At 33.3% G+C, this 144,179-nt stretch overlaps 2 protein-coding genes across 8 annotated transcripts; one reads left to right on the forward strand and one right to left on the reverse strand.

Moving 5' to 3' along the window:
* Window positions 1–9,775: 9,775 nt before the first annotated feature.
* Window positions 9,776–65,830, reverse strand: LOC127739164 (SPARC-related modular calcium-binding protein 1-like). 7 transcript variants are annotated; one of them, XM_052250756.1, is made up of 14 exons: window positions 65,385–65,829; window positions 43,599–43,770; window positions 34,940–35,155; window positions 31,206–31,262; window positions 30,091–30,186; window positions 27,563–27,814; window positions 26,654–26,683; window positions 23,940–23,984; window positions 20,962–21,063; window positions 19,636–19,875; window positions 18,807–18,888; window positions 14,159–14,246; window positions 12,992–13,145; window positions 9,776–11,024 (listed from the first exon to the last, which is right to left on the reverse strand). In XM_052250756.1, exons 1-14 carry the CDS (start codon window positions 65,478–65,480, stop codon window positions 10,948–10,950), a joined length of 1,707 nt encoding a protein of 568 aa, XP_052106716.1. In that variant the 5' UTR covers window positions 65,481–65,829; the 3' UTR covers window positions 9,776–10,947. The 7 variants fall into 7 exon arrangements, with proteins under 7 accessions (XP_052106716.1, XP_052106715.1, XP_052106721.1 ...); XM_052250755.1 differs by having other exon boundaries at window positions 23,940–24,014; XM_052250761.1 differs by lacking the exon at window positions 20,962–21,063 and having other exon boundaries at window positions 65,385–65,830.
* A 28,354-nt stretch (window positions 65,831–94,184) lies between these two features.
* On the forward strand, window positions 94,185–120,136 carry LOC127737190 (uncharacterized). The gene is made up of 5 exons (XM_052247722.1): window positions 94,185–94,360; window positions 95,353–95,420; window positions 96,388–96,537; window positions 96,968–97,048; window positions 120,120–120,136. The coding sequence occupies exons 1-5, from the start codon at window positions 94,185–94,187 to the stop codon at window positions 120,134–120,136; spliced, it is 492 nt and encodes a 163-aa protein (XP_052103682.1).
* The last annotated feature ends 24,043 nt before the right edge of the window (window positions 120,137–144,179 follow it).

Genomic DNA, 144,179 nt, shown 5'->3' on the forward strand with positions numbered 1-144,179 from the left:
TGGTGAATGGATATACAATAATTTCTTTATTTTGATAGAAATCATGAACCACCATTTGATTTCAGTACTTTTTGTACATCAGGATTGGTTGTTTATCATAAATTATGCTGAATTTCAGGGAAAAGATACTAAATTTTTGTTCGTGTTGCTTAAAAATTCAAATATTTCTCCCTTTATATCAGAAATAATGCAACGTCAATTGCAATCAGTCATTATAAATGCCTTTAGATAAGTAATTTTGTACAAAATGTGAATAATTGAAGGAAAAATATGCATAAACTTTTGTTTTTTGTTGAATAAGAATGCAATCATATCTTTATTTGAATGGAAATTATTGACCGCCATTGGATTTTGTACTTTTTGTAGTTCAGGATTGGTTGTCTTTCATAGAATTAAAAGAATATCAGAGAAAAATATACTAAAATGTTGTTCGCATTGTTTAAAATTACCAATTTTTCATTTTATGATAACAAAAACTGCAATGTTATTTTGTAAATAGTTATTTCAAAGGCCTCGAGATAATTTTTTTGGTAAGAATTTTAATAATGAAAGTAGAATAATACTTAAACTTTTGTTTTTGTTGAAAACATCTACAATAATTTCTTTATTTTGATAGAGATTATGAACCGCCATTTGATTTCAGTACTTTTTGTACATCAGAATTGGTTGTTTATCATAAATTATGCTGAATATCAGGGAAAAGATACTAAATTTTTGTTCGTGTTGCTTAAAAATTCAAATATTTTTTCCTTTATATCAGAAATAATGCAACGTCAATTGCAATCAGTCTTTATAAATGCCTTAAGATAAGTAATTTTGTATAAAATGTGAATAATTGAAGGATAAATATGCATAAAATTTTGTTTTTGTTGAATAAGAATGCAATCATTTCTTTATTTGAATGGAAATTATTGACCGCCATTGGATTTTGTACTTTTTGTAGTTCAGGATTGGTTGTATTTCATAGAATTAAAAGAATATCAGAGAAAATATACTAAAATATTGTTCACATTGTTTAAAATTACCAATTTTTCTTTTTATGATAAAAAAAATGCAATGTTATTTGTAACTAGTTATTTCAATGGCCTCGAGATAAGTTTTTTTATAAGAATTTTAATAATGAAAGTAGAATAAATCTTTAACTTTGGTTTTTGTTGAAAACATAATACAAAAATTTCTTTATTTTGATAGAAATAATGAACCGCCATTTGATTTCAATACTATATGTACATCAGAATTGGTTGTTTTTCAAAAATTATGCTGAATTTCAGGGAAAAGATACTAAATTTTTGTTCGCATTGCTTAAAAATGCAAATATTTCTTCTTTTTTTATCAGAAATAATGGAACGTCGATTGCAATCAGTCATTATAAATACCTTTAGATAAGTAATTTTGTAAACAATGTGAATAATTGAAGGATAAATATGCATACACTTTTGTTTTTGTTGAATAAGAATGCTATCATTTCTTTATTTTAATGGAGCATTTTCGGGGAAAAATTCCCAATCGCGATCAAAATCATTTTAGCACTCTTCGGGTATGAAAATATATAACCTAAATAATAACGAAAATCACCATTCTTTTATAATAATATTTAAAATCAGTTTTATTTGTATATTTCTTTTATTTTTAAATTCTTAAAACTTTGCCGAATAATTATTAATAAAAATGTTGATCTATTGTACTTGAACGTTTCGTATTTTCCGTGGCGCCATTTTAATTAAATGAAACGAAACTAAGATTCCGTAATTTGTATTAGTTAATCATGTGACGTAGTAGAGTTCAATCCGTCAGAAAGGTCTATCGGTCCGATCCGTCAGATCCGTCCGATCAGTCAAATATTTTTACTATAAGTCTGACGGATTGCTGACGTGAGTTTGACGCGAACTTGACTGATCGGTGACTGATCGATGACCGCTGACTGATCGCTAAAACAGTTACGCCTAAGGTTGCAAGTACTGTATCAAGGAAGTCGAATCATTTTGACAGAGATATTTCTTTTTTTTTTATTTGTTCCACCTTTTGAAAATACAGCAATTTTTTTCAGATTTTGAAGTAGAATTACACTTAATTGCATTCTTAAGGATCCGATTGCAATTCTTGACCACCTTTAGTTATTCTTTCACGATCATTTTTCTCGATATACCGGATGACATCCGTGATGTTGATGAACTTGATTGGAAGTCTTAGTACATTTGAACAATTTTATTGTTGTTGTTTTTGCATATTTTTTTTTAAAACGTTTTTAAACAAAGATTAAACATCTCCGTAACAGATTTTGATTAAATGAGGAATCAACATCACAGGCAAATAAAAGATAATAGGACAACATGTTTAAAGCTAGGTTCACACTGCCGATCAGATCAACTCGATGATCACGATTACTCAAATTTACCGTCGACCAAACGGAGCCAATTTCTTGATCGGGCCTGCTTACGTCACCTGTTCAAGGACAAACGGCAATAAGAGGAGTAGATTTGGTTCGTTCCTGTTGAATGTATATCTCAACGAATATGTATCATTCAAATGTACATGTTTTCATAAATGAGAAACCTAAAATTCAATGATATTGCCAATATTATACTGTAAATCATATATTAAGTAGTTTTAGGGAGTTTCATCCCAAATTCCCGAAAAGATAAATGCTTATTCCTAAATTCCCGAAAAACTAAAGATTCTGTCCCGGATTCCGAAAAATTAATCATTAAATCTCGAGTCCCGAAAATGTGTAAATCCCGAATTCCGTAAGAAAAAATACAGGCTCAATCCTGAAGTCCCGAAATTGATTCTTCTTCGCCTCTTTTAATGCTGTTGTGTAAAGTGCATCGACAATGCAGACGATAATGGTGTAAAGCGACGGTTATTTTTTTCTTTCTTTTTAGGTTGACTTTGTCATGCATCACATAATTTACAAATATGCATAAATAAATTGTAATTTTTAAAATGTGCTTAGTGTTTTGTTTTACACGGGACAGAATTTTCATGAAAAATTAGAAAAACACCGCTGTTATTGCGGTCTTAATCTAGACTATGACAGTCTATGAGGGTCTGGATGGGGTTTACAAAATAGAGAATAATAGACAAAAAGTGCAGAATAAAGGGACAAACAAATAAAATATAGAAAAAGGAAAACAATAAGAATAGAGAATAATGGAGTGCTGAAACATAAAGAATATAGAGAATAATGGAGTGCTGAAACATGAAGAATATAGAGAATAATGGAGTGCTGAAACATGAAGAATATAGAGAATAATGGAGTGCTGAAACATAAAGAATATAGAGAATAATGGAGTGCTGAAACATAAAGAATATAGAGAATAATGGAGTGCTGAAACATAAAGAATATAGAGAATAATGGAGTGCTGAAACATAAAGAATATAGAGAATAATGGAGTGCTGAAACATAAAGAATAGAGAGAATAATGGTGTGCTGAAACATAAAGAATATAGAGAATAATGGAGTGCTGAAACATAAAGAATATAGAGAATAATGGAGTGCTGAAACATAAAGAATAGAGAGAATAATGGAGTGCTGAAACATAAAGAATAGAGAGAATAATGGTCAAAAAAGTTAAGAATAAGAAAAATGAAGGACCATCCCTCCCCCTTTTCCCCCTCATCTAAACCCTCATCTATTAAACTTAATTTCAAACATGAGCCAGTAAGTGTTTCAGTTAACCATACCAAAATATAAAATTCTATTAGAAGTAAAGGAAACAGATCATACATTTTCGGGATAAATTAACAAAACATGGAAACGTTAGGTTCTGCTAAGATTGTTGAAAGGCTGGAAATAATAAAGTGGGAATGAAAAAAGATGGTATTTTGGTTAAGGAAGAAATGTCTCCACCAATGGGATTTTCGGATTGGTGTCGCGAGGAAAACATGTCTTTCATGAGTTGAGAACGTTTATCGGTCAACTAATTCGTAAAGGTGACCATAAAACTTGTGTACTAAATAGAATAAAAAAGGGATTTAATTTAAGACATATGCCTTTGAAAAGAAGCAACTTAAAGTTTACAAAATACAAAAAAAACAAACAAACTAAACTGTTCATTGTACATGTAGTATGAGTGAAACGATTCAGGGCCGTTGTTTGTCCTTTTACAGTCTAAAATATATCAAATCTACCCTGTTCAAATTAAATGGAAAATTAATAATTGGCGCAAATGAAAACTTTGTTTTGGCGCAAATGAAGAGTCAAGAAAAGATAGATACTTTACTAATAAACGTACCATCGACACAGGAAATTCTTTAATGGATACAAGCACTATAGAGTATTGACAGCACATATCGATATTTACACGATTACGTAACAATTAGCTCTTTACAAACTGTTTTTGATTTACGATTCACCCCTGTCATCTATAATAACTAGTGTTGTCAACGGTTAACCATCGGAAGGACCGAATATCGAATACCAAAAAACGCTAATCGGTTAACCGGACTTTTTTTCAATTTTGATTGATTTGATATTAATGTATATTGAAATCATTAATACATTCTGTTCAGTTTTAAAAATGATCTTCACGGTATTTCATTTGACAGATCAATTGTCTAGTATATTAATTGCTATCGTTAACCTTGAAAACATAAAATTATTAAGCACAAAGACAACGTGTCCATCAGCTCGGGGCAAGATCTTAAGTAAACATAATTAGCAAACATGCGGGCGTATGACATTTGCGCCAATTTTGAAAATATATATTTTTTTTTTCATTTGCGCAAAAACAAAGTTTTCATTTGCGCCAATTATTAATTTTTCATTTAATTTGAACAGGGTAGATTTGATATATTTTAGACTGTAAAAGGACGAACAACGGCCCTGAATCGTTTCACTCATACTACAATGAACAGTTTTTCTCACACCACCCGAATATTTACATTTTTATGGATGTTATAAAGAAAATCCAGGCAACAACTTCTGTAAAAATCAGATATCTGGACATGTCAGCAGCCGCAAGAAAACACGAAAAGGAAGAAATGATTTGTATTAGTGAAAAGTTCGGATGTATTGTTGAGAAGATATTACAAGGTCGCAGTTCATTCCAAGTGTTGCATACAAATACTCAGACTTGTAAATATATAAATGTGCATTTGACGTCAAACTGTTACTATTTTATTTTTTAAAAAGTGCTATTTTACGTGTGATTTATATAGTTTTAGAACTTATCCTACTCGAAACCCCACTTCCACGTGGTGAACAGTGGCAGATGGCAGACGGAAGGGGTACGGATTTTTGTGATTATATAAATTCTGTACAACTTATATGTCTAATGACTTGACGTGTTTACCTGTAAATTGGCGCAAATGAAATAAAAGTATTGGCGCAAATGAAAAAATGAATTGGCGCAAATGAAGTGCAGATTGACGCAAATGCAAAACGCTGTACATGCGTTTTGAACAGTTGTTAGCCATTTTTTTACGATTTAATTCATTATTTCATTTTTTATTTAATATTGCGTAGACCTACATATAAATATGCCACCTCCATCGTCAAAGGCTTTGTCTCACTTTAAACGAAATGCCGACTCAAAAATAATGAAATGCAAATTAACGTTAATGCATGGAATTAATGTATACTGTGTGGTACGAGTAATACGCTTAATCATCTCAAATTGAAACACTCAATATTGTTTTCTGAGATATTTGAGAAAATGAAACAATAAACGGTTTCAGACATCGTCAATTCGACGAGATCAAAAGATTTTGCATCTACTCGATCTGAAGTTATTACAAACGTCAATAGCAAATATGGTAGTATTGGATTATTAAGAGTAAAACTTCACCAGGAATGCTCAAAGCCAAGCCTTATAATGCCCAAGGTTTATCGTATCATAAAAACGTACATTTGTAGGGTACTATAGATAAAGCCTTTAAACATCAACTTAACTACCGATTAACCGGTAAATCGGTCGAAAGATTATCCAAGTAATCGGTTAGGGAAAACTGTTCGATTTGACAACACTAATAATAACTACAAACATGTTCATTTTTTCGATGGGTTTGGTCGTCAGTTTTTTTTTTTTTTTTTTTTTTTAAACAGAAATCTTTGTTGATTTAGGAGTCCAATAGCACGACGGTTTGACAGACAGCAACCAGATACAAAAAATGCAAAATGTCATGTGAGTTGAAATTTTATGCCACAATAGTGTTCACGGCTTCAATTTCATGAATAAATTCGAAGTTTTAGAGTTTATTTGCCAATAATGACAACTAATTACACATTCAAAGAAGAAATTCCAAAATATCAACCAATTTTACTCCACCAGATGCGTAATAGTACATCCCTTCCATTACAAACTCGAAATCTACAATGCATGTGTGCATTATAAGGGAAATAACTCAAAAATTGTTTCTTTAATAGCAAGTAACGCAATATGATCACATTGTAACAAAATACACGTTTTACGGTAAATCAACGACCAAATTGTTTCGAACGTTCCGGAATATAGGAAATCAAAATGAACAAAAGTGCTCCCGACTTTTAAGCTTTACAATGTAACTGTGTACACATATACATGTAGTGACAACAAAAACTATTGAGTTAGAAATATCCAGCTGCTTCATTTATGGACTGTGTTGTAAAGTTCTTTTTTGTGAATTAAAATCTGTGTGATAATTTAATCTTCAGCAGGGCCGGGATATATAGGGCCACGGTTGAGTTGAACACTTAAATGAATATAATGTTGTAACATATGATAAAAGACGGGCAATGTATTAATGCCTTTTGTGTTTTGGAAAGAGAACATATTGTTAGACGTTCACGATACGGTACGTCTTTTTTTTTTAAATTTAATTTTTGCAGACTTCTGTACCGAACGTCAAAAATTTGCACTTTTTACACAGATAACATTTTGATTTTTTACTATTATTTAGTTTAAACATATGTTATTATCGAAATAATACATGACAATAGGATCGGACAGAAGATATACTACTTAGAATTGTCTCCTTCATTACACAAAAAAATATTATTTATTTAAGAAATGGACACTGTTTTTAGAACTGATTATATATTTTTGACATGTAAAACGTTTTTCCCTTCATAATCTTAACTTATTTTAAGTAAATATGTCACTGTCTAAGACTGACAATTATTGCAAAATGCGTCTCTTCTGACATGGCCAAGATTCCGTCGTCAAAAGTAACTAAGTCTATGCCTATTTATCGTGTGGTAACAGTCAACTCGCATTCAACTGTTAATTTTTCAAACATCAGTTCGCGAATAATTACAGTGGCTTTTAAAAAATGAGCGCCCCTTTGTTCGGACTATAATATCGACACCTGAAATATGTGTCTTTCCGGAAGCTTTTAATAAAAACAATCCTCGTTCGGATCATTAGCAGGAACAGTTACTATATATCCTATGTTTAATAGATCTTTAATTTCAATTTCATCCACAAACTATGGAATGAAAACTTCAACTTGGAATTGTTCATTCTAAATTATAAAATGATTTACAGTCCTGGAAAAGCCATGAAATAAGACTATTTTCGTATATGTATGTTTTTTCGGATGCATGGAAATGAGCATGTGTGTATTTAGAACAAACACTCGTTCCAGCAGAGAAATATGTCTCTGTAACTAGGTTCCGAAAACAAAATAGTCAGTGTTATTAAAGCTTGTTCTTCATACAACTTTCTGTAAATTTCGGATAATTTACGGAATACTTTTACGCGTAAATTAACACTTGAAAATCGAATGAATATTTGATGAGAATCGTAGGTAGCAATTTTTTTAACCACGCTACACGCCCCAAAATTTTGCATGAAAAAAAAGTAACCATACTCATGATATTTTTGGCATACGGGAACTCTTGAACATAAGCTTACTGAAAATCAAACATCTTATTTTCATTTTTATTGAAAACTGTACATGAGCTTTGTTGATTGGTCATACCTCAATGAAATTTTAGAGGAAAATCGTCTTTTCTTTATCATATGACACGAGTCTTGCTGTTTTCCAGTATACGCTACGCTGCTGTTAATATTTTGACAATAAGACACTAACTTAACAACAAAAGATGAAAAGACACCAATAGGTCAATGTATGATCTTTAAGTGTTTGTACCATAAGTCAAGCTGTTAAACTGCTTAAAAGAGAGGCGAAAGATACCAAAGGGACATTCAAACTCATAAGTGGAAATTAAACTGACAACGTCATGTTCAGAGAGAAGAAAGTTTTGAATGAATCAAAAGAAGACAGCTCAAAGACCTGTTACCAAGTCAAAATTTCTGGACGTACACGAAAAAAATATTTATTATAAACATTTGACAAGAGGCGATTTTTCGTTCCCTGTTGTTTTTTTTTTTTTCTTCTTTTTTACTTAGATATTCCATTGGTCCTTTCTTCCAGTAGGTATATCACCCCAACTCGTTCGCTCAGTCAATATCTCTTGTGCAATCTAATCAAAAACCGATCTCGCATCGCTTCCGTTTTCTGATATGTCGCCTCGGACACGACATATAGGGAAACGCGAGCGATGCAAGATAGGTTTTTAAATAGATTGTCTTTAGTGATATTTTACATTCCAATTAATATTATATTTATATTGCTGATAAATTAAGAAGTTCGGGGCATTAATAACAAATGACATGGAAACTTTGCTAAATCTTTCAGAAAAAAGAATTGGTTGGCAAGTTCGGCGATATATGTACTGCTATCCAGGTATTTACACCAAGTCTTGAGGTCTCATCTTTTTGATACTGATATTTTTTCATTGCACAAGGTCAGGCTTTATTAAGACTGAATATGACTTCTTTACACTGAATCCATTGAAGGTGTACTGATTGACATTTTAGTCGTGTAGAACATATCTGTCTTTCTGTCATATTTGCTTTTAGTTTGTTTTCTCATAAATCAGGTAATATGTTGTTTTTTTTAATTTGAATTGTTTCACATATTGTCATGTCGTGACGTTTTATAGCTGACATTACAGTATGACGTTTTCTCATTGTTCAATGACGAACTGTTACATATTGCAATTCATTAAGACTCTTGAGGATAGAGTCCCATTGACAAGTATACCACATCTACGTATTTTATATTGTGTATTAATTTGTTGAAACTAAGCTTTGAAATAGCGTTCAGTAACTGCGTGTAATCTTAGATCTGTACTTTGTTTTTTTTTTCTTCTTCTTTTTCTTATATGTTTTGCGCTAAGTACCGGGTTTTTGCTCATTGTTGAAGGTCTTACGATGACCTGTATATTCACATCTTTTTCGTTTGGACTTAATGGATAGATGTCTCATTGGCAATTATACCAAATCTCTTTTTTTATATTGATTTCATATACATCTTCCATATCAACCGTTCAAAGGTGTCCATTCAATTTAAAAGATTTATGTTATATGAATAAAACTGCAGTGTGAGTATTTTACAGTTTGTTCTTATGTTGTGCTGCTGCAACACTTTCCCATGTTAAGGGAGGGTTAGCGCGTCCACAAACCCCCGCCTAATTCTGTATGTGTCTGTCCCAAGTCAGGAGCCTGTGGTTGTCGTTTGTTGCTATATATAATATTTGTTTTTCGTTTATCGGTTTTGTACATAAATCAGGCGGTTAGTTTTCTCATTTGAATTGTTTTACGTTGTCACTGCGGGGCATTTTATAGCTTGCTATACGGTATGGGTTTTGCTCATTGTTGAAGAATGCCGTACAGTGTCTTATACATGTAGTTGCTTACCTTCTTCGTTATTTTGTCTGTGGCGGAGAGTTTTCTCATTGGCAATGAATCCGTTATCCTATCATTTTTATATAGGAAAACAACTGAGCATCAGTTTGCATTTTATTATTCCATAATTTACAATCTATCAGACATACAACAACTATACATATGTACAAAGATTGCAGTGAAATATAATCAACATGTTTATGTTAATATAAAATATACAGATGGATATTTTATAACTTAAAAATGTTTATTTTCTCAATAAGAAATTAAAACAACGGCTTTTTTTTACAAGTTACAACTTTTTAATAGACAATGTGAACCATATTAAGTATTTTAGATAAAAATTGACTGTTCCGTGTTAAGATTCTAAGATTTTATCTTACTCTATTTCATTATAATGGGAAGACGTTGCCTGTTTTTGTTAACAATTTGTTTAATTGAACGGACCAAGGGGGAAAAGGGGGGGGAGGTGTTAGAAAAATATTTAAAAAGATTTGTAAATATTTTATCCAATATCTAAGAACCATAACTTACGTAAAGAATCACTTTAAATGGTGTTGCTGGACAAAAATGAATATAAAAAGAGGAGTTGCAAAGATGTATGATACAATAATGTGAACAGTCTTGGATTTTTATCAATCACTTAGCGTATATCTATTCTGCACTTATAACCACACCTTTCCTACAACAATTTTGAAGAGATTTATTTATCTTAACCAGGCTTTAGTCTGGTGATGAAATAATAATCAAAATATCCGAGTTCTGATACTTAAACTAATTACATTAATTATTGTTTATATTTTAATGATTGTCTGTTTGTAATTTCAAAGTCAGTTCTGATGAAAATTCTAACAGACATTATTGTTTTAGGAGTATAAAACACCGCGAGATTCTGCGTAATTTAAGAGATTTGAAGGAAACAGGAGCTGACAATCACTCAATATGTAATTACCCATTTCATTAAAGGCACCACCAGCCTTGGCATATCAGACAGCAATTATCCGTCGGAAATATCATAATATTTCTCATCAGACGATTACCATTATCTCACAACAAATACATAGTTAATGTGATGAACAACAGGATTACATATTTCTCAAATGAATCCAAACAGTGACGTAATAATGCTATAATTTATAATGATATTTAACAAATGGATCTGTAGGCGAAGTAATAGTGTTTGCTTGCCAACACCGTATGCTGTTTTTGTTCATCACATTGGAATCTTATATTATATATCACAGATATGTATGAAAGTTCCTAGTCTTTATTGTCAGCTTTGTCTCAGAATATTGCTAAAAGGATTAGGACCTCTTCGTCTAGGATCTTCTGTAAATAAACCAGAACTACCTGGTAATAGAAAAAATAACCAATTAATATAATTTCATTCGTTAATAGTATGATCATAAATGTAGATTTTGCCTTCTTAAGACTTTCCGAAATCTTTAACAAACTACATATATCCGACAGAAAGATGCATCGGACCAAGACAGAAATGCTGTTAACGTTATTGTTTTGACCGTTCCGATTGGTCCAGACGTTGAACATTGTTTTCTTCGATTCGATTGGTTCATACGTCATTACGAAGTTGATATGAACGTTATTGTTTCGACAGTTCCGATTGGTCCAAACGTAAAACGTTATTGTTTTGGTTGTTCCGATTAGTTCAGACGTACAACGTTATTGTTTTGACCGTTTCGATTGGTCCAGACGTAGAACATCATTGAGTCATCATTATGTTGGTCGTTCCAGTTCCTCCATACGTCATTACAAAAAGGTGTTGAGACGGCGCAACATACTTTACAAGTACTGAAGTTGCATTGTTGAATTGTGCCTTTTTATGGACATGAACATTTTTTTATTTGTTTCTACATTTTTATTATTTTCTATGGTGGCTTTTGAACTTCCCAATCCATGATCAATCCTTTTATTTGAGTTTATATTTCGATTTTTTAGTTTAATTTTACATAGGTTCAGTTTGATGCTTTGTCCTCCTGTTAATTTCGAAAAATAAACAAGTTTGATTATCATCAAAACAAAAAGCATAGAATTCAGCATTATCACATTGCGATTAATTAACATAAACTGTAATAGTGGGATGAGAAATATTTTTGATTTTAGTTATCAGCTATACAAACTTATATGTTATTGAAAACTCTCTTCAACAAAATAATATCCAGAGGTATAGAAATTGGTTTCAGTTTCTCTGCATGATGAATTCGCCCGATTTGGCTGTGTTGGATGTATAAATAAGCAGACACGTCCGGCTGGAATGGGAACGCTAAATCAGATGCCTCATGTGGCAAAAATGCCTCCTAAAGACTTCCTATCAATAACTCTTTGAGGGGTCCATATCAAATATAGTTACCCTCTTTTCCAAGAGCAGTCCAAAACTGCATCCTCCTCTTTTGACTTGACAAAGCCCATCTTTTGACATTTTAGAATTATCTTTGGTCCTATCCTGAATATGCATGAGATATTTGCCACTGGGCGTAACGTAAACAACAATCAATTTCTTTAAATATAATTTTATTCGTTAAAATATCATGTATATAGTATCAATTAACTCATCGTAGACACCAGGATTATAATGTATGAATGGCAGACGCGCGTTCCGTCTACAAAAAGGCTCATCAGTGACGCACGAATAAAAATTATAGAATAGGCCAAATAAAGTACGAAATTGAAGAGCATTGAGGACCCAAAATTCCAAAAGGTTTTGCCAAATAACTTAAGTTAATCTGTAAAGATTCCTGGGGTAGAACATCCTTTGTATTTTGAAACTAATAAATACATGTTAACCATGCTCTCCAAGACACTGTTTGACATCGATACTTTCAACCCGAAATCTGGACATTTTTCTAACGTAGGTGTTCAATAAGCCGTCTGTTTAAATGTTACTCCGAGCACTCTCTTCTGAAAGGTCTACCTAGTAGGCACTTTATAACAGACTTTGATGAGACTTCGACGAATATCAATCTTTCTAGATAAATAACTGCATCCGTAATAAGGGTGCTCCCCTAAGGAGGAATCCACCGGAATACAATAATTATAATACAAAACTTATTCTGTACATACCGACAATAATGGGATAACCATTTGATAGTCTGGTGGTGGTATTTAAAAAAAAAGATTATTCTTGCCTGGTCATCCCTTGTCAAAGACAAGATGAAATTGAATATTATGTCTACCAATATGCAGGGAAATGCAGGAAATAGTTAGAAATAAATACGCCGTACCTTCAACAGACGAAAATGAACATTCCATCCACAATGGTCTCCCCTGATGATGACCTTAGCTTGATTTCATAACCTTACCTGAAGTATCCATGCAACCAATCCATTCTTTTTTAGATACTTTTCTGTCTTTATTTTCATCACAATATCGTATGAAGTTTCTCCTACATCTCCTGGTATCTTTTGTTTGTGGGATTTGTTTTCGGAGTGTCTTTAGCTCCTTGCGTTCTAAAACCTACAAATAACCGACAGATCTTCAACCAATCGCTATATTACTATTGATTAACTTGTCATGAGAAATGCATAGATAATAAGAAAATGTAGGATGTAAGATAATTAGAAACAACAAAATGACCAAAGGACTATTGTCTCCATGGTTTTCAAACAGTCAATAATATTAAAATAAATGATTTGAACTTAATTAGATTTACAATGCACTTATGAAAGTTAAGTCAATCCTATCATTACCCTTTATCTTTATGTTCCACTATAAATGTGATGTCCTCTCACTAAATAATTCAAATTAAGTGAATATGTTCAATGCATCTATCCCATCGAAATAAAGGATACAATAGATGCAGTTAAGTCTGCCTCATATCTTGACTTACATCTAAAAACGGTTGAGAATAATTAACCTTTACGACAAAGAGATAATTTCAGCTTCCCATTTGTGAATTTTCCATTTCTAACTAGCAACATTCCAGCAGCGCCTGCATATATATATATGGAGTATGTATCCCTAGTTTATACGATATTCCAGAGCTTGCATTTTCTATCATGATTTCCTTCATAGAGAGTTTCTGCCAACAGGGAGCTATTAAACCAAGAGTTCTGAGTGGTGAAGTTGAAATTATCCCTTCGAATATTTCACGGACGCCATCACCAGATCGTTGACCGTCATGTAATATCTTTTTAACAGATGGCGACGGACATGTTCCAACTCTCGTTACCACAATCCCGTGCTGTTTTCATCGAATGTGACCTACCGAAATTGACTTATCATCGGATTTGTACAGACATGAGGAACATGACGGGTGCCACATGGGGATCAGGATCTGCTAAACCTTCCACAACAGTTGGAACCACCACCGGTTTTTGGTGGGGTTCATTTTGTTTAGTCTTTAGTTTTCTATGTTGTGTTTGTGTTTACGGATATTTGTCTTTGTATTGTCAGTTCGTTTTCGGCTGAGGAGTTTGAATATTCCTTTGGTATCTTTCGCTTCTCCTTTGTATACTATTTATACTTACAAGGTTTGAATTAGAATCTAACTTCCTAAATTTCCATTCGACAGCTCCGTCAGGGGTTGTGTTTACACCGCCTACCTTCAGTACATTTCTGGAAAGGAACCGTTGTCATTAGTGGTCAATCATATAGTAATGCATTTTTTTTACAAAGATATTAAATACACACTTCTTTTATTCAAAAAGGCAATGGCCAAAAAAAGTGAATCTATTCACGCGCTTGCCTAATAGTCGAATACATTGATCAAATTAGATGAATGATTATACTTTAAAGATATAAAATGTACTGAGTGATGTTGCTCACTAATTAAACACCCGCTTAAGTTTTCGGCAAACCGAAAGTTAAAGATCGAAGGAAAGATGTTGACGACGACGACGATGACGATGACGATGACGATGACGATGATGATGATGATGATGATGATGGATAGCTGCTTAACGTCCACCAGCAAATTAATATGCATATTCATGACGAGAACATGTTAATGTTAAAAGACTATTAACACTCCTTTGTATTAGACCTTCACGCTTAGTCGGATTTTTAAAGTGCTAGTTTACAAGGTAACAGTCCACAGGAAGACATATCACCTTACCCGGACACACTATTCTGACTCCAAGCCGATCAGTCTTTGGTCTTACTCCTTAATGCCGCGTGCTTAGCAGAGAAGCAGCAAATACCAATTTTAAAGTTTTTCGAAGGAAAGACATATGTATCACACGGTATGGCATACCCAAAAAAAAAATGTTGAAATAAATCAAGAAGCTATGACTTGTAAGTTGGTAAAATAACAAGACTCAAATGAAATAGACAGACGAGCGCACGAATGGAAAGAGGTTTACCAGTGTATTTTTTTACTTCCTACTTATAGCGGGGTATAATTATATATGGATGGATGTAGTTTTGAAATATTTGAAAATGATTGATATATAGGAAAGCAATTGATATTTAAGAAAACAACTGATATATCAATGTAACACAGACGTCAACTGATATGCCACGTTGGTGTACTTCCTGTTACAGAATTCAAGTTACGACATAAACATTTTGTCAAATGATCTCCATGCTATATTTTATGATACTTTAGTTCCTGCAATCATGTGCAACAAAACATGATTAAACAGTTGCTGTTTCATGTATGATGTAAACGTATATTGGGGAAATACGAGCCAACCGATTCATAGATTATAATTTTCTATACAGCAGATATTGTAACCATAAACTAAAAAATTGAAACCATTAATATATCCAACAACAAAACAATAACGGTGTTGATGTCCAATGCCCAATGTCCAATTATCATTGTTTTAACCTTTCCATTCTTTCTATTAGGAAATTTGTAAATACTTTGTTGTCCGTAGATTTTCGTTGATATTACCATTCTATTAAATATTGTGAACATTTCATGAAAATTGAGCTATAAATAAATGATAAAGAGATTATTTTACCAAATTCGTTATAACTAAATAGGGGAAACTCTGTTTTGATCTTGTTATAAGATTACATTCAAATCACTAACCAGTCGCGTCTGTTGTATATTCCAAATATTTCAATATAAAAGTCAAAGGTAACGTAATGTCTTTCAGTAGATTGAAGGTACAGATCATATAATAAATACAATAAAGAATAGAGTGTTTGAGTTAAAGCTATTGTTGGCGACTAGTAAACAGGAGCCTCTGGCCTTTGTTAGTCTTGATTTTTTTTTAATTTTAGTTCATTTATATGTTTTGGAGTTTAGTGTGACGCCCATTTTTACTGAACTAGTACACAAATTTATTTAGGGGCCGGCTGAGGACTACCTCCGGGTGCGGGAATTTCTCGCTGCGTTGAAGACCCATTGGTGGCCTTCGGTTGTTGTCTGCTCTTTGGTCGGGTTGTTGTCTCTTTGACATATTCCCCATTTCCATTCTCAATTTTATGAATACCTCACAGTCGTTGGAAACACGGACAAATATGTCATGTCATATGGCAATACTTAATTTTTGTAGTCGTTTTTCAAAACTTTATTTTTAAATACTGACCTTTTAAGACCAGCTGAAATTTTACGCTAATGTGTACATTCATACCGTTACAATAACTGTTGTAGGTTTATATACAAAAGCAAACCTTAACTGACAACTATTATCTCGCCCAATCCCCTCCCTAGTATTTCCATCCCCCTCTAAAACATCTATGTCTTCGATAGTGTAAAGGAATGACGTAACATCAACTTCGGGGTTTATTATTTTTTTCATTACCTATGATCTTGTTTTACAATTATATCTTGTTAGAACTGCATGGTGTTGAAACAAAACAGAGTATTTACCAAGGCTCCGTGTTGAAGACCGTACTTTGACCTATAATGGTTTACTTTTATAAATTTTGACTTGGATGGAGAGTTGTCTCATTGGCACTCATACCACATCTTCCTTATATCTATTTACAATATGTACTAAATTAATTAAGCATGCATAGTTTGATGCAACACCATCCACATCTGTCATAACCACTTGAAAACTGACATCTAAAGTAGTATGGGAATCTTCCCCAATCTTGGATTGTAAAAATAGCAGAAAACAATCAATATATATGTAGGACTCGGAGATGCGATGGGGACGCTGAAGTGCGATGGTCACGCTGAAGTGCGATGGTCTTCGCCAAATTGCGATGGTCCATTCGCTGATGTGCGATGGTCTCTATGACGCGTGATGGCTATAGTTAAAATCTGCAGATGTTTAATTATTCCAATTATTTTAAGATTTTGTTCTTTTATTAGTAAGAATAAACTAGTAAATACAAACATTCAATATTTTCTCCTGTTGCAGTAAAAACTATCTTGTTCCTTGTTTTCGTTCACAACAGCCGTATAAATTCTCCGCGTATTTTGTTCCATTCTTACTAATCAAGTAGTATTTGCATTTCAAATAACTACTACGTTTTTCAGTCATTGCAATACGTACTGGTTTTAAAGGAAAATAAACTTTTATGTAGCATTTATAGTGGTCAATATCTAAAAGATTGTATGAACTATAATAAATAATTGTATTTTTGTCTGAATCTATTTACAAAGTACACTACAACGTTACAGTTAGGACTGGAAAGGCACTGACTATTTATCATGACTGTTTTAAGTTAAACAGGTTATACTCCCGATGTTTTACCTTAAAAAAACTGAAAAGCTATTTCCAACAAACAATTCACTTCTACATTTACATGTGAACTATGATTTATGTAATCCATCGCACTTCAGCGTTACCTCCATCGGACTTCGGCGTAGCTATCAACGTGATAGCGTAACAATCCCACCATTGCACTTCAGCGGATCAAAAACTCACTTCAGCATCAAACCATCGAACTTCAGCGTGACCATCGCGGTTCGGAGTACCATCGCGGTTCAGAGTCCTACATATATTTTTAATGAAATTAACAAATTTCAAGGCAAGAATGTGATTCGATTGATAGAATTTTCATTTAAATGAAGAAAACTATGTGATTTTATCCTATTTTCACCCCAGTTTGCACAAATACAGAATTTAAAAAAAAAGTCAAAAAAATAAACTTATCATCATAAGGGGAGATAATTCATGTAATTTAATTTTACGCAGGAATGTACTTAAAAAATATTTATGTCATAGCAAGAAAAAAGTAAACGGTGACCTTATTTCTCTTTTGATTTTCTTAATTCAAACTTGTCATAATTTATCTGATAATTCTGTCATTGAGTTTTCTTTCTATATAATAAAGCTGTTTTCCTTGTATGATTCTTAAAACATTTGTCGATTTTTTACAACCTGTTAAACGTATCTTTATAACAAGCTTGGTGACTTATAATTGTTATCATATTTGAGACAAAGCACGATATAAACTATATTTGGGAAAGAATAAAAAAAAATCTGTCATTTTCTGTTTAAACCCCATACTGCCTTAATGGAATTGCAGTATCACCATTTGTACGACGGTTGATCAAGAGTACTTCTCATTTAGAATTAAACTTTCGAACTTTACAAATTGACCAATAATTAAAAATTTGAAGTGTTCAATATTGACTGGGGCCAAGTACTATTTGGTTACAGTTCACACCTGTGCAAACTTTCAACACCTGTGGGATTATCGAGATAGTGAATATGATAACATATAGATTTATTTAATATGATGAAGCATGCTTTTATAGGTTTTTGTAAACATTGTTACTGACGGTAATTCAGACGTCAGTCAGCCATATAACACATTCACACAAATTTTAGACCTGAGAACTAAATGAAATTATTTACGAGTTATATCATATACTCTATTGTCATGAACACCAAAAAACAAGATCTTTTTAATATTTTTTTTTTGTCTTTTTCTTATATAAATTCTGCTCGAAAGGATTTCATTTTTTTTTCGAATATGAAGTGATTGAAATATATAGATACGAAATTAATTCGTAAATCTTAATTCATTTTAATGACAATGAGGTGATACTTATTTATTCCATGTATTAAATAAAAATGAAATAGTTGTATGATGTTCCTATTCAAATGAAAAATAAACAAAAACAAACCATCCAATTGTAAAATAAAAAATCAAATCTGAAAACGATTTCTTTTGGTTCCATCCATCAATTTTTGGCAAATATCAATCCAATAATTTTTTTTTAATTATTCTGATCATTATCAATATAATAAATATACTCACAAAGGATTACTTTCATTCATCTGTTTTATGATGTATTGTAATAAATTGGCAATAAATCTTCTTTTTTTAGAAAACGGACAACCTGTAGAATAACCAAAATATGATTTATTTCTTATAAAATATACGTCAAATGAATGTGTATGTGAAAAGCAGCCTGTACTGAATGGTAGTTTATTGTGAATAGCAGCTTGTTGTGAATGGCAGTTTGTTGTGAATAGCAGCTTGTTGTGAATAGCAGCTTGTTGTGAATGGTAGTTTGTTGTGAATAGCAGCTTGTTGTGAATGGCAGTTTGTTGTGAATGGCAGTTTGTTGTTATATTTGCAGTTTGACGTGAATTGCAGTAATGTGGGAATTGCAGTTTCTTGTAAACTGCAATTATTGTGAACGGTAGTTATGTGTGAATGGTTGTTTCTTATGAATAGTGAATCTTTATCAGTCTGTGTTGCATCACTTCACCCACAACCTATTCCGGTATAGAAGACAATAAGATAAGATAAGATAAGATAAATTGTATTTCCAATAGAGGACCCATTATAGGCATAGTCAGTACATTGATTTTTTATATCACATAATTGCAATAGACAATACACAAGAAAATAAAAAAAAAAAGAAATACAACTGAAAAAAAAAACATGAAATATAAATTGAGTTAATAATACATGTAGTCACGTAAACCAGTATGTTTAGTGTTTATTATGATTGATTGATTGATTGGTTGATTTCACGGTGTTTAACACCACTTTCAGCACTGATGATGAAGGAAGCCGGAGTGCACGGAGAGACCATATGTAAATATTAAAAAATATTTAGGTACACTATATTAAATACCTTTCATTTCTCGCTCTATCTTGATTTCATTACATTTCGGCAACTGCTTTAAGGCAGACGTCCCTCGGATCGGGTCACCTGTTGATTCTTTAACACACCAGCAATATCCCGAAGAGTTGTGACACTGTGCCTGTGACCAAAGACCAGTGTTTGTACAGGATGGGATAAATGTTCCACCAGTAGGATCTTGTCTGTTTTGTATCAGGGCAGCCTCCCTCTCTTCTATACAACTCTTTGTTTCTATTTAATACGATAATGTTACATTATAACATACGATTACATAATATTATATATCATGTAATTTTTTTGAAATATTCATACATGCAAAAAGCAAAGCTAAATAGGCTAAATCTACGTAAAATAATATTTTCTACGTGGATTTGTTTTACTTTTAAATGCCCTATAAGGTCTTGATCAATTCAGATAAACATGTTTATGAATAGACATATTCAAGTTAGGGTACCCACTTCTTGTACCGCTATGATAATACCTTTGAAGTTTAAATCACAATCTAAAGGTTAACTCTCTGAAAAGGTCAATTTTCTCTGGACCCGAGAGTGACCAGGTTATACTGTACTCAAATTTTCCCACATTGTCCAAATCAAATATAAAAGAATTAAATACATGATTTATTTGCCATAAAAATACTTAACTAAATCATTTTGGGTTGTTATGCATATAAATTATGTATTTTCTATCTTATGTAATATATCAAAATAACGTTAAGTTATTACTTTATATTCATGCCATATTCCTAAATCAAATTATATACAATATAAATCAACTGTGTTACAGATGAAAATATTACTTTACTATAGCAAAGACTGCAAGCAAAAGCTCTTGAATGCAAAATATTGCAGTAAAGTTTGTAACAAAACTATATATTTAAGTTTATTTCATGGCAGACGATAAAGATAACACGTTGTCGACCTCACCCACCTAGTTCCAAGTTTGTAAACATAACTGATACCATATTCGTTCTTGTAAAGAAAATATGAACTTTTTTGCTTGTCTATGTGACAACTATCCAAGAGAATCCAAATGACGTGGATTTAAACAACTATAGGTCACCCTACGGCCTTCATGTGGTCTTTTTAAAAATTTACTCGCATAGCAAAACAGCACCTTCTGGTTTTGAACAAATCGTATTTAGAAACGCATTTGTATCTTTTGAAAAAAATAATCCTTTACTAAAAGTGAAAAAGATTATTATAAAATTCTTTTAGTCAACAAAAACTCTGAAAAAACGAGAAGTTCCAGTATATATATATATATATTAGAGCAAAGCAAGAATAGGTTAGCTAAGGTAAAGTATAAATATCTTACTATCATCCGTGTCTGGTGGCGGGGTGTTACTAGGTTGATGGGGAATAAGCCCTTTTGGAGGCCAGGGTTTCCTTGACAAATCTATTAGGGAGGTCTTGCTTTCTGTGATACAAAGAAATTACATTCACTTCAACAAAGTCGATTCATTACAATACTATTACAGTGAAACCGGTCTAAACCGAACCTCTACGGGACTTTATATTTAGTTCGGTTTTGGCAGATGTTCGGTTTAATCAGGTTCACAACACATAACATTTGATATGACTGGATTTTAGAGCATGCTTGATTTAGACAAGTTTTTGGTTTATGCAAGATTCGGTTTAGACAGGTTTCACTGTAATTAGTAAAAAAAGATAGCTTTCAATAATTCGTCACTGCCGTCGGAAATTCTATCAATATAAGTGAAATATATATCAAAATCAGGTAAAATGTAATTAAGTTTGAATTCTCTTATGCAAGTCAAAACATTCAATATGTGAATTTTTTGCATCTCCCGATTTTGTACTATATTAAACGCATTTTGATAAAATTCGATGCCAGTGGTTCCGTTTCGAACATAAAGTACTACAGATTAGCCTACCAAGTTTTTTTTCTAAAGAAAATAAGAAGTATGCTTTTTTTCTCACCAGTCAAGATTCAAATGAAGATTGTGTTTGTTTTCTTGAACATTAAATATTCAAACAATATGATAAAACTAAAAGTATTGTATTTGTCTTTTATTTGATATTAATTAAATGGTCAAACTTTAATGCTCCTTAATAATACCACCTTTTTATAATGACCAATAGTCACACTCATTTTTCCTAACTTTAAAGAATGGTATTCATATTTACGAATATATAACTTCACAATTATATCTCCAACATCCAAGTTGTGCTCTTATAATATTAAAACTTTACACGTATACACGAATTAACACCTAGCTCTAAAATACGAGCAAATTACATTATTTGTCTATTAGAGACTGTACTTTAGTCCACGTGTTGTGCTATGTTGTAACACGTTTGTAATTTGGGATCTGTAGATTCTGCTACTAACTTACATAAAAAATTCGAATCTGACTGAATAACAAATTAAGTTACAAATGCGCGTAGCGCAGTGTGTTTTTCTGTCATCGAGCACTTTCCGAAATTTGAATTATTGTAATAGTAAAAACACATTGTTACATTGACTTTAAATGTTAATGAAGTATATAAAATGCGTTGAACTTTATCTTTTTTACGCGTTTCCAAATTTATTTTGCATGTGAAACATCAGATTTTCTTCGAACTTTGGAATATAATTTGAATTAGCGGTATTTTTGCGCCTGTCCCAAGTCAGAAACCTCTGGTCTTTGTTAGTCTTGTTGATCTTGTATGTTTTTTTTTATTTTGGTTCATTTATATGTTTCGGGGTTTAGCGTGGCGTCCATTATTGCTGAGCTGTATACATTATTGTTTGGGGGTCAGCTGAAACCCGCCTCCGGGTGCAGGATTTGCTCGTTGTGTTGAAGACCCATTGGTGGCCTTGGCTGTTTTCTGCTCTTTGGTCGGGTTGTTGCCTCTTTGACACATTCCCCGTTTCCATTCTCAATTTTATTAAACTGTTTTATCTAATAGGTATGAACAATAATTCCTATGAAATTATTTCAATTGAAGTCTGTTTTAAAAATCTCTTTTGGTCTTTACATCAATCCAATGTATCATAACAGTTTGGAAATATTTGAAAATGTTTCAACATATTTTCAGTATATTTTACAGAATATTCTAAAATACTGAATTTCAGATGCATGTCTTTGTATGTTTTTACTACTTTTAATTTGATACAGCGAGTGAAATAAATACGGACGACATTACTACCATATTTTCTTGCCATGGTCTATTTGGTTATACAACAAATGTGTACAGTAGTCATCGTTCAGTTCAACAATAATTATAAATGTGTAATATATATATAAGTGTGTATACATAACAATGTTCTATCATATTACAAAATAAAGCTATTCAATGATAACTGCGACTAAACATTAGCTCTGCACAAAGCATGGAAGCTGCCTCAGAAGCTACACTCATAAAAATAAACAAAAAAATAAAATATTTCTTGTTATTATGCATGAGGGTCTGGGTGGGGTCCTCTAGTTCTGTTTTCTTTAATTTGTAAGCCTTTTTCTCAATTCTTTATTATTTATTATGTTTACCTTTTTTTCTCAGCTCTTTTTTTTAGCTATTTATTCTGCGTGTTTTGCTCATTATTCTCTATTTTGTAAACTCCACCCATACCCTCATGCATCATAAGGTAGTTAAAAAATTACTTTTGAAATTCAACATGTATAAATAATATGTTTTGAAACTATTGACGCTTAGAAATTGATTGTAATAAATAAAAAAAGAAAGGCCAAAAAATATATAATTGTTTCCGGCCTCCTGGCAGTTAAATATAGGGTACATGTAGGTAGATTGATAAAATCATTTTTTTTTAATAATTTACATGTTATTTAGGAAAATATTCTGGGCTTAAACGGTGCTTAACCAAACTGTCTGGACTTGAAAAGATTAACCAACAATGTAAAAAAAATATGGAAGGATACGCATGATAATTTAGGTAGGATAGGATGGCAGGAAACATAATTATATTTTTTCAGCCTAAGTACTTCAACTTGTATAACTGTTTGTTTTCTTTTTAAACTATTAACTCTGATAACTCTGAAACGATCTAATAAAAATACGGATCATGGGTCTAAGCTTTGCTTACAAGGATCTGAAAACACTCCAATCTACTTTCTGTTCTGGTAATTATTACATCTGCGAATGAAATTTCAGCCTTCAAATTTTTGAAGGTGTGTATTAATCCGACAAAACCAGAGGATCACAAAAGGCCTTTAAAATAGAAAGTAGAACGGAGTGTTTTCAGATCCCTGTATGCAAAGCTCGGACATAGAATCTATATTTTTATCAGATTGAACTAAAACTTGATTTTAATTGAAGTGAAACAGTAAGTACCTTCAATCTGTGGTGGATCTCTCGGCTTCGTTCTTGCGTTGTCTTCTGATTTTAGGGAATTAAATATATAATACACTATATCAGATAGGTTTATATACAACTGTCCTATTTTGATTCTTGGCTATTGCACTTGCCCGGTCTGCCGTTGTTAGTGTGTTAAGAGTTAGTAAAAGATAAGAGATTTGGAAATTTGGTTTCTCTCAGCACTTTCAATCCACACACAAACTATCTTTCTCTCATACAAACATACGGGCATACATCACACATATAAACAAACGCACACACAAATGAATAAACAAGCACACACACAAATAAACAAACAAGCATACACACAAAGGAACAAACAAGCACACACACAAATGAACAAACAAGCACACACACATGAATAAACAAACACACTCCTAGCTTCCTCTCGTTTTCTCTCTTCATTTTGTCATCAGTCCCATATCTCTCAACCAAGCTTCCATTTCTCCAGAAATAAAGTTCACTATGCTTAAAATGTGCAATTTGAGAAATTAAGATCTAAATATCATTTTACATTTAAAGCAATGGAGGAACAGGAAAACTATTCTGTTCTGTAAAAGGAATGAGTTCATAGAGGAATTTAAATAAATGAATAGACTTTTTGTGGAATGCAGTGGGTTAATACTAAAAGCAGAAAAAAAGCCAAAAGAAGTGCAACAGCAAACCAAGCAAGAACAATAACTCTGGCAAACTGCTGTTCCTGATAAACTAACGTTTGCGTTAAATAACTATACTTGTATGTGTGTTTTGCAATATGGTAAAAATATGACTATATCTTAATATCAAATTTCGTCTGATCTTCAGACTTAGCAAAAAATGTACAACAACATATTGTGACTTATAACAGTTAATTGTGTAATTGTAACTTCAGGATACAAAAGCTCCTCTAGAATAATATTTGAATTCCTGGTAATGTTTTATTGATAACAGATTGTCGTAGCAAATTCAAATGCCTTTCCCTAAAACCCCATTCCGGAAAATGAAGCTGATTTAAAATAGTTATTCAACAAAACAGGTTATCTCTTTTGCTGAAAAGTAGCGCTGGTGTCCGGCAAAGTTCATGATCAGTAACATTGAGAAATAAATAAAGAACTAATACATGTTAAACTTGCAATTATAGTCTATTTCAATCACGAGCAGAAGTTGAAAAATGTATCTATTTTAAATATTCCATGGAAATAAAAGACTCATACCAGTACTAGTCTTGTAAAGAGTTTATCTGCTTCAATATTAGCGTTCAGAATTGTATTTCGTTCCAGATTTGAGTTTCGGGAAAAGGCTATGGGAACAACAGTTTGAAAACATTTTATTATATCAGTGACATTTAGTCAGTTAGGATCTACAGCAACTAAATATAAAAGATGTAAAAATTAGCATAGGAAAAGAGTATAGAGAGTACGTCAAATAGAGAGTATAAATTAAGCAAAATTTCTTTCTTTTAGATACTAAGTTTATAGAAATACCTTATTAATAATTTATCTCCCATAGAAAACTTTTGGTGTCGAGTGCACCTGACGAATTTAAGTGGAAAACTGTTGGTTTCGAGTGCACCTGACGAAGTTAATTGTTCACTTACTACCACGTTGGTGATACCACAACTATTGACTGCCACTCTACAAGGGTAACAGCCGCCCGGTAGCCCTTGCTTCAGTTCTAGTCTAATCAAAATGATACACAGTGTTTTGATATGATAATTTGCAATCAGGTATAAAATAACTTTCGTGGTATATTTAAATGCGCTGTCTATCCCTTCCGCCTCATTTCTTGTGAGGGGTGTCGGACTTGAAAGCTTTGATAAAGCCTTGCAATTAAAAAGATGGAGATAGGTATCCCTTATTTTTTAAAGGAGTATTTATCATGTGGTTATCTTTACAAATCCTAAACGTCCCACAGCTGATATAACATATATTACATTTCCTTAGTAACTTCGAGATATTTAACATGTACAAAAAATATTTTTACAGTATTTTCTAGTATTTTAATCAAATAAAGTTAACTTTATGAAGGAAGATCAATTTGTTACTTTAAATCAATTAAATTGAACACAATCTATTTATACAGAAATAATCTTAGTCATTTTCATAGTTAAAGCCTATTATTATCTATTCCTTTTATTTAAGCGCTCCATTTATTTTTTTTTTTATTTTTTGGTCCTTAATAATCTTTTATGTTGACCCCAAGACCCTGATGGATTTTAATAAGTAAGGTATAAAGCAACTAAAGAAACAGATATGAAATCAGATGTTACACAAGATACATGAAAAATGTTAAACTGAAATAAAAAAATGTCTAAAAATTATAAAATTTTATATGACAACTCTTCATTTAAAATGTTGTTTAAATAATACAATACAAGCCTTGAGCAGGTAACAAAAAACTCTAAATTTTGCATGACTCTCTCTAAATAATTGAATAAATTTTTGAATAAAGAAATAAATTAGACCTTTAAAAATTAGAATTTTAAAACAAACAATGCTTTTATGTTATTTCTAAAAGAATAGAAGTTTTTACAAATTGTAAGAAAATGGATGTCTTTTAAAAAAAATCGATATATAATAGAAAAGAACGGACTATTTTTGTATTTTAGTAACATGTTCTAACCGAAGTCGTTCGTAGTCTGATAAATGTAATGACTAACATCAAGTAAAACAGAATGGGATCATTATAACAATAAGGAAAATATAACTTACTGGTTTCCTGTCTTGTTCTTCCCCTGTTACCTAAATAACGGGAAAAACCAGTATGAAGATAAGGCATGCATGCTAAACTTTTTCAAAATAATTGAACTTTGGCAAAGAAACCTATAAGTTAGTTTTAGGATAATTGTTCGATATATCTTTTTAAATCCTGATATCAATTTTTCAAAGAAATATTATTTTTCTTTACTAATCGTTTGGACAAAAATCGAATTTTTGCTCTTTTCTGACTGCAAAACAAGTTAAATAAAACTGCCGTGCAGACATCAAAACATGAAGCGCCATTTGATATTCCATACACTAGTTAATAGAATCATACATAAGGTTATCGTTTTGTTACTCAAAAGTCAACTTTTATGAATCAACTAGAAATTAGGATTTTCATCATCTCTAAAAAAAAAGGGGTCCACAAAATTTAAAGGAATAGAATTTAGAAGCATACAGTGAAACAAAAAGAGAAGACATCAAGTAAGAGGTCTTGGTGTTTTTTTCAAAAATAGACAAGCATTCACACCAAGTGAAGCTTCGAAGCGTATTAGACAAGCTCTAAAGCGTATCAAACTAGCTCTAAGGCATATATCTAAAGCAACTTCATCATAAGTAAAGTAAGAAAATTAATTGACAATCAACAGAACATGCATAAAAAAATATTTCTAAAATAGTACTTTGTTACGCACACCTTTTCCTAATGACTTGATCATCACATTACCTGCAGGACAGCGTTCGCATCGGGTAATTGTGTTTTGTCTAGTCCGATAGTTGAAATTCGTGACTATTTGAACAAAATATAAATCAAATGTATGAAGCAAAAGGAGGCAAATGTTGATTTCAGCACTAATAATAATGTAAGTAGGACTTGTTGTCTAATTAAAAAAAAAAGTGGAATTTTGCATATGTACTTACCGTTTAAATCCACACCGAGACACGACGTCCATTCTCCCTTTTCTATCCGTTTATTTTGATCATAATCACAGTATGAAATAAATGTTTTTGCACATGCCCTTGGCTTAATTACTTTTTTGACCATTTTTTTCAAAGAACGAACTTCTTTTCGTCTTAATTTATTGTCTTTATTTCTATCTAGTTCTGAAAACTTCCACTCAGCAACACGTTTCTCACGTGAATTATCTGAATTATTTAAAGAATCCTCTGTTTCTGAAAAAAAGGTAAAACATTTTTTAGCAATATTTCATTTTTAATTTTTTTTTCACTGAAAATGATTAAGAAAAGATAAAACATATTTTTAGCAATATTTCATTTTTTATTTTTTTTTTTTCACTGAAAAGATGAAGAAAAAGATAATCTTGTTTAAAATCCAATCGATTCGAATCTTAAAATCACTTTTATGTCAGTTGCGGAAAATCTGTTTTGCAGATAACAATGCATATGCTACAGAGATTCTGAAAATCCTTTCCCTCTTTTTACCATCGGCTTGTGACCGGATTTTGATTTTCAAATGTCATGACGGGGAGCGACAAGACACGTGTCATTCTAAACAGGAATTGCTTACCCTTACGGAGAACTTGAGTTTAGTGTCGACCCTGATATTTATGAAGTTGCCGAATTATAAGTAAAATTATTAAATTTTGCTTGTCTTGTCGTCTCTTTCTCCTAACAATTTTTAGAAACATTGAAAAATTCAGAATCATTTTAACACAGACGTTTAAAAAACTGAAGTGAAGTTATTCCATTGTGTAAATTTTGATTTTGTTCATGTTCAAGCTGGACAGTGATCCCCCTTTTCCTGTTCCATGATCAGTAAAAACCGTATTTGACTTTGTTATTACTATTTTCAGCAAAAGCTCTACATAGTGCTGTCTCTTTATTCAATCTATGAATTTGGTATTTCATATTAATTCTACTAGTTGGAATGATACTACTCTTTAATACAACAGTTGATCTAAACTTCAATTAAAATCTTTAATTTCAAATCTACCAAAACTGGACTTTGCATCCCATGTGATACAGTTTTTCAACTTGATTTTAAACAGCGTGTTTTTTATTTGGTACTATGCTAAATGTTGTGTCCATTTGTGTGCTTAAGTGTTTTTTGTAAAATGAACAAAATTTTCCTTTTGAAACTCTGTCCATTAAAACAATTAACAGATTCACCAATGGCAATTGTTTGGAAATTATCACTAAAATATGTAAAAAAAAATTGACATGATGTACACACCGTGTATAATCATAAATTTAGATGATTTTATTTTTCCCTTTTGCAAAACAGTTACCTACAAAGTATCTTCTTCCTATAGGGAAAACGATGCTTTAGCGTTGATTTATGAATAATAAACGTATTTGTCGCATACAAATATCTTTATGCATATTGTAAAAACAAATAAATAAACTTAAATTGTTATCCTCGTATATAAATGATACTATAAGTGCCTATAGACAAACATCTGTTAGGTTACGTAACACTATACATATTTGATGGACATGGGAAAGAATTTGATTTACATTTTTGTTTGTTTGCTATTGAAAATGAAATGAAAAACGGCCGTAAACATCGCCTTCGAAGCGCACGTACTCTTCCTGCGCAGTCATAGTCGGTACACATATATACTAGCTTCTTTGGTGAAGTTTATAGCGCCCAGGCATGTACATTCAAATTGTTTAATGACGATTGGCGCTATAAATAGTGAAAACTAGAGTGATCGGAGACCGTACAAGAAAAAGGGAAAATTTCCAACCATTCTATTACTACTAATTAATATTGTTTCACTTTTTAGATATTCTAATAACGCCATACATCACATAAACCATTCCTCTATATTTTTCGGTCTTTTTTGTGCATGCTTCATTCTTCCTGCCATTTCAAGAACAAAAAACGTGTCAGTTTTCAGTGTTTTTTACATATATTTGTTAACAAAACCGACAATGCCCTGTATGCAAGACAAAACTGCGAACAAATAGGAGTTACTGTAGTTTCTGTTCTGACAATGACGGAAACATTCCCGCATACACATAATCAATAAATTAAAGTGTCTAGTTTCTGTTTAATATAATCAACTTAGAGCATCAACGTGTTGTGTGGGATGTTAAAAACCCCAACAAACTACATATAACTGATACATTTCATTAAAAAGCCAATCACGTTGTAATATACAGACTTGCGGGAAAACCTCACTTTCTTTACTGTGTTATTACAGTTTCTGGTATCTTTATTTTCGTTCACTCCCCCCATGCAATCATTCAAAGGTCTCTTCCAGTAACAAGAGGATAATTTCTTTTCGACCCTTCCAGTTGACTAGTAACCACTCATTTCGGTAATGGGGATATATTTAATGAGGTTCAAACCCAAATAGGTTAAACCTTGTCCAGGTATGGAATACAAACTACCGCTAAGATTTAAGACCATTTACATATAAAAATAAGGAGATGTGGTATGATTGCCAATGAGATGGTATATGTATATACAAAATACTCACTGCTGCCTGTTGTCAAGCTTTTTGCTCGCTCATATTCTTTTATAAAAGTTTGCATAAGATTTTTATTGAATTCAGCTCTATCTGATTTTCTGCACGCTGCAAAATAAAACGTTTTGTTCATATGAAAAATATGAAGAATTAACACATATCATATAGTCGACTTATATTTAAAAGATATAATTGGTGATGTCTGTTTCAAAAAACCTAATAAAGAACAACTAAAATATATGTACTAAAATTTTATATAAAATATAGTTTATTTCAAACAAACTTCTGCAGTACTTTGTACTTTTTATGCTTATTCAAATTCAAACATTTCAAATCAAAGGAACCTTTCCCCCTTTGCACACATGTATGTACATGTAGCTTAGAGGTTACACGTGCAACCGTTTTACTCGAACAGACCGACCTGATATCCTACTCAGCGTCTTTAATTTGTGGGACCAAACATAACATATTAAAATAAGGAGATGTGGTATGATTGCCAATGAGACAACTATCTACCCAAGTTCAAATGAAATGGATGTAAGCAATTATAGGCTATCGCACGGCCTTCAACAATGAGAAAAACCCATACCGTATAGTCGGCTATAAAAGGCCCCAACATGGAAAATATGAAACAATTCAATTGTGAAAACTAACGGCCTAATTTAGGAAAAAAACACTATACGAAAAGCAAGTTTGACAGACATGAACCAACGACAACCACTGAACTACAGGCTCCTGACTTTGGACAGACACATATAGAATGTGGCGGGGTTAAACATGTTTATAAGCGCTCAACCCTCCCCCTAACCTGGGACAGTGGTGTACAGCAACACATAAGAACAATGTCCTCTTTTATTCGTACAACAAGAAGCACATGCAATAGAGTTCGTACTATGTCTGACAATATTTGACTAATTTGCAGTCGTACATTGAAATATATTGTTGCAGGATTTTAAAATCGATCTTTTGCCCTCGCTCGTCATGAATTTTTTCGATGGTTTATCGTAGTGACTGGATATAACGGCTCTTTACATAGCAAAACTACACTTGATATTCAACAGATATGAAACCTATAACAACGGGTACGAGTTTCTCATTAGGATATGAATCAATTTTGGAATACTCACCTTTCTTTTTTCTTGATCTATCTTTATTTCTAAATGATTTCTTCGTTCTAGATTTGCCTAAAATTAGAATTAAATTATATTGGATTAGTAAAGAACTATAAATGTATATATTTTTAATGTGCGTATTGTTATGCGTTTACTTTTCTACATTGGCTAGAGGTATAGGGGGAGGGTTGAGATCTCATAAACATGTTTAACCCCGCCGCATTTTTGCGCCTGTCCCAAGTCAGGAGCCTCTAGCCTTTGTTAGTCTTGTATTATTTTTAATTTTAGTTTCTTGTGTACAATTTGGAGTTAGTATGGCGTTCATTATCACTGAACTAGTATATATATTTGTTTAGGGGCCAGCTGAAGGACGCCTCCGGGTGCGGGAATTTCTCGCTGCATTGAAGACCTGTTGGTGACCTTCTGCTGTTGTCTGTTCTATGGTCGGGTTGTTGTCTCTTTGACACATTCCCCATTTCCATTCTCAATTTTATGTTTTTTTCCATAACATATGATTGTGTTCTCTTAATTTGTTTTTGTTATACAAAATATCAAAGATGCAACGATTGTTCTTGTTTTTATTACAATTATATATTTACATCTTGGTCAAGTTAAACCAGTTTGAATTTTGTTCAGAATTAAGAGAAACAAAACAAGTCAAAAAGATATAATTTTGGATTTATAAGGGTCTGCGGCTCTTTTCACAAAAAATCTTAAGAGTAAAAATACTCGTAAGTCATACACATTTCAGTATAACGTACGATCAATTTTAATCGTAAGATTTTTTGTGAAAAGAGTCGCTGGAGCGGAGGGTCCATCTGTATTCTTTTAATTTTTAAGTAATTTTTCTCTATTCTATATTGATTTGCTTAATGTTTGAATTCTCTATTGTTTAGATTTAAGCACTCAAACTATTCTCTTTGCTTTATTTGAATGATTTTTTCTTTCTATTCTTTATTTATGTGGTCAATTCGTGCCCATTGTATATGCAAATACATATAATACACGTCTGAAAAGTGTCCAACACCACAAAAACAACAAAAAGAATATTTAATAATAAATATAAAAATTAATTAGTATTTAGGGTAACAAATGTTCCTGATCAGTATAAGAAGTCTGATGAAAAATGGCAACAAAAATTATATTGAAAGTTATTCTGATTGAATTAGTTGATTGTTGTTTAATAATGTCCAGTGTAAAGTAAATGTGTATGTTGTATTTCAAGTGGGTATTAATCCATTATGGTTAAAGATGCCTTTCGATGCAAAATTTCGCCAAAACATGTACAATTTGCAACAATGTCTTAAACACCATTAGTACCGCTGATATTTAGATTTGTAGTTGGTAATGCTTTAAAGTATACTATATACAATACTTCTGAGATTGACCGTTGAGTGAAACAAATACAGGGGAAATTGGCCTTACCTCTTTACATCGACTTTCCCTTGTAATAAATAACCAGTATTTCTGAATGAAGAATTTTCCACACGAATAAAAAACTTTTACATGAAGGCTTTTTCCTCATGATCAAATACCCTTTTATGAAGGCGTTTTCATCTATAATGAAGAACCTTCCACAAAGGCGTTCCCTATAATGAAGTTCCTTACATAAACGCGTTCCCCCATGTAATGAAGTACCTTAAACAAAGGCGTTCTCCCTGTAATGAAGTACCTCGCAAGAAGATATTCAACCTATAATGAAGTACCTTATATGAAAGCGTTCCCCTATAATGAAGTACCTTCCATGAAGGCGTTTTCCCTGTAATGAGGTACCTTACATAAAAACGTTCTCCCTATAATGAAATACCTTGCATGAAAGCGTTCTCCCTGTAATGAAGTACCTTACATGAAGACGTTCAACCTATAAGGAAGTACCTTACATGAAAGCGTTCCCCTGTAATGAAGTACCTTCCATGAAGGCATTCTTCCTGTAATGACGAACCTTGCTTGAGGGCGTTCCGCCTGTAATGAAGTAACTTACACGAAAACGTTCCCCTGTGATTAAGTACCTCACATGAAGGCTTCCACCTGTAATGAAGTACCTTACATGAAGGCGTTCAACCTGTACTAAAGTAGCTTACATGAAAGCGTCCCCCTGTAATGAAGTGCGTTACATGAAGGCATTCCATTTGTAATGAAGTACCTTACATGAAGACTTCCACCCTGTAATGTAGTTGCTTACTTGAAGACGTTCCCCTGTAATGAAATACCTTACATGAAGACTTCCACCCTGTAATGAGTTCCTTACTTAAAGACGTTCCCCCTGTAACGAAGTAACTTACTTGAAGGCGTCCCCATGTAATGAAGTACATTACACGAAGGCATACACCTGTAATGAAGAACATTACTTGAAGGCGTTCCGCTTGTAATAAAGTACCTTACTTGAAGGCGTTCTCCTCTGTAAAGAAGTACCTTATATGAAGACTTTCCCCCTGTTACATGACGTTCTTTACATGAAGACATTTCTCCTGCAATGAAGTACCTTACATGAGGACTTCCTGTAATGAAGTACCTCACATGAAGACTTTCTCCCTGTTACATGACGTACTTTACATGGACTTTCCCCCTGTTACATGAAGTATTTTACATGAAGGCTTCCCCCTGTAATGAAATAGCTTACATGAAGACTTTCCCCCTGTTACATGACGTACTTTTCATGAAGACTGTCCCCTTGTTACATGACGTACTTTACATGAAGGCTTTCCCCATGTTACAAATGTACATGACGTACTTTACATGAAGACTTTCCCCCTGTTACATGACGTACTTTACATGAAGACATGCCTCCTGTTATGAAGTACCTTACATAAAGACTTTCCCCCTGTTACATGACGTTCTTTACATGAAGACATTCCTCCTGTAATGAAGTACCTTACTTGAAGACTTCCTGTAATGAGGTACCTTACATGAAGACTTTCTCCCTGTTACAAAACGTACTTTACATGAAGACTTTCCCCATTTTACATGACGTATTTTACATGAAGGCTTTCTCCTGTAATGAAATACCTTACATGAAGACTTTCCCCCTGGCACATGACGTACTTTACATGAAGACTTCCCCCCTGTTACATGACGTACTTTACATGAAGACGTTCCCCCTGTTACATGACGTACTTTACATGAAGACTTTCCCCCTGTTACATGACGTACTTTACATGAAGACTTTCCCACTGTTACAAATGTACATGACGTGCTTTACATGAAGACTTCCCACTATTAAATGACGTACTTTACATGAAGACTTTCCCCCTGTTCTATGACGTACTTTACATGAAGGCTTTCTCCCTGTTACATGACGTACTTTACATGAAGACTTTCCCCCTGTTACATGACGTACTTTACAAGAATGCTTCCTCTGTAATAAAGAACATTTTATAAGGCTTTCATTCATGTAATGAATTACCTAACATGAATGATTTTCTCTGGAATGAAGCACCTTTACATGTAATATGATGGCTTTCTCCTTAAATAAAGCACCTCGCATGAAGGTCTTTTCTAAGTGAAGAGTTCCTTTGCATTTAATTCCCCATGTGAAGCCTTACTATAAGATATTTTCCCCGTTATGAATTACACTGTACCTTGCATTAAGGATTTCAACTATGATGAAGTTCCTTTACATTAAGGTGTTCCCCTATAATGAAGTACCTTCACACGAAGGTGTTCCCCTATAATGAAGTACCTTTACACGAAGGCTTTTTTCCCTGTAATGAAGTACCTTTACATTAATGTGTTCCCCTATAATGAAGTACCTTTACACGAAGGCTTTTTTCCCTGTAATGAAGTACCAGAAATTGGTTTTCCTTCTTTGGTTACACACCAACAATAATTTGTAGCTGCATGACACTGAACGTCAACATAAGACCCATCTTTCTTACATTCTGGTATAAAAATCCCAGCTGTTGGCCGCCTGGCTATTTTTTGGGCTTCAGTTCTTTCTTGCTGACATTTTGTAGAACTTTTAGATCCTGAAAGTAACAGATTCTTTAGCCAAAATGAATTATTTACAAAGAAATAATTTATGCAAAAATAGTCAATTTTTATACGATTTTCATCAATTTGATGAATTCAGGTACTCCAGGATCAAAACATTCAATCTGTATAACAATAAGAAGATGTGGTATGATCCACCAAAGAGATAGCTATCCACCAAAGTTCAAATGAAGTGGAAGTAAGCAATTATATTCAACTATAAGGCCTTCAACAATGAGAAAAACCTGGCTCTTTCTTGTTAAATATAATCATTTGCTTTATTTCAGAGTAATTTTCATCGCTTGTCATATATGAAGTACTAGATTGACAATTTATTTCAGTGAAATAGTTTTTGTTTATACATTTTTTTAGATTTATATATATTATCCTTTTTTTTTTATCTGAGTACTTATTTAAGAGAGTTTGTCCTTGTACTCGTACATCAATAGTTTCCAAATGCTTTAAAGAATTTTTAAAATCATACTGTTTTAATGTTTCTTTCTTGTTAGTGCATTTTTGTTTAAAATCCATTAATCTTCTGTTTAATAAACTAAATTTCGTTTCATCTTTTTTCGATTATTTTCTTCTCATGAAAACAGACTTAACCAGGCTTAAATTGTGTATTATAATATGTATGATTGTTCCATTTTAACAGACAAATAAAAGAATGTGTCGTAAATATGTAAACACGAATTTTACCACACCCAACATATGTCTAGTTTAGTGATGAAACCTCGTTATTTGTAAAACGGAAACGAGATATACGTCAAATCCGAACTCAACCCGTGTTTAATGTACCACAACCTAATTTAGCCTTGTGTTCCATTTCTATTGGTTTCGTTGAAGCATACTTCAAGTGAATGAGTTGACATCTCGTACGTGTCTTTTTTTCTTTTCACGTAGAAGCTTACGTTGTTCTTTTCACGTAGACGCTTACTTTGTAAAAAAAAATGGCAGAAGATACCAAGTCGACGTACAAAACGCATAAGTCGAAGAGAAACTGACAATGACATGAAACTACAAATAAAAATGTGAGATATTCGAACTATACTTGTGTTTAGTGGAAATTCTTGATACATGTGGTATATTAATATTTCAAATGATTTTGTTGAATTATACCAAAGCAACTAATCGAAAACTTAAACATTTGTCAACATTTCTCTTCTCTACATTGAAAAACATGACTAGGGAACGACATGTGTCAACAAGGTCAAAACATGCCATCTACACAAATTTAACAATTCATAGCTTTGTGGCAGAATGATTTCTATGAAGCCTAAAAACAGACACTGAATATTTATATACCTTTCACCTACAGTACTTCTCTGATATTCAATCTCGGGAACTTTTTGTCCAAGTATTTTTCCACTTGTAGAAATTTAAGAAAGATACACAAAACAATTTCACATTCAGTTATCATGGTTATGTCGTTAACAAAGCATTTCAGTTTAAGAAATGAAATCAACACGTTATTAATTGCATGCGTCCGAAGCGCTTTTCTGGATTTACCTTCATCAGGAACGCTCAAAGCTGAATATTTGAAAGCCGAGGATGTATAAAAACCGAAACAGTTGCAGATATATATGACCAAAAAGTACCTAAACAAATAGCCAAATTCTTCGAAGGTCAACTTTGCCTGAGGGAGTTGAAACCTTTGTTTCTTTATAATCTTAGAATTTATGAATGGACAATTTTAGAAAGGTTTGTTATAAATCCAAATAGTACCGAATTACTGACTACTGAGCTTATGATACCCTCGGGGACCGATAGTTAAAAGAGTTGCCCTTTGGAATGTTTTCTTTTTCTTACTATAGATCTGTGGCAATTTAAATAGGTGTGATTATTGACAAAAACCACAAGGGAAGATCTACATGACTCTTTTGAGGAACTTAAGCTGTTGTGTTGCGGTTTCATTTTTTTCCCGAACGTCACTAGAATTGAAGTCATTGTCCTAGTCAAGTTGATTGCAAAACGTATCCGGGAAAAGTAGACACGCTGATGCCTTTACTGTTTCCCAGAATCTTAATATTAAAATTTAGAGATGTTTACACAAAACTATTTGAAACACGACAAAGTTAGATATATATCTCTGAGGGTTTGATTGGGGATATTCATTTCTATATTCTTTATTTTGTATGCCATTTTCTCAACTCATTAATCTCTATTCTTTATATTTGTTTGCCCATATTTCTATGATTTTTATTTTTTACAAATCTTTCTCTATACTGTAAACTTTATCAGCTCCCTCACATATGACCGAATTTATATAATGTCAAAATATGAACCTCTATATAAAATATTTAACCTCTCAATAATAATATTTCACAAGAAAATATATAATAAAATATAAATATGAAGACTTATTTGCATCTAGTGCATAAACATTTAATAGGTAGTAAACTGGGTGTACATAAGAAATATTGAAAACCTATACAAACCACGAATAACATTGTAAAACACCTACTAAATAATATAACTGACAAAATTGATGCTAATGGTTTAAAAATTAATTACAATTACACGATAAAAGTTGTAAAATTTCATGGATTGGTACACTACTTTACATCTTCTGAGTTAAATAGACCATTTAATTCAAACATACTCGAGTCAATAGAAAACATTAGCTGTTAAAATCGTATAAATCAGTTTATACGATTTTTTAATCCTAAATCATTGAATACGGTGTTTTGATGGAATGCAGACTGAGACGGTAAAAACTACTTCAATTTGTCAAAATTTGTATACATACAATTTACAAAAACTTATCTGCCTAATACACGGTGTATGCCATACATTAGTAACGTGAAAATAAAGGTTACCATACCGACCCTTTTTTTATTCCCGAATGAAATATTGTTATTTCAAAGTTCCAATCTGTAGTTGAGTTGTATCGTTTTTTTATTCCCGAATGAAATATTGTTATTTCAAAGTTCCAATCTGCAGTTGAGTTGTATCGTTTTTTTATTCCCGAATGAAATATTGTTATTTCAAAGTTCCAATCTGTAGTTGAGTTGTATCGTTAACTGTCTGTTACAATGTATGGTATAAAAAATATCACCAAAGATACTAGGCTTATAAAACATACGAACGTCCAGTAATAATTCGATGATATAACATTGTTTGGGCCTTTTAAGAGCATTATAATTGATTCTAAGGACGAAACTCGTTTACATTGCAGTATCAACAAAGAAAGTTTATTCCAATTTTTTGCATTTCCATTATATTCCAGATACATGTACAAAAATGTACGTGTATTCTTAAAGGCAGACGATACTGAAGAAATCGTACATTGAATTTTACTTGAAATTTTGAATACCTTCACGACTTATGTTTTGCGAAATTTCGATTTATTATTCGCTGTTTGAGGTTAAAAAGCTAAAATTTAACATTTTGGATGTACATTACAAGTAACTTAATGAAAAAAAAAAACCGATTAACTTGGATTCGTTATTATCTGTCCTTGTTCAAATGGTCTATTATACCGTATACCCTTAAATGCAATGTTCTTTAAAAACAATTTTGAAAAATTATTTTAAAAATTATTTGAAATCAGACCACCGACGCAACCTATTTACTAGTTTATAATCAGAAACATAATGTCTTTTTCACTTGACCTTTGACTTTGAGAAAGCAATCCAATCAATTCAAACGAACGAGAATGATAGCTGGATATATATTATGCATATGACCACTTGGGTGTCATTCTTTTAACACTGATTTATGTGGAGACGTATTTTCGTATCTTTTTATCTTGGTAAGATGCATAGAGGCAAGCCAATTATACTCCAACAGCGTGTGAGGACCTGTTGTAGGGCAGAATTCATAATCCAGTGTTCAAAAATTGCACTTGGGGGCATATGCTCCCCCCTTTTTTTCTTAATTTGTTTCCTTCTATTTTTTGTGTTAGATAGAATGATAAGGAAAATAAATTGATATAAGTTTAAAACAAAATGGATAAAACATCTTTAAACATCTATCTTACAATAACTATCGTTGATATATATGTGCTGCCCCTCTACTCTTATTACTGTTATCGTGAGATTGGGGTATACGAAAAAGAAGGGAAAATATGTTGAAATATAAAAGAAAATTTAGTAAAAAAAAGTTTTTTAACACAAAAAAAAGAAACAAATTAAGATAAAGAGGGGGACCATATGCCCCCAAACACCAAACATTTTTTTATTTAATGCAAATGTGCAAATTTCATTTTTTTTTTGCAACAAACGTAAGATATATCACAAGTTTTCAAAGAACATCAGGTTCAGAAAGCTATCATGGTGAAAGAAAGATACGATAAAACTTCGTACTTTATTTGGCCATGTAACTGCTTTGATTCGAGCGTCACTGATGGGTCATTTGTAGACTTAACGCGCGTCTGGCTTACAAAAATATAAGTAACATGTTTTGTCGTCACAGAAGAAGCCTTTCAGAATGATGATAGAATGGTATGACGATATAGTTATGTGTAGATTTTCTTCTTATGTTTTCCACTGTCAATTTGCTAATTTTACAAGGTGAGGTCATTCTACAAGTATATTTTTTAGGTCAAATGTCTGTAGTCTCTCCAATTTTTTTTTTCGCGAAAAATACACCCCATAAAATTTAACTTGAGCGAAACCTATCAAAGATTGTTTCATGTAAAAATTATCCTTTTTATGATTTCCTTTCCTTCCTTTCAGATGATTACCGTATACTACACGTCATATTAAAAGTGGCGAATCCGGGGGGTCCAACCCCCCCCCCTTTTTTTTACGATCAATGCTTTTGAATGGGGACATATGGTTGGACCCCCCTTTTTAAAAGTGGCTGGATCCGCCTCTGCTTACAGTGCATCATTTAAGGAACAACAAATGATAAATGTATATGACTGATTTCTCTAAGTCCAGTGACAACTATTACATATGTGTATACTCAATATATTCTATTTGTCGCTGGACGTTAAACAAATAACAATTAATATATATACTAAGATATCTGTTAAAAGAATGAAGCAAACAGTATTAAGCCACGGGGTTTTATTGCAGTATCCATTAAACACTCGTTAATTAAGCCAGCCCTGGATATCGCTTAAAGTTTACCCACTGAACGCTCATTATCCAACCTAATCACGACTGACAAAATCTATCGTTAAATTATTTGGTACATGTATTTTTTATGAAAATATAAAAAAAATATAAAACACCTTCTATGCAAACCGAATAAAAATATTGAGGCTCTAGAAAAAAAAGGTTTGACTTACGCTTGTCTCCTTTGTCTGTTTTGGCGTTTGTTGTTAATAGACAAAACAAAAGTACCATAACTTCTAAGAAATACATTTAAACTTAATCCAATTATACGGTGTCATCCGATTGTCCTCTTCAAGTATGAATCAATGTTACTGTCTTATATTCCGAAACGTGCATATATAATAGACAACTAATAATTTAGTCATAAGTTTATATTAATAATTATTATATGTACATTTCTGCCAAAATCACACTGTGTGAAATCAGCATGTCCTTTAGCTGTTTATAAACGTTGTTGTGCCGCTTACGCATGACAATCCATTTCAATGGGAAATAAACATCATTTCATGCACAATATCAAATGCAAATATGCATGGTCTAACAATTAAAATATTTTGATAAAATTAAGTGTGATTATTTATGAAATGAACATCTGTAGAAAGGTAAAGATAAATCTGAGTAAGTCGAATAAGATCACGTTCAAGACACGTTAGATCTTTACAAATGTAATTTTACGTCATGAAGATTTATGAACTTGTTTTATTTTTTACCTTTCAGAATCTGTGGTCTTGTATGAACTGTATGCATCGACCAGGTGTGTGATGAATTTATACCAGATACATTTATAACTACCGAAAAAAAATTGTTTGCAAGTATTCTTTCGTTTTTTTCAATAAACCCTTAAAGTCTGCAGGCATGATTTATTGACAACCATACTCAGTCTGGTAACATATTAAAATTCAGAATTTTGAGACTTAAAACCGTTTCCATATAAGATGTGTGAAATTTTGTCGCTCGGCATAAAAATGCATTTAACATCTGGCGGACTATTGTTCCTTAGCGGGGGTTTTGAAATGCTCACCTGTGTAAATAGGTATATTTATCGTAAAGTGTTTGTTAACATTTATAAAATCTACATGTCATGTTTGGGTAAATTAAGTACAATTAATTATGTAAGAATTACAAGATAAATATGTATCATACTGCAATATATAGTATACTGTTCTTTTATATAAAAACAGTGGCTATGACATGGCGCATGTTTGCACCTTGTCAAAAGATCAAATTTTGTTCTCTTTGTGTCTTTTGATTACGTTTTTTTTTCATCAAAGTTAAACAAAATTATTAACTGATAATATAACCACAGCATATCATTAGCAGATAATATGAACCTGCACTGAATTCTTGACAAGGTATCATTTTTGTAAAAAAGAAGGCGATAAAGAAGACAAAATAAGGACATATGTTTTCAGTTTATGTAAAGAGAACGAGAGAGATGGAAAAATGAGGACATTTATTCAGTTTATGTAAAAAAGAGAAGGAGAGAAATTTCGACTCATAACAGACAACCTTCTGACCCTTCAAAGCGTTGTTACAGGAGTCATGTGACTTGTAATTAAGCGTGGCACTCTCCGTACATGCAACTCTAGATTTAGCTTCCCTACTACTAGGACTGGACCAGCGGAGGAAACTTCAGCGTGTTGACATGACATTTTAGCTTAAATAAATCGGGCTTTTTAGCGCCAAAGTATAGCCCATATAAGCGCCAGATTTTTAACCCATTTCAGCGAAAAGTGAAATTGTCAATGCCGGTCCTTCTTAGCGACAGATGTTTTTCTTTATAGTAGAATAATAAATTTACTAGCATCAAAACATCACAATATACAAAATGTCATATCCATAAACATACAGCAATAAACTCAAATGTTTAATTTTAAATTTATGTCCAAGTGAACGTACGAAATGGTTTTTTGATATATCCCCTGTACAGTGTACTGTTCGTAAAATTGTGATAGGAACTTTTTCCTAATCTTTATCTTATCCAAATAAGGGTGCAGATTTATCGATATATCTAATAGTCTTCGCAAAACGTAAATGACTATAGGTGACGTTAGCCACATTTTGCACATTTGTTTCCTCTGCTTGTTTCAACAAAATTTATTTCCATGATTATTAGCATTATGCCCCCATTAATAGAATAACTGTTAACGGTTTTAGTATGGCGATTTCTATTCAACCTGGTAAGTCATCGCAAAAATGGGCTATTGAAAATACAGGTGAACTTATTAGTCTTGCGCTGAAATGGGCTATAAAGCTTGTGCTAAAATGCACCTTAGTGGTTTTTAATTTTTCACTAAAATTTCCTGGAAGTGACAGCGTATTTGTACATCCCGTTCAATCGAACGCTAAGTCAGAGCTATTTTTACTCCCGGACCGCAGAAGTCTAAGATGATATAGATAAAAGGATATGAGTGGTATACACTAACACACCATATTACTATAACCCATGCAGTCAACCTTTGAAAAAAGTGTGTGATAATATTTTTCAAAAAGGGGGAAAATCCGAGAGGAAATAATTCATGCAAAAAGATACAAACAAAAGTCACATCTATTGATTACTTAGCTCGCATTTATATTTGGCAAATGATTGTTTTAATCAATTATTATTTTCTTAAATCACCTATACATGAGACAAAATATTTAAACTTCACAATTATCATGTTAAAGAATTTACAGCTACATGGACTGCTGTTTAGCTTTAAGTAAATTTCATATGTTACACTTATTTTAAAGTTTTTACTACTTGATACCAAAAAAATTTTTTGAAAAGAGACCACGAGTCATAATATGCAATTCGTATGATTAAAATTGATATTTAAAATTCCAATCGGAGTATCATCTTTTGTCTTACTAAAGTAGAAAATGTAACTAAAATATCCTTATTTGGAGATCATAAGGAAGATCTGGACATAACAAATTAAAAATCCCAGTAATGATGGTTGCATATTCAGGCGTAACGCGGACAACGGCGACGTGAATGACAACACAAGGCAACAGAGGTGATCATAGCTTCGCTGGCTGGCGACACAGAAGGGCGCGCCCACACATACATGGGTGGTTCTGCCCCTAAATGAACCGTAAAAAATGGAAATAACATGTTAAAATATAACTGATTTAAACAGTATACCTCCAACTGTGAATTCATTTTTATTCGTAGAATACAAATTTTCGGGGATTTCGTGGGTGTAGTAGATATACTAACTTAAATGTTCACTGAAATACAAATTTTTTATATGCTTGTATATTATAGACTTTGGCAAAACCACGAAAATAAATTTTTAATCCTTCCACCAAAAATTGATATCCACGAAAATAATTAAATTCACAGCTGTTCAAAAATAGAATGAGTCAAATGTTAATACAATATACATACCTGAACACTTTCCTTTTTTCTGTATGCTGACTTGACGTTTTTCGCAACGTTTGGCTTTCGTGAGATCACATTTAGATGCATATGTTATACCGTCTGACCCACATACGGGTCTTCGTTGTTTATTTGAACATTTAATTTTACAGTCAGAGTCTCTTAATGCCCTAAATAGTACCTGAAAATATAAAAAAAAACTGTTCTGTTATAAAGACTGATTAGATCTTACATCTTATGTCTGTGTCGTACGTATACATCGTGTTCCTCGATTACAAGAACTCTAGCAAAGAAATGAATTTAGAAAAAAAATAACATATACGTCATGTGTACCGCAAATTTGGCGTCTGGTATTGTTTTTTGTTACATAGACCGAATCGGCTACTAATATGTGTGTTTCTACAAATAAAATTTCTTGACAGCGGTACCACTGATATAACTATAGTCCGTTAAATGAATATTCCTTCTGGTTACTATATCAATGATGTAAATTAACGTTTAGGTGATAGCAACACAAAGATGGTTGTTATAAACAAATATAAACAAAAATTCGTAAGGGTTCCGCGGAACCCAGTGTCTCGCCTACTTTTGCTGTTAATCGCAGGCTCAACAAATATGAATAAAATATTCCTCTCTATACTATCTTTTGATTGTAAGTAGCTTCTGTCCAAGATTGGTAAAAATCCTGGATAGTTTATGAATCTAATAAATGTTTTAAAAACTTAAACTGCAGACTGTATGTAATGTTAACTGGAAGAAAAACTAAGTCCATTTATAAGTAAAATACGGAAAAAATGGAACAAAATTTTTAAAAATTTCCTTCTAGATACTAGCTTTTAATCATAAACAAGCTTCTGTCCATGTTTGGTACAAATCCAGGATAGTTTAAGAAAGTTATTAAAATTTGAAAAACTTTAACCACAGAGTGAATGTAATGTTAACTGGCAGAAAAACTAAGTCCATTTATAGGTAAAATACGGAAAAAATGGATTTTTTTTTTTACAAAATTTACTTCTGGATACTATCTTATGATCATAAACAAGCTTCTTTCCAAGTTTGGTAGAAATCCAGGATAGTTTAAGAAAGTTATTAAAATTTCAAAAACTTTAACCACAGAGTGAATGTAATGTTTCCTGGCAGAAAAACTAAGTCCATTTATAAGTAAATTACGGAAAAAATGGAACAAAATTTTTAAAAATTTCCTTCTAGATACTAGCTTTTAATCATAAACAAGCTTCTGTCCATGTTTGGTACAAATCCAGGATAGTTTAAGAAAGTTATTAAAATTTGAAAAACTTTAACCACAGAGTGAATGTAATGTTAACTGGCAGAAAAACTAAGTCCATTTATAGGTAAAATACGGAAAAAATGGATTTTTTTTTTTACAAAATTTACTTTTGAATATTATCTTATCATCATAAACAAGCCTCTGTCCAAGTTTGGTAGAAATCCAGGATAGTTTAAGAAAGTTATTAAAATTTCAAAAACTTTAACCACAGAGTGAATATTTGTGGACGCCGCCGATGACGACAACAACGACGACGACGCCGCCGACGACGGAATGTAGGATCGCTATGTCTCGCTTTTTCGACAAAAGTCGAAGGCTCGACAAAAAGTATATGAAAATTTGACGGGAAACGAAAGTCAATATAACCTTGTTTCTTTTTTGAGAAAACCGGAATTACATTTTTTTCTAAATTTTGTCGTATAATAAAAAGAGCAAGAACATTGGCCATATTGTATCTGGTTACATAATTTTTTCAAATTATTATCTATGAGGGGTTGATTGTACGCTGCTTTACTGTTCATTATTGAATTTATGTTGCAAGTTTTTTCAAAAGATGTAAAAGGTTTTACTACAAGTATCTTATATAAATTTAACATTATCCCTGGTCTTATATAAATTTAACATTTTCTCTTATATAGATTTAACATAATCCCTGATCTTATATAAATTTAACATGATCCCTGGTCTTATATAAATTTAAGATTATCCCTGATCTTATATAAATTTAACATTATCCCTGATCTTATATAAATTTAACATTATCCCTGGTCTTATATAAATTTGACATTATCCCTGATCTTATATAAATTTAACATTATCCCTGATCTTAATTAAATTTAACATTATCCCTGATCTTATAAAATTTAACATTATCCCTGATCTTATATAAATTTAACATTATCCCTGATCTTATATAATTTAACGTTAACCCTGATCTCATATAAATTTAACATTATCCCTGATCTTATATAAATTTAACATTATCCCTGATCTTATATAAATTTAACATTATTCCTGATCTTATTTAAATTTAACATTATCCCTGATCTTATATAAATTTAACATTATCCATGGTCTTATATAAATTTAACATTATCCCTGATCTCATATAATTTAACGTTATCCCTGATCTCATATAAATTTAATATTATCCCTGATCTTATATAAATTTAACGTTATCCCTGATCTTATATAAATTTAACATTATCCCTGGTCTTATATAAATTAAACATTATCCCTGATCTCATATAAATTTAACATTATCCCTGGTACATGAAAAAGAGGCTCAGGTCATCAGAACACACAAGACAGACATTTAAACCTTTCAATCATTCCATACTACAAATATAAACAACCTATTGCTTTAAGTCACTGTCTGCATGAGAAACGGACCTAAATGGATTAGACCGTTGATTTTCCTGTTTGAATTGTCTTACACTAGTCATTTTGGGACCCGTTATAGCTTGCTGTTCGGAGTGAGCCAAGGCTCCGTGTTGAAGTGTACACCTTACAATCATTCAATATACCAAATATTTCGTATAATATTCCAAAAACTTGTGTTGATCAATGGAAAAAAAAGAAGTAGATGAAGGTCAGATGAGCCCTGTCAGACGGACGTGTACACCTTATAATAATTCCATACACAAAATATAATAGTTGACCTATTGCTTATGGTTTATAACTGATAAAAGAGGGGCGAAAGATACCAAAGGGACATTCAAACTCATAAGTCGAAAATAAATTGACAACGCCATGGCTAAAAAAGAAAAAGACAAACAATAGTACACAAAACATAACATAGAAAACTAAAGACTGAGCAACATGAACCCCACCAAAAACTGGGGGTGATCTCAGGTGCTCCGGAAGGGTACGCAGATGCTGCTCCACAGGTGGCACCCGTCGTGATAAACGGACTTGACCACGAAATTTAATTGATCACCAATCCATTAAACAGGTCAACCAAAAAAAAAGGAGCTATAAACTGGAGCATATACTGATTGGCGCCGCCTTCAAACATGTTTAATCCCGCCCCCTTCTCTATGTGTCTATTTCAAGTGAAGAGTGTGTAGTACGTTGACTGTCGTTGGTTCATGTCTGTCATATTTGTTATTCGTTAATTGTTTTGTTATAAATTAGGCCTTAGTTTTCTCAATAGAATTGTTTCATACTTTTCATGTCGGGACCTTTTATAGCCGACACTATACGGGATGGGTTTTTCTCATCGTTGAAGACCGTACGGTGCCTATAATTGCTTACATCCACTTCATATGAACATTTACATATAGAATAGAGCTGTCAAAAAGTATGTTCAAGTACATACACTCCTTCTTATCAAGCACATGAGTCTATGGGACAAAGATATAATTCCAGATTTCAAAACTTTAACTATCTGACGGGTGGGTTAACGAAGTACAAATTACATGACGTAATTTTACATCAGACGATTTGGAACTGTTTGTTAAAACATGCATTTTATTGTGAATAATATCAAATTATATCCTATAATACTTAGTTAATCAAATGCACTTTAACTTGCTTCATAGATAGATACCTAGTGAGCACTGCCTTTGTAAACAACTGTTAAAACATCGGGTGTTCTGCAACGCAAATCTTAGACACCGTATATCTATGTCGTAAAACCATTATTCAATTAGTTCGGTGTCTACTTAATAACAATTTCATGTTGTAGAATTACCGAATTTACATTTGTTTTGAAAATAATTACAACAATTTGTAACTACGCAGTTTGAATTGAAAAAAACATGTTAATCAAAAACATTGTAATTTTCTATTAGTTTGTACACTTTTTTTGGGGGGGGGGGGGGAGGGGGAGGCTCTCGTAGCTAGTCAGGGCCATGACTAATCCCTTTCAGGTAGGGCTAAAAGAGAGAGGCGAAAACAATGTATATGACGATACCATACCCGAAGCCCCACATTGTCTGTTTAAATATTAATATATTTTTTAACTAAATAGCTAATATTTCTTTCCTAGTAAATCGTTTCGATAGTTATAGGCTTTTGGAATCATATGAACAAGAGGCTCATATGCAATCAAATTAAAATAAAATATCCACTCGCTCTTTTTTAGCGACCACGCATAACAAAACATACAGTAAATGTAATTAACTTTCGACGTAAAAGCCATTTCAAATATCATGGAAACGTCGACTGCGCTTGTGCAACGTTATTGCAACTCCGACCGTCAACCGTAGAATTGACGGTAAACGATATCCAATCAAAATTTGCGTTACATCACCATAATACTTTAGTATTGAAGAAAACAGAGGTTGGAAAAACTGACAGTTTATGAAAAACACTAATTTTTTATAATAGTCCAGCAGAGAATATTCGACATGTCATTTTACAGCTATCTTGACAAGTGTCTGATTTACATAACTGAAAAGTTATAATTAACTTTAAATTTGTGTCAATGTATTTACATAACATCTTCACCATACTACAGATAAAACTGTTTAAATGACAAATACAAGTGTTTGATATATCATCATTGTGTAGCTAAATAACACTCGTGGTAAGTATGTTACAGTCAAGAACCTTTCAAATGCTACAAACTTCTATGTTGTTATGCAGAAAACACAATTTGTGTACTATACCAGGTTCGTTTTAGCCGTTATATTTCCCTATTCGTATATTTACAAACAACACGCGCACATACAACAACAATCTATAATTTCATCAATCTTTATTATTATAAATTGTTTATCATATTTTGTTTTTAATAAATTGAAGGAAGAAGGTAATTACGATGTTGAAAAAAAAGAAAGAACGGAGAGAAAAAAAGATAAAAAATAATATAATTCAATATATTCAATATCTTGAGAACTATGTGTTAGTAACTTTAAGGTCCTTTTTGGTCAAATGACTTTTTTTTTTTTATAAGAAAAACATTTCTACATAATTGTGTGCTGACGGAAAAGAGAGTTTGTAGGGTAGGAACAGAAATTTTATCACCTTGTCCTCAGGTTTCACCTGTGACATAATATATAAAGAAAAACCTTCGAGATTCTAGTCCCGTTAGTATAATCAGAGACATATATATGTCTCTGGTATAATGGTCCCAGGTTTTACATATCTTAATACATTTGTAGGCCATTTTACGAAAAAAACAAAGTCACCCTGTTCCATAATTCGAACCGTTTCCCATCGAATTATTAAACAAGTCAACTGCACTTATTAATATCGTTGACGTTTTCTCTAAGCTATCATTTTGATGTGAAATTTATAATAATTTAGTTCATTCAAATAGAACACCTAAGTAGAACCGAAAAGTTAATTTGTAAGTTAATAAATCAAATTAAACAATAAAAGTGATTGTGTCCTTAGTTTGTATGAATACTAAGGTTTATATTTAAAGATGACACCTAATATATTATATAACCTTTCAACAGTGAAGTACCCATATACAGAAGTCAACAATATGCAGGTGTCAAAATGTAATAAATAACCAATCAACAACAGCCATATCTCGTCCTTCTATCTAACCTCGAATCAATAAAATCAAGGGAAAAAATTACTAATACAAACTTATCAATTAAAAATTTCATAGTCACTGTCAGTCTAGACGTCAAGCCTTATATATAAGCTTCATATCGTAAAAACTACATTTCACAAAATCTGATATATTAAAAATATTGGGCGAATTGTCGCCAGTAGTCGGAATATTGACGTTCGTCAATAGTCGTATAGTCCGGTTCAATGTTATTTTTAATTTAATAAATTAAACAATTGAAATTTTAAGTCAAGTAAAGTGTCTACATATTGTTGTTATATAATCTAGAAAATCACGTTTTTCTTGTATATTTCCATTTCATTTCTAAGGTATATAACAAATTAAAAGGCCACTTTTCTGACATGTATATATGACGACAAACAAATAGCAAAATCATTTTTTTTTTATCAAAAATGTATATGAATAAAAGGAGATATGGGGTATAATATGTCGATGGGACTGATATCAACCTAACAATAAAAAAAATGATGCATGCATGGGGAATAAAAACGAAACCCAAAATAACGAAACTGGTATTATTTTATTTAGATTCTTCTTTGATTGATAAATCATTAAGAAACTAAGGTTCCAACTCTCTCAGGTAAAGTTGATCTTAGATGGAATTGGCTATTATTTTCTGTTCTTTTTGTTCATATAGCTCTTCACCTGTTTCGGTTCTTATACATTCTTAATTGGCTTTCATTTATTCGGCTTTGAGCGTTCCCGATGAAGGTCAATCCAGAAAAGCACTGCGGACGCATATACTTTATAAAGTGTAATGGTCATTTTTTATTCAATCGTCAGTCTGTTGTTTTACGTCGGGTCTGATCGATAATGATTAATTTATGTTATCGTAGTTAAAGTAAATCAGTATCAATTCTGTGGACGGGTTTGTAGGTGGCCTTTTGTAAGGTCAAATATCTTACCTTTCCAAATACGAACTTGTATAATTTTCCGATCTTTCCTCCAGTATACACACACAATTTACCTATTACAAACTAATACATATATACCGTGTATATACTTAGTCTAACAACCAATCATTCTGACATAATGTTGTAGAAGAGTTAGTATTTTGATATAAATTCTTTAGACAATTGGAACATTAATAACTGTCTTTACTTTTAATATTAATCATATCGTTTTAACAGCCGAGCAAAATATCAATTACCTTCTAGTTCTTTAAAAAAAAAAAACTTTCTCCAGCCAGTCCCCCCCCCCCCCCCCCCCCCCCCCCCCCCTTTTCCAAAAAAGCTGGAAAAACTGTGAGTAAAAACCACACAAAACTAAGTTTATCTTTTTATTTTTGTAACAAATGTAAGTATAAAGGTATCTCGAGTAGGTAAAAAAACTATGCAATGTAGTCCTTCTTTAGATAACCTCCTAGTGAAGAAATGTCAAACTTGACATGTTAAGATAACAATCGTATGATATCCTATCATTACTGTAAGTGACTTTACGTTTTGTTTTTCTGTATGTTTTAGTCCAAATATATGACTAAAATTCTTACCATGTGAAGGGGTGGACCCAGCAACTTTTGAAAATGTGGTAGACTGATAAATCTTTATCAAAACGAAATATAGCAGGTATCAAGCCAGGGGACAGCACTCGTCAGTCTAGAAATGTGGGAGTACTACAATGATATCCTTGGGAAATAACTATCAAGTCTTAATTTTGTTGAACTTTTTACGTATTTTCTTTTAAGTAATAAAATAGAAACTAGGTGTACTACGATCGAAACTTCTCCCTTTAAATCGCATTTAAAACTACATTAATCAGTCTTCCAATACCAGTTATATAATAGAGGACGACAAGTTGAAAATTACATGTATACAAATGTAAAAACTAGAGAAGATACGAAGGGAAAATAAAAAAAAAAAACATCAGTCAAACACTATGACCAATAGGAAAGGACTACAAGAAAGACAGCAGTCCATAAAACACAGCACAAAAAAAACTAAAGATGAAACAACACGAAGTCCACAAAAAGCCTGGGGGAAAGGGATCTGTAATCCGGAAGGATAAGCAGTTCTCCGGAAGGATAAGCAGTGCTCCGGAAGGGTAAGCAGTGCTCCGGAAGGATTAACAGTGCTCCGGAAGGGTAAGCAGTGCTCCGGAAGGGTACGCAGTGCTCCGGAAGGATTAGCAGTGCTCAGGAAGGATTAACAGTGCTCCGGAAGGATAATCAGTGCTCCGGAAGGGTAAGCAATGCTCCGGAAGGGTAATCAGTGCTCCGGAAGGATAAGCAGTTCTCCGGAAGGATTAGCAGTGCTCCGGAAGGATAAGCAGTTCTCTGGAAGTATAAGGAGTTCTCCGGAAGGATAAGCAGTGCTCCGGAAGGATTAGCAGTGCTCCGGAAGGGTAAGCAGTGTTCCGGAGGATAAGCAGTGCTCCGTAAGGGTGCTTCGAAAGGGTAAGCAGTTCCTGCTCTACCAATAGAAGAATGTTTGATTCAGAATGCGAATTACACATTCATGAATACTAAATTGAAATCCATTTACTGATAGTACACATATGATACTGAATTTGAGTATAAGGAGGTTTCCGGAAATGTATGAATCAGGCAGCAATCCAGCAATACAAAAAAAAAAAAACAGAGAGAGAGAGAGAGCTTTGATGCGATGTCGTCCACCTGGATTTGCAGGGTATATTAATAAATACGCAGTTATATCTGCTTGAAAATTTGGAAGTCATGCAAATCCAATGCACTGTTGAGAGCATGTAATGCTCTCAAAATCTTTTTAACAACTATTGATACCTAAAACATCCTTATATGTTCAACATGCCTACAATGCCAGTTGTATTCCCAATGTCCAGACTATTCGATCACCACCATCCATACACTTCAGGGTTGCTATATTGTATGATTGTCTCTATACCTAAATATGCAAGGCAAATGTGTGCCACTAGACGTTAAAATCATATAAAATTACCACAGCAATCACTAAGTGTTTTTAATAAGATTTATAATTACTAGTAACATATTACACATTTGTTGCAAATATGATATAGAAATAAAATAATAATTAACTAGGCTATGGATATAACCACAAAACTGAATAAAAGTTTAAACTAAGAATAATCTACATAAAAAACATATGAAGATACACAACGGAAACCGAACATAGAATAAAAGTAACAACTATTTCCATGTATACGATTTTCTATTTATACATTGGCGAAAACCAGTTAGGCCAGGTTTTTCTTCTGTTTTTGTTTCGTATTATTTGTTTTACTTGTTTTACCGTTGCTCTTTAGTAGTTATGAGAGTGTGGAAGGGGGTTTACAGAATAGAAAATAATGGGCAAAAAATATAAGGAATAGAGAAAAATGGACCAAAAAAATAAAGAAGAGAGAGTAATGGGCAAATAGTATATAGAGTAGAGAATAATGGCCTGAAAAATTAATGAATACAGAAATGATGACCCCCCACCCAGACCCTCAGTTATAAACATTTTTTTTTTTTTCATTTTTTGTATTAAAAAAGGTAAATTACACTACAGGGAGGTAACTCTGTAAAAATCATCTGAACGTTTTAATCACGTTCTATTGTTAAGGAAATATTAAGCTTCTCAACGATCTAAATTAGTGATTGTCAAACTGCTATATATCCAATGAAATTTTTCCGATAAAGTTTGTGGTTCAAGTTTTTGAAATTCTAATTTTTTTTCAAAGGGTCAAAGTAAATATTTTGTAAAAATTTTATGAAAATTAAACGAGCCAAATTAATTTTAGTCAAGATGTTTGGTACCACCTTAAATTTGCAAGCCTTTAAACTGACTGTATTACTAATTTCAAACTCCACAGCTTCAATAAACTGGACTTTATATGTTTTGGACATGTAAGTTCTGAATGTCTATTCAATAAAAATAAAAGAAAAACTAAAATGAAAAGTTATAACTTGCTCCAAGTGAGACATTTAAGCGCTAATTTTATTATTTTCCATTTGCTCCTTCGGATAGGAAAAAAAAATGGGGAACACTTTAATATAACATTTCAAGTAAAATTTTCACTAATGTTGTTATACTCTGTAGTATTGCTGTGAACCAAAATGGCGGTAGAAAAACCCCGACACCTTGAATCTTCTGTACTAGTAAGACTCGAGTGTAAGAGAACAACCAGTCATGTTGAAGAGGACAAGATAATTTCTTTTCGAAAATTCGAAATTCGATCAATTGATTGATTGATTGATTGTTTCTTGCATCCAGTGTCAACATAACTAGAAAGTCGTAAAATATTATATTTAAAACATGTAAATAAAATTGTGTATTTTTATGCAATTTTTAAAGGTTCTAAGTGCGTCGAATTTTGGAGTCACATAACTCAATGCTTTCGAACCCCTTTAATAAGTAGAAAAACTGTCATTCTTCTAAATCGGACAACAGAAAACATTTACGGGGCTAATCCTTTACTTCTTTGACTAAAACAGAAACAAAAAAGTTCTACTGAATTTCTAAAAACTGAATGCAAGTAAAACGTAACATTAAGTTAAATTTTCAGACATAAGATATTAGAATTTCACTGATGATATGTTACATTCAAGGCTAACTAATCAGAAACATTCGTGCTTAAACTTTAATGATCTGTCTTGGGGTATTGTTGTGTTTTATACATCAAGCTTTGTAGAAGAACCAGGTAACACAGGTGTGGAAACCAGTCATCACAGGTGTTGTTTTATATCAGAAACGAGACTGTAATAAATTAAATTCACAGTATCTTTAAAACTATATATCTATCAAAATTGTTTTCAACTCGGCTGTTGGATGTCATAAAGAGAGTACAAAGGCATTTTGATCAGGATGTCTGCACAGTACACACCTGTACAAACAAAATACATATTATCTAAAAGCATGTCAAATTCCGTCAGTTCTGGATCAATTCAGTCGCATATGTGAAAAATATACATGGAGAACGTTGACATGTGTCCTTGTGCACTAAGCTTATAGTTGCTTATTTACATCCACTTCATTTAAACTCTGGTGAATAGTTGTCTCATTGGCAATCATACCACATCTCCTTATTTTTATATTAGGTAAATGTCTTGCGCTATCCTTTTTTCATGCAATACAAGTCTCCGATTTAACCAACCCCAAGTTTAGGTTTATTGGGTTAGAAATATCGGTTCGTCTTGCTTTGATCTTAGATGTTTTTGATTAATATAAATGAGAACAGAGGAAACTCTTGTCTGAGTGTAAGCATAATTACGCAACCTAAGCGGCACCTCCTCTGTTTTTTTTCTTTTGTCTCTCTTTTGTTGACTAATGTTTTTTTTTTATTGGCCATAACTTATCTTCCCACTTTTTTTTTATAAAATTTCTGGTTGGGTTTTTGCATAAATAATTCAAATGCTCCTTAGGAAAGCGATCTTTTAAAGACCAGCTACAAAATTTTGGATCATGTTTATTATGTAGTAAAGGCAACACGAGCCATAACTAAAATTGCTTTATTTCACTGATGAATGTTTTTATAATCTTACTCAATGCTGTAACATTTCGCACTAGACGTTTCAGACCTTGCTAATGATTGTCATGTCTTATCTAGACCCTTAAACATTTACCGCTTAACGTTTTCAAACCCTGATTTGGATTACAAAAAATTCCACTGAACTAGTTCATCCCCAAACTTAAGATGATAAATACTAGCAATCTGTAGTTTTCCAATCCATTTTAAAATTATCCAATAGTCTAGGGACTAAAACATTTGTTTTTGTTTTTAATTTACCTTCTTATTAAAGAGGTTTTAAAGTGCACATACACTCAGAAGAAATAGATATAAGAAGATGTGGTATGAGTGCCAATGAGACAACTCTCCATCCAAGTCAAAATTTATAAAAGTAAACCATTATAGGTCACAGTACGGTCTTCAACACGGAGCCTTGGCTCACACCGAACAGTAAGCTATAAAGGGCCCCAAAAGATTACTAGTGTAAAACCATTCAAACGGGAAAACAAACGGTCTAATCTATATAAAAAACGAGAAACGAGAAACACTTATGAACCACATCAACAAACGACAACTACTGAACATCAGATTCCTGACGTATATTTAGATGTTCAATATGTTTACATTATAAAACACTGGCTGAAAACGATAAAAATGTAATTGACTTTGTTTGTCTGAGCAATCGTTTTCCACCACTATGCCTTTTAACGACTGCCAGAACAATTTTGCCTCAATCTTGCCTTAACGATTGCCTAAGCTATTTTGCCTCTATCTTGCCTTGATGTTTGATCAATCGTTACTATTAATACCGGGCACGGGCAATGACAGTTTCTCTTAGTCTCAACACCTTGCTATTTTGCCTCTATCTTGTCTTGATCGAATGTTTGATCAATCGTTACTACTAATACCGGGCATGAACAAATGATAGTTTCTCTTAGTTTCAACGCCTTGCTATTTTGCCTCTATCTTGTCTTGATCGAATGTTTGATCAATTGTTACTATTAATACCGTGCACGAACCATGACAGTTTCTCTTAGTCTCAACACCTTGCTATTTTGCCTCTATCTTGTCTTGATCGAATGTTTGATCAATCGTTACTATTAATGCCGGGCACGGGCAATGACAGTTTCTCTTAGTCTCAACACCTTGCTATTTTGCCTCTATCTTGTCTTGATCGAATGTTTGATCAATCGTTACTAATAATACCGGGCATGAACAAATGATAGTTTCTCTAAGTTTCAACACCTTGCTTTTTTGCCTCTATCTTGTCTTGATCGAATGTTTGATCAATCGTTACTATTAATACCGTGCACGAACCATGACAGTTTCTCTTAGTTTCATTACTTGCGATTTGTTGCATATCTTGCCTTGATGGAATGTTTAATCAATCGTTACTCTGCCTTTCACGAACTATGACAGTTTCTCCTTAAGGATATATAATGTATTTTTAAAGTGGCATTCAATAAGAATAATTAGTACATGTTGGGTAATATTGGCTGCTGATTCAGAAGCAACAAGCAATGAAAGTCCAATTGTTGTTCACTTTTGACATGTTATTGTTTTTCTTATGATTGCACCGAATTCAATACCTTTACTCAATATTTTCCCTTAAAAAAATAGCCCAGACAAGGGTACATGCAGTACAGTTGACAGTTTTAATGGTATGAAATTAAATATCTGGAAATTTGAGACATCTGTAAGACCGAAATAAAACCTGTCAAACTTGTGTAGATTTTTCTTACACAATAATGATATTTGGAGTTTGCATGCGATTTATAAACTTCACCTATTATGGAGCACATCATCTAACCTTTGATCTCTGTGGTTAAAGTGAATAACAATAAAACGTTAAATCTGACTTGAGGTACGGGTCGTTATTACCTGATGTATAATGTATATGCTCCATGACATATAGTCCGACATCAGGTACAAACTATTGTAAATATGATGTATGATGTTCTGAGATCTATGGTATGAATTATTTCTATCTGGTCTTTTATACTCTACGATATTAAGTGTAAATTTGATTTTTTTTTTATGTGGTAAACTGAATATGATTTATACCCTTTAGTTTTGACTTGGTAAGGGGTTGTTTAAATTTGTTGCATATAGAACGAATTAATTGTAAGTACATTCATTGGTATAATATGCTTCCTGGCCTACTAACAGTACTGAAGAATCGTTTTGATCTGGTATATTTTAAAGATTTGTTAACAGTTATATGAAAATAAGGTCCGAGATGATTGCCAATGAGACAAAATTCTATCCACTAAAAAATGCATGTATCAGCAGTTTGATATAGACAAACTTTGGACAAGGGCTATGTCAAACTGCAGTTTCATTTTTCGGCTCGTGGATGGAAATTATATCTTAAAATAGACTGTTATAGTGAAGACATTTGACAATTTTGATATCTTTAAATTTCTTAAATTTAATTAGTCTGTTTTTTGTTCAATTTTCAAACTTCATAACTTAATGAGAGGGGAAAAACCATGCAATATGCAGGTTTATTATTAACAGATTACGATGCGTGTAAAGTGTTATATTTGGAACTTAAATGCAAAAATACAAGGGAAATTTACAAAATAAATACTGATGCCACCGGGTTGAACCGTCACAATATGTACAATACATGCGCATAATACATGTTTCTTTTATCCAATGTTTACATGTCATTATCCAAACAACACCTGCATGCACGTGTTTCGTATACTTCAAAGATATATAATCCTAGTATTTATATCCAATTCTGAGCCTTTTGACAATTTAATACACTACTAAACAAAATGTAAATAACTTGATAGCCTTTACCGTAATCCTAACACCCTTTACTTCAATTTAACGAGAGGACTTAATTCCACATAAAAGAAACATTTCGCGCTATTAGAGATTACGTTAATCCGACAGGTACTATTAATTTATCTGTGTAGACAGGTAAAAATGTGACAAAACTGTCCACCTACATTTCATTAGTAATTGACCACAATTACGTCGAACAAAAAAATGCACCGTCAGCGTTCAAAGTTCGAGAACATCTATTTCTGCCTGCCCGGAGTTTGATATAACTTAAAAAGTCAATCTGCACTTCCCTCTTTGCCATTTTACTGAAGCGGATTTAGAAGGCACTCAAGGAAAGGGTGATGTTAATTAGCCCAACATACTTAGAGGTCTTTATAACAGTCAGTACATGATTGATTGATCGATTGTTGTTTGCTTAACATCCTGTGAACATTTTATCCATATATATTGAGATCGAGAACAAATTGAACAATATGTACACCAATTTTGAAAAACAAAACAAAACATGGACAGTGACTACCGACAAAAGATTCATAACTTGGGACAGGCAGATTACATGTAACTAGTTTATTGGTCACTACTTCCCATCCAACTAGCTATAAGTCAGCTGTGCCAGTATTATAGAAGACACAGTCTAAAAAATATTCGATCTATTATGGAACAAACTGAGTTCTTTTTCTATAAATAGATAGAACAGTATTTGAACACCTGTAATTTTATACAGTTACATCATATAAAGCTTAAGATCGATTGATTGATTGTTTCATGCATGGTTCAGGAAGAAAACAAATTTACTATACATACAATATATACAATAGGCAGGTCCAATAATAGAGACCGTCCAGGATGAAGGTCGGAGAAATTTAGACTGTCACTAGAAAACGAGGGTATATTGGATAGGGACAGCAATTTTACCTTGCAACAGGCCCCCTGTAGACCCCTTAAATATTATTGCAGTGGTTCTCAACCTACTTAAAGCATAAGAAATATACAACTAAGCGAGTTGTCTACAGCCCTTTTGTCGGGAAAATAGTGTAGTGTTTGAAAAGGCAGTATTTAATCCAAAATAAATGATGCGAGATTGAATAAGTTCTTGTCATTAGTATTTCTAAAGAACCTGCCGTTACCCTAATTTGTTGTCTTTTTCGTCTCTACATGTTATTATAATTAATTAGCAGAACACAATAGTGATGCACAATATTCCGTGACCGTAGCAATCTTTTTTTATAATTGAATTATACCAAATGTAATTCACCAAATCATACTGGCATTTAAGAATATTCATTTTATATTCAATGCAAAAAGTTAAATATTATAATTTGCATTTAAAAGTTAAGTATTCATCGCCCATTTCCATATATTTGAACAATTTTATGGCAATCAGTTTGATATTAGAGCATCCCAGAACGACGCTGTAGATAAAGGACGTATTCCAACCCATTCAAGTATGGTCAACTTTGAAAATACCGATAAGGTTTTGTATAGTAACAGTCCCTGATGCCAATAAAGAAATTTGAATCAAGTGGTCTCTGAAGTTTTGATTGCAAGTGATATAGGATACATAGTATACTGTGAAAGTGATCTCTAAAGTTTGATTGCAAGTGATATAGGATACATAGTATACTGTTCAAGTGGTCTCTAAAGTGTGATTGCAAGTGATATAGGATACATGTACATATTATACTGTTTCGTATATTAAGGGTCGATGTTGTTTTCGTTAGTTATTCAATATAATATAAGTGATTCTGTATGTTTTGAACATTTGACCCAGATGATTACAAAACTTTGAAGCTAAATCGTATGACACGACTAACTATTGTTTTGATATTTCAAAATATTTCACATTACCATATTTATAAAGGTAATCATAGCGTCAAGCATATTTTAGTTGTAAAATTAAATATCTTGAAACAACATCATCAGTTGTCCGAAAAGAAACAATAATAAGACAACCAAAGGACAAAACTTAAAGCAATTATACCGAATGAATATACTAAACTTAATCATGTGAACTCATGGATATATTTTAGCAGTATACAATGATGTAAAACGAATATAAATATTGTCTAATATCTACGAGAAATTCCATAAAACATGAGCACTTGCACGTTTAAAGATTTACAAATAGTTTGTTCATACGTGATTATATCCTGTACTACAATAGCATAATACAGTTGATATTGAAATATCTGATGCAAGTTTTGCTGATTCACTATGAATGGGTTACATGTAAAACTTAATCAGATTCAAATCGTTTAAGCAAACATTCTTGGTTTTTTGTAATAGTTAAAGCGATTTCATCTTGAGTAATTTATCAAATATTTACAAATACCTGTTAAATTATACGATAAATTATTCGACGATATAATTTTTATTAATAATATGCATTTTAAAGTTTATAATCATTATATACCTTAAAATTTTTTTAAGACCTTTTAAAAATGTAATGCGGTACGACTGAAAGGTATTGAATAAGGAAAAGGCAGAAGAGATCCGAACGGATAGACAAAAGAAGAAGAAATTTGATGAAGTATGATTGCCAATGAGACAACTATCCAAAGTTCAAATAAAGTGGATGTAAGCAATTATAGGCAACCGTACGGCCTTCAACAATGAGAAAAACCCATACCGTATGGTCGGCTATAAAAGGCCCCGACATGAAAAATATGAACCAATTCAATTGAGAAAACTAACGTCTAATTTATAACAAAACAATTAACGAAAAAAAAATATGACAGACATGAACCATCGACAACCACTAAACTACAGGCTCCAGACTTGGGACAGTCACATAAAAAGTGTGGCAGGGTTAAACATGTTTGTGAGCGCTCAACCCTCCCCTAACCTGGGACAGTAGTGTAACAGCACAACATAAGAACAAACTATAAAAAAATCAGTTGAAAAAGGCTCAACTCATCAGATCGATACAAAGCAGAAAAACATCAAACATAAACACAAACACAGACCGGACGTGGCAGGGTATTTAACCACCCCTCATCCCTAACAACAAAAAGGACACTAAGTACAGATCTGAGAGTATTCGAAGTTACTGACAGCTAGTTCAAAGCCAATAACAACTAATAAAAAAAAATCACATTTATCTAAGACTTTGCTTGTTTCTGAATCTTAGCTCTTTATTTCATGTTAATGTATTGTATTGATATTTGACGACTTAATCCAATAAATAGTGGTTTTATCTTTATTTCATATTTTTCATAAGGTATAGAAACAAAGCTGAAAATCCTACAAAAACAATTCCTTATATATAGACCGCGATCATAATTACCATCGAAAGTTCATCATCCGACAGAGTATCAACATATTGGCTACTTGTTCAAAGGGTAAGTTTGAACCAGTTTGTTTATGCCCCCGCCGCTAGGCGAAGGGGGCATTAAGTGTTATCATTGACCGTCCTTCCATCCGTCCGTCCCAAAGTATTTTCACATATTATAAGCAAGTTTGAGCTGGGCCATACGTTCCTCAGACACATTCTTTTATTTTTATTTACTGTAATTGATTAACATGTGTTCCAACAATGGCTGTATATATGTCACAGACAAACAACTACGGAAATGATATCTATTCGTTTGTTGATGCTTAACCCGAATAATTCAGTCGTTATATTCCGCTGATCTACGATTACTTCATTAACTCTGAAGTAGGAGAGATCGATTACGGGGAGGGACTGAATTATTCGGGTTAGTTGTTCAAAAATAATTAAGTGGAAAAAATGAATTACGACTGCTGATCTTAATTCAGATAATCGCTGCCCATGGTATTTTTAAACTCATTGTAATTTGAAGCAACTGTCGTAAATGTGGTTTTCGCCAAATTACCGATAGGACAATGTAAACGACAGAAACAAAGACCATAACCTTAGATAAACAGATAGAATTAGGTATGTATGTAAATATTTTTTTAAAAATAAATTATAAGCATCAAAAGAATTAACCCAACACCGCTAACACTGTACAGAAATAGGTATTCATATCACCAGGAAACAGCAATTTAGAATATTAAAGTCACAAATGCAGACAGCTATACAGTAACTAATGTCTCAATATTTTAACAACATATAACATAATGACTTATATATTAACAATTGTTACAGAAATTCAGAAATAAAACTGTGGTCATATTTTTCTTTGAACATTGCAATGCACCAAAATTGAAAGAATAATCCAGTTTGGCTGGTACCAATAATGCCTTAAATGATGCAAGAATATTTAGGATGAAGGTAACTTTGAATTAAACTGCTTTTACTGAGTGGTGGTCCTGTGTCACTGAGAATCGTGTCACATCAGTAACTGAGAAGATAGAACATTCAACACGCAAAGCTCTAGTAACTCTTATTGTATATATGGCACATGAAGACACCTGGCACATACATTACAGCTATCATGTGTCCCCCAATAAACCATCACAGATGTCTCAATAACCAAAAGCCACGCCCATTTTATCATTAAATGGGATTTAAACCGCAAATAACAGGTGTCAAACGATCTCTTTTAAACGATATATTATATGTTTTTTACTATTTAAGTAGTAATATATTTGAAGCGATTGTATTCTGGTATATATATACATATTAACCTATTGGCTATGATAGATTCTTACTCTCGAAATTGTCTCTGCACCTGCGATAAATCTTAATTAAGACACAAAAGAATCCTATTTTACAAGAAATAAATACATAAGGACACAGAACCTGCAAAAATATGTCTTTAACAAAATCGATTTAAGAAAACTAATACAATTATATGGTATATATATTACGAAATTATATTCCCAGCGAGTATTCTTGAAAAGTATAACAATATTACACTTACTGCTATTCCAATGTAAAAAGTTTGACAGACAACTCTATGATGCATTGTTAAGCAAAAATAATAAAACAGAATAATAATAATAATAATAATAATAATAATAATAATAATAATAATAATAATAATAATAATAATATCAAAAACGTTATTTAGTGGTAAATATATATTTTTATGCAGCATACAGCTGGTTGACCATTTTTTGAACGGCCGTAAATCGCCGTCACGTCTTTGTGCATGGGTAGAAATAGACTGACAAACCGTTGTTCTCTCAGTTTCCTTCAAACTGAAATCACACTTGAATTTCACGCTCTTTGATTCTATATAAATAATGAAGAATGGTCAACAAATATGATATTTGCTTATAGGATGGTTATATTCCTCGTGACAGAAGTTTTAAGGATCACTGAACATTTCAGACAGCCAAATGCCAATGTCATTAATGAAAAATAAAATTTGGCTAAAACATATAGTGAAAATTTTTTAATTATCTTAAAATTTCTACACCTACTGGTTTTGTTTCAATATTACGATATATAGGAGCTTTTTAATTTAAAAAACATACAGATTCTTTCACCGAAATTCATAATATAGTTATAGTTTTTTTTTTTATATTAAAGCGTTATTGCAAACAATTCGGCGATCTATGTAAGACTTATAGCGCAAACTCGATATACAAACCGAAAAAAAAACCAAATATGTTAGGAAATGGCATTCATCTGTGTAAACACGAGCTGCTACCGTAAATTATGCTATGTTGCAAATCAACAGCAAGATAAGAGCTTGCCACAACAATACAGATAAGAAACAGTGACAGTCATATGGACAGCTTCTTGAAACAGCTACATGTATTCCTAAACCGTTGTTTTTTCCTAATTATTATGACTACCAGAATCGATAATCTAAAATTGTTTTGAAGCGAAAGGCGAAATATACCAAAGGAACATTCAAACTCATAAGTCGAAAATAAACTGACAACGCTATGGAAAAAAAAGAGGAAAAAGACCAAAAGACAAACAAAAGTTTAAAACACAACATAGAAAAGTAAGACTGAGCAACACGAACCCCACCAAAAACCGTGGGTGATCTCATGTGTAAACAGATTCTGCTCGAAATGTGGCACCCGTGTTAACTTGTGAAGAAATCCATGTGAGTGATTTGAGAACTTGTAATGTGTTGACTTGTGAGGGATTTACCAATTAAATTGTTTGTTGCTTAACTACCATTGCATGGCAAATATTTCATGCATGTTGAGGACGAGAACAACTTAACATTTAATACAATAGTTAGGTCCTGTGGTAGAGTCCGTACCGTATAAAGGTGTACAATTGAACTGCCACTGGCAAATGACGGTATTTTGGAAGGTCAGAAATTTTGCCAACAGGCCCCCTACAGACCTCTCAAAGAGTTGTTACATGGGTTTCTAACGTGCAGGAAGCGTGGCACTCTCTCTACTCCATGCCTCCATTCTGACCGGACGTGGCTGCGTACTTATACATCCAGTACATAACTTGTGAGGGAATCGTTATTAGTAATGTGTTAACTTGTTGAGGAACAATGTTAATAAAGTGTTGACTTTGAAGCTCAAGGTGGTATATATTTGTACTGCGTTAACTGTAGAATGTTTGGTATTTGTTAAACGATTAACCTGGGAGGTGTTAATCATAGATAAGCATGTTATATAATTACTGCAATCATCATCAGGGTGTTGAAACGAAGAAAAATGAAGCATATAACGCAATAATAACGACAGAAATTTGCACTAACTAGCATTAAATAGCACATTTTCTTTCTCCTTAACTTCTGGAATTTTAAACTTTACATGTGTATACAGATACTGATAAAACAATCAACTTATTATGTGATTATGATAACTCCTGACAGATAGGAACACCTCTGACAGGTGTCATGATCAGTAGCTATATAAATAGGTATTTTAGATACAAGATGTGATCCATTTGAACGTTATATAAATCATTACAGTTTATCATGAAATAAAATGATTTTATACCGGAAATCACAAACTATATTTAAATCCCAAAAGAAACAAAAACATGTTTCTTCTCTGTTTTGCGTGTTTTTTGTTTTATGTTATTGTATGCACCAGATGCTCAATCTCAAACTTTTCATGTGGGGTTCTGTGTATATAAATGAGGTCTAAAGTGGTGCTCTATCTTGATATGAGAAAAGATACGGAAATAAAAGATAAGAACGAGAAGGCATAGCTTTTACCCGGTAAAATTTCTTATTTTATAAAATTTAAATCTTTAAGCAAAAACTCATGTTCCCATTATGAAAATATTTATAGAAGCAACAGCATTACGAATAGACCAGACATTATATTTAGTCATAAGTTACGTGTAGGTAATAAATAACTTCATTGGGACCTTTCATTTTCGCAACTGGTAACTTTCACTCTTCTCAAAACAATATTATTTTACTCAACAGAAAACACATATTGTAGAGGTACAATTCAAAGGGGGGAGGGTGTACAAAACGTATACAACAGCAAGTCGACCAGGATAGATGGAAGACAATCAATAAATAGATTAAAAAGATTGTAACACGATTTGCTATATTGGTATGCTAAAAGAACTTCAAACAAAATAAATTTTCTTTCTAGTTTATAGATGTAGCTCTTTTTCTAAATCGCCAGTGACTAAAATACAGAATCCATAAAACATTTACTACGACTGTATACTATTACACAAACTTATATTACTCGCACTTGAATTCCTTATTTTTTAAAATTTAAATCTTTAAACATTACCTCGTTTCTCACTTTCATTGATGTGCACTATGTGTTATTGAATGGGATGTTTAAATTGCATATTTTACGAATAAATTATTTTTCTTCACCAACATATTAGTATGCAATTTGTATTTGCCTGTCAATCATGTGCAGGGAGACAACATTTTATCAAATTACTTACCCTTCCTGTGGCTTGAATTTCAGCTATAGACAATTCAGCACGGACACAATAAAATAATATAAATATCCATGACAACGTCCATATTGATAAATTCATCCTTGAAACATTGAAAATGAAATTATTAAATTCCGATGCATTAATAATTATATTAATATCAGTAATAATAAAATGAAATAAATTCAAAATCACTGTAACACTTGTATGTTATATTAGTATGTACATTTCACAAGGTATATTTGATCCGAAGGAAAGCCACTTTGATACTTCCCAAGTATTTCAGGTGGTGTTGTCTATACATAGTTTGTTACTGACTGCCTTCTCAATGATACACCTTCAGGCTATATTACCCGTGATAACAGGTGGATAATGCGTTCATTCAAAAGGTGCATTAATTGAATTTAAACCTTTCGTCAATATCCAAGTACTAACTTTAATAATGTAAACAATCAGTTATGTGTATGTTTTAACTTTTTGTATTACATAATGGTGAAAATATTCCTTGAGATATTGATAAACAATTTATTATTCGGTTAAATGTTTTGATTATACCCTGATTAGAAGTTATTTATCAAATATTGTCGATCAATTATTCTATAGCTATATTACCCTGTAGATAAACCGTCGATGCTATCTCTACGCTTCATAAAAATATAATGATAGAGATCGTCTTAAATCAAAATTATTACTTTCGTTATGAATAACAAGCAATGAATAAAATTCATATATAGGTAAAATGCTACTGCTGGTAAGTTTCAACGAGGCAACAATACAACAACGTAAAGAAAATCATAAAAAGACATTTAGAAATCATCATTCGAATTACAACAATTTACCAAAACCAACACGGTATGACACGCCTTAGGTAGCCCCTAGTCTATACATAATGTTAACAAAATCAGAAAAAGGATGAAAATACCAACAGGGCAATCTAAAACCACGAATCGAATAATACAGACAATACCAATACCAAAAGAAAAATAATAAATTAATAAATAATATTGAATGAGCATATGTGGTACAATTGCCACTGAGACCTCTCCGCCAGAGAACAAACATGACATAAATGTTAGCAATTATAGGTCACTGTGAGATCTTCAGCAATTAGCAAAACCAACATCGTATAGCAAGCTTTTAAAAGGCTCCGAGATGAAAAATGTAACACACTTAATATAGGAAAACTAATTATACTGATTATATCATAAACCATAAACGAAAAGAAAATAATATACAGCAACAAACGAAAACCATCGAATTACATGCTTTTAACTTGGGACATCGATCCATCCATCTTACATAAAAAATAAATACTGGGCAACATGAACCGCACAAACAAACAGGGCAGAAATCAGATACCCCGGAAGGGTAAGCAATTCCTTTCTTCACTAGGGACAGCAAAAACAATCACATATCTGAAACCGACACCCACATATCTAGATCTGTATATAAAACCATTAAGACGCAGTGAAAATCACTGACAAGTTTCATGATTTTGAATCGTTGAGAAACACGTATAAAAAACGTAACGATTTTATTATATCGAAATACTTCATTAAAATAGTTATTTTTGATAATAAGAAAAATTACATCTCCACTGCAAACATGCTCATAACATACCAGCTTAGAAACATATACAATTTAACTACGAAAAAACCCAACAGATGACCACCATCAAGGGAAAGGAGAGATTTAGGCACCGACCATTCATCTTTCGTGGGAAGGGGGCATGTTTTTTTTTTTCAATTTAAATGTTTGATTTTAAATTTCTTGGACAAAAGTAATTCGTTTTAAAATAGAAGCTAAAAGATTTTTTTTTGTTTTTGTTGGAAAATAGTAAAAAATAAATAAAAAAAATAATTCATGTGAACAACCTTGATTTTATTGAAGTTCACAAACACTTTTTTGTCCGTAGAAAAAAAAACCATGACCACCCAAAAAGATGAATGGTGTGTTCCTTAATAGAAAAAGAAAAGTCATTTCGTTTTCAGACAGGATACACGGAGTATACAATATTTATTTTTTAGAAAATTTAGTTACCATTCTCTAAGCATAAGTGTCCTCCTTTTTTAAATAAACAAAAATAATCAAATATACATAAATATATCCTTTCTTTTTCTATTATAAATATATATTCCCCAAAACTAATCGAGTCCACCATTTAATACGAGACAAAAAGTATGTTAGAATTCCATAAAAGCAAAAGCAAATAGAGCTGAGAGAAAGAATATCATATAGATAAGTACAATATTAAGGAAAATGAAACAGAATCACCATGCATAGACTTATTGCTTTAACCCTCTTCCATGCAAACTGGTCCGAGGACACAGTTATAGTTCTTAGTGTGGTCAGCGTATAACTTGCACATTTTTTTCATAGAGGAAAATTACTACGTTATATCTATTCTCATACCTTTGGGACTACTTACAGTGAAAATGCTTTATTTCTTAATTCATCGGAAATCAAGAGGCAAAGAAAGAAGTGCAGATTGAATTGAACTATGACAAACATATGAACAAAGTATTTGCACTTGACAAAAACCTTTCACCTTATTCCTTTAACATTATCTTAATCAGTTTATTGATTATAGACATTATAACCTTATAATAAAAGCGACTTCCGGGCTTCTTGATGTCAACTGCTTGCTTTTCAAATCGGGTGAAATCCTATACTCTGTATTACTAGTAAATAATTCCAGCCTCGCACTTATATGATTGGAAAGTTGTATAATAAAAGAGGATAGGAATGCCCTTTATTGTCAAGCGTCAAACGCCCGTTTTTGGTTACCGATAGCGTCAAATGAGCCTCAATTTTTTATCGTCATTCATCAAAACTCAATTTGTAGCTACCGTTGGCGTTATATGGAGTAAATGTTTATCGTTAACGTTATTTCATCAAATATTTTACTGTCATTCGTCTAGTGGGGTACCCCATTCCTACCCTCATAAAACGTAAGGTTTATCTCTTGCAATGCAACACGAGGTAAATATAACTTTTATACACTTGCATACAGAGACTTCGGTGGAAACATCGTGATCCAATGTGCCATATAAATGTTATGAGACCACGAATGACTTTTATTTGAAAATGGAGAGATTAGAAGAACAAGGCTTCCATTTGTATTACAGGGGTAGTCAGTTAATAAGTTAAACAGATGTGAAGAAACCATAAAAAGGAAAGTTTACGACTGATGCATGCTCTATATGCTTGAAAATTGATCTATCACAAAGCGATTTATTAATCGGATTATTACTTACTTGGGCAACATGAATCCAGTCATTCCGTTTGTTGATTAGTCGAGTGTTTGGTTTTGTAAGTGTTATTGACTTCCCACTTTTTGAATTACGTTTGGTAGTTTTGTTATTACATTTTTAAAGAGTGTGGATTCGCATGACAGGTGCTGCATGCATAGCAAAAGACATTTTTTTTTTAAGTTCATGCAATTTCCTTGTTCATTGCTTTGATTTGTATATTTTTAATCGATTTATGAGATTTGAAAATCGGTAAACTACTGTTGCTTAATTTAAAAAAAAGAAACTTGCAGCTCAAAGTCTTTGTCTGTTATTTCAATGTTTTTTGCATGACTTGCATTTTATCCCATTGCCCAACAAGTCCCTGAAAGTGGGTCCGTCGGACGTCAGAGCAATAGTTCACTACTATATATGATATCCTTATTTGAATAAAATAGTGCCCTTTTCATGGCTTCAGTTGTTGGGTTGGTGTTTAATTGCCATGTAGTCCTCTTTTCCCCACCAAAAGAGTTGATTCGGATAAAACAATTTGGTCATCCCTGGACTTCCCAGGTATAGATGTAAACCTTTTGCAAAGTACGATTCTATATTAAAACGTGCGGGATGTATAAATACGCAGTCACGTCCGATCGGACCGGGGCCGTTAAATTAAAATAATGCCCCGTGTGTGACATTCTAGGGTGAGTACCGCGCTCTCTACACGTAAATAACCCTTGCATAAACTCTCTGGGGGTCTGTAGTTTGTCTGTGGCAAGATGAATTTCCGCCCCTATCCATTATTCCCTTATTGGTCAGTGGTAAAGTGCATAGTCCCTGTTCTACATCCTGGTCGACATACATGTGTACCTTGCAGAACGGTCCTTTTGAATTCATTATCAAATTGCCCTCTTCTTTGTTATGCCTCAAATATTTGCCACTGGACGTTAAGCAAGTTATAATCAATCAATCACTCTACTTCTTCCGTTATATATTTCTATGCAAACCACGACTTACACAATAAAATGGATTCATCGATATATAACATCGCATTTTGAAATTGTACTTACTTATTATATATGAGTATGTTGGATAGAAATCAACCTTATGCAAATAAATATCAATACATTTGTAACGGTTAACTTATTTCGGGTTGAAAAAATCTCTAACTGTCTGTAACTGTTTGAAAAATTAGTTAATATAAGAAAGAACCCTACAAAACAAACCAACAGTCATCTTTTATTTCGTATTTGAATGTTCCAAAGTCAATTAATGTCTATACATGTACATGTATACGTGCACTTACATAAGGTCGATTTCTATCCGACGCAGCTCATATATTATTATGCAGCAATCACAATAAGATCTGGTTTTTACGCAAAATAAGGACTATGCGTTTTGTTAAGAGTTATTTTTACGTTCTAAACAATATAAAACACATGCGTTTCCAGATGTATTTCACACATCTAATTTCAATGTTATCAGTGACTCTAATCAATTGTTTGAACTGTTTTATTTTATTTACATACTATTTTAGATAATACAACCTGATTTCAGAGAAGAACAGGTACTTTTATATATAATTAGTCTTTTCTATTCTTTCTGCGCTCTTTCTTAACCTATTTTATAAGAAACCAGTAAGAGACCTCATCGAATTTTTAATAACTTAATTATAGGGTTGTTCAATTCGGTCTTTCCACCTTTCCGCGGAAATAGATACCTTTTGCTATTTTCAGATTATTATTATTTTTATCTTCTGCATATTGTTTTTCGTGCACTGCATTGTGATTTGGCAAGATGTCGATTAGGTATTTGGCATATTTTTTTTTTTATTTGTGTTTATTTTTAATGTCTTCGAATTGCGTTTTCTTTCTGATCAGTTCTCTATTCTAGACTAACTCTAGCATTTAAATGTAGATCATCTATAGACAAAACGTTCATGTTGGCAACAGATCGTGTACTAATAGATATAAGAAGATGTGGTATGAGTGCCAATGAGACAACTCTAAGTCTGCATTACATTATTTGCATATATTTGTAATCCTTAACCATCATGTATAACAGTCTTAACAAATTACGCAATTATTTTTAATGAAATAGTTTAAAAGTTGGACATTTTATGTTGTATATTATATAAACTGTTCTTAAAATTCTTTTTAAAAATCCTGACAATTGTTTGCACATTTTGGTGTAATCCACTGAATTATACTCATAATTAAAGAATAAATCATTATAAGATATCATTTTTAAATTAGAAATTCATCATCTGACATGATAACGATAATTTGTTTAACACATAAGTTAGTATTTTTATACTTTATTGGTAAAATTTCAATTTGTAAAGTTTTTTTCCTGTTGTTAGTTTTTTTATCCGTTTGCAGGGATTTAGTTTATTGAATAATTTTGCTACTATGTTTTATATTTTATTTGTGAAATTTCAATTTGTAAAGATTTTCTTGCTTGGCATTAATTAAATTTATTGAGACATTTGTTAACGGTTTTTATACTTTATCGGTAAATTTTAATTTGTTAAGGTGTTTTTCACTTATAAATCTTTCGGCAGTTCAGCATTATTTTGATTTACCTGTCTGCGATAAGATTTTTTTACCGATCAACCGAAGGTGCTACAAATATGCTTATTACACCTAAAAATACATTTCATCATAATTTATTGGTCCAAACTCCAGTAATAAATCTCTACTCTGTAGAATAAACAGCAGTTTGCATCGCTTTTATATTCTAATAACTACTATCTACATTTTGCTGGATACGACATTTTTTTCAAATTAAAACTTTACACTTAAAAACCTAGATCGAAAAAAGGTCGTCTTTCTCTAATTTAAAAGGGTTGCATTTGATATATATATATTTCATCAAGTTGAATGTTTTTCTTTCGTGAGTTCCAGTCTGATCAGAAAATCTATTGGAATTGGGAGTATATATTTGTAAAAGGCCAGTAAGTTATAAAAATCGTTAGACCATCAAATTAAAAAGAACAAGTTGCACTAATATCATGCCAGTATAGCGCTAGCTGTTGAAAAATATAAGAACATTAATTTTGTTAGTTTGCATATATCATATTTCAATGTTACAGTTCCAAGTACGGCATTTAGTTAGATGGATGGATGCCTGTTAAACGTCCAGTGGCAAATTAAATGCATATATTCCGGACAAGAACATGCAAATGCAGCTTTGTACAAGACCGACACGGCGAGTCAGATGTGTAACGTGCTATTTAACAAGGTAACAGTCTACAGGAAGACATGTCAACCAATCCGGACACATTATTGTGACTCCGAGCCGACCAATCTACTCTCTTACTCCTAAATGCCGCGTGCTCAGTAAATTCCATTTTTTAAGTCTTTGGTTTTAACCGGCCAGGGTTCGACCAACGGCCTGCTGCACTCGAGGCGAGCACGCTACTACGAGATGCATGAATGATCTATAAAACATTGATTGATTGATTGGCCTTAAAGCGCAAAAGGCTATATCGTGACGAGGGATAATCAATATAAATCAAATAGTTCTATAAAATTCGGACAAATGGTCCTTCATCATTCTTAAACTATCATGTACAACAAAATCATATTCAAAACGAAAACGGAAATTTATTTAGCCCTATGATTTTATACATACATGTTACTATTTTTAAGAATAAAGGAGATTTGAGGTGACGGTCAATACCGGACAGCAATTGAACAGAATCAAAACGACTATGAACACACTGATAAATAAACATTGTAAGGTTTGCGGACAAGTACTGTTTAAATTCAATATTACTGATTTACAAAATCATTAACACCATACTTCTAAATGGACAAATACAATATAAAACACTAATTTAGTGACTGGAGACCACTGCATGACGAAATATCTGCCTTGAAACAACCACATTAGCAATAACACGATGACTTAATTTTTTGAGTAATTAACCCTCACGCTTATATTTTGATACATTATGAAAGAATCACAGAGAAGAAAAACAGTCGAAATAAGTTAAAAAAAAACAAACGAGTATGAAAATAGCTAGAAGTGAAATAAGTTTTACTAGATAACATTTTTGTTCGCTATGAAGATTCCGCATGTCGCCAGGTTATAGGAGTTCCAGTGTGGACTAACTGTGCACCACTTATTGCGGACCTGTTTCTGTATTGTTACGAACCACAATTGATGTCTAAAATCAGCAAAGATCCATCGAAACAACATCTGATACAAAATTTAATAACTCTTTTAGATATTTGGATGATATTTTGCTCTCAATAATGATGACTTCAGTATGTACACTAAAGAGATTTATCCTGTTGAACTTACTTTTAATAAAGCTAATACTAACAATGAACACTGCCCTTTCCCGGATCTTGATATCTATATCTTTAACGGGAAACTTAATACTAAAATGTACGATAAAAGAGAAGATTTTTCATTTCCTATTGTTAATTACATGTATCCGTTTTAGATGCACGGTGACGTTCCCTTGGCACCATCGTATGGTGTTTGTTCGATTCGCTCGTGCATGTAACAACGTATTTGATTTTAACGAACGACATCTCTGTATTATTGAAAAATTATTACACTAGGATTTTCGATATCAAAAACATTTACTTAATTTTATCATCGCTACAAGGACATCATTCGTAAATATATATCAACATGCAGACATCTTATACATTCAGGTATTTCACATCCCATCTTTTATGGTAATATTCTATACAAAGCACAAACATGTCGTCATTCACCTCAAAATCTAACCAAACCTTTAAATAGACTTATTCTCATGGGATATAGTTACGATACTGTTGTCAAGGCATTAACGATGGCATTTTTTAGAATTAGTATTGATACAACTATAGGGTCATTGCATCGGAAATAAACACAATTATTCAAAAACATGCAGTTTTTGGAATGATACGGGTTAAGTTCTTCTCGTATAATTTATGATGGCATGATACTAAACCCCTAACGGGAGGGACTGTGGTTGATTTTCATATGATGTTGACAGTAATCTTTCATTGTCAATCAGTTTAGTTGAAGTCTTGAGCGGACATGTCAGTAACTGCTACATGTAGTAGTCCTTTGATTATTTATGTTTATCATAGTCATTTTGCTTTGTTTCTTCTGTAACCTATTCTAACAAATGACGTTTTAAAACTGGGTTTTACTGCGCGTTTTGCTGTTTGTTTTTTATCACAACTTGGTTAGAGGTATAGGGGGAGGGTTGAGATTTCAAAAACATGTTTAATCTCGCCGCATTTTTGCGCCTGTCACAAGTCAGTAACCTTCTTGCCTTTATAACTGTTGTAGTTTTTTAAAATTTAGTTCATTTGTATGTTTCTGAGTTTAGTGTGGCATCTATTTAGCTGAACTAGTATACGTTATTGTGTTGGGGCTAGCTGAAGCCCTCCTACGGGTTTGGGATTTTCTTGTTGCGTTGAAGATCCATTGGTTGCCTTGGGCTACTTTCTGCGCCTTGGTCGGTTTGTTGTCACATTCCCCGTTCCCATTCTCTATGCTATTGATCTAGAGGTCAACATGCGCTGTAACAACAGTTGACTCTTCGGAATACATGATTTACCCCAATTTGTACACGTTGTAATGGGTTTTGCGTTGTATTTTATTGTTTCAAAATCTGGTCAGTAATGGATATTTCGTAAAAAAATGCTCGAAATTTTATTTCAAAATTTAGAATTTGTTTTTTTATAAGGATAGGTGGAATGACGTATCAATTCGGTAAGACAAATATTATGAAAACTCATCAATTACGCTCTATTGTATATTATGTTAAAATTGACCCTTTCAACACGGACTCTTATATTTCAGTGGGTTTGTGTGTCGTTAGGTTACTGTCATTGTTATTGACGTTTATATGACCTTCAGAAGGCAGCATCAACGTGATCAAGATTGCAGATATTTTCCCTTATTGTCCCCATTATAAACCATTTATTACTCAGTTTTTATAGGGTTTCCTTACAGATACAGTTGACCTAAATTTAAATCATATGACACAACACTATTTTCAGATTTAATAAGACCACAAATATAAATCTCCTTAACAGTTTATGAGGATTTGCACCACAGAAGCCTGAGAAGGACGATTTTGTTTTCTATATTATTTATGTGAATATTCAGTATTTCAGACCAGCTTTTCACACATATACTTTTTTTTATTATTCATTCAGTGGTATGTTCCTTTTAAACACACGAAGAACGAGGAAAAGGTTCGCAGATATATATTTTGACTTTCCATATCACAGATCCTGCTGACTAATGATCTTATTTACACTTAGGAATACCTGTTATTTGTTCTCTATAAAGTTTTTTTTGTGTGTTTCATTTTTTATGACTTTCATCATTCACTCATAACCATGTCTGGTCGTAGCAGCTGTTGTAAACTGCACCCAGAGAGAAGACTAGGACTCTGCATGTCTGTGCCTTCTGTAATAATGATTATGTATCAAATAGATATATGATCCATTAAATTCAGGAAGTAAGTGATTACCCAGATTTTACTAATTTTGTTTCTATAAATGATAAAATTTCTGAATTAGACTGCATATGCAGAACATGTGAGGGCAAGTTAAAGAAAGCTTTTCCATGTTGAAATCTGTCTGGACAGAGCCCTATCATATTAAGTCCCAAAGAACTTTTTTAGGGAGAATGATTTACAAGAATGGTACAGATATTTTTGGTTGTTTGCGCTAAGTTGTTTTAGAAGATCAGAAATATATTAATAAAAACAAATGATTGAAAAAAGAGAAAATAATTCAAGCAGAAAAAATAGCATCTACTGTATCAGCAAAAAGTAGAAAAAACAAGCTAGAACAAGTCTAGAAGACGCTGTAAAAATCTTAAAAAACGTTATGTTCTCAGATAAAATCAAGATGTACGATCTTCCCGACATTGACAATTTTAAATGCAAAGATAAAATCTTGAAAATCCGCCCTATATTGTGGAATTTTCTTTTCAGAATTGGTTCCACTGATAACGAAGAGAAAGTACTTCAGAAGTCAGAATGTACTTGGAATTCACATTATTCTGAACATCCTTTCAATATTTTCAGAATGATGTCACTGATGTATATTTAAGCGTACTTACCAATATTGCTGTGATAGTCAGGCTCGAGGTTCAGGTTTAAGTGGAAACACTAACTAATCTTATTATTGCACTCTGATTCTCTCTTGGCACTTGTCTGCTACTTGTCAATCACACGAGGTAGATCCATCCGCACACACACACTTCTAGTCTATTCTCGTCCCTGGTTCTCTCTATGTCCGTCCTGGTCATGTCATACCGTAAGAGTTACCTAACTTACTACACCCTCCCCCCTTTTAAAAGACGAAGGGACGCCCCTGTAGCGTTTTTCTTTTTAAAACAGAATTCCTATATGAACACTATGAGCACTAGAGCTTTCTCCTAGAAATAAACTTATTCTTCTATTTATCGCATTAAACTGAAACGGATAAAAAAAAATTGCAACACAAAGAAATTTATTTTCCCCATGCCAAATACCTAACATTTCTGCATTTCAACGTTATTCTTAACAAAAACATATATACATTTCGTCCTTTGCTCATTTCGCACTGAGCATGGATTAATTAGCGTTAACTTTGTCAGCTGTGAAAACGGGGGGCCCGTGTAAACGGGTACATTGCACAAACTAACTTCACTTAACGAATACGATTCACTTTCCATCACTGTACACATTAAAAATTCTGTCAATCACTGAATATCCATTAAGTTGCTTGATTGTCCATAAACTCAATATTTCATAAACATCACATTTCACATACTATAACACGGTCTCAAGGCAAATAAAAATAATTCCCCTCCTCACATTGTATTGTCCTATACATGTGAACTATTTACATATAATCACTATTGGTTTCCGCTCGGACTGTTCACTTTTACTATATCTGTTTAGTCCACTGAATATTACACAAACAGGATAATCCAATTAACATATTTACAAATTATATTCATACAGCTATTTAAAAATTTCCATAGCATTGCCTAAGGTTGCTGATGCTATTGTCTGGAGGTCAACATACCTCAGTGTTGCTAATTTCTCAACCACTTCTCCAACATATATCGGGGTGTTTATTCGTATTCCCCTCGGTGGCATGTACGGTGCATCAGTTTCTGCCAGTAGTCTGTTGACAGGGATGTAACGAAGAGCCTGAATCTGTTGTTGGTTGAATTTTTGTTATGAGGTGTGTAAATCCAAAACATGTGTTTCTAAAATTAGAAAGCCATGAAGTTATTGTCTCTTTATCGCTCGTTAAACAGTGTAATATAAAAATTTGATCCGGATGACAACGGTGTTTAAAAATTTGTAAAGCTTTGAAATACAGGTTTTTCGAATATACATCTTCTCTATTGCTTCTAATATGTAAAATAAGTGGAATGTTGGTTTAATCCATTCGGTTATTTCTTTTAAAAATTGTTCTTGTCTATCTAAATTTGCCCTGCCAGGATTCATGCTGCTGTCCAGCCCCACCTCACCTACTGCCGAAACACGCGAGTAGGTCACATATTCATAAAATCTACCTACAGCCTGTGGTGATGCTTCATATATTTTCTTGGGGTGAAGTCCAATAGCCACTTTCCATTTTGAATCAAACGGAACTGTCTCCGGATATGTTTCTGGGTCACAAAATATTAAAAGGCCACCCTTTATATATACTGGCACTACTGGTGGTCTCTCCATTTGCTCTCCAAGCCAACGCTCTATGGTAATAGCGGTCGGATTACCAGATATTCTTGTACTGGCACGAGTCAAAAACATCAAGCACACTCCTCTTCTGTACCTGTGGTTCACTGGAGTGCTCCTGTTTAGACCTTTTAACAGGGATTACTCTTTTACGTACCACTATTCTTTTGTCGGACTCTACCAGTGTACCCTCTACTGTCGGTGGTTCTATTTCATTCGTTTCTTCATCCATGTCAACACTCAATTCCTCTCTCATGGCAAGCACTCGAGCAATGAGTGAGTATGTCTTGGCATATTCCAGTGGCGATTTTTCCAAGTTGTCGGTATTAGTCATGAAATCCAACCCAAAACACATATACGTTGATAGTTGTTCATTCAGCAAATACTGACTGAACAAAACCTGGTATCTCCAATGAACTAATACACAAGGAGACACTATAGGCAGAAGAGTATACCTGTCTGGTTTGCGCCATTTTAGCTCCTCACAAAGCCCTTCCATCTGGATCCTTGCATTAGACAGGATCTCACTTCTTCTAGGTATCTGTCTGGCAATGTTGTTATTTGCCCATCTTATAAGCTCAGTCATAGAACTGTGTCCAGTCAGACACTCACTTAAATACTGTAGAATATTACCCCTCAGTTGATCTTTCTTGCCTCACTGGTGGCTGTGGATTGTCCCACATGATGCGCGGCAGGTGGATGTGCTGCACATGAAACTTGAGTTTTCTCCCCACAAAATCGCACCTCTAAAATGGACATGGTGAGTTACGAGGATCATCCTTCTTTTCTTCAACTTGTTGTAAATGCAAACTACCTTCTGATATTTCTTCATATACCGAGTTGTTATTGTCATTCCTCGAGCTGTCATCCCAGTCGCTATCACTCTCAATCGCCTCCAGCTTGAATGCTCTTCTTACTTCCATATTCTCTGTCATCTTTGGAAACCAACGAGGTTCTGTTGTTTCAGATTCTAATGACTCAATATTCTCACAATGAGACAGTACATTTCTAATATTGGTCAAGTCTTCCTTAACAATGCATGTACGCTCCTTTTGTGTGATCTGTTCGTACGTCCATTTTGGTAATTTAGATGGTAAATCTGACTTGGGAATCTGTTCCTTCACCACAATGTCCCCAGTGGTTTCATCATAGCCAATATGAGGATTATCCTCAAACTCGTCCATATCCGCCACAGAATCTGTCCCGATGCTCTCTGCATCTAATAATGTGTCTTCTGAACTTGAAATGTCCTCAAAAAGCAATTTCCGCCCTATCACTGTCCATTCTGACCAACCACGAGTGCTCTAAAAGACCGTCCACACGGTAAAGCACTAATACACTATGAAGTTATATATATACACGAAACGGAAAATTAAACTCGCAAAACCGCACAAACACTATTCAGTTATATATATACACAATACGCAAAATTAAACTCGCAAAACCGCACCAATATGTACACTAAATGTCAATTATATGTCTATGTCTACAAAGTCAAAACTGCATAAATCCTGAAACATAAAGAAAACACTCATTATAACACATATTTTTGCCTATATACACTTTCCCCCTTTTTTTCGGTATATTACACGTTGTTCGGAGTTTGACATTTCGGACAGTGATACGTCGCGAAAGTCTCGGCTAATTCCGGAGTCACATTTACGCATGTCCCATGATACCATTCATCGCACATATCGCATTGAATCATGAACACTCCTTGATCACCTTTCCTACACATGCAATACATATCTCCCATATCCGGTAATATATTCTCACCATCCTTTAACTGATTTTGAACTCTCTTTAGCCAGGCTGGAATATTACGATCATTACACTTTTTTATTCGGTCGTGATTTATCACGAATACTGTCTTTTCTAGTTTAACTTTATATACATACGATGTTATTTTCTCTGCAATTATACCTTGTCCTTTCCACGGTGGGTCTAGTTTTTTACTACGCCCTTTGACCTGTGCCGTGTCTAGTATATATACCAAGTCACCTGGCGCGTATTCAGTTTTCCTCATCTTGATATCATAGTCTCTTTTCATGTATTCCTGAGAAGTTCTTAACTTTTCTCGTGCAATTTCATGCGCTTGTCGGATTGTTTCTACCAACCGACTCACATATTCCTCTTCGCTCTCATCACTCTCTTGACTTGGCGGTCGAAAAACTAAATCTGTAGGCAAGTTTATTTCCCTCCCCAGCATCATTTTATTGGGAGTCTGTCCTGTCATTCTATTTTCTGACGAACGAATGGCACTTGCGAGTTGTGGGAGATATTCGTCCCAATCTTTTTGTGATTTGCTCACAAAGCATCTGACTGTGTCCATTAAAGTCCTATTATACCTTTCAACCTGACCATTTGCAGACGGTCTATACGCAGTGGTTCTTGTTTTATGTATTTGAAGAGTTTTACAAACGGATTTAAACAGGTTACTTTCAAAGTTTCTCCCTTGATCACTATGAATCGAGAATGGACATCCAAATCGTGTAAAAAACTCATTCACTGCTGCCCTTGCTGTGTCTTCAGCGGTTTGCGATGGTAAAGGTATAATTTCTACCCATTTGGTAAATTGGTCTACCATTACTAATATATTTGTATTTCCCTGTGTTGTTTCGGGTAATGGTCCTAAAAAATCTATGTGAACTCGCTCCATCGGTACTCCTGAATGATACTGTGTCAAAGGACATCTTGCTTTTCTAGTTGCCTTTTTGTTCTTGTTACAGACATTACATGATCGGACATAATTTTTAATCGTGTTCCCCATTTTGTACCAATACAATTTCTGTTTGACCCTAGCTGTTGTTCTGTCAATACCTTGATGTTCAGTTATTGGGAGATCATGGTTTAAACTCAACAACTCCGGTATATATGTCGTTGGTACAACTAATCGCACTTGATTATTTTTCGACCTATTGAAAAGTACTGACCTATCTAAAAAGAACTGTTCTTTATTCACTAAGTACTTCTTTGCTGCCGGTCCTGCAATATATACTTTGTTATCCGGTGGCTCCTCGTTCCTCTGTAACCAGTGCAATATCAACTGCAAATCAGGATCCTTGGCTTGTTCAGATGACAACTGGTCAGTTGTATACTGAATTCCAAATTCACTCTCTTCATTTACAGATGCAGATTTCACTACACTCTATCCACGGATACATTTGATCCATTGCACTCGACAGCTACTTTTACTGCTGGCGCTACAGCTTCCTGTGTTCGAACAGAGCAACCACTGGAGTCGTTTTTTACTTCTGAACTATTTACCTTATTTGGGACCGCAGCTAACGGTATCACATTATCAATTGTCATGAAATCCTTCCAACTCTCATGAACCCTAACACAATACTTACATCCACCACATGGTAAAGATTCTGGATTCACCAAAATCGACATCTCAGGGCAAGGTTTTACAACATTGAGTCGAGACAAAGCATCCGCGTTAACGTGTTGTCTTCCTGGGCGATGTTGGATTTTCATATGATATTGGCTTAAAACTTTAAGCCAACGCGCTAGTTGCCCTTGTGGCTCTTTAAAACTGATTAGCCACTGTAAACTACTGTGATCTGATCTAACAATGAATTCACGACTTAACAAATAGTGTCTGAAATGTTGTGTGAATCTTACTACTGCTAACAATTCTTTTCGTGTTGTGCAATATCTACGCTGTGCAGGTGACAATGTGAAGCTTCCATAGGCAATAACCCGTTCAATACCATCTTGCACTTGCAATAACTCAGCTCCTATGGCCATGTCAGAGGCATCAGTATTCAAAATGAACTTGTCAGTTGAGTTTGGTAACGTTAACAGTGGTGTGGTTTGTAACGCACTTTTCAACGCGTCATACGCCTCTTGTTGATTTTTCTCCCATCTAAACGGTTTTTTCCCTGTTATCTCTGTCAATGGTTTGGCCATTTTGGAGTACCCTTTGATAAAATTCCGATGGTAATTGACAAAACCTAGAAACTGCTCTTCCGTGTTACTCGGTTTTTTCCAATTTTTTATCACTTGCACATACTCTTCACCAATTGCCATTCCTTGTTGGTTTACTGTTCTACCTAAAAGACTTACTTCTCTTTTGCACAAATCACATTTTCGTGGTTTTAACTTTATTCCGTATTCACGGAAGCGTTCAAACACAGCTCTTAAATTTTCGATGTGATCATTGAAGTTTCTCTCCATGACAAGAATATCGTCCAAAAAACACAGTACAATTTGCCAAGTAAGACCCCGCAATACTAAGTCCATAGCACGTGCAAACGTGAATGGAGCATTGCATAGCCCGAAACTCATACGCGTGAACTGAAACAGCCCGTATTGTGTTATGAAAGCGGTTTTAGGTTGATCTTCCTTTGCCACATTCACCTGCCAATACGCGCTATTTGCGTCCAATTTTGAAAACAACTCATTTCCGGCGAGTGTATCGAGACATTCCTCTATCAAGGGTAGCGGATACACTTCTTTTTTCGTTACGGAGTTGAGTTTCCTATAATCAATCGCGTATCGAACCTTACCATCTGATTTTCTTATCAAAACTGGAGCCGACGCCCACTCTGATACACTTGGCTCAATCACGCCCGATTTTAACATTTTGGATAATTGCTGTTTTTCTTCTTCAACAAACTGCAATGGTGTTCTTCGAATTCGTTGTTTGATAGGTTGTGCTTGTCCCGTGTCGATACCATGTTCTACTCCTCTGAATTTACCTATGTCAAATTCATCCTTTGAAAATATGTCGGTGTATTCTGACAAAAGCGCCTCTAACTGCTGTCTTTCGTCTTCGGATAAATTCACACTTGAGCTTTCCAATAATTGTCTCAATGGAGTAGATAATTCCATCTGTATTCCATCCGTTACTTCTGTTATTTGATTCATCGACACACCGGGTTCAATTTCACTGACCACTTCCGCCTTGGCTATCACAGAATTTCTCTTAAGTGTATAGTATCTATCACTTGCGTTAACTAAACAAATACTTGGTTGATCCTGATATTTATACAGACATCTTAGAATTAAAATTGGCAACTTCTCATTACAAGGTTCAATAATGTAATTATCCAGTTTGTTTTCTAATTTAGCATTACTATGCATAACTGAATGAGGTGGGACGACAGTCCTCTTTTTGATTACAACTTTTGATACAACAGGAATACTTTGTTTTGGTCCAGGGGACATTTCTAAAATTTCTCCTATATTGAAAGTGAGCTTTTCAAGGTCAACAGTCACACCATACGCCACCATAAAGTTTAAGCCCAGTAACATCTCATCTTCAATTGGGGCCACATACACATCTGTTTCATAAAGTTTTGTACCAATCCTCAAGCTAACTGGACCCACTACAAAGGTCTTCATTTTCATGCCCCGGCCGGCAGCATGCATAACCGTCTCTCTCAAAGTCGTTGGTTTCTTCTTGAGCGATTCAAACACTTTATCTGAAATAATAGTGACTTCCGCAGCTGTGTCTACAGCTGCTACCAACGGTGTATCTCCTAATTCTAAGCTCAGTCTCAAAAGAGACGAGTTACCTAGTAACTGCATGGTAGTGAACGTCCTCTCAGAACCATCAGTAACTGTCTTTTCTACATTGAAATGTCCCACGGGGTTTTCTATGGTTAGTTCTGTTGCTGGTTGGACCGTGGTTAACGGTATTTTCACCATAGGTCTTTTGTTATCTACCCCTGAGTCTAATTCCTTCTTATCCTGGATAGACAACGACACCTTGTCGAACCCCTCTTCCTTTAATAACTTAGCCTTACCTGCACTTTTCGGCTGTATTTGATCTTTTTCCTGTGTATCCTGCTCCTTAATACTATTTTCCGTACTTTGTTCCTCTGTACTAGTTTTTTCCATATAATTGCCAACTTTATTTTCAAAATTCTTATTCTCACTTGCGTCACACACATTTTTTCCACACACTGTTGTATCGGTGTCAACATTGTTAAATGTTGTTTGGTTTGCTGAAACATCTTTATTTAATTTATCACTCTGAACATCGCTAAATGTTTTTCCTGTGTCAACGTCGTTAAATGTTGTTTTGTTTAAATTAGCATTTTTATTTTGGCGATTTTTAACAGTGCGGGACGGACCAACGCCTATTTGACCGACCCTTCTGCGTTTAAATCCTGAGTGGGTGTTGCTTTAGCATTAGGACAAAATTTTGCAATATGCCCCAGCTCATGGCAATTGTAGCACTCCCAAGTGGATCTATCTTTCCTCTGATTTTGTCTTGGTCTGTAATCAGTCCTACCTTGATTAGTATAACCTCTCTTTATTTCGGACATTGTATCTTTCATGGATTCCATTTCATCTTTCCATTTTCTTTCCATTCCTCTCATTTCGGACTGTACCGCCTGGATGTTTTTATCTACCCGATTTTGCACCTCCCCAATATTTGACTGAATGGTCTTCAAATTTCGGTCTACATTTTCAGTCAATCTATCAATGCTGTTCACCAGTTGCTGTTGGGAATCTATTTTGACATTGTTGACCTGGATTACATCCTCACAATTTTCACTGTTTGGCTCTTGGCTATCCCGTGTAGTACGGGTACGGACATTATTACCAAAAACCGCTTTGTCATTGTACTGTTGCCATTTTATGCGTTCCAGTGCCTCGTCCACTGACTTTGGTCGAAACGATGCAGCTGTACTTCCTGAATTTTTATCCTCACATCCACGGCACAATTTTGTTATGACCTCACTTGTCATAAATTCCTCTGGTAAGTCTCCGAAAGCTTTATCTGCCAAACTGAGTAATCGCTCTGCCCAATCGTCTAAATCTTCTCCTGGTGACTCTCGAGCACTTTGAAACTGTATGCGGACTGTTTCTGTCAGTTTCCTCAAATTGAATCTTTTCTCCATGCATTTAACAAGTTCAGCATATGAAATGTTCTTATTACGCCTAACGCGCCCCAGGCAAAATCTTGCTGCATTCCCTGTTACAGCCCAACACAGATGTGCCCGTTTATCTTCTTCGCTTAGTCCTGACATCTCGGCATACATTTCAAACTTCTCCAAAAACGATACCAAATCATCTCCTGTCTCTGTTCCATCATATTTCAATGATTTCAATGGTGTTGTGGAAGCTTTGTTTGTAACTACTGGTCGTGATGTATTAGACGGAGTAGTCGGCACCTGTATTTGGCTTGGCTGAGAAAATCCAGCTCCATAACCATATGGCTGGTCCATAGCTGTCATGGTTGGAACTGCTGAATACTGACTCCTTGGTTGTGTTGTAAATAGGTACAGTAGATATTGGCCTTTGTGTACTCCAGGCTGTATGTGTGCTTGGCATTCTATTCATAGTTGGTCCTGCATACACATTATTCCTTGCCGGAGCAGAACTAGCTACTATTGGGACCATAAACTTTTGTTGTGGTATAAACTGTGGGTGTGCGACAGGGCGCTTTGTTGTATGTCCCACTTTAAGTTTTCTCTGTGCAATCTCTATGCTCATCACTTTTGGCTTGAATAACATGGAGTTGTACGGTTTGGTGTCTTGCGCACTCACTTGAATATTTTCTACACTTGGGTAACTTGGTCCAGGAGCCACCTGCTCTGTCCTTATTAAACTAGTAGGGATTTCGCCCGTTGTCACGGGTTTGTACACATTCTCAAATTTAATTTTCTTCTCTTTCAATTCTTGCCCCAGATGCATGGGTGGGTATTGAAAACTAAAGTCAGTTGGAGGCAGCAAGGGCTCACTTTTTGGGATTATAGTCTGCTGTTCACTCTGTTGTGTGTCCTCCTCCTCCTCGTCGAACTCATCCTGATCCTCCTCAGAAAAAATAGTGCACTTATCATCAAAATCCTCCAAATTGTCCTCCAAATTATCCTCAACTTGGTCCACAAATTTATAGCCACTTAACGGTGTATAATCTATCAACTCGTGAATTATATCCATACGGATACGAGGTATCGTCACTAAATTTTCAGGTGTTATATCACCTTGTTTTCTTAAATCCCATATACGGTCTGCGGTTGTATGACCCACGGACGGTATTGACAACAAGTCATCATACCCACAAAAATTAATGCACACTTTTTCCATATTAACGTGTTCACCTTCTAAATACGACATTGCGAACTGAATTTATTATCCCAAAAACACACTAAAAACTCAACACTTGTTTTATTATGCAATCTTTAATAAAATTCACACAATAGTCCTTCACCTGTTCTTGGGTTTGAAAATCTAACAAATTTCACTCACTAAAATTTTCAAAGTAAAAAAATTGTTCTCTGAACACTTGTTTAAAAAAATTGTAAATTGTTCTCTGAACACTTGTTTTTTTCAAATTAATAAATTGTTCACAACACACACTTGTTTATACCAAAAGAAAAATTTATTTAATTTTTTACTAAATTGTTCTCTGAACACTTGTTTCTTTTTTCAAATTATGCCTAATATGACCGATTTACCGGTAAAATGGCTAAACTGACCGGAATTTGGCGAAAAGTGGTGAAACGTCTCGGAACTTTTTGAAATTTTTCAAAAACTTTTCAAATTTGCAAAAAACTACTTACAATTCAGTGAAAATATTATTCCCATTCACATTTATCCTTAAAATTTGAATTTCACACCACAAATCCTTTTACACTGTCATAAACGTGTATTCCCGTTTTCGAACTACTTTTTTTCTGCACTGTCCCTTTGAATCGCTTTTTTCAACACTTAAACCCAGCGAGCAGCCGCCATTTGATGTATATTTAAGCTTACTTACCAATATTGCTGTGATAGTCAGGCTCGAGGTTCAGGTTTAAGTGGAAACACTAACTAATCTTATTATTGCACTCTGATTCTCTCTTGGCACTTGTCTGCTACTTGTCGATCACACGAGGTAGATCCATCCGCACACACACACAATTCTAGTCTATTCTCGTCCCTGGTTCTCTCTATGTCCGTCCTGGTCATGTCATACCGTAAGAGTTACCTAACTTACTACATCACGTATATACATTCTAAGTTGTATGTTCCATTGACAGAGTTCCCAGTGTGTGAAACCATAACATTTATTAATCACAGAAATAGCTGATGAGTTTTCTAATTCATCTAGTACATTTCTTTCTTTTAATGCTAGATTAAGGGCTGGTATCGCAAAGAACTTTCTCAGAAGATATATTACTAATAGATGTAGAGAATAAGAACAAAAACAGAGGTATCTAGTATCAAGTAGTTCCATTGTAGTCTCATTTGATAACACTGACAAACACCCGGCTTTCTCTGTAGGATGTGCTGGATAAGATAGAAGTGAGTTCCATGGAACCACCATTCAGACTGTGGTTCCAAAGCCCAGTCAACAAATTGTTATGTTTGATGACTACCATACTATTTCACATTTTGTTCAGACCGACGTATCTGAAGTTAAAAATACGAGAGACCGTAAACTGGAAAAAGACATTATTCAAAAACTTGTGAACCCAGACATGTATGGATTCCCACCAATAAAAAAAAAAATTTCCTAACCGGTCACCCTCAGATTTAAATGAAACACCTGCAGAAATTTCAAAATCGGATGAATTTTATACAAATGTAACAAAGTATGGATTTTTCCAAAAAAAAATTTCAAAAAAGAAAATAGTGTTTTACAAGGTATTAAGACTTTTTTTTCTATTCCAGTTGAAACCAGATTAGTGGCCATTTTGGATGAAACAGCAGACAGCAAAGAAACATTATTAAAGGTTTTGAATATTTTAAATGATAAATTTCAAGTTGGTCAGGTGACTAATTACAATGTATGTTGTTGTTGTAGGTGACGGGAAAAGCTACGATCATTTCAACATTTGATCAAACCTAAATCGGAATATGAGAAGATCATGGACTGGGTAATTGCCTATCCTGGGGATTGGCATATGGGTCATTTTTACAAATGTCGAATTTTGAAATGCAAAATTGAATTAAAGTTACTTATTCAAACAACCCTCTTAACAACCAAATCAAAACAAACAGTACTTATGGAACAACTTATAAAAAGATACAATCTTGATAATGTCATACAAGAATATATTCAAACATTTTTTGATAGGTGGTGCAAAATGTTGGCTCTTCTGTTACCATGTTCAAAAGAAATTTCGGGTTATTTAGAAAAGGTTTCGATAAAATTTTAAGCTTGGTTTTTATAGCCAATAGAATGGTTTTCGAGAGTAAAAAATTCTATATATTTTCATTCTGTTTAATGATAGATTATTTGTCAATTTTTCATGTTGTACTGGAAAATATACCTCTAAAAATTGGTTTTCAAAGGTTATAAAAATAACCACCAGTAATGCAAGTCTAAGATAGTAATTCATAGTGTTCTGCATTTTTTTTTCTCTTTCTAATAAACCCAACATCAAGTAATTCCCTCGCATTTTAGTTTACTTGTGTCTTCTTTTTTTTGGTTACAGGAACGTACGTTAACGATATAACACCATATTAAGTTCTATCCTGTTACCCTTTTTGTCTATCCTGTAACCGATAGGAGTATTGCATTTGTATACATATACTAAAAATGCTTTTCCTATATTTGTCGATATTTATTTTGATGCCGGATTGAAGCAGCTTGCTACTAAACATCCCAATGGAACTACGTTAAATGTTTTAACTGAGTGTAGCAAATTTGCAATAACTCATAGGTTTTTTATATACAAGCTTGGGGAGCAGTTATGAGACATCAAGTGAAATCTTTTTTTTAATATAAATCATGTGAGGCACCTTATGACATCCAAATTTCAAATTTAATATTTGATATTATTTCAAATATGTCATTTGATGAGAGAGAAGTTGATGTTTGTAAAACTGATGTCTGGGAGAAGGTATGTGAGAAGAAAAATGAGATTTTTACTTTTTTACAGATGAGTTATTGGCAGAGTATAAAACTTGGCGTTATGAGAACTCCTCAGTCAACCAAATATTTACTTTTTGACAATGTCATACATTTAGATTTTATGGCTTATCTTGGTTTGTTTTATCTATACGTAGTAGAAACTGGTTATTACGTAATGTGTCTTTGTAAAAATGAACTGTCTATTTCATGCTTTTGATGGGAAAATACATAACATAACCTTAACTCAGAATTATAGCTTGAAAGGGAAGAATGTTTACATCAGACAAAAGGTAAAATGCCTTATGTTAAAAATGCAGAAAAAACCGTTTGTGAATATATATCCAATTTACAAACATCATCTCTGTTTGTCATAAACTATAATGAAACATTACATCATATCTTTACTAGAACTGAGACTGACAACGAACATACAGACAGCTTGACAAATTACAGACAGTATGGCGAGGATGACTTGGCAAATTAAGTAAAATACTTTTAATTAAAAAGTTGTGAAACAGCAGGAAAGCCTCCCCCAGAAAAAAAAGAAAAAAAAAGAAAAACCTTTTCCCCTATTGAATTAACTCTTCACAAGAAAAAAAACCCCCAAAAATCAAAGATCAAACTACAGTGATTTCTTGTTTGAGGAAAAGATTGCATTTTCTAAGCATAGTGGTAACGCAGTCAAGGATTTGGACCAGTTTTTACAGCTTTTTTATCACAGGTACCTAAAGATTCACTTACAAGTAGAACTACTGTCATTAATGATGGTATGTTTATCACCAATACCAGTCCACTTCCCTCACATATGACCTTTGGTGATTATGGTGATTTTCTTTTTAATAGATGGATTGTTAATTATTAGATTCAGTACACAGCAAATTAGGTTCATTTACTATTCGATGATCAATATAGGAATGGTGTTAGCCCAAAAGACATTAAAAAAACCAGGAGGAATACAGTCATACAGGAACCAGTTGTACATGTACGTACATGTATTTCCTCCGACACACCATTGCTATCAAACTCGCGAAATTTTATTGCAGTTCGCCGTCAAAAGCGAATTTTGGTTAATTTTCTGTCTTAATACTTTTTTTCTTTATCATCGAAAATTTTCTCTTCTAACCAGTGTTCTTTTGTTACAGCTGGAGGATTTGATGATGACAAAAAAGACAGAGCAGTTTCTGAGAAGGAATATGACGGTTGTTTTTCATTCGTTTGATGTGTTTGAGCTTTTGATTTTGCCATTTGATAACAGACTTATCGTTTTGAATCTTCCTTGGAGTTCGGTAATTTTGTTATTTTACTTTTTTCCATATTAAATGGTCAAGTTGAAGATTATGTATTGGCATCTGGTAATCATGGAGAGGCTAAGACAAGAGTATGGTTACATGCAGTAGTTACAACAGCAGATCAAGTCATAATCTACACCCCCGATACTGATGTTTTTTAAAGGGTTTCCACTTGTACCTAATTTAAATAAAACTGTATAAGTTGAGAGACTCACCTTACAACAATTCATTTCTTTCTATGAACAAACTTGTAAAGTGTATTATTCTGAACGATTCACTTTAACAGGGAATTGCGAGTGTTTTGACATGTACTCAGTTACTTTTTATCTATAGTGGATGCGATTGTGTGTCATATTTCAGAGGTGGTGGTGAGAAGACCTTTTTTGATGTATTTAGAAAACATGCCTCTTGATTGTAGGTAACGGAAGCTTTGCAGATGTTCATTAAATCAACACATACAGAGCCAAAATTGAAAATTCATTCCCGATTTCGCAGATCTAAAACGTCATTTTGTGTAGTCTAAATCACGTGATCAGAAACGTCAAGTGGAGTTCTCCTGTGTCGGTGGCATCCCGGATGATATGGAAATATATTTCAAAATAACATGTGTTAAATCATTGTGCATAAGCTGTGTCATTAAGTCATTCTGTTATGTTTGTTAATGGAATGGAAATCTGTCTGGGCAGAGCGCTATCATATTATGTCCCAAAGAACTTTTTTAGGGAGAATGATTTACAGGAATGGTACAGATATTTTTGGTTGTTTGCGCTAAGTTGTTGTAGAATATCAGAAATATATTGATGAAAACAAATGATTGAAAAAAGAAAACATAATTCAAGCAGAAAAAATAGCATCTACTGTATCAGCAGAAAGTAGAAAAAAAAACCTCTTGTGTCAGTGGCATCCCGGATGATATGGAAACATATTTCAAAATAACGTGTGTTAAATCATTGTGCATAAGCTGTGTCATTAAGTCATTCTGTTATGTTTGTTAATGGAATGGAAATCTGTCTGGGCAGAGCGCTATCATATTTTGTCCCAAAGAACTTTTTTAGGGAGAATGATTTACAGGAATGGTACAGATATTTTTGGTTGTTTGCGCTTAGTTGTTGTAGAATATCAGAAATATATTGATGAAAACAAATGATTGAAAAAAGAGAACATAATTGAAGCAGAAAAAATAGCATCTACTGTATCAGCAGAAAGTAGAAAAAAAACCAAACTAGAGCAAAGTCTAGAAGACGCTGTAAAAATCTTAAAAAGTTATGTTAAAATGTATGTCTCAGATAAAATCAAGATGTACAAACTTCCCGACATTGACAATTTTAAATGCAAAGATCAAATTTTGACGTCCCACCAATAAAAAAACAAAATAAATTTTCTAACCTGTCACCCTCAGATTTAAATGAAACATCTGCAGAAATTTCAGAATGGGATGAATTTTATACAAATGTAACAAAGTATGTATTTTTCCAAAAAAAAATTTAAAACAAAATAATGTTTTACAAGGTATTAAGACTTTTTTCTCTATTCCAGTTGAAATCACTGATTAGTGGCCATTTTGGATGAAACAGCAGACAACAAAGAAACATCATTAAAGGTTTTGAATATTTTAAATGATAAATTTCAAGTTGGTCAGGTGACTCATTACAATATATGTTGTTGTTGGTGTGGGTGAAGGGAAAAGCTACGATCATTTGATCAAACCTAAATCGGAATATGAGAAAAACATGGACTGGGTACTTGCCTATCCTGGGGATTGGCATATGGGACATTTTTATAAATGTCGAATTTTGAAATGCAAAATTGAATTAAAGTTACTAATTAAACCAACCCTCTTAACAACCAAATCAAAACAAACAGTACTTATGGAACAACTTATAAAAAGATACAAGCTTGATAATGTCATACAAGAATATATTAAAACATTTTTTGATAGGTGGTGCAATATTTTGTCTCTTCTGTTACCATGTTCAAAAGAAATTTCGGGTTATTTAGAAAAGGTTTCGATAAAATTTTAAGGTTGTTTTTCATAGCCAATAAAATGGTTTTTGAGAGTAAAACATTCTATATATTTTCATTCTGTTTAATGATAGATTATTTGTCAATTTTCCATGTTGTACTGGAAATTATACATCTAAAAATCTGTTTTCAAAGGTTATAAAAATAACCACCAGTAATGCACGTCTAAGATAGTAATGCATAATGTTCTGCATTGTTTTCTCTTTCTAATAAATACAGTCAACATCAAGTAATCCCCTCGCATGTTAGTTTACTTTTGTCTTCTTTTTTTTTGTTTTTGTTACAGGAACGTACGTTAACGATATAACACCATATTACGTTCTATCCTGTTACCCTTTTGGTCTATCATGTTACCGATAGGAGTATTGCATTTATATATATATATATACTAAAAATGCTTTTCCTATATTTGTCGATATTTATTTTGATGCCGGATTGAAGCAGCTTCCTACTAAACATCCCCATGGAGCAACATTAAAAGTTTAACTGAGTGTAGCAAGTTTGCAATAACTCATGGTTTTTTTTATACAAGCTTGGGGAGCAGTTATGAGCACAGGCACTTGTCTCAGAAAAATAATTTTCTATATACCTTAGTGTAACTTTTTTTCTGAGACAAGTGACTGTGGTTATGAGACATCAAGTGAAATCTTTTTTTGAATATAAATCATGTAAGGCACCTTATGACATCCAAATTTCAAATTTAATATTTGATATTATTTCAAATATGTCATTTGATGAAGGAGAAGTTGATGGTTGTAAACTTGATGTCTAGAAGATATGTGAGAAACAATGAGTTATTGGAAGAGTATAAAACTTGGCGTTATGAGAACTCCTCAGTCAACCAAACTTTTATTTTTTGGGACAATGTCATACATTTAGATTTTAAGGCTTATCTTGGTTTTTTTTGTATACGTAGTAGAAACTGGTTATTACGTAATGTGTCTTTGAAAAAAGTTACTTGTCTTTTGATGGGAAAAACTATAAGTGACTCTTCACCTACCATCTTGCTGATCTCCACACCTTTCCAGAACCTATTATTAAATATTTTGCAACTGGCTACTTTTCAGTTTCAATTTCAAGTAAACATTTGTATTCTGTAGAACTGGAGGAAGCACACGAAATGGAAATTAATTTAACGTAAAACAAATATCCTCTTAATTCATTCAGCCAGTCTTCTTTAGGAAATCTAACCTTTCAATTACCTTACAGAACAAAGACATAACATAACCCTTTAATCAGAATTATAGCTTAAAAGGGAAGAAGGTTTACATCAGATAAAAGGAAAAATGTCTTATGTTTAAAATGCAGAAAAAAACAGTTTGTGAATATATATCCAATTTACAAACATCATCTCTGTTTGTCATAAACTATAATGAAAAACTACATCATATCTTTACTAGAGTTGTCTCATTGGCACTCATACCACATCTTCTTATATCTATAGAACTGAAACTGACAACGAACAGACAGACAGTTTGACAAATTACAGACAGAATGGCGAGGAAGACTTAGCAAATTATGTAAAATAGTTTTTATTAGAAAGTTGTGAAACAGCATGAAAACCTCCCCCCAGAAAAAGAAAAAAAAAGAAAAACTTTTGACCCTATTGAATTAACTCTTCACAAGAAAAAAAAAACACAGAAATTAAAGATCAAACTACAGTGATTTCTTGTTTGAGGAAAAGATTGCATTTTCTAAGCATAGTGGTAACGAAGTCAAGGATTTGGACCAGTTTTTACAGGTGCCACGTGCTTCGAGTGAGGCAGAAAGGATTACAGAGAAAGGTAAAAAAGCTTCTGCAGCTAATATTTAGAAAATATTTACTTCCATGTTTTTTTATCACATGTACCTAAGGCTTCACTTACAAGAAGAACTACTGTCGTTATTGATGGTATGTTTATCATCAATACCAGTCCACTTCCCTCACATAAGACCTTTGGTGATTATGGTGATTTTCTTTTTAATAGATGGATTGTTAATAATTAGAATCAGTATAGAGCAAATGAGTTTCATTAACTATTTGATGATCAATATAGGAATGGTGTTAGCCCAAAAGACATTGAAAAAACCAGGAGGAATACAGTCATACAGGAACCAGTTGTACGTACATGTATTTCCTCTGACACACCATTGATATCAAACTCGCGAAATTTTATTGTAGTTCGCCATCAAAAGCGAATTTTGGTTAATTTTCTGTCTTAATACCTGTTTTTTTTCACTATCATCGAATATTTTCTCTTTCTAACCAGTGTTGTTTTGTTACAGCTGGATGATTTGATGATGACAAAAAAGACAGAGCAGTTTCTGAAAAGGAATATGACGGTTGTTTTCCATTCGTTTCATGTGTTTGAGGTTTTGATTTTGCCATTTGATAAAAGACTTATCGTTTTGAATCTTCCTTGGAGTTCGGTAATTTTGTTATTTTACTTTTTTCCATATTAAATGGTCAAGTTGAAGATTATGTATTGGCATCTGGCCCCGGCGCCATAAAACTTTTATTTTCTGAGTAAAAAAATATTCTCAGAATGAATTATTTTACTCAACTAAGAATGTGAACTTTTTTATCAGCCATAAAAAAATATTCTCAACGTTGAGAATATTCTCAGGTGAGAATTTTTGAGAATTTTTTTCTCGACGATGTAAGCGGTAAACGGAACTCTTTCGTGTTTGAAAACCAGAAAAGAGTGCTAAAAATGCAGGTAAGATTTGATGAGAAAGTCGTCTGTCAAGGTATGTTCTGTTGTCAGTGCAGCCATTATGGCAGAAAAAAATAAGAGAGGAGCAAATTGGACCACTGATGAAGAGCTAGCTCTGATAGATCAGGCAAATCTGAGGGAGGATTCCCTTTTTGGGAAGACGAAAGGTTGTGGCGATGTGAAAATCGCCACTATTAGACAAAATGCATGGAAAGAGAAATGTGACATATTAAATGCGTAGGTTCTCCATATTTTCCCAATTTCTCAAACGTTTTCAGAATGAAAATGTCGGTTGTATCTGATTCTTCGTCATTATATATTTTGAACAGTAAATGCGAATGTTATTGATGAGGCCCCTCATGGGGGTGTCCAAGTATTCACATAATCATAAATGTTTTGCCAGTATAATCCCATAACTATAACTTACTTACTTATCACCTTAGGGAACGATAATTTAACTTATAAAAAGGGAGTGGCTTATGTTTTTTTCATTAAATATTATTCTGATCCCCACTTTGATGGAAAAAAATGTTGTCAAGTGTGAAATCTTGAAAAACATTATTTGATTGATAACAAGATCTAAAACCTTTTGAAAAACTGCTCACACTATTCAAAAAAACATTCTGATTCAAACAAAAAAATACATACCCCCTTTGAAGTTAATTGGTTGCTCCCTTATTATATAAAAAAAAATATACGTGTAGTTTCTTGGAAAACTACATGTAATTACCTCAACAAAGCTCCATTGCTACAGATATGTACTTAGATTAGCTACTGCTTTGAATAAACAGAGGCTGTCTAGGATCGTAATGATGAAAAAAAATCATTTAATATATCCACCAAAGTTTTACCTGTACTATCTTTTCTGTCCAGGAAGAAATAACATTAAAAACGTGGATCACACTGAATTACATGCATAGCGAATTAATTAATAGTGTACACCAAATTTTTGAGTTTTTTTAAACAGACCGAAAGAATATTAGTCATTCTTTATAGTTGAAATCTGGAGTATATTAAATGAGTAAATCATGAATTAAACGGTTAATGATGTCACAAAAACATGACAAAATTATGTCTATGAGCTACATGTAATACACAAAAGACTTTCAGACAACATAAATACAGTGTTACATGTACATCCAAAATTAAATTATAAAGAAATAAACTTTAAGTATCAGAGTTCATTTTCCTATTATTCATTAACATTTTGCTTTTTATTTCTTATGCAGAAGATTTACAGTTTGTAAAAGAACATCTGACGAGGTAAAGAAGAAGTACTACAACTTAAAACAAAGAAGTAAGTTTAATGTAAAATGAGTTTCAATATATTCATGTTGTGTTTATACTTGTTATAGATGCCACTATTTCTTTAATGGACATTATAATATGGTTTGGCAATATATCGGATTTATTACAAGGCAACATAAAAATTGAACACTTTGTTGCTTCAATTAATGGGTACTAGAAAACGAAAGTAAATTAAGCAAATCATGAACATTACATGCTATATTCAAAATGTACATCAGAACTGCAAAGGTCAATATTTTTTCCTTGTGATGTGAAATCCTTGGAACATTTTTATAATTGTATATTTAGTATTATCCTGATTTAGAGTAATTTATCACAATTTGATTGGCTGATATTGTCCTAATAAATTTCAGTACAATTTGTATCCCCTTTAATCCCTTATACCATTGACCTAATAAAGAAAATAATAATTTTGAGTTGCTTTAAAGTCCTAATATTTTTTATTTTTCACAGTTTTATATTAAAAATCTAGATATATTTGGTTGATATTGTCCCAAAAATTGAATTTGAATATCATAATATGACATTATAATGTAATATAACAAAATCAGGATAAATTCCTTACACAGTGTACAATTGTCCTAATACAGAATTTAACGGGGCTATAAAATTCATATCGGGTTTGGCTTGGCCTCATCCGATATGAATTTTATTGACCTGATAAATTCTCATATGAGGACAATTGCACACTGTGTAACTAATAATCTTGTTAGGCCAAATAAAAAAGATGTGTGTTTCCTATTACGGTACCCACCCTATTTTTTAAGCTAAAAAATAGCCTACCCCAAAGTTTTTTGTTGTTGTTTTTCAATAAGCACTGTTAAAGTCAGATTGTCCCTCATATAGACTCAATGTAAAAAAAAAAAAGGGAAAATAAAAAATCTTACCTACCTTCTCTATTTTTTTCAAAGATGTAATATTTTTTTGTCCTTATTTGAGAAATTTATGTTTTGTAGGTAAAGAAAAATATGACCTGCAAAAGAGACCAAAAACAGGAGGAGGTCCTGCTGCCAAAACCACCCAGACAGAGGAACTCCTCATCAGTCATATGCTGGAAGATAACCGTACGCAGCTGACTGGTTTGCCAGAGGGTGTAGACACTGATAGTTAGTATTATATACAAGATAGTGATCACTTTGATTCTCTTTGAATTGTGACATGCTTGTGAAATGTGGGAAATAGCACCATAATTATACATTCTATTAATAAAAGTCTGTAAATAATAATGCAGAGAAGTAGTCTAAAACTGAATACAATTATATGCAGCATTTGATAAATTCTGTGTTGCATCATGAATGCAATAAAATTATCATATGATGGTTTTTAAAATATAAATAGTAAAGTTTTTTGATTATTGTCGATGCATAATAAATACATGTAACATAATCTCTAAAGAGCCTATAAACCAGTCATCTGTCGTTCTTCACTTTCTATTTTTTCATATGAATTAAAGGTTTTATTTGTGGGACTGTTGGTCAGTCAGTTACATGTGTTTTTTGTCTGAAATGAGAACTAATAGTATATGTCGTATTTCAGCAATTGAATCCCAACCTGAATCTTCTGGATCCTGGATGACAAGACAGAAAGAGGCTCTTGATCTCTACAAAGAACTATCAGGTACTTTAATTTTTTACAATCTCTTCTTCTTTCTTTATACATGTATTTCAGCTTGCTGTTTTCAAGCTTCTTGTGTAAGAAATAAACACATATGAAAGAAAGGGGCTTGAATATTGCAGATGCTCATGGGTAAGATTTTCATCATCTCCAATCTAACTAACATTAATTGATGGACAGGTATTGTTACTCAGGGATGTCTGCCTGTCCTGTTTCTCAATCTTACACTTTCTTAAGAGAAAAGCAAAATTTACATAAAATGGTCACTGCTTGAAGTCCCATAATGGTAATCATGAAGAGGCTAATACCAGAGTATGGTTACATGCAGTAGTTACAGCAGAAGATCAAGTCATAATCTACAGCCCCGATACTGATGTTTTTAAAGGTTAACCACTTGTACCTAATTTAAATAAAACTGTACAAGTTGAGAGTCTCACCTTACAACAATTCATTTCTTTCTATGAACAAACTTGTAAAGTGTAATATTCTGAACGATTCATTTTAACAGGGAATTGACAGTGTTTTGAAATGTATTCAGTTACTTTTTATCTATAGTAGATGCAATTGTGTGTCATATTTCAGAGGTGGTAGTGAGAAGACATTTTTTGATGTATTTAGAAAACATGCCTCTTGATTGTAGGTAAAGCAAGCTTTGCAGATGTTCATTTAATCAACACATACAGAACAAAAATGGAAAATTCATTCCCGATTTCGCAGATCGAAAACGTCATTTTGTATAATCTAAATCACGTGATCAGAAACGTCAACTGGAGTTCTCCTGTGTCAGTGGCATCCCGGATGATATGGAAACATATTTCAAAATAACGTGTGTCAAATCATTGTGCATAAGCAGTGTCATTAAGTCATTCTGTTATGTTTGTTAATGGAATGTTGCCAAATCGAGAGTAAGCAGTTGTTGCTTTATTGATGACAGCCTTTTTAAAACCAATTAGGTCACTTTGAATCTTAAAGGTAATCACATAAAGACATACGATAGGAGCATATTTAAAGCATCTAGACCTTATTTTAGTTCCGTTTTAGTCATATTGCTCTTCAACTGTTTCGGTTCTTATACATCCTTGGCTTCCAAATAATCGGCTTTGGGCGTTCCTGGTGAGGGTAAAAGCACTTCGGACGCATTGAATTTATAAAGTGTTGTTTTCATTGTTTAGAGATATACTGACAAATCAATTTAGAAAAGGAATAACAAAAAAACTTTAATCGAGACTAAGGGCGGAACGGATTTCAAACGAAAATGGCAAGTTTTACTGACGGCTCTAGAAGTGTTGGAATATTCTAACGTTTGAAATGCGATTAAAACTTTTCCGAAAATTGTCTGGGAATGGCTGTTGCTTTAGAATCCTGCTTTACGGATATATAGGAGTCTTCTAGAAATCACGCGCATTGCTCAAAGTCTATTATGTGTCAAATTCGAATACAAAGTGGGAAGGTGTTTGTGTTCATAAAATGTTTGTATAGATGGCGTAATTATATGGTTAGAAAAGATTGGTAAAATATCAACAAGTGATCAGGAACTTCAGTTGTTTATTTTCTCCATTCGATGCGTAGGCTGATATAGTCCAACGTTTGATTTTTTTCAGATTTTATAAAGGACTCTCTCCCTTTAAATTTATCGTGGAATCTCGTATTTTTGTTGTTACTTTTTTGTTTTACGACCAAGAGTGACTGGGAATAGACATATAGTCACATTGGTGTTCTTCCGAGCGACATTAAAATTCTTGAAAAAAGTATGCCCAGACTCCGTTTGACTGTGCGGGATGTACAAGTACGCAGCCACGTCCGGTCAAAATGGGGACGTTAAATTCCATGTCTCGTTTAAGGATGACTGGGGAATAGAAATATGGTCACTACAGGTCTTCTTCCGACCGGCAGTAGAACCCTTGCCAAAGTGGGGCGTCCATTTGGTTGTGCGGGATGTACAAGTACGCAGCCACGTCCGGTCAGAATGGGGACGTTTAATCCGATGCCTCGTGTAGAGAGAGTGCCACGCTCTCTGCACGTAAAGAACCCTTGCAACAACTCTTTTCGGTTTTTATACATCCTTGGCTTCCAAATAATCGGCTTTGGGCGTTCCTGGTGAGGGTAAAAGCACTCGTGTTGAAGGAAAAATTTCTGTCCCTATCCAATTTACCCTCATTTTCCAGTGGCAGTCTAAATTTCCCCCGACCTTCTTCCTGGACGGCCTACATTACAGGACCTACCTATTGTATTTATTGTTTATTTGATCTCGTCCTGAATATGCATGAAATATTTGCCACTGGACGTTAAGTAACCAACAATCAATAAATCGTTTAAAAAGAATGCCACGCTCTGTGCACGTTAAAAACTCTTACTAAAACTCTGAGGGGTTCTTAGGTGGCCTGCTGCAAAGCAAAATTTCTGTCCCATTCCAATTTACCCTCTTTTTCCAGTGGCAGTAGAAATTTCCCCGACCTTCATCCTAGACGGCTTCTGTTACATGACCTACCTATTGTCAAAGCTTTTTTGTTAATTTGTTCTCATCCTGAACATGCATGAAACATTTGCCATTTAACTTTAAGCAACCAACAATCAGTCAATGGATAGCTTCTTGTGGACAGTGGATATCCCCTTCGACATTGGCTCCTTACACCAGATTTAAACCCAACAACAAGACAGGAACAACGTTATAACCGTTCCTATATGAGAACAAGATTTGCTGTTGAGAAGAGTTTTGTAGTTTTGACACCTCGGTTCAAATGTATATATACCACTACAGCAGGATCACTGTTGTACAGCCCAGTTAGATGTTGTGACATTGTTATACCTGTTGTTGTTCTACATAAAATGTGTATTGACAGTAGAATTCTATTGCCTACAGGAAACGATAACCTATGAGATTATTGAAACATTCCTGGACATGAATATGTTGGTAATCGAAATGACGGTGCAGTTATTCGTACAAGATTGATTAATAACAGATTCAACAATTTATAAAATATTCTTACTTTTTTTTATTTTATTAAATCACTTTTTTTTGGGACAACCTTTTAAAACGGGAAGGGTTTACCTTAAAATAAGCGTATTTCAAGCTAAAATTTGATGAATTTATGATCACCTCCAGTGGCAAACATTACATGCATATCACGACCGGAGAAAATGCAAATGTTATCTGAATATAAACATTATAAGACAGACACAGTGAGCCGGATTTTTAACATGATAGTTCATAAGATAATGTTTAAAGTTTGAGGAAAGACGAATGTCGAACCATTATGTCTTTCATCCTGTTTTACTCAATAACGATAAGAGAATAAACAGATATTTATCTGCTTCATCTGCCGAGGAGTAGGAACTCATTATAGATAATTAACATGACCGTTTGAATGGTTTTACACTAGTAATTTTTTGGGGCCCTTTATAGCTTACTGTTCGGTGTGAGCCAAGGCTCCGTGTTGAAGACCGTACTGTGACCTATAATGGTTTACTTTTATAAATTTTGACTTGGATGGAGAGTTGTCTCATTGGCACTCATACCACATCTTATATCTATGAAGGCATTGACAAATCCAGTGATGTTTCTGTAATGAGTCTATATCTGTACCTCCGTCCATTCCATCTTAACGTTGGTCTCTAAAAGTCTCTACTACCTGATCCTCCATCGAGGATATGTCTTCTGGAAGGGGGCCTCCGCCTGTTTTTCCTGCCTCACGTCTATTATGTGCAACTTGTTTATATACGTTGTCCATTTCTTCCAAATTTCTTTAACTGTTCTTTGATGGTCAGTATTTGAAGAATTTATCTTTGTGCAGATACTATCCCTTGTCTTCTTCTTAATATCATTCGTCGTCACATTTGATAGCGTATTGTGGATACTTATAGTTAACAAGGGAAGTATGGTAAAATATTTTGTATTAAATGAACTGTATGATTATTCAAAATTGAACATAGAGAAATTAATAAAAATAAAATAGATCTATAAAATTCATCATTCTTAAACTATCATTTAGAACAAAATCAGGTTTAAAAGTGTAAAATTCAATATTAAATATAACTAGTATTACATGAATAAAAGAGAGGCGAAAGATAACAAAGAGACATTCAAACTCATTAGTCGAAAACGAACCGACAATACCACGAAAACGAAAAACGACCAAATGAAGATGAATTGAAAATATTCTAAAGTGGCCCGAAAAGTCAGATTTTTAATGTAACAAATATATTTTTAAAAAAAACGAGGAGGAAGTCTTGTTTTTTTAAAACTGAAAACCCCAAAAGGATGAAAGATCATTATGAAGAGGATTTATCATGATAATTAATTCACAACTTATTTCGTCACAAGACTCACACCAGGTTCCAGATATCATAAATTAACAGATTGATCGTGCCGAGAAAGAAAGGCTAGCAACATATATCGTATTGATAGTTTGAAAAAGCTTAACACAGATAAACAGTCTCAAAAGTTAAAAAAATCGGAATGAACCAACATCAGTCTTCATTGAAAAAATAAAATAAAGTAAAGTTCCAACTCCCTCAGGCAAAATAAGCCATATAAGAATTTAGCTATTTTTAAGAGGTCCCTTTTGGTCATAAAGCTACCGCTCCCAACGTTTCTACGTATTTATACATCCTTTTGTTAAATTATGAGAGTTCGTGATGAAGGAAACAACATAAACGGTACCATTTTTTTATGCACCAGATGCGCATTTCGACATTATATGTCTCTTCAATGATGTTCGAGGCAAAAATATTTGAATATCCGAAACTAATTAAAATTTTTAAAACAAAAAGGACAAAACAGTATAATCAAAGCAGGGCAAGAAACACAGCTTCGCTTGAGGGAGAAATATTCCATAAACAATCTAGCTCATTTAATTTCACATATATGTATATTGATGATGTTCTTTCCATTAACAATCCAAACTTTCTGATTGGGTCCAATTAATATATTTACCTGGACTAGATTAAAAATAAACCACAGATACAGCTTTTTCCTCCTCATCTCTAGACATATACTAGTACCTCGAATTTGACATCAGCGGTCATCTCAGTTCTAAAATCTATGAATCGTTTCGATGTAAAATTTAAAATTATAGATTTTCCCGCCTTAGCAGCAACTCAACTCGTACGATATTCAAGAACTTGCACCTGCTATTTCAGACTTTGTAAAACGTCGTCGGTCTGAGCAAAAAATTAATGAACCTGGTTTTTTCAAAGAATGTAACGTCATTTTACTCAAAACGTTCATCGGAAAGTACCAAGATAAATATTTAGTGTCTACTTCACAAATAATACAAGATGGTCTTGAATCATACATTCTAGGTGCTGAAGTTGTGTATAATTTGTTTTCCTTTATTTGTCTTTGTACTTTATCGTTCCTTTCGGTCATATGACGCTTTACGTAGCTCGGTTTTGTACGTCCAGCTTTCAGGATCTCGGCTTTCGACGATCCTGGTGCATGTGGGTCAAGAGGTGCGATTCGGACACATGAGGTTTTTAAAGTAATCATTTTATTTTGTTGTCCCTGCTTTTCATATTTTACTTAATTTGTACTTTATGGGGAACTGTTTACTATAAACAATGTTATATCGACTACAAGCACTCTGTTGGCGTCTTTGTACGATTTATCTGTATGTTTGTTTGAACTTTATAGTCAGTTGTGGTGTATACCTTTGAGGTAGGTTTACATAGTTTTGGCTGATGGATCTCAATTATTATACAAACCGATTATTTCTGTTTGGGTTGCTCAATTTTGTCCATATAACGGAACAATAAGCAACTGTCATACAAGTTAGAGAAAGTGGTCATTCTATCGGTTCATTTGAAAAACACAATTCCAACCGGACAGCACGTTTTCAAAATGTACCGAAAGAATCGACCTAAGGTCATCCACGATCCAAAGTCCTTGTCCTAGTTTGGCTGTGCGGGATGTAAAAGTTCGCAGCCACGTCCGGTTAGAATTGGGACGTTAAATCCGATGCCTCGTGTAAAGAGAGTGCCGCGCTCTTTGCACGTTAAGAGCCCTTGCAACAACTCTTTGAGGGGTCCGTTACTGTAGGTGGCCTGTTACAAGGCTAAATATTGTCCCTATCTAATATACCCTCATTTACCTGTGGCAGTCCAAATTTCCCCGACCTTCATCTACGACGGCCCCTATTACGGGACCTACCTATTGTATTTATTGTTAATTTGATCTCGTCCTGAACATACATGAAATATTTGCCACTGGACGTTAAGCAACAAAAAATCAATCATAGTCCTTATCACCTAAAGTCTAGGTCATAGATATAGGTTGTTCAGACACAATCCACATGGTAATTCTACTTTCGTTTTATAACCGCCAAATATTAAAAAGGTCATCTGCCGTTAGTGGTATGAAACATTTGAAGAAGAACAAAATTGATGAATGTGATAACTTTTAATAATGTTATATCAGGAAAGTGACAGTTAAGTGACCTTTACCATTTGAAAATGGGGTTAGTGGGACGGCAGTGGCGTACGTAGCTTTGATTGAGGCAATGAAGCAATTGCCACTAAATTATTTACCAAGACAAAAATAGAAGGAGGGAGATAGAGAAAGAAAGATATAATATAATACATTTTTCTATAATGGTTCTCTCTCCTTTACACAATCATTCCTTTTTCTAAACATAAAGTCAGATTAATGGAAATAGTCCAACTTTGAAAATGAACAAAGATGATACAAATCATGACAAGTAAGAACCAAATATTCTGTTCAAGCATAAAGTTCTGGTACAAATTTCTATGGGAACCAACTATGTTCCTATTGTCCAGTTATTCATAACAGACAGACTTCATACATGGGCTTCTGGAGAAGAATGGAAACAAGCTACAATGTAACATTACCCTTTAACTTCAGACTTTTCTTTATAGATAACTTTCTCTTATTCGATAATTCAAATCTATTGTGAAACTGTGATCGCATAGATATTTATTCCATAAAACTCTAAACAACAGATACAGCAGATACATTTATTTCTTCTTAAAATATGACTTACATCTAAAAATTGTCAACGAGGGTCGGTTGAGAACTATATTTTACGAATTCCTATTGTCAACTTTAAACGTTTATGTAACAACAGTCTAGCAGGCTTGATTATATGTTAAATATCTCTCAAGTGGTAATATATTCTAAGGCTTGCGTGCCTTATCACGATGTTTTTCATAGAGATTTGCTTTTTTGTAACGAAATTGTTGAACCAAGGGTTCATAGTGGTAGGTTGAAGTTCATGCACTTCAACTGTTAAAGTTTTACCGACGCCACTATCATTTATATGGTTTGCTACTGACCCCCTACATACCCATAGTGGGTGAGTAAAATTCATAAAGGTTGAGGCCGTAGGCCCTTTAAGATGGCGATTTAAGCCATGTCGAATCGATTCCAATGAAGAGGTTTTGTACATGGACCCATCTGTTTATCTAGCGTCAAGGTAGAAATGAGACAACGGTTCATCCAAACGTAATGCATCAAAATTCTCAAAGTCCGGATCGTAAGATTTGCTTGTTAAATATTCCTTGTTCAGTTTTGCAGATTGTGAGTTACTTTTATGAGTTTTCTCGGAATGAATTTTCCGTCTTCTCTCGTCAATGTCTTTGCGTGTTTACGTACCTAATCTCTGCATTTTCTTGCAGACAAAAATATTATGTCACGTGTTGTTTGAAACGGGAGATAACTTCGGATAAAGGATTTTTTTTATTCTGATGAACAGGAGACAACTCCAAAATAAATATTTGATTTGAAATATAAATCGACAGGGCACCGCTTACAATACCGGTCTGAAAATTCCAAGCAGCGCCTCTCAACTCACATCACCGCGATGACAACCCTATAAAATCTTCTGACACCATACGGATCCATAGGGGGACACCACGCCATTTATTTACCCGAGGTGCAATAAAAGGGTTTAATAGGAGGTTGTTGAATATTAGTCTCACAATAAGCCACGATTATGTAATTTATTTTTGTAGCCACAATCCCTTCCTACTTTCCTATTTTATTCGATGTTTTCTGGATTTGCCATGACCAATATGTGGTTAAAACACGTAGAGCAGGGACTGTTTTAACTTCTAGAGCACACGAACGCTCGGTTCTTGGTTAGGCAGTTTTAGTTGTCTTTGTTATATGTTGTGGACGTTTGTTTCTTATGTTTGTCTTTGTTCCTTTAACCATGTTGTCTTGTTTGGTTTTTTGATTTCATGTTGATGTCGTCTCCACTTTTTTACGTAATGAACACTGCTGTCCTGTTATTCCCATTGCCTAACTTCAGTTACTAGTAACGGATATTCCATCCATATCCTTTTATTAAAAAAGAGCAAGCGCGTTCATCTGTAATGAAGTATAAATATGCAGGGAAGTAGCGACAGGATGTGGATGTAAAATATGATGCATCTTCTAGGGAGATTAACAATCTCTCACACTAAAGAACTAATACAACTCATTGAGGAGTTTGAAGGTGGTATGTTGCAGGGCAATATTTCTGTCCCTATTCAACATTGATTTTTTTAGCATTGGCATGTAACAATTCCCCGCTCATCATCCTGGTTAGTACCTACCTGCTGGATTTTATAAAATTGAGAATGGAAATGGGGAATGTGCCAAAGAGACAACAACCCGACCAAAGAGCAGAAAACAGCCAAAGGCCACAATGGGTCTTCAACCCAGCGAAACAATCCTGCACCAGGAGGCGGGATTCAGCTGGCCCTTAAACAAAAATGTGTACTAGTTCAATGAAAATGGACGTCACACTAAACTCCAAAACATATAAATGAACTCTCGTCTGTTTATGTAGTTCATACGTGTTTCTCGTTTCTCGTTTCTATATAGATTAGACCGTTGGTTTTCCCGTTTGAATGGTTTTACACTAGTAATTTTTGGGGCCCTTTATAGCTTGCTGTTCGGTGTGAGCCAATGCTCCGTGTTGAAGGCCGTACCTTGACCTATAATGGTTTACTTTTATAAATTGTTACTTGGATGGAGAGTTTTCTCATTGGCACTCATACCACATCTTCCTATATCTAAAATTAAAAAAACTTACAAGACTAACAAAGGCGAGGCTCCTGACTCGGGACAGGCGCAAAAATGCGGCGGGGTTAAACATGTTAATGTTGGTTTGTTTTCGTCTTGAATATGCATGAAATGTTTGCAACTGGATAGTAAGCAAACACCAATCAATCAATTAATCGATAATTCGCTAAATGATACGCTTTTTTTACCTGTTACAAACATGCGTATTACAAAATCTTTGCTATGCAGGGTTTGTAATGGGACAATTAAACCTAAGCATCATCGCAGTCTTAAATCGTTTGCCTCCCTAAAAATAAGGGCCTAACAATCCCACTGAATGGGAATCCAAAATGAATAGTTTGTATAGAGCAGAAAGTTAAAAATCCCTAATATTATACGTGTATTACATACGAGAAACAAAGACAATCCCGCTTGTATAATAATGCTTAACACAGTTACACCCTTTGCGTCTTAATATAGAACACGATGGTCCGAGGTCATTGATTTTGTCTAGAATAAGTACATGTACACATCTCACAATTCAAAATATTACATGCAAATTAGTTGAAATGGAAAATTCAGTTTTGAAATACAGAATTTGCTGCAAATCGTATTATTTTGCTGGTTTGAAGATTGGCCTGACTATTAACAAGAACATTCTGATTAGGTACTTATATAGACAGAGCGGAGAAGATTTTGTTTGGCAAGAACAATTGTCCAGTAATGCTTCCAGTGACATTGTTTGGAAGGGTTTAAATGCCGGTAGGGCTAGAAGGGGTAACTTGTACAAGTTCTTCTGTAGAAGAGTTACCCTTTTGTAGTATTGTCTAATACCATGTTTATTTTATACTTTTGGTTTTCTGCAATAGGAATTTCAACTTTCCCCACACTTATTGTCAGACATGACATTTAGTGCCATTTGTTCTCTTGTGAAGAGTAGCCTCATTGGCAATCATACCACATCTTCTTATTTTTATATGAATATGATGCTTAGATCTGTTAAACTATCAACTCTCATGGCGGAAAAGCTGCCGACTTTATCGAACGTCCTGTGTAGCGTTGAAAGTAGAGAATTTGTTACGGTGCAGTCTAGTGTGTCCGCGAACCTAAGACTTCTGGCTACGCTTGGGCTTACTCATAACACATATAATCGGCTAATATTTTGTGAACAAATTCATTACATACTTTAGATTCATGAAACTTTCTTTAGGTATTACTTTACCCTTACGATTTCTTAAAATGTGTGTCCCAAAATAGGGAAACCCCTATTTTCACAATTTTACAAATGTCCGGTGATTTCGCGCATGCCATCTAAAAAAATTGATATTGAATAAACGAAAGATTTTACACTATCAAATACTGTTCTCTTTGAACCAAACAGACTGCTAATGGTGTGGAGCAAAATATATCAAAATGTTGATAAAATTTATCATGAATTTAAACAATTATATAAAATGATGTCACTATTCTTTATTAAACACCAGTTTTAACAAAATTATTAACATTTATAATGTTTCTTTAAAATCAACAAGCAACAACCAGAAGTATTAAATATCAAAATGTAACTACTGAAGACCATCAAAAATGCTAGCTGAGGACCACATCCGGGTGTGGGATTTTCTCGCTGCGTTGAAGACCCATTGGTGGCCTACGGCTGTTATCTGCTCTTTGGTTGGGTTGTTGTCTCTTTGACATATTCCCCATTTCCATTCTCAATTTTATTAAACTATACACATTCATGAGGGCAAATTTCATCATACATTATGTAAAAAGTACAAGAGGGTACGAGCACGTTTACAAATGTCCCGAGATTGAATGCAATTTGGTAAATTGTTTTGGGAGGCTGTTGACTTAATCATATGATCTAGCATACACGTTTGAATATATAATAAACATTCAAACACTATAGCTGCTTGTAATCGATGTTTACGATAACGATTAGTTAAGGTTAATCTGAACTCTTTATATCAACAAATCGACTGCTTTTTGGTTGCTCTACTTAATATTTCATGCATATTCAGGACGAGAACAAATTAACAATAACTATAATAAATAGGTCCTGCACTGTTGTCAATATAATGGAATTATATGCAACTGTCATACAAGTGAGAGGTTTAGCTAGCTATAAAACCAGGTTTAATCCACCATTTACTACATAAGGAAATGCCTGTACCAAGTCAGGAATACGACAGTTGTTTTCCATTTGTTTGATGTGTGTGAGCTTCTGATTTTGCCATTTTATAAAGGAATTTACGTTTTGAATTTCCCTTGGAGCTCTGTATTTTTGTTATTTTTTTTTCCTGTAATAGAAGCCGTCCGGAAAAAAGATCAAGGAAATTTGAGCTGCCACTGAGAGATGAGTGTATATTGGATGGGGACAGAACTTTTGCCATGCAAAATGCCACCTACGGACCCCTCAAAGACTTTATGCAAGGGTTCTTAACGTTCAGAGAGCGTGGCCCATTCTGACTAGACGTGGCTGCGTAATTGTACATACCGCACAGCCAAACGGACGTCCCACTTTAGCAAGGGTTTTACTGCCGGTCTGAAGAAGACCCAGAGTGACCATGTTTCTATTCCACAGTCACCCTAAGGGTCCACAAATGGAAATAACAATTACAAATACTCTTGATTGACACACATGGTTATATTGTACATCAAAATAACGGTAATTTATTTTACCTTATCAAAGAATTGTAATTTAAGATTTATTATTTTTTACGGATGTCAACTTGTACTCGAGTACTTCTCGGTAGTACCGAGTATCAAATACCAAATTGATACTCGATTAATCGGTTATCTGTTAGGACACAACTCTTTCTTTTCATGACAAATTGTCTTAAGAACGCTCCATCATAGTTGATTATGTATGTACTAAGCTGTTGTGAAAAATGCATCCGTTTGGAAATATTTTAAAAGTATTGACAGTAAAAGAGAGGCGCAGGAAACCAAAGGAACATTCAAACTCATACAAGTCAAAATAAGCTGACAACGCTATGACTAAAACAGAAAAAGACAAACAACAGTACACAAAACAACATAGAAAACTAAACCAAAGACTGGGGGTGATCACAGGTGCTCCGGAAGGGTAAGCAGATCCTGCTACATATGTGGCAACCGGTGATATGTCTAATTCGGTTGTTAAAACTGTAAAATTTTAACTTTATGAGGCTGATCTTACGAATGGTGGAGGTACTATCAATATGTGGCACTATATTAGGGCGAAATATCCCGCTTACGACGGACAATCAGGCTTCTATAACAAGTTTAGTAGATTTTCCGAAGAAGTTGAATAGTACCTTTCATGAAAACATAACCCTTTACTATAAAGGGTTATCTACAGCAAAGTATCGTTCAAGGAGGTTTTCTGAATATGATGAAAATCGTGATACCAGAATACAAAGTACCATCGCCTTATACCATCAGATCTATGATCGATAAATTGTACGAAGAAAGGGAACATCTGATTGATGAACTAAAAGAAGTTCATAGTTTTACTATGAAGATTCATTGCCATCTGCTGAAGCACTTTCGAAAAAAGCTCTTAATGTTACGTACTCTATCAAAAGCTATACAAGTGGTCTAAACCAAGTGCCAGCAAATTAATCTGTTCATTTATTTGATTCTTTGGTTCGTCCTATTCATGCTATTCTTACATATACGTGTGAAATTTGGTATATGGATATGTACAAATCATACTATGATGCAATTGCTAGATTCCCCCTGAAAAAAATCACAAGTTTTGTAAATTTACACTTGGATAAAGAAATTTGCCAGTAACATTGTATCTAGATCTGAATTAGGAAAATTCCTCCTTCTTTGTTGCATTGCCACGCAGTCACTTTTGTATGAAGACCGACTTTTGAGTGAAAACTCATCTGATTTACTTATAAGTCTTGCTCTCTTTCAAAGTCACTTCATGATCAAGTTATATACTCATGGTACTCATATGTAAATCGTATTAGGTCTGACAATAATATTAGTAAACCAAAAGATGAAACTAAAAACAAATACAGAGCCTGTAAGAATCTTAGTAAAAAATACTATAAAAACGAACTTCAGCAAAGATATAAAGAAACATATGACAATAAGATATCATCTCATGACCAAAATAGTAAACTTCTTTTGTTTAAGCATATAAAAACTGAATATAAACAAGAATTTTATTTGACATACAGCTGTACCCTAATCTTGATACAAGAAAACTTATATGCAAATTTATAATTAGTGATCATTCCCACGCTATTGAAACTGGAAGATATAAAAATACTCCACGCCCTCACAGACTTTGTAATAAGTGCAAAGTTCTGGATGATCAATCCCATTTCTTTTTATTATGTAAAATAATTATTGATTTAAGACATGTCTTTTTAACGATTTAAAAACCAAATACAAGGATTTTTCTGATAATAAAATGAAATATATTCTAAATCAAACTACTAGTCAGCAGGTGAAATCTTTAGGCTCCTTTCTCGTGTTTATTTTACATTCTATGGAACTGAGGACATTTGTTGTGTTATGTGTTTAATATTTTGTTTTATTTTGATGTAAATGTAAAGGTCATCATTATATTTTTGTTTATACATGTAATTGTTATGCCTTTGACCCTCTTATAGGTGTAATTTGTGCTACAGAAAGTATATATGAACAGTTCAATTTTTTCAAAGATCAAAACATATTTACAACATTTATATGCCTCGAACTTCTAAGAGGTTAAACTTATACTAAAATTCTGTACTAACCCTGCCTTAACTTTAAATCTTCCTCAGAATTCAATTTGACCGCTATCCATGTGTATTTATACTGGTACAATAGTTGTTTATCTATGATATGGAACATTGAGATCATATCTGGGAACCTGTAGGTCAACAAAACAAAATATCTATGAATATTCAATATCTTCCTAAAAGAGGCATGGTTTGTGAAACCCTCTAGTCAGAGGTTTAGCTAGCTATAAAACATAAGGAAATACCTGTACCAAGTCAGGTATATGACAGTTGTTTTCTTTTCGTTTGATGTGTTTGAGCTTTTAATTTTGCCAATTGATAAGGGATTTTCCGATTTGAACTTTCCTTGGAGTTCGGTATTTTTGTTATTTTACTTTTTAGTAAAGTGCAACCAGCAGAGCACAATATCGACGAAAATTGGGAGATGAAGTCTAACGTATTGTGTACTCGTTAAATGCCAGCAAGACACTGGAGCAAATATTGCCGAAACAGAGTTTTTCACGATAATGCTCCTTATATGGAAAATGCTAGTAGTAGATCTTCTGAATGGGGCGACTTAACAGAACAGAGGTGAGTTCTAAATATCATGTTAGACTACCGCTGTATAAAACAACAGGACATGATAATGTTACCAAAAGATCATGCATGGGATATTATGTCAGATGTGTCGACCGTTTTGAAGGATTTTTCGAATTAACAACACACATGTCTACTGAGCTGTATGTCTCCGCCTCTCAAATCTTCCCTATCGTTTTTGAGAAAAGAAAAAAAAAAACTAAAACTATAAATTAGACATATATTTACCAAAAGAGGGGCGAAAAAGTACAAAGGGGCTGTCTTTAGGGAAATGTTTAGAACGACGTTTTGAAAAATGGGATACATTGAAAATGGTTTTCAAACAGGAAGTAGAGTTTTAAATGGAAAAAAAGAAAGAAAAAAACAAAAAAACTTTGGAAAGAAACATGAGAAAAAAATACTATTTACCATCTCAAATTTGGTTACTTATTGCACCATAAAGGGATTTGCATGTACGCGTTTAACACTATACACACTAGGAACTATATTCGTAGACAACGAAAAATAAAAGACGATAGCTCTCGTGGCGTAGAAAGGGTTAATAAACAATTATTATTTTTTGACAAAATTTGGTTAATTTTTATGAAGTAAAGACAGTTATGCGCGAGAAAATTATGCACAGTTTGCACATTTACTCAACCGGGTCAGAGAAGGAAGGCAAACTACGACTGATATGTCTACAAGACTGGTCTCTTTAACAAAGAAAACCGGTTTGCAAAAGTTCATACATTTCTATAGTTCTTATAGATGAACATTATAATTCAGTTTTGTTACTGATTGATCGGATTACTTATAATAAGCTGTCAAAGCTGCCTTAAAAAGTGAGTGCACATTGCATGATGATCCAAAATGTTAATACATAAGATTTTTTGACAAATGGGTTATCATTCCGGCCCTGTGCATTCACATTTCAAACAAAAAAACAACACTTCTTTAGGATGTCTTCAATGATAAAGAAATTGGATCAGCAACTAGATAAGAATATACACATCAATCAGAATTAGACACATATTTCCTTCATAATAGGCATTTCAAGTTGGCATAGATAAGTAGGTTCAAGTGGTTCAAGTGGTTCAAGTGGTCCTGAAGTAGTTTCCAGTTAAACTTGCTGTTGTATCAACACTAAATAAGGGTCGAGGTATTTCTATTTCAAATGTAGTTGTAGCTTGTAAAGGTAGAGAGGCCAGTTTATCGTATTTACGTCCGCCATTTTGTTTTCCGGTCGCGATATTTTTCAGAATATACACATTTGAAACGGGTTGTTTTGTCGGATTTTTGCCACCATCAAGAATAAAAAGTTAACCTAAATATGAGAAAAATATAAAGTTTATCAAAAAGAATAACTTTATATAATATTTTAAAATGAAGTCCAACGTAATATTTGATCAATCGCGACGCATCTCCAATGAAAACGTTGCCGGTGGCACGGTTTTTTCCAGAGGACTACCCACTTCAAACCGAAATAGAAATATGTTACTGACGTTAGAAATTCATAAAATTATTATCCAATGAAAAAGGAGATTCCCATTTCTCTCACATGCGCAGTGAAGATTTATTTTCGGTTACTGCGTCCTTGACTTTCACGTTTAAAATCTTCAAAGAATATAAACAACCAGATAAGTAATTCGAACCGAAATTTCATGTCCATTATCGTTTACCTTGACACTTTTTCTTTACAAACACCCCAATTTGATAGCAATTAATAATCAGGAACATATTTCTTTTTTAAGATTAAGCGATCAAACCAAAACGCAAGTGGAAGTAAAAAAATGAACGTCGTCGTTAATCAGAAAACTGACTCGAGTGACTGTAACGTCAGTACACAGAACGGTAAGTTTAGCAAAGCATATATTGTTTTTGTTAAATATTTGAACTAACTTTGTTTTTATTTGTTTTAAAATATTTGGCATCTTTCTATTTGTTTTTAAGCGAACAAAAGGCATTGGACATTACTATAATTTGTCTAGTATTGAACAGTTGAAAGAAAATAAGTGCCCCTTTTTTAAACAATCATATTTTAGAAAGAAATGACCATACAAGATTTGATATCCTTATTACCAGGATACCTAATCTGCAGTTCACTCCTGGCAAGTTTTTTTTTCAATCTGGTTAGTTCATATGAAACATAAAATTTTGTATTGTTTATTGTTTATTATTAATAATAAACTGATAATGCTTTGTTCCTTCACAGTAAGTGATATAAAACAAGTTTTGTTTCTATATTTTAAATGATAACATGTGTTGAATTTTTTAATGACATGACGTAATTAAATAAGGAGCGTAATCGTGATAAATTAGGCCATTGCTTCTCTGGTTTGAATTTTTTTTTTACTAGTCATTCGTGGCCATTAATAGCTTGTTATGTTTCAGGAAATTAATCACTAACCCAAATCTGTTTGCTATTTATGGTCAGATCATATGTTTTCGTACGTCATACAAATTCGTACTATGCATACTTTTTCAATGGAAATTGTGACGTCACAATGCATTCTTAATAGCACGAAAACCCATGAGACAAGGATAAGAGTTTGCGACATTTCAACATACAATTGGGGACACTTGAACTATGACGTTAAACAACAGTCTCTCTTTGTATCATCAATCTTCCGTTTACTTGCTACAATAAGCATCAAATGAGCCTTTATTTTTTGTTGTCATTCGTCAAATCTCATTTTGTAGCTACCGTTAGCGTCAAATGGAGTTAAATATTTATCGTTAACGTTATTCGAACAAATATTTTACCGTCGTTCGTCATGTGGAGTACCCCATTACTACCCTCTTTAAAGGTGTCTGACTTTTCTCTTTTGATGTAATTTCACGGGAACTTGTGGAATATTCAATAAAGGCAGACATATAGATATCAGATTTATTCTTTATATCATGAAGTCACAATGGATTATATTTCTGTGTTTCAGGACTGGGAATGTTTCAGGAATATTTGTCGGAGTCGAACATATCTGGTGAAAAATTGCAGGCTTTATTGAAGGTGGTAAAGGGTTATTTTCGTGCAACGTGTTTTGCCATTTTTATTTCACGTTCAGCCGTGAAAAGGGTTCGTTATTCACCGTGTTTCGTGAAATCGGTAAAAAGATCAACGTGCAAGAAATTTTTAATTGTTCGTTCATCGTGAAATGGCAATTTTATTTCGCGTTCTTCCGTGCAGATACCCCCCCCCCCCTTTTTTTTAACTTACTAATGAGACATATGCCGGTTAATAAAATACTTAAGAATGTACTGATTAAAATATTACATCATGCAAATTGAAAAAAAAAAAAACACTTAAAAGGACTTGTAAAGTGAAAATGAATTGAAAGTAATTCATTGAAAAATAACATTCATATTAATAACAAATAATATGTTATAAGAGCTATTTCTTTGTGATTCCTTTTGTCTCTTTTTCAGTACAAACCTTTCTTCCATATACTGGTCATAGGATTTTAGATGTGTCAAAGAAGATTTTATTGCTGGACGATATGTGCTGGTCACAGATAAATCAATGCCTTAACCTCGTAATAATATGGTAAATTAAATATATGACATTCCCTTTTTTTAAATGAAATGCTAGTTATTTCACAAAAGAGGGAGAGTCAGATTTGGTTATGTACACCATTAATTAATTTTTGGGATTTTTAAAATTTTTTAGATGATTGGGCCATTACCAAATTTCAAGAACCTGTTTGGAGGCAATATTTTTTTTTGGGATACTGTTCTGAAGACCATTGAAGATTGACAGTCATTAACATTTAAAGACAATTTGCCTATAGTTTTAAGTAATTTAGAGTATAACAATGTAAAGATTTCGCCATTTGTAAGGAAAATAAGAAATAGGGTTAGAGTTATTGTCAAAAAAAATAAGTTACTTGGTAAAGAGTTTGCACTTAATCTGAAAAGTGAACTAAAGAATTTAGGTCCTTTCTATAATGAAGTAGGGATAACGCTTCAATGGTTAGAAAATCCCTGTGAAATTCCAATTAAAACTGAACAAATTAAGAAAGGGCTTATTTTAGAGTTTAGGAAGGCAAAGGTCAGTTTTGGATTTACTGTAAAACAATGTTCACAATGGGTTTTTTATTTGTGTAGTTTAGATGTGGCCCCAAATATGGGTGCACTACAAAATCAGTTGGAGTTTATGTATAAGAGACAGCTTTCTCAACATAAATAGAGTAACGAAAGGAAAAGGCAATATCTTAACACGCTGTATTTGGCACCTGAAAGGAAAATTGTTCAAAATAAGGCAAAGCAAACAAATTTACCAAAAATGTTGGTTCTGAAAATAAACATATCAATGAAAATGAGAATAAAGAACAAAATAGTCACAGACCTGAAAAAAACTTGCTAAATCAAGAACAGAGAGATTGTAATTTAATGTAAATATTTACAAACTTAAACAGGAGAATTTAAGATTAAAGAAAAAACATCATGTTTGTGAAAATAAATAATCTGAGTTGTCTGTACGTAATGTTAACAAAAGCATAAAGCGTAAACAAAAAGAAAATTATTGGCCTTCAAAAGGATAATAATAAATTGAAAAAAAGAAATCTTGTTTACAAAATTGATAGCTAATGAAATAAGGTAAAAATACAAAGTTCAGTCTGCTTTAATGAGATATTATAAATCTTTGAAAGTAAAAAAAAAAAATACAAAATACAAAGAACTTGAATGAGACTATTGATTTAAAGGAAACAATTCAGAGTAATAAGGAAAGAATTGAATATTTAGAAAATGAAAATATGAATTTACAGGAGGAAGTTAATGAATTTAATTTAAAATGTCTTTTGAATTGAACCAAATTGTTAAGACTTTCCATAATGGAAATATAATGATTCGGTTAGAGAGGTTTATTACTAAGTTTAAATGTTGGTGTTAACAATGTGGAAAAGGTGTTTAGGACAGTTTTAGAAAAGTTAAGGGGGTTGAAAGTAGAAAGGTTGCCAAAACGGACCTTTTCCGAAATAATGCTTGTTGAAGCTAAAGCTCTTGCTCAAATGCAAGCAGCTGAGGCAATGCTTACCAGTGATTTCAATACACTGCATACCGATGGTACGAAAAGAGGGGTCATGAATTTGGTGGTGTTCAGGTTGGAACCTCTTCTGTTCAGTTTAGTTTAGGTATAAATGAAATGGTTCGTGTAGATGCCGAAAGCTTTAAGTCTTTAATAGATTCTGTATTAGCAGACATGTCAAAAATACTTGAAAAAAATTCAGATACTACATGTAAAGAAAGTAGGTCAAAAACTTATTTTATTTTAAAAACATGATGACTGATCGCCATATTGTAAATCAGTCATTAAAATCATTATTAGAAAAAATGAAAATAGAATGTTTACCATGTGATGATGATACTGATATAGATTTAATTAAAAAGATGTCAGCTGTTAATGGATTTAAATGTAACCTGCATGTACTTGTAAATGTTGCTACTCAGGCTGAGTCTGGTTTGAAATTATGGGAACAAAATATTTTAGAATCGGATGATTGTAGTAGTTATTCTAGTCCTAGTTCTTGTGATTTTATCAGAGCTTCTACAAAGCTGTATGTGCCGGGTGCAGATGAAAAATCTGGTTATGGTATACTTTAAAAAACATTTTAAACCAGTTGGAACCTCCTGTTGATTTGCAACTTACCACTTTTCATGGGCATATAATAAATTTACTGTTTTCAATGGGTGCAAGTGTTTTTCATCATATAAATCATATTAAATTATTTATTGAGAATTATTTTAATAAAGAGGACCGAAAAAGATTGCTTTGTGCTGTTTATAACTATGTAAACCATCCTGTATATTTAGCAGGTTGTAGAGCTTTAGGTATTGTAGATAAGCTTCTTACTGGTCCTTTATGGAGAATTATAGAAAATATTGAGCATATTTTAGATTTAAATGATGTTTGGTTGGTTTTCAAAAAATACTATTGAACTCCTTTCAAAGGATGCTTTAGAGCTAATTGAAGGGAACATTTTTTATCCAGAATTTACCAAAAAAGATGAAGTTTTTAATAGTTTATTTATTGATAATGATACTGATGAAGAATTAAACCATTGAGGCTCTTCATATTATTTTAATAATTGTTTGATTATGATAGAAAGACAGCTTTCTGACTGTTTAACTGGTGGTATTTTTAACGAAAATACAGAAGGTGTACATAAAGATCTGCGTGTTGAATCAAGAACTGTATCAACAACAAATATAGTTTCTGAGAGATTTTGCTAATCTGGACCGCTTGAGGCGCGAAAAGCCTAAGGCTTACACCATCGCAATAGAAGGCATAATTTTATTTTCAAATAATAAAACATTAAAATGGTTAGACAGCATGAGTGTAGAAAAAAAGCGGAGGTATTTAAAATAGCAAAGGAGAAAACTCCAGAAATTATAAAACAATTTAGGAAAAGAAAAGAGGAAATTAAAAAAAGTCATATGCTTTTATTAAAGCAAAGGAAAGAAGAAAAAGAGAGAAAAGCTTTGAAAAAGCAGGAGGAAGTTAAAACCTTGACAATGGAAATTTAAAAATATGGAGGGTTGTGGTTTAATTTGAAAAATTTAAATCAAAACTTGAAAAAATGTATAATAGAAGTGAAGATAAATCAGAAGCTGTTAAAACACAAATTAAATTTCACAAAAAGGTTTTAAAAACAAACACTGATGATAAAACATTGCTTCAGTTTTCTGCAAATAATATACAGTTTAATTTTGAAGAACTTTTATCTCATTTAAAGATTTTAATTAAATTTTCAAGTCATTGAAAAGAGATGGAGAATGAAGATTTTTCAAATGATAATGAAAATTTTATAATAAAATCTGCAAGTGATAGATTAATTTTTATGGAAAAACAAAGGGAGATAATGTTACAAAAAATCTGAAAGATGTTTTTGTATCTCAAGAACCTGTTACAAAAAAAAAAAAACACGAGGAAATGAGTGTTCAGTTATAAATTCTGTAATTTCGTGTAATAATACTAATATTACTATTAATAATATTGATCATAGCAGGGACTATGTTTTACCAAACTTAAATTGTCAGTGTGAACAATATGTTGCAGTGGCTTGCTTATGCAAATACATGGTATCCTGGACAAATTTTATGTATTAATGATATTTTTTTAGATATTAAATGTTTACATCCTTCTAAAAAACAAAAAATCTTTTCAAATGGCCTGAAATTAATGATAGACAAAAGGTTGATTTTTTTTTTTTTTTTCATAGATGTTGGTGTATTACCAAAAGATGTTAGTGAAAGGTCTTGATATGTTACCAATTTTGCAGAAGTTTCAGAGGAGTACAAAAAACATGCAGAAACATACTTCAGTTGAAATTCAACTATTAATACTTCATTGTTTAATTTTTTGTAGGTCATTCAATTCTTTATTTAAATGTTGTTTTGAATATATATTGGAACAAGTTTAGTTTAGAATAAAATTTTATACTCTTGTTTAGCATATTAATTTTGCATGTAAAAAATAATGGTGATTGGAAAAAGTTAAATAACAAAAATACTAAACTACGAGGAAAATTCAAAACGGAAAGTCCCTAATCAAATGCCAAATTAAAAGCACAAACACATCAAACGAATGGACAACAACTGTCATATTCCTGACTTGGTAAAGGCATTTTCTTATGTAGAAAATGGTGGATTGAACCTGGTTTTATAGGGTTAAACCTCTCACTTGTATGACAGTCGCATCAAATTCTATTATATTGACAACGATGCGTGAATAAAACAAACAGACATAATAGGTAAAAATGTCAAAATAAGGGTACAGCAGTCAACACCTTGTCACAATCTTAATCACAACAAAAACAAACAAATATTTAACAAAGAAGCACAAAAAAGCATAAATCACATTTAATATTATTAAACTTCATGTCTAAATGCCAGATTTTGATTGGTTAATACGAGGAAAACGATTTACTCTATCCCATGGCAAATTCTCTATTACCCTTTACGGAGGCGCTTGCTCAAGTGTGCGCTTTAATAAATACGGATGATTGTTATGTACAAGACGACATAGTTTATTACTTTGAATTTGAAATTTAATAGACAGTAATAACAGAACATTCAGTTTAATAAATTAAATAGGTGATTCATCTCGGAATTGGCCACAACCTGGACAACATTTTATAGTTAAATAGATATAAGATGTGGTATGAGTGCCAATGAGACAACTCTCCATCCAAGTCAAAATTTATAAAAATAAACCATTATAGGTCACAGTACGGTCTTCAACACGGAGCCTTGGCTCACACCGAACAGAAAGCTATAAAGGGCCCCAAAAAAATTCTTAGTGTAAAACCATTCAAACGGGAAAACCAACGGTCTAATCTATATAAAAAACGAGAAACGAGAAACACTTATGAACCACATCAACAAACGACAACTACTGAACATCAGATTCCTGACTTAGGACAGGTGCAAACAAATGCAGCGGGTTTAAACTTTTTAATGGTACCAAACCTTCACCCTTTTTCTGTCACAATAGTGTAACATCACAACATAGAAAGACACACTATAAAATATCAACTGAAATAGCTTAACTCAATCAAAAGACATATTAACACCATTGAACATACACTGAACAAATAAATTTGACCTATGACACAATGTAAATACAAAATAAATAAACTAAGGGAAGAATAATAAAAGTAACATGTTATATCGGTAAGAAATGTTAAACAATTAAAGAAAAACAATATGCTGTATGGATTATAGTCTTATTCATTAAATGATAGAAAAAAAAATAATGTTTTAGGCACCTAAATTTTTTTGTATGTTTCAGGCACCAACAAATTTTGAATAATGTTTCAGGAACCTAATAATTAAACTTTCTTTAGATTCCAGGGTCGGTCAGTTGAGGAATGATTCACTCAATTGTTGCTTGTGTTTATAAGAGGTTATGGGAAATAACTAAATGCATTTTAATTAAGTTAACATTTCTGTATGTCTTGGATGGAGAGTTATCTAACTGTCAATCAAACTGCATCTTCTGAATTTCTTGTTAATAAAATCTTAAGTAATATGAATTTGTTTTGATTTAAGCCATCCTCTTTTTGAGAATTGAATATCAAGAGATTAATATTCCTGAAAATCATATCATTATCAGAGTATACATGGACATAGCCCTTGGAAATATCACACTGTTTTGGTTCAGCATACAGGATGTTATTGGATATTAAATGGAAAGATCCATATTAAGATTTAAAAATTAGTATTTGGTGTATCTTTGGTTAGATTAAGTTTAAATAAGTGCAGGATACTGGTTATTTAGTTTGAATGTAGCATTTAGTATGCTTTTTATCTAGGCCAATCAAAATATCTATTAGGATAGGACTGTTACCTTGTGAATCAGCATTTAAAAAATCAATTATTGAAACTTATTCACACCACATCAAAACAACATGTTTTCTTTGAAGATTACGCACAGTTTTTATGCAACGTATATTTTAAAAGCTGTACATTATGAATCAAATCAGTGAAGCTCTTTATTGAAAGCAGTAATGAAATATGCATCATTAGCAATGAAAAGATGGATTAAAGACCATTATTTTGGTACTAAGATTTTTCAAAATCGGTTAAGAAATGACCGAGTTATGAAGGAAAACGTGGTTTTCTCGGGTAAAAATTGACAAAACGTCGGCCATCTTGATTTCACAATGTTGAATTTCAAATTTCATCCCAATACATTGCAGTTTTAAGAGATGTGATCATTTTGGTCTGTTTTCTTGTCAATAAAAGCTGCTTTATGGTGCAATTTAGATTTTTCAGGAAAATTTATAGCGACTACATGTTTAGAGACCATGACTCTTTGTTTTTTCCATTTTATCACACAAAGTTTTCATAATTCAACAAAACAGGCAAGGTTCTATAGTTAGTATAGTGTAAACTATACATTAATTGGTAATTTTACAGAAAAATATGGTTCAACATGGCTGTTCAGGCATTTTGTGCAATGTCAGAAGGGAGTAATCTAGGCTGTTGGATGCTGAAAAAAATCTATTAAAACATATGTAAATGAGTATTGATGAATATCTGTAAAGAATGGATTGTATTCTGATAGAAAATGGTGTTTAAAGGCAAAGTACTTGCTACTTGCCACAAAATATGCCTATCAAAATTAAAATCCACTTGTTTTTATTGGCGGCCATCTTGGAGAAAAAAGGGGGGCTGAACATCAACTTTGAATCGATCATAACTTTGTAACCGTACATTGGATTTTTAAAAAAAAGGGCTTGAAATGCTCGTCTTGACAAGATCATTACAAATAAGTCAATTATACACTATATGTTCCTGTAATTATATAGGCCTGGCCTCTCTAGTAAAGGCCGTATCCAAAGTCACATGGTCTACGTGGTACTTAATCGTGTGACATTTCTACTCAATCTTTTAGATTTAAATACGGAGACAATTACCGTTGATCAGAATGTTTGCAATATTTGTCACATATCCAGATCATTACACAAACATATTGATAAATATAGAAAGGAGGGTCGCCCTCTTGAACTAGATGCAATTTTCATACAAGAAAGGTGATTAAAGCAGTTTTATTCCAGACAGCACTATATGATTAATGGATGCTGTTTCCACATCTGAAAAATAAAGACAGATCTCACTGTGGTGTAAGTGCAAATGTGGAAAAAAAATTTACAGTAGACTTATGCATGTTTATTGCAGATGAGATAAAAGGTATTCATTAAATACATATATACATTACAAGACAACAAAATTATGATGGGCACTTTGGAGTCTTACTGAAGCTATCATATATTTGTGTGATTTACATTAAGGGGATTACAAATTTTTCAGTGTAACTATTCAAAATGATGCATCAATAATCTATAGCTTTCATAATGTGTACATGATGTAGGCCGTCTGAGTTCTTGTCATACTGAAATTTACAAAAAGTCAAAAGACGTCTCCATCAAGGTACAAAAGCTTTTAAAACAAAATATCTAACATGCTGCTCATATCAAAAACTTCAAAGACATATACTCTCTCGAATTGTTTTCATAAATACAGAATAATTGTTTTATATGTTTTCGTTATGTACAACACGTTGTTTCTCCAATAAATCTCATCATTTTAACAAGATGCACAACTAATGGAATGATAAACTACCTATACAGTTAAGGACCATACCTTGCATATGCATAAAGACCAAATATGCGAGAAACCCGGTTTTTGTCATTTTGAAAGCTTTTCTTTTGCTTAAATGTAAGGTGATGAGGAGGCCAATTTTTCTACTACATGCATTGCACAATCTATGGATTTCTGTAAAATTTTCATCTAATTCTAATGCGTCGTTTGTTACATTGAATCCCTTACTGCAATACCGTTAGGTCATATCTTAAGAAATGGCATGATTATCTAACTCCTTCTGATATGTGAGCGGTCTAGGGGTCAGTTTTGAAATTTTAGAGTATAGGTATACATTTAAACAAAAGGCAGATCCAAGGATCCTCGGTCCTATGAAATTTTATTCAACCAATTCTCATGAAAATGTCAAAAACTAATATTAAGATTGACGGAAGAAAACTCTTATTTGATATTTGTAATTTCTAATCGTGTTATTCCATGACTTTAACCATCAGATTTACATACCCCAGACTAACTTCCGTATGTTTGGGTTCTTTTTATTTGTCCTTTTACATTTTCAACCTTTTCTATTCAGTCCATTTTTGGTAATATACTTTTGACGCGGCTCAGTACTTATACATCCCGCCATTGTGTTAGTGTGCTATGGTCAATTTTGTATTCTGGTCTTTAATTTTTTGCTGATGTACTTTGCCTATAGAGTGTCTATGTGCCATTTCGTGTTTCTTTGTTGAAATAGTTATTTGTTTTTATAGTGATTAAGAATAATTACAAGATTGACTGCTGTACTCTAGTTTTTTTTACATTTTTACCTATTATGTCTGTTTGTTTTGCACAAACATTGTTGTCAATATAATGGAATTTTATGCGACTGAGAGGTTTACCTAGCCATAAAACAAGGTTTAATCCACCATTTCCTACATAAGCAAATGTCTGTACCAAGTCAGGAATATGACAGTTGTTTTCCATTTGTTTGATGATCCGTCCTTCAATAGTAATGGGACTTAAACTGTCAGACTACACAAAGGCAATTAAAACATATCACCATTTAGTGTCCAGTATGCTTGGTTCAAGTAAAATTGAGAATGGAAATGGGGAATGTGTCAAAGAGACAACAACCCGACCACAGAACAGACAATAGGAGAAGGCCAAGTGTATTACAAACTTTATACTGGTGAATGTAGACCATTTTTGACTTATAACATCCCCATGCAAGTTTTCTTGAGAGCTGTTTTAATAACTTTTGATATTTCACTTAATTCTAACAATTTCAATATGCACAAAACACGCATATCATGTGCTTTTGTTGCAGCTGCTTAATAAATCTCTGATAATTAGTATGTAGTTAACTTAGAACTAAATGCTGTAGAAGCACTAGAATTTGCCTGAATTTTAAGATCAACAATTATAAGAGGTGAAACCGATAACAAATCTTCATGTTGGAGTAAGAAAATAATTTTGTTATATTTGTAAGAAAGGAAAAGGTTTGCGAGTTGACGAAAAACCACGCGAATGCTACAAAAACTGGGTTTGATCTAGTCAGTCGATGGAATCTCTGAAAGGATTTCTGAAAACAAATAAACATGGAATACGGTATATGAATTTGATTGGCAATAGTAACTCCTCTGTGTTTGCTCAGATACAACAGAAGACACCAGTATACATTGTATAGGGGAAGCAAGTAGACAAATATAATATGCGAATCAAACATGCAAATGTATGGGGTCAAATCTAGAAAAAACTGTTTGTTGAGACCCCATCATACAAATAAGAAGGAAACCTTTGCAAGAGAACAAGAATCAGAATCACAAGCGCTGTAATAACATAAACGGTACCAATTTTAGTGCTCCAGATGATGCGCATTTCGACAATTAATGTCTCTTCAGTGATGATCGAGGCCAACATATTTGAAAATCAAAAATCTAATATAAATGTTGAAGAGCAGATCAAACCAAACATAACCTAAAGTGTAGCCAAATCCGGACAAGTAATCAGAGCCTTGCACGAGGGAGATATATTCCTTAATTTAAAAAATTTTATAACAGCAAATTTTAATCAAACAATTTCCGTATGTTCATGCCAATTCCGAAATACTGGCTACTGGCCTGGTGATACCCTCGTGTATTGACAGTCCATCAGAAGAGGTATCGACCTGTAAGATGTGCAATTCGCATGATCTCTCGGGAGAAAAGAAATGCTGCAAAAAAAAAATAGAATTTGACATCAGAAACACTAAATCTCATGTATATGGAGACCATACTAGATGCAGTGAATTTTGCAAAGTTGTTAAAGCAAGTTAACCGAAACAGGAGAAGAAAATTATTTAGACATTGGGGAGAATGATTATACTGAACAGGTACCTGTGTGATCAGATGGAACAGCATTAAAGGCACAGTGGAATCACGGCTTGGTTCAGATTTATTTCCATTAAACTTGGAAAGTGGAATGCGTCAGGATATATCCTTAATTCTAAACGTGGTTAAGAAAAGTGGCAATTAGATAGATAATTTGACAACTTACCTAACAGAATGTCGAATGCACATGAGATCCAAGTTTGATAGAGGCAAAATGTTAAGCCATTTCAACCGTGGTTCATGGCATACAAGATTCTGTGGTAATTGTGGTCCAAAACGATCACCATCTACATGGTAAGATATAACAAATACAATACAAGGCTATAATTTTAATTATTTTTTCAGTGAAAGACTAAAGCGTTTTCTAAGTAACAATAGACAAAATCAAAACCAGAACTTGCAGATGGAAAAGAAAAAAGTAAGATCACATATTTAAAAGGAAAGCATACAAGAAATCATAAAATCTGATCTACCGGAAGAAAACTACAACTAAGAGCAACATGGATTGACGACAAAAAAAAATTTAACAGCATCAAATTTGGTCTGTGTTCAAAAGAAATCCTCAATTACCTGTTACTCCTTTGGTTATTTTTTTACTGTTCAGAACAGTTAGAGGTAATTAATCGACAGACTTGAATATAGATTGATTGTTGCTTGCTTAACCTTCAGTGGGAAATATTTCATGCATGTTCATAATGAGAACAAATTGACAATACAAACAATAGATAGGGTCTTGTAATCGAGGCCGTCCGGGATAAGGTCGGGGAAATGTCGACTGCCAGTGGAACAATGAGGGTTTATTGGATAGAGACAGAAATTTGGCCTTGTAACAGGCCACCTACGGACCCATGAAAGAGGTTGCAAAGGTTTTTAACGTGCAGAGAGCGTGGTACTCGCGCTACACGAGGCTTCCGACTTACTGCCGTTCGGAAGACAACCAAACTGACCATATTTCCATTTCAAAGTCATCCTTGGGGTCGGCTTAGAAGGAAATGGGCACTATACAGGAGCATATACATCAAACAGCAAAAGAAGTGTTACAGTTGATCAAAGTAGAAAAAAATGGTATTCTTGTTACTGCAAAAGTGCAATTTTTAGGAGCTAGCACGGATGGAAAAGTAATAAATGAAAATAGTAACCAGGAATTGATTGAAAGTAAAAATGTTTCTCACAGCAAAGGCATCACCTTAATGCAGATATAAAGTGTTAAGAATTAACTTAAGCTTAAACTTGCACACAAGAATAATTATAACCAATTCCAGTGACTTCTCACCTTCGGAACCTTTACACGAGGAACCTTCGGAACCTTTACACGAGGAAAAGAGGAAATTCCTTCCTGTTCACTTTACCAATAGAGGGATTGATGCAATCAACATCTGCAACGTTCTACATCACAAGGAGGTAACATCTAAAATTCCTATTTATTTTCAAAATCAGTCTGTTCCTATTGTATCCTACAGTTACACCAAAACCATTGCACCTAAAGTATTTAACTATAAAAAAGCATTGCAGGACCTTGACTTAGAACAACACCTCAAAAACCCATCGACATGTGACTGTTCCCACTCGCCTTAAAATTACAGCCCCTCTGGTCATGTTATAACTGGGGATCTAAACATAATTCAACATGAAAATCTCCGAAAGGTGATTTCTCATGGTCCTAAGTTTAGAGAACCCCAACACATCAATTGGAACCATAACTTCAAAATAATTATGGATTCCATTGAGGACTACGCCAGAACATGGGCTAAACGAGAAGTTGAACTGGACACTTTGTCAGAATGGCTCAAAACTATCAGGTCTCTGATAAAACGTCGCATTCATAAGTTGAAAAACTGTGTGAATGATCGACCTAAGTCCGTTTTCAGAGACAAAGAGGCCGTGAAATGTCTATCATCTCTTCATGATAAGTATGTTGTTGTTCCTGCGGACAAAGCTTCAAATAATATTGTCTGTATATGTAAATCGTATTACTACGAATGTCTTGTAAAAGAATTAGGAATAAATGAGCACTCAGGTAATCCCACATACAAAGACATATCATTTGACAAGGATGAGATTTTAGCAAATCATAAGTCCTTCATGGCTTCAATGAACATTACATTGAACACCAAATCGGAGGATTTACCTTGTTTGTATTGTATATCTAAGCTCCACAAAATTCCTTACAAACAACGGTACATTGCCGGCTCATCTGCATGTTCCACTAAAGAATTGTCCATTACATTGACCAAAATTCTGTCCGCAGTGAAAGAGGGTCTTCAGAAATACTGTGAAACTGTTTACTCGCGTAGTGGTATTAACCATATGTGGATTCTTAAAAATTCTAAAGAACTTCTAAATAATTTTAAATCTCGGTCTTTTTCTGAAATTAGTTCTATCAAAACTTTTGATTTTTCAACCCTGTATACCACCATTCCCCATGTGAAATTGAAAAATCGCCTGAAAGAAATAATCCACAATGCCTTTCATCATAAAAATGGTAGCATACGCTATAAATTTATTACTTTGGGATATCATAAGGCATATTTTGTTAATAGTGAACAAAAGGGTAAAACATGCTACACAGAAGAACAAGTGATCAGTATGCTGGAGTTTCTTATCGACAACATATTTGTTGAATTTGGAGGTAGACTTTTTCAACAAATAGTCGGCATTCCTATGGGAACGAACTGTGCGCCTCTCCTTGCCGACCTCTTCTTATTTTCATATGAATCGGAGTTTCTTCAGACACTTGTCAAAAACAAGAAGATCAAAGAAGCCAGATTATTTAATTTCACTTTTAGATATATTGATGATGTTCTTTCCATTAACAATCCGAACTTTTCTGATTGGGTTCCATTAATATATCCCCCAGAACTAGAAATTAAAGAAACAACAGACACGGCTTCCTCCGCCTCATTTTTAGACTTGTATCTCGAATTAGACATACACAGTCATCTCAGTACCAGAATCTATGACAAACGAGACGATTTTAATTTTAAAATTATAAATTTCCCCCACCTAAGTAGCAATATACCAACTTCACCTGCATATGGGATATACATTTCCCAACTTATTCGATATTCAAGAGCTTGCAGCTTCTACTCAGACTTTGTAAAACGTCACCAGTGTCTGAGCAGAAAGTTGATGAACCAGGGGTATGTCAAAGAACGTCTCCTCCTTTTTCTAAAAAAGTTCATCGGAAGGTACCAAGACCTTGTTGATAAACATTCCGTATCATCTTCACAAATAATACATGATGGTCTTGAAGTATAGATTCTGCATACTGACGTTGTTTATCATCTTAACAACGTGTTATATTGTTCTTTCATTTGTCTTTGTTCTATTATTAATATTACTTTTACTGTTTGGTTTGTTTTCTGTGATATCCATTTGACGTGGCTAGGTACTTATACATCCCGTCAATGTGTTTGTATTATCTTTCATTTTTGCTGGTGTGTTTTGTATATGCGACTTTTTGTGTTTCTGTGGTTCTCATAACGTGACTCTGTACTTTAAAAGATCCCGTCATTATGTTATTGTTCTATTATATGTTATTGTTCTATTATAAATTTGAAAATACTTTGAACGACAAACGACAAATTTATTTTACTCGCGTAGTGGTATTAACCATATGTGGATTCTTAAAAATTCTAAAGAACTTCTGGACAATTTTAAATCTCGGTCTATTTCTGAAATTAATTCTAACATAACTTTTGATTTTTTAACCCTGTATACCAACATTCCCCATGTGGAATTATAAAATTGTTTTGAATAAACATTGAATGACAAAATTTCTTCTTATGTGACGTTTACATTTTCTGACGTCAGACACGCGAAGCAATGAATGTGGTTTTTAATTTGATAGATGCTTTTGTGATTTTTTGTAAATAATTGTTTGTTTTGATATTGTAACACAGTGATGACTGCTGTACCCATATTTTGACTATTTTATTTATAATGTCTGTTTTGTTCACGCATCGTTGTAAATGTAACGGAATTTGATAAGACTGTCGTACAAGTGAGAGGTTTAGCGCTATAAAACCAGGTTCAATCCACCATTTTCTACATTTGAAAATGCCTGTACCAAGTCAGGAATATGACAGTTGTTGTCCATTCGTTTGATGTGTTTTGTCATTTGATTTTGCCATGTGATTAGGGACTTTCCGATTGAATTTTCCTCGGAGTTCAGTATTTTTGTGATTTTACTTTTTTCTCAATATACGGAATGTAGCTTGGCTTGATTGTGTACGCACAACAAGTCCATATATCAATATTGAGAAAATCTATAGGATCTGTATTATGGGAGCAACAAAAATAAAAACACAAACTAAGACCTTTTCTAAAATGCACTGCTCTCAGAATTAGCACATCAAGGCACAACAAATATTCTGGTATAAAGTAAAATAACAAAATACCGAACTCAAAGAAAAATTCAAAACGGAAAGTCCGTTATTAAATGGCGAAATCAAAACCTGAAACGAATGGAAAACAACTGTCATATTCCTGACTTGGTACAGGCATTCAATTATATAGAAAATGGTGGATTAAACCTGGTTTTATAGCTCTCACTTGTATGACAGTCGCATAGAATTCCAATATGTTGACAACGTATGAACTGAACAAACAGACATAATAGGTACAAAATGTAAAAATTTGGGGTACAGCAGTCAACATTGTGTATAATCTTAATCACTATGAAAACAACTATGTCAACAAAAGAAAAACAAATGAAATATAGACATAATATAGACAAAGAACATAAGCGAAAATGAAAGGAAAGAAAACAAAAAATAACCATAGCACAATAACACAATGGCGGGATGTATAAATACCGAGCCACGCCAAAAAGATATTACCAAAAAATGGACTAAACAGTAAAGGTTAAAATATAAAAAGCCAATAAAAAGAACACTATAACACGTAATTAAGATTATAACCAACATCAATATCTAGAATCCATACTTCAAAAACATGGTGTATTATATATGAAGTTGATACGGAATCATCGACTTTCTGCTCAGACACTTGTTATGTTTTACAAAGTCTGAGTAGCAGCTGTAAGCTCTTGAATACCGAATGAGTTGTGAAATGTATATCCCATATGAAGGTGAAGTTGGTATATTGCTGCTAAGCACGGGGAATTTATAATTTCAAAATTAAAATCATCTTGTTTGTCATACTAGTACTGAGATGACCGTTTTTGTCATATTCGAGGTAAAAGTCGTAACATTAGGCAGAGGAAGCCGTGTCTCTTCCTTTTTTTAATATCTAGTTCTGCAGGATACAAGAATGGAACCCAATCAGAAAGTTTTGGATTGTTAATGGTAAGAACATCATCAATATATCTTAGTGTGAAATTATGATCTGTCTTCTTTGATATTTTAGTTTTTGAAGTCAGCAAGGAGATCTATTGATTGTTGGTTGCTTAACGTCCAGTGGCAAATATTAAATGCATGTTCAGGACGAAAGTCAGCATAGATAGCACAGTTCGTTCCAATAGAATGCCGACAATTTGTTGACAAAGTCTACCGCCAAATGAAACAAATATGTTGTCAATGAGAAACTCAAGCATACTGATCACTATTTTCCTCGGTGTAGCATATTTTACCTTTTTGTATACAATCAACAACATATACCGTTTTGTATGCCACAGCAATAAATTTATAGATTTTGCTACAGTTGTAATAATGAAAAGCATTGTAGATTATTTCTTTTAGACATTTTTTTTTTTCAATTTAAAGTGGTATAAAAGGTCGAGAAAGATAGAGATTTTAAAACCATCCAGAAGTTCTTCAGGTTTTTTTTTTAGAATTTACATATGGTTGATACCACTACGCGAGTAAACAGTTTCATAGTATATCTGAAGTCCTTCTTTCACTGTGGACATATTTTTTGTCAATCTAATGGACACTTACTTTGAGAATATGCAGATGAGCCGGCAATGTACCGTTGTTCTACCTAATTTTGTGAAGCTTAGGTATCCAATACAAACAAGGTTTATCCTCAGATTTCAATGTTATGTTTATTGGAGCCGTGAAGGACTCATGATTCGCCAAAAATCTCATCCTTGTCAAATTGTTTGTATGTGGGATTACCTAAGGACTCATTTATTCCTAATACTTTTACAAGACACTCGTTGTAGTACGAGTATGATTGCACCAGGTATGTAAGAATGCATTTTTCACTTTCCAAAAAAATGGCTAAAAGGGGACAAGAGGTGGTTGGACATGGACCAAACTTTAGCCATTATTTTCCAGATAAAGTAGTGAGGCCAAAGTCTTTCCCATCTTGATCCGCCTGTGCATATAATAATAATGTTTGTATATTGTATATAGATTAGTTAAAAATACCCAAAAGAATAGTGAGAACAGGTGATAAAATGGTCACAGTTAAAACACTTCAAGAGAAATTGACAAATAGTTATGTTCATATCAAGTTGTACTATGCCTACAAATGTTTCATTGTTACATTGAATTTAGAGATTGACTGGGTAAATAGTAATTATAGTCATTTCTTTAGTCCAAATGGCAACTCAATACTTCTTCCATGTGAATGATTATGATTTTTCCCATTAATATACCAGTTCTTAAATATTCTCCATCATTTTATGTAGACTTGTATGAACTTATTGAAACAAAAAACATTTACAGATTATTTTGAGAATTTACAGTAATTTGTTAAGCTAAATTTTAATCTACTAAAAGAATAATTTTATTATTTGATGTTTTTATAACTTTAAAACAATCAGACTGAACAGATTAAACAGGAACAAATCATATTATTTAAATAGCACATAATGATATGTTTAGCATTATAATTCTTTATTATCAGTAGCATTGTAGTAAGTAAGTACCTATGTTTTAACAAATACTAATATTTAATGCTGCTTTACATTTACCTATAATTGTTTTCTTGCAGTATAAAGTGAACAAAAAACAAACAAAAAAAAGTAAACCGTCAAGAACAAGACACAGGTGACAAGGCAGAGATAAACCCGGGAAGGAGTGCAATACAAAAGGAGTTTGACTCCCCTACTATGAATACTCACGTCTTTGATTAGATTAGAAGAACACTGGATAGGTTGGGTTTCCAGCGAACTATACCGGAGTGTAGACATCGCATTAAAACATTGAAAATATCTTAGAGCAAAGAACGTAAATAAATTAAGTGGTCAGGGGCCAGTAACTTGCATATATGTTCAGGATGGATGAAATTTTGAATGGGCGTCCAGTAGTCACTCCACCATAGTCAGCAGCCAACATTAATCTGGTTGGTTGCAATGACGATGTTCACGAGTCAGAACAAACTTCCAACAATTTGCCTATTATGTCATCCGTAAATTCTACACCAGCAAGAATCTATGGTGCCATCTACTTTTAATAATATTGATATTTTGTCCCAAATCTATTGATCTGCAGCCAAAAATGTTACAATACAACACACCTAATCGGAATCCTTCAATGAAAACACAAACAAAAGCAGCACATGTTCCAGATATTCCCATTTGGTATAGACACAAAGTATAAGGGAAACATTTGTTTGTGTACAAATTTTTAGGCTTTTGTATTTACCCACAGTGAATTTATGTCATGAATTGATACATTTGGACAATCCATCCATTTAAAAGATTACCACTATGTTAAACAAAAGAAATATAAAGGACGCACACTTTGCAAGCAGGTAACATTCTTCAAATATTAATAACTATTTGTTTCAATACTGGTGACAATCATTGCTTATTTTATTAATAAATTAGTTTTTGTTGCCTCTTGGAAAATTAGAAAAGTCGATGAAAGTCTGATGGTCGTATTAAAAAAGCAGCAGAACGAATTTTTTGGAAAGTGAATCCAAACGTTTGGAAGAGAAAAGAAGAACAGGAACATGAAATGCGCCTATTTCTTATGTTCACTGGCATTGTACAAGAACACAATGTTTCCTCCAAGCAGACATCATTCCCATTATGCATCTTCATCATCCGCCCTCAGTAATATAAATCTCAGTAGTTATGAAGTACAGTAACGATTTCGCCCCTTAAACTAAGTGGTTGATCAAACAAAATTTGCATGGATCCTTTGAGTTGGTATTAGGTTGAAATAATAACTAAGTCAGGTATAATTTGGCATAATTTATACTGCCACTAAAAATAAGGGTATATTGGAGAGCGTGGCACTATCAATACACGATGCAATGGGTGTTTAAAATTGAGAATGGAAATGGGGAATGTGTCAAAGAGACAACAACCCTACCACAGGACAGACAACAGCAGAAGGTCACTAACAGGTCTTCAATGCAGCGAGAAATTTCCGCACCCGGAGGCGTCCTTCAGCTGGCCTAAACAAATATATATACTAGTTCAGTGATAATGAACGCCATACTAAACTCCAAATTGTACACAAGAAACTAAAATTAAAAATAATACAAGACTAACAAAGGCTAGAGGCTCCTGACTTGGGACAGGCGCAAAAATGCGGCGGGGTTAAACATGTTTATGAGATCTCAACCCTCCCCCTATACCTCTAGCCAATGTAGAAAAGTAAATGCATAACAATACGCACATTAAAATTCAGTTCCAGAGAAGTCCGAGTCTGATGTCAGAAGATGTAACCAAAGAAAATAAACAAAATGACAATAATACATAAATAACAACAGACTACTAGCAGTTAACTGACATGCCAGCTCCAGACTTCAATTAAACTGATTGAAAGATTATGTCTTCATCATATGAATATCAGGCACAATCCTTCCCGTTAGGGGTTTAGTATCATACCATTATAACATATATGAGAACATAACCCGTGTCATGCCAACAACTGGTTTTTAAATAAATGTGTCTAGTGCCGATGCAAAGACCCTATAAGTGAATCAATATTAACGCCAAAATATGCAATCTTTAATGACCTGACAACAGTATCGTAACTATATCCCTTCTTAATAAGTCTATTTAAAGGTTTTGTTAGCTTCAGAGGTGAATACTGACATTTTTGTGCTTTATAAAGAATATTTCCATAAAAAATTGGATGTGAAATACCTGAACGTATAAGAAGTCTGCATGTTGAGCTATATTTACGAATGATGTCCTTATACCGATGATAAAATTTAGTAAATGTTTTGACTAGTTTGTGATATCGAAAACCCTGGTGTAATAATTTTTAAGTAATACATAAATTTCTCTCGTTAAAATCTAAAACATTGTTACATACACGAGCGAATCGTACAAGTTGAGATATATAAACACCGTAAGATGGTGACAAGGGAACGTCACCATCTAAAAATGGATAATTAACGATAGGAAATGAAAAATCATCTCTTTTATCATATATTTTAGTATTAAGCTTCCCATTAATGATATAGATATCAAGATCGAGGAAAGGGCAGTGGTCATTGTTAGTATTAGCTTTAGAATCATGTGCATAACAGTGTAGCCGAGACCATTGATTGGCGCGCAAAACTATCCCATTGACTGGGTCAGATTAGGTGAACGTTCGTCTGTAACGCCCATATAGACATTTAAACTGTGAGGTCACCAAAGGGTCTCAACGCCTAAATAAAATAATTCGAAAAACTAATCAGGAATAACCTTTGTGTTTTGATTTATATTGAATACTTACACTGAACTGCGGTCAAGCTTAGCGAAAGGTCGTGCAACATAATCAGTCAAACAAACTTTATTAGATTAACTCGTTAAGGAACGATCGTTTTCATTGGTCAATTCAAACCTTCGACCTCACACCTGCGAAAATAGAACACGCGTACTATAAAGCTGAATGGACTGATCAGTATTCACGTAGCCGGTCAAGGTCGTTAAAAACTTCCATCGTCGTATTCCCGAACATTATTGTGTTCTTGATTATCGCATGGCAATTCTAGCTTTTATACATGTGCATGTAAAATTTTAAACTTTAATCTTAACAGTCACGTCGAAATATTTAATTCAACTGTCTCCTCTCAATTGGTCCTGGATTAAGGGAGCTACCATTTTATTTTGATTGGGGGTGAAGGACTTGGATGAAACATTTTGTCCTTCATTTTTTTTAGTTGTTATCTCTGTCCTGTCTTTCTATTTTTCAGTCTGTTAGGTCCTGACTATATTTATTCGTTTATCCTGATTTTTTACATAAATCGTCATCCTGCCTTTTTTTTGTCAAGTTGCTCACCCTGTCTTATCTTTTATTCAATGGACTTGATGAATTAACGTTGTACTTGAAATGAAACCGTACTTAACTACAAAAATAACCAAATTACATACTAAAGATATTGCTCGATTTTTATAGTAAATGGGTTTGTGTTATAAACTGTCATGTTCATTATTCATATTCTTTCATAAGTTTTAGGATAGTGTGATTTTTTTTCTGATTTAGTTTACTTGATTTTGAAAAAAAAATCCCGAAATTCTAAGTAAATTCAGAACATGTAACCAGCCATGCTTTGTTTAGCCATGCTTTGTTTAGAGAAAAAATGGAGATGGCAAACCATGGCACAGTGGAAGGAAATGTACTTTATAAACTCCAGCGATATACTTTCTTAATTTATAATTAACTGTTTTGCTATCCTCGGTTGAAAATTATATATTGTAAATATTTAAATAGTTGCATAGAAAACAATCAGTTTTAAACAGTGTGGTTATTCACTAAATGTATTGATAAAAGGTGACTCCATTTTTGTACATACTTTTACAGTAGTCATCCTTAATTTCTTAATATTTCGTTTATAAGTTTATCATACATGTATGATTTTGTATTTCATTTTAATACGCACGCATGCCACACGTTACTTTGGCGGATTGTTCAACAATGTTATGCAAAGCTCTATTCTTACGGTATGAAATTAAAGGATAAATTTTCAACCAATCAAAATCGAAAACAGTACATTTATATAGTTCCTTATAAACTACGACATTTCTCACAAGTATTTATTTATTTTTTAGTTCCACACATGCAAAAATAAAATCTTCGCCGATGAAACATTTCAAACCTTTTTACACCAACATGCCTTCACTGAATACATTTGAATTTCGTGGTGACCATGATAGTACATTGCATAGTACATCTATATTCACGTGCACACCTGGTACGATCTTTCGGGGACAATTTGCTCGTTTATGACACGTCATTTCTGAAGAACAAACGCTTAGCTTCTTTATTTTCGTTTTATAGCATGAAAACAATAAAAGAGGAATGTGCAACCCATCATAAATTTGAAATGGATCAGTATTATGAGATCCTTATTATAAGTAACTACGACATTGTCTGGATAATAACCTAGCGTCAATATGAAAGAAATTAAAGTGGTTCATACATTCATCCGTATAAAAGCGGCACATGTATTTTATTTTATCCTTATAATTTTCATAGTGCGGTACAAGTGCTGCATGCATAACATGCATTAAGAATATTACTTAACACAAATTATTAGTATAATATTTCGACCCCACTATTTGAAATTCACAAAATACTTATTTAATTATTTCGACCAAAAATCATTGTTTTTTACGTTCGTAGTAACGTTGTACATTCCATTGTCGGTCACCTGTGTCAATTCACGTGCACACAACAATTGTTGTTGTATTTAAATCTTTCGGCCAATGAAGTGAGACGTTACAAGTTGTTTGTTTGTGATACGCCAGAATGTTATCAATGAATTATCAATCGCTAAACTTGACTGCATTTCAGTGTAAACGCTCTTTACTTGTGTTTTCGTTATGATTTGATAATCAATTTTTATGACACCGCACGTTCTTTCAACAAAAAAAAAAGGATTTAACTGGCTTTAAAAGTTACAATGCATGTGTTGATTATTATCTTTTTTTTTCGGACGTCAAAGCGATTTAACAATTGCGGTTGCATGTCCAATTATGTCATCTTTTAACTTTTATCTGGTCAAAATTTTATTTTAGAACGAATGCATGATCAACTTTAAAAAGTGTGCGTACACAAAACATATAGACAAAATATACTTCTGTCCTGTCTTTTTCGTACTTGCAAGTTATTAGACAATAAAAAGGCTATTTGGATCAAGCCTTGTGGAATTTGCATTTACGTTTTTGAATAGGTAAAATGTATAGTTTGGTGAACTTTTCTGCTAACTACTATACTTGTGAAAAACCCTTGGCAACAGAAACATTTTCAGCTTTTTTTTTAATCGACCCAATTTACATAGTAATGGACGACTTCGTACATTTTATGATCGCAAATAAAATATGTATATAATATACTGTGCACTGTAGTTCGTATATATACTGAAACCCTTTGGCAACCCCACAGTTTAAATGTTTATAATAAATACGTCGTGAGTTGTGGGCGTTACAGACGAACGTTCACCTAATCTGACCCAGTCAATGGGATATTTTAGCGCGCCAATCAATGGTCTCGCCTACACTGTTTTGCACATGATTCTATTTAAAGTAAGTTCAACAGGATAAATTTCTTTAGTATACATACTGAAGTCGTCATTATTGAGAGCCAAAATATCATCCAAATATCTAAAAGTATTATTAAATTTGTGTATCAGATGTTGTTTCGATGGGTCTTTGCTGATTTTTGTCATAAATTGTAACTCATAGCAATACAAAAAAAGGTCCGCAATAAGTGGTGCACAGTTAGTCCCCATTGGAATTCCGATAACCTGACGATATACGGAATCTCCAAGACGAACAAAAATGTTATCTAGTAAAAATTCAAGGTCATATATAGTATCAAAGCATGACCAACTGACATAGTTTTATTGTTTATTGCTACTAAAAAATGACCTAATAGAGTTTGAACATATATATTCACATTCTGACTTTTTAAATGCCCATTTAATTAGGTGTGAATTTTTTCTTAATGAGAATGTGAGGCAATGTGGTATTTAGGGTAGAAAAATCAAAAGTTTACATACTTGTAGTGCAAAATATTATTTGCATGATCAGGACAAGAACAAATTAACAATAAAAACATTACGTATTTATAGAGTTTTGCCGGGAAATTTAGAATACCGCTGGAAAACGGCTATATTGGATTGGGCAAAAAAAACCTTATAACAGGCAACCTACTGATCCTCCAAGAGGGTTTGCAATGATTCCAAAAGAAAAGAGAGCGTTTAATCCTCTTAACAAGAGTCATTGGAGTTTACGGTCCCATTCTGTTTTGAATATCCCACAGTCAAACGTACGCCCGGTCACTTTTGGAAGCGTTTTACTGACCATATTTTTATACCCCCGTCAACCTTTTGGGTCGTTGATGTATATATAATCTACTCGTGAAGTCTGCAATTGATATTGACATGTAGTTTATTTTGATATCATCATATTAGGTTCTTTATACGAGCTTTATATTAACTGAGAACCTTCATAAAATTGTATTGATTATTGTTGTTTCCTTGTTTTTTTTTTTAATCCTATTCAGTGTTCTCCATTTTTCACTAAGGTAAGGTGGGTGTTTTGAAAAAATCACTTGCAACCGGTTGTTTTTGTTTTTGTTTTAACATTTCCAACCGGGTTTTATTTTACTGTTTTTGGGGACACAAAAAGAATGATTAGTATTGTATTCACATTTAATAAAATTGAACCGTTCTTCTGCTATCACTGCTAGCCGTTATTTTGACAAATTAGTTTTCGCATCTCGGATAGCAGATATGGCTTTTGCAGGACTCCCCTTCTCCAAGTTTCCTTCCTGTTCCTCGTTTTAGTGTTGTATTTTTGGCACACAGAACAGAAATATCCTCCTTCTGTGCCGATTAGCCATTTAAAGTCCTATTCATATTTATCAGCTTGGGAAAAACCCCTCAAATGAGGGGTAACCTCTCAATGTAATGACTATCCCTTTTATGAGGGGTACATTTCACGAGTTACAAATGAGCACATATTTATTTTATTTACAGAAAATTTTCCCAAAGAACTATACATCTATTTTGTATTATATGGTCAAAACATGTCCAAGAATTTTGTAATATTCCTGGACTTCTATCTTCTTTATCATTAAACATAATGGGACCCTCTTTTAAAAAAGTTGTTACAAACATAACGATTTTTTCTCCTTTTAAGTTAAAAAATCTAAGTTTTTCTCTTTAATAGTATTATAAATCAATTCTTACTTTCCTTAATAGTATGGCGGTTTCGACTAAGAAATTTTGTAAAGAAACTGTCGATTTAATAAATTAATTGTTGTTTGTTTTACGTCCAGTGGCATATATTTCTTGTTTGTTCAGGACGAAAACAATTTAATCATGAATACATGAAGTAGGTCCTGCAATAGGGATCGACCGGTGATACTTTGAATGCCATTAGAATGTGGGCGTTTATTGGATATGGAAATAAATTTATCCTTGCAATACGCAATCAACGGACCTCTCAAAGAATTGTTGCAAGGGTCCTTAACGTGCAGTGACTATTGTATTGTCTGCACGAGGCATCAGATTGAAAATTCTTATTCAGACTGAACGTGGTTCCGAATTGATACATTCTCTATCGGTTAGAAAATACTGCATATTGAGTCTAAATGTCTTGATTGTGCTGTCAGGTTGATGTTTCCATTCAGTATACCATATAAGTCCTTTTTTTCAAACCCATGCAACAACTAGGCTACAAGATATTCCTGTATTTTCCCGTTCGACTGTAAACCCGTGCTTTAATATCCGATTGTCTGTGCGAAATGTATAATTATGCAGCCACGTCTGATTGACATTGGGACGTTAAGTCCAATGCTTTGTGCAGCAGTGCAACGCTCTCCGCACTTAACTGCTCATCGGGATAGGTCTTTTAGAAGTCTATAGTCGCCCCGTTACAAAGTTTCTACGCTTATCAAGCGTGCTATTGATTTAGTTGCCCGTTCTTCATCCCTGTCGTCCAACCTTTAAAAAAAGTTTCTCGTCCTGAATGTGACCGAAATAAGTGACACTAGACATTAAGCAAGCAATAATCAATCGTGGTCTACCTACGTAATGAGTTATTTGTTTAAGCCTTGAATATGCATGTAGTACTGGACGCTAAACAATCCATCATTACATTCACTGGTTACCACTGATTAACACCAAGTGATCCAACATAGAGGTTAAATTGATTGATGTTTGCTTAACGTTCAGTAACAAATATTTCTTACATGTTCAAGACGAGAACAAATAATACAATAATACAAGAGGTACGTCCTGTAATGAATGAATGAATAAATGAATGAGTATTAAGAGTTTTACAAATCAAGAAACGCAAAACAAATTCAAACGAAAAATCCAACGGCCAGATTTTATTATAAAGCAAGAAATGTAAAAAAAAATGATATGCAACCAAAGAAATAACGAGTTTACCCATTTAGTGTTTTTAGGCTATGACGTATTATATATAAACAAATAAAAATAAAAAGAGGAAACAGCAAAAATATCCATCTAGATCTACTAATAAGACCGGCACATGGCTAAAATGGTCAGTCGCCTTCTATAACGATTGTAATGTATAAATTTTAGCTCATACAAATATAGATAATGAAACTTTCAATTTCAAAAATGATTATCAAGACAAGAATCCTATTTTGCTCCTAACTATGAATCGGATAAACAGTGACAGACGTGGCTGGGTATTTATACATACAGCACAAGTAAACATAGTCCCGCTATGCAAGGGTTTTGCTGCCAAATTTCCCAGTCTCCCTTGAAATCTTTTAGTAATTAGAACCTCACCGTAGTAAAAATTAGGCCTTTCCATAAGACTTTGTGTTCAATGTATCTATTTAACGAATAAATATACTCAATAAATCGGACCATGACTTTACGTTTACTATTCAATGTTTAAAAGTATTGTAACAAAAACTCCAAGGAAAATTCAAACGGAAAGCCATTTATCAAATTGCAAAATCGAAAGCCACAACACATCAAACGAATGGAGACGCTTACTCTTTCCTCTTTTGGAGTTCATGCGATTCCCTCATTGTCCATGTGTTACTTTCAATTGTCATTTGTCTCTTTTTAATAAATTTACGAGATTTGAACATCGGTAAAAAAACTACTGTCGTCCTGATTTCTTAAATTCCGACTTTTACTTGTTCTACTGATGGCTAAATCTGTTTAAATTTATTTTTATTTCGCATGGATTGAGATTAATTTGGCTAAGAATAAAGTCAAATAAAAGTACCGAACTCCAAGGAAAATTCTTCAACAGTTTAAACTGAAAGTCCTTTATCAAATGTCAAAATCAAACGAATGGAAAACAACTGTCATAATCCTGATTTGGTGAGAAAGTGTGAAATTTAGGATCTCGGTTTACTTGAAATTGTATGAATTTCAAGATTACTGCTTTGAATTCTAAACAAAAAACTGTATTTAATATATTTCATATCACTTACAAAGCTGATCTTGCTTGGAATGCTAAATTAACTTAGGATATAACTTTACCAAAATATTACACTAAATCTTTCATTTGATTAATTTTTTTGCAATATTCTTTTCCAACAAGTATAATTGATATCCTGGGTGACAGTTCTGCCAACTTTTAATAATGCAAATGCGTGAGATTTGGCCAAAATCGTAAAGATCAAAGGAAAATACCGCCAAATAAGCATGAAAATGCGTGAGTCTCACGCTAAATGAGGTTAAATCCGATGCCTCCTGCACATTTAAAATTCCATGAAAAAATTTCATGGGTGCGTAGGTGACCTTTTTGCAAGGCTTAATTTTATAGCCTCTCAAATTTATCCTCATTTACCAGTGGCAATCAAAATTTCCCGCCCTGCATCCGCTGGTCGACCAAGGATCTACCCATTGTATGTATTGTTAACATGCTCTCGTTCTGAGTATGCATGAAATATCTGTCACTTGATGATAGTAAACAACAAGCAATGAATCATTAGGATTAGGCAGGAAGATTTTGGAAATGAATAACATGGCCTGTAAAAACCGAAAAAAATAACTTTAAACAAGACGAGACGAACATGATTAGTATTGCTCTAAATTTTGGAGTGTAAAGGAGTGAGCAACAAATGTTTCAATTTTCACCTCGAATTCTTCAACTGCATTCTACTGTTTTTTTTTACATTCTTTTGTGGAATATACTTAATTATTAGGATTATAAATTACGTACTGTCGTTTAACGTATCTACGAAAACTAAGTTGTGCTTTTACATGTTTTAGAGGATAGTTTTTTTCACATTTCTCAAGTACTGATAAATATAAAAATGTATTTATTTATGTTGTTCCTCTAATTGTCAAAGACCAAATTCTATATGTTCGTGCTTCAATATCCAAGACATATCCAATGATGAAGTTTCATTGCTGATGGAGTGTATGGTATCCTAGATTTAGAGCGTGACCAACGGACGGAAGGAACATGAACTTCGTTGGACGAGGGGATAAAAAAAGACCGATACTCAAAATCCTGATCCCGTTTACGTACCTTTTGGCACGTTTTTATTGTACGCCCGTTTACGGGACGTATTATGGTATACCGTTGTCCGTCCGTCGTCAACATGTCGGACAATAACTCAAAAACGCTTTAACCAATTTGCATGAAAATTTGGTGAATTGTTTATATCTATTGACGTGAGCTCCCTTTCGATTTTTATAAATTTAAGATTTTACGTTTCCGAGTTGGGTTTAACTCATTAAAAAAGGGAGATTTCCCAGTTTTCGGACAATAACTCAAAAGTACTTCGAGTAGTTTTTGTGAAACTTTGGTGGATTGTTTATATCTATTGACGTAAACTCCCTTTTGATTTTTATAATTTTAGATTTTACATTTCCGAGTTGTGGGATTTTATTCATAAAAAGGGGGGATTTTCCAGTTTTCGGACAATAACTCAAAAGTGCTTTGGGCAGTTTTTATGAAATTTTGGCGACTGGTTTATATCAGTGAAAATAACCCCCCTTTAGTTTTTTTTTAAACTTCTGATGTGACATTGAGGAGTTATGGAACTTCATTCTTTGAAATGCAACGGGCGTATCATGCGCTCATGGAGCAGCTCTTTATTCAGACGATAACTCACAAACGCTTTAACCAATTTGCATGAAAATTTGGTGAATTGTTTATATCTATTATCGTGAGCTCCCTATCGATTTTTTTAAATTTTACGTTTCCGAGTTGTGGGGTTTTACTCATTAAAAAAGGGAGATTTCCCAGTTTTCGGACAATAACTCAAAAGTACTTCGAGTAGTTTTCGTGAAACTGTGGTGAATTGTTTATATCCATTGACGTAAGCTCCCTTTTGATTTTTATAATTTTAGATTTTACATTTCCGAGTTGTGGGATTTTATTCATAAAAAAGGGGGGATTTTCCAGTTTACGGACAATAACTCAAAAGTGCTTTGGGCAGTTATATGAAACTTTGGCGACTGGTTTATATCAATTAAAATACCCCCCCTTTAGTTTTATTGAAATTTCTGATGTGACATTGAGGTATGGAACTTTATTCTTTGAAATGCGACGGGCGTATCATGCGCTAATGGAGCAGCTCTTTATTAAATTATAATCCTCTACTGTTTGGATCTCCAATTATATGTTCAAATATTCCCTTCCTCGCAATACCAGACGGTATCTCACTAATGTGAGTTATTCGGCAGATGTAGAGTTAATATATAAAATTGAGAAATGGAAACAGAGAATGTGTAAAGAGACAAAAACCCGATTAAAGAGCCGAAAACTGCCCAAGGCCACCAATGGGTCTTGCATAGATGATCAAAGGTATATATATATCCATCAAAATAATCTTTTTAAATAAATTTCACATGATATTTGGAAGTCGGAAACTGCATGCAATTTATATCAGGATTAGGCATACGATATATTTTGTTGTAAGCAAAATGTAAATTTCAATTGCATGTCATAATAAGAATTCCAATAACACATATCATCATGAAAAATCTTAATTTTCACTGACAAGTAAATTACATTTGCAAAACTTTCAAATGTTGTTCCAACCAGGACGAAAGAATGAACGAAGTGTACTTTGGACGAGTGTTTGTAAGTAGTTTCCGAAGAGGTCGAGGACATGTGTTTTTTTTAGCTGAGTGCGGACGGTGATACATTTATGTTATTACATTTAATAGTGTACCTACGTGCTGGTGGATATTGACATCGACTGTCCAGTAGGTCCTTCTATGATGAGCGAAAAACTATCTATCTACTGTGTCCCTTGCAAAACATCTCGGCATCTGTGTACATATCAATGGGGTTCGTACGGTCTCTATATATTCTCTCTCTACGAAACTGGCGTCTCAAGAATAAAATTTGCAATGCTGCAGCTATTTTCTCAATAATTAAGATAATCGTAAAAGTGGTCGTAAGTATTTCTTGGGACACTTAAATGTGGATAGAGGCACTCTTAATTTTTTCGTAGGTTTTTTTTTCTTACACTTAATTTTTTTGTTTGTGAAATTGATCACAGATGTACTTTATGTAACTATTTATTGAATTGGTACACTTATATATATTTACAACATGCCATAATCATCCA

The sequence above is a fragment of the Mytilus californianus genome, unplaced genomic scaffold (assembly GCF_021869535.1).
Source record: "Mytilus californianus isolate M0D057914Y unplaced genomic scaffold, xbMytCali1.0.p SCAF_4, whole genome shotgun sequence".
Lineage (NCBI taxonomy): Eukaryota > Metazoa > Mollusca > Bivalvia > Mytilida > Mytilidae > Mytilus > Mytilus californianus.

Bases quoted from the DNA above. Each gene is read 5' to 3' on its own strand.
- LOC127739164 (XM_052250755.1), bottom strand. From the start codon at position 65,480: ATGAATTTATCAATATGGACGTTGTCATGGATATTTATATTATTTTAT. The intron at 43,771-65,384 runs GTAAGTAATTTG...TTATATTTTCAG, and splicing joins AAATTCAAGCCACAGGAAGG to GTACTATTTAGGGCATTAAG. The intron at 14,247-18,806 runs GTGAGTATATTT...GTTCCTTTCCAG, and splicing joins ATGAATGAAAGTAATCCTTT to AAATGTACTGAAGGTAGGCG.
- LOC127737190 (XM_052247722.1), top strand. From the start codon at position 94,185: ATGGCAGAAAAAAATAAGAGAGGAGCAAATTGGACCACTGATGAAGAG. The intron at 95,421-96,387 runs GTAAGTTTAATG...TATGTTTTGTAG, and splicing joins CTACAACTTAAAACAAAGAA to GTAAAGAAAAATATGACCTG. The intron at 96,538-96,967 runs GTTAGTATTATA...GTCGTATTTCAG, and splicing joins AGAGGGTGTAGACACTGATA to CAATTGAATCCCAACCTGAA.